Below are 108378 nucleotides of genomic sequence, written 5' to 3'. Positions count from 1 at the left end.
TTAATCACAGCTGTAAAACACGACTGAACTGTAGGTTAATCACAGCTGTAACACACTACTGAACTGTAGGTTAATCACAGCTGTAAAACACTACTGAACTGTAGGTTAATCACTGCTGTAAAACACTACTGAACTGTAGGTTAATCACTGCTGTAAAACACTACTAAACTGTAGGTTAATCACAGCTGTAAAACACTGCTAAACTGTAGGTTAATCACAGCTGTAAAACACTACTGAAATGTAGGTTAATCACAGCTGTAAAACACTACTTAACTGTAGGTTAATGACAGCTGTAAAACACTACTGAACTGTAGGTTAATCACAGCTGTAAAACACTGCTGAACTGTAGGTTAATCACAGCTGTAAAACACTACTGAACTGTAGGTTAATCGCAGCTGTAACACACTGCTAAACTGTAGGTTAATCACAGCTGTAAAACACTACTGAACTGTAGGTTTATCACAGCTGTAACACACTACTAAACTGTAGATTAACCACAGTTGTAAAACACTACTGAAATGTAGGTTAATCACAGCTGTAAAACACTACTTAACTGTAGGTTAATGACAGCTGTAAAACACTACTGAACTGTAGGTTAATCACAGCTGTAAAAACACTGCTGAACTGTAGGTTAATCACAGCTGTAAAACACTACTGAACTGTAGGTTAATCGCAGCTGTAACACTGCTAAACTGTAGGTTAATCACAGCTGTAAAACACTACTGAACTGTAGGTTTATCACAGCTGTAACACACTACTAAACTGTAGGTTAACCACAGTTGTAAAACACTACTGAACTGTAGGTTAATCACAGCTGTAAAACACTACTATACTGTAGGTTAATCACAGCTGTAAAACACTACTGAACTGTAGGTTAATCACAGCTGTAACACACTACTAAACTGTAGGTTAATCACAGCTGTAAAACACTACTGAACTGTAGGTTTATCACAGCTGTAAAACACTACTAAACTGTAGGTTAATCACAGCTTTAAAACACTACTAAACTGTAGGTTAATCACAGCTGTAAAACACAGCTAAACTGTAGGTTAATCACAGCTGTAACACACTGCTAAACTGTAGGTTTATCACAGCTTAAAAACACTACTGAACTGTAGGTTAATCACAGCTGTAAAACATTGCTGAACTGTAGGTTAATCACAGCTGTAAAACACTACTAAACTGTAGGTTAATCACAGCTGTAAAACACTACTGAACTGTAGGTTAATCACAGCTGTAAAACACTACTAAACTGTAGGTTAATCACAGCTTTAAAACGCTACTAAACTGTAGGTTAATCACAGCTGTAAAACACTACTAAACTGTAGGTTAATCACAGCTGTAAAACACTACTATACTGTAGGTTAATCACAGCTGTAACACACTACTAAACTGTAGGTTAATCACAGCTGTAAAACACTGCTGAACTGTAGGTTAATCACAGCTGTAAAACACTACTGAACTGTAGGTTAATCACAGCTGTAAAACACTACTGAACTGTAGGTTAATCACAGCTGTAAAACACTACTTAACTGTAGGTTAATCACAGCTTTAAAACACTACTATACTGTAGGTTAATCACAGCTGTAAAACACTGCTAAACTGTAGGTTATTCACAGCTGTAAAACACTGCTGAACTATAGGTTAATCACAGCTGTAAACACTACTGAACTGTAGGTTAATCACAGCTGTAAAACACTACTGAACTGTAGGTTAATCACAGCTGTAAAACACTGCTGAAGTGTAGGTTAATCACAGCTGTAAAACACTACTAAACTGTAGGTTAATCACAGCTGTAAAACACTGCTGAACTGTAGGTTAATCACAGCTGTAAAACACTGCTGAACTGTAGGTTAATCACAGCTGTAAAACACTACTGAACTGTAGGTTAATCACAGCTGTAACACACTACTATACTGTAGGTTAATCACAGCTGTAAAACACTACTATACTGTAGGTTAATCACAGCTGTAAAACATTACTGAACTGTAGGTTAATCACAGCTGTAAAACACTACTAAACTGTAGGTTAATCACAGCTGTAAAACACTACTAAACTGTAGGTTAATCACAGCTGTAAAACACTGCCAAACTGTAGGTTAATCACAGCTGTAAAACACTACTAAACTGTAGGTTAATCACAGCTGTAAAACACTGCTGAACTATAGGTTAATCACAGCTGTAAAACACTGCTAAACTGTAGGTTAATCACAGCTGTAAAACACTGCTGAACTATAGGTTAATCACAGCTGTAAAACACTACTAAACTGTAGGTTAATCACAGCTGTAAAACACTGCCAAACTATAGGTTAATCACAGCTGTAAAACACTACTAAACTGTAGGTTAATCACAGCTGTAAAACACTACTAAACTGTAGGTTAATCACAGCTGTAAAACACTGCCAAACTGTAGGTTAATGACAGCTGTAAAACACTAATTAACTATAGGTTAATCACAGCTGTAACACACTACTATACTGTAGGTTAATCACAGCTGTAAAACACTACTAAACTGTAGGTTAATCACAGCTGTAACACACTACTATACTGTAGGTTAATCACAGCTGTAAAACACTACTGAACTGTAGGTTAATCACAGCTGTAACACACTACTATACTGTAGGTTAATCACAGCTGTAACACACTACTATACTGTAGGTTAATCACAGCTGTAAAACATTACTGAACTGTAGGTTAATCACAGCTGTAAAACACTACTGAACTGTAGGTTAATCACAGCTGTAAACACTACTGAACTGTAGGTTAATCACAGCTGTAAAACACTACTATACTGTAGGTTAATCACAGCTGTAAAACATTACTGAACTGTAGGTTAATCACAGCTGTAAAACACTACTGAACTGTAGGTTAATCACAGCTGTAACACACTACTAAACTGTAGGTTAATCACAGCTGTAAACACTACTAAACTGTAGGTTAATCACAGCTGTAAAACACTACTAAACTGTAGGTTAATCACAGCTGTAAAACACTACTGAACTGTAGGTTAATCACAGCTGTAAAACACTACTAAACTGTAGGTTAATCACAGCTGTAACACACTACTATACTGTAGGTTAATCACAGCTGTAAAACACTACTGAACTGTAGGTTAATCACAGCTGTAAAACACTACTGAACTGTAGGTTAATCACAGCTGTAAAACACTACTGAACTGTAGGTTAATCACAGCTGTAAAACACTGCTGAACTGTAGGTTAATCACAGCTGTAGCACACTACTAAACTGTAGGTTAATCACAGCTGTAAAACATTTGTGAACAAGGGTCATGAAATCACAATTTTGGTAAAGCACCTTAAGACCCTTTCATCTATGAAGAGTATTTAATTCTACCTTATTGATGTCTTGAGAAGTTTCTTTCAATTTCAGTTAATGTGATCCCTTTTTGTTACTGCCCATAAGTCCCTGGGGGTCAGTCAGTGCCAATACTCATGTAGTTTACAACAGGCATCCCATACTGATAATTCTAACCAAGTTTGTATTATTTCCAATGGAACAAATAATGCTCAAAAATGTGATTTCTCTATATAAGCTATATGACTTTACCCCCTCCCCAGTGAAAAACATGACACCCCAGGGTCATGTAATTTACAATTTTGGTAAAGGACCTTAATACCTTTCTATCTGTGAAGAGTATTTTATTCTACCATATCTGGGAGTTGAGAAAAACATTTTTTTAAATTTTAGTTAATTTGACCTTTTTTGACCTCGCCCCTCAGTCCCCTGGAGGGTTGGTACCATATAATTCACAATTTTGGTTGACCTTTGGCCATGAAAACTTCATACCAAATTTCATTGAATTCGGTCCAGCGGTTTTGGAGAAGAAGTCGCAAATGTAAATTGTTTACGACGGACGGATGGACGGCGCACACCACACGACACTGGACAAAAGGCCATTGCAATAGGTCAACTGAGACTTTGTCTCAGGTGACCTGATAAAAAACACAAACAAGATATTTTAAACCATCAGCTTTTACTTGCCATCTAACACTGGCTGATATACATTGGTCAGTTTTGGCCATAACAAGCATGTCAATCTAAAGGCTACAACAACGTTGGTTGGAATGGCAAAATGGCGTTACGTCAGCTTAAAGGGCTAACTACATGGCACACATGCACACACATATTCCTATATCTCCCACTGAAAATTTACAGATTCAACTATTCCTTACGTATATCTCCCACTGAAAATTTACAGATTCAACTATTCTTTATAATGTCTCTCAGTGAAATTTACATATATACTTATTAATTCCTTAGATAAACAACAGAAGTTTACATAGTAAACTTCACACAAGTCTTTATCCCTTTGAATTAATTAAATGTGTCTTTTTACCAAGTTATGTACCCCACTTTGACGTCTTAACAAATTCTTTGATAAGAAAAACTTTTAGCAGGAATACTAAATGAGAATATAAAATCAAACAAAACAATGAGGATAAATATAGATAAAACTTCCAACCATAATGATATTGAGTAATAAATTATATAATATTTCTGAAGGAGTTTTCCCCTCAACACCTATACAAACTTATATTAGGTAAAAATCTCAAACACTAGATATCACACACCAAACACAAAATACATTAAAATCTATCTGATATAAAGCTAACAATAATATTGAATAGCATGATTATAATAATTGGTGGAATTAGCATTGTACTTCAAAATCTACATATGCTTGAATACATAAAAAATGATGCAGTGTCCTCTATGCAAGAAATACAATAGGAATATATATATTTGTAATTGTGAGCCGCAATTCCAGAAAAAGATATTTCCAGTTGAGAGTTGCTATAAGATTAATCTGTAAGTTCTGAAATCATATCATCATCTGTCAGTTAATTAGAAATCTCTGACTAGTACACCGGTATCTGATATTTTCATATTTTTTTTTATTTTAAAGTAACTATTGAATAAAATTCACAAGAATTTCAATTTTAAACAAAACCTTGCTTTGGAGGCATCTCATTTTTTGAATTTTAAACAAAACCTTGCTTTGGAGGAATGTTAATGCTGATTTTAGAAAAAAGATGATCAAGTCCTGTCTATACAGTTAATGTTCGTAAACATTAAAATTGATCAATTTCAATTACTAAGTCAAACCATTTCTTGATAACACGACTTTGGCTTTAAGAAATAAGAGGTACATGTGACCTGTTGTAACGCCCTACAATAAAACACCATGGTGACTGATAAATATATTGTATAATAGGGAAACAAACATTTACAATGGAAATAATAAAAATTGATAATATATAATATATAGTACAATAAATCCCTGGCAAGCATTTCCATACAGGCTGAGTAAGATCTACATTATATCGACAATAAGTAACAATAAATCCCTGGCAAGCATTTCCATACAGGCTGAGTAAGATCTACATTATATCGACAATACCCTTTAGGCTATAGGTACCTCGCTATACCTACACTTTTAATACTATAGCTAACTTGTATTATATGTCCTGTCAACTAAATCAGCTTACAACTTTAGTTGTAATGAAATTAAATAACATCTTCACATGTCAACATAAATCTTGTAGTAAAAGTTTCACATGTTTCTTTGGTCAGTGTATAAACATCTGTAGTTTATCACTGTCAACATTTTTGGTGAAGTAGCTCACAGTATCAAACACTTATGAACCATTGATACAGTATTTGTATCACACAGTATCAAACACACATGAACCATTGATACAGTATTTGTATCACATGTCTATTTGACAGTGTTTCCAACACATTCTCAGTTTTAGTGTTTTGACTGGCCTAGCAGGCCTTCCACATACAGTAAACCCATTGGGCCAACTCTTTTAAATATCAGATGAAAAGTCAGGAGCGGGCTTATTACAGGGCAATGATTTAAATTTTTTTTTGAATTTTTTTTTTTATTGAAACGTTTTGACAATCGTGAGTTTGACACCAGGCATGGATTTATTACAGGGCTTGATGGATTCCAAAGTGTGATTAAATATGTTTCCTTGAAATTTGTAAATCGGGATATAATGTTACTGAGAGGGTGTTGGAATACTCAGTGATCAGAATAGACAGGATGTTGGAATACGCAGGGGTCAGATTAGACAGTATGTTGGAATACGCAGGGGTCAGATTAGACAGTATGTTGGAATACTCAGGGGTCAGATTAGACAGTATGTTGGAATACTCAGGGGTCAGATTAGACAGTATGTTGGAATACTCAGGGGTCAGATTAGAGAGGATGTTGGAATACTCAGGGGTCAGATTAGACAGGATGTTAGAATACTCAGGGGTCAGATTAGACAGTATGTAGGGATACTCAGGGGTCAGATTAGACAGGCTTCACTGTAGATTAAGATAATCTTTTCTGTGAGTTCTGACTGGATACAGTACGTATACACTAATATTATGTATTGTAATATAAACTTCAATATACCCTTGCCAATTTAACAGTTATAAAACTGCTGTTGGCCTTTCCATATTATTGCTAACCCTGATAATAAAATAAACAATTTTAAGTGAGAACACAAGTTTTTTGAGACATCCTACCTTTTTATAATCAGGTAGAAATAAAAAATAAAAATCTTGGTAAAATATGAGCAAAAAAATAGTGATAGTCTGGAATGGGCAGAAAGTGACAGGATATAGTCAATATCTGTACCCTGTACAAACTCTGTAACAGACAGTGACAGGATATAGTCAATATCTGTACCCTGTACAAACTCTGTAACAGACAGTGACAGGATATAGACAATATCTGTACCCTGTACAAACTCTGTAACAGAAAGTGACAGGATATAGTCAATATCTGTACCTGATGTACAAACTCTGTAACAGACAGACAGTGACAGGATATAGTCAATATCTGTACCCTGTACAAACTCTGTAACAGACAGTGACAGGATATAGTCAATATCTGTACCTGATGTACAAACTCTGTAACAGACAGAAAGTGACAGGATACAGTCAATGTCTGTACCTGATGTACAAACTCTGTAACAGACAGAAAGTGACAGGACATAGTCAATATCTGTACCCTGTACAAACTCTGTAACAGACAGAAAAGTGACAGGATATAGTCAATATCTGTACCCTGTACAAACTCTGTAACAGACAGAAAGTGACAGGATATAGTCAATATCTGTACCCTGTACAAACTCTGTAACAGACAGAAAGTGACAGGATATAGTCAATATCTGTACCCTGTACAAACTCTGTAACAGACAGTGACAGGATATAGTCAATATCTGTACCCTGTACAAACTCTGTTACAGGAAGTGACAGGATATAGACAATATCTGTACCCTGTACAAACTCTGTAACAGACAGTGACAGGATATAGTCAATATCTGTACCCTGTACAAACTCTGTAACAGACAGAAAGTGACAGAATATAGTCAATATCTGTACCCTGTACAAACTCTGTAACAGACAGAAAGTGACAGAATATAGTCAATATCTGTACCCTGTACAAACTCTGTAACAGAAAGTGACAGGATATAGTCAATATCTGTACCCTGTACAAACTCTGTAACAGACAGAAAGTGACAGAATATAGTCAATATCTGTACCCTGTACAAACTCTGTAACAGACAGTGACAGGATATAGTCAATATCTGTACCCTGTATACATGTTCTCAAATCTGATTAACACGATAGTATTAGGATCTGTATTTTAATCAGATTGACATGTTCTCTTGACCAATTAATATGTCACACAAATTAATACTTCATATGTATAATTAAATTACATATTATCATGACAATTAGTTCATAACTACCATTTATTTATACATCTAATTATATACTAATTAATCATTTTGTACTTATAATTATCATTGTGTATTTTTAGTTCGTTGTCAGAATTGATACCAAATCAGCTAAATGCTGTAGGTCTTCTGTACCCTAGTTGTATTTGTTTATCACAAGTTTTCTCACAAACGTCCTGGTATCAGGAAACAGTGAGTATACATCTGTGTTTTAACTCAGTTTTTACGAAATTAAAAACATTTTCAAACATTTATGTTCACGAAAAACATAACAAAACAGATGTACAGCTACAAAAAGTAAGGAAATTATAAAGCATCAAGCTTTACATACATAACATGCAATATATTAAAATGATTAAAAAAAAAAAAAAAAAATAACACATCACATTTGTTCTACTTGTCAAAGACTGCAGACTAGAACATGTAACATTTGATGGCCGTCATATTTTACTTCAGAATATTGAAGTATTGTTTCGGGCTGAAAGGGAGCATAACATTGTACTGTACCTGGGTAACATGTCTATACAGCGTCTATAATAACGCTAACATCGACTTTGTATACTCCCAGTAGTGTTTTTAATGGAAATTGTGCTCAATGCAAATCTTTGGCAATACTCCAAAACATGTCATAATTTGATGGGAAAAAAATGTTAATTAATAACCAATTTGACTTCACAGTAATGATGTTTGACCTCAGAAAAATGTTCATGCAAAATATCAGTATCATATATCTACATAACAAACTCTGTATTACTTCTTAACATATTAAAATATTGTGAGGAAGTAACACTTTATACCTTTAACCTTGTGGCTTATGAAGATTTATCATAAAAGATAAACAGTCCAATTTACTTTCAAGGTAAAACAAATTAAAGAATAACAAACTTACAAAATATATTTTGACTACTCACTATCACATCTTTAAAAGAACCATGGCTATTAAAAAGCAAATAGGGTTCCTTCTGCATTTCCCACTGTATGTTGAACACACCTATTTTGGTAATAGCACAAACTAGAATTACTGGCTTGATTTGTATAGAAACCCTTTACTCTGTTTAATTTGTACCCATACTGCTAAAGTGTACAAAGATCTTCATCGTTTATCCTCTGAGCACCATATGTATCCTGTCAGTAGCCCAGGGGACTAACTACAGAACCATTATCTACTGTTGTACTCCCCGCAGGCCTGCTCTGTTCACGCAGGAATTTCAACATTAGGAACTGCAATTGGAACTCTTCAGTGTTTATAGCTTCCTGGGACTATGTATTATCCTTCCCTGGGGTCATCCCACCGATACAGGTCTATTTATAGCCTGTGCCAGGTCACCTTGTATTTATACGACCCCCAGGGTCACCCCACCTATATAGGTCTATTTATAGCCTTTGCCAGGTCACCTCATATTTATACGACCCCAAGGGTCACCCCACCTACAAAGGTCTATTTATAGACTTTGCCAGTCATCTCGCATATAAGTGATCCCCAGGGTCACCAACATATGTACATTTAATGTTTATCATTCCTGAGGGCCCAAGGGTCAGCCCGTGTAGGTCCACATTTTTGTAAATCCTTGTCCCAGGACAGTGGGACGTATAAGTGAGGTATATATACCTTGGCCAACTCATAAACTCTATAAGAAGGGATGGGCTCATTGAAGGAAAATGAAACATTTGTTGACATAGCTAGAGAAGTGTTATTGATATGGGAGGGCTTATTACCAGACCTGAGCTTATTGTCTGACAAATATGGTATGTCTTATCACTTATTTTGTGAAAACATTAAATTATTTACAGTTTGTATTCTGTGTATTGGTTCATATATTCCTGTAAACTGTGGAATAACTTTGATTTGAAAAAGCAGTACAAAAGAAACAAGAAAAATTTGTTAAAATTCTATTGTACTGATTGGTAAAATATTGAATGTGTGAACAAATGCAAAGTTGTATGAATACATTACCTCCCCAATGTAAAATCTCAGGTATGTAAAAAAATATTCATACCTGTACTTAAATTAGTACACTACCTCCCCAATAATATTATGATACACATTTACTGAAATTATAAGTGACGACGAGATAAAAATATATAGAAAAAAAATCCTCTTTTTAATATATAAATCATATAACTTAACAGTTAGTAAGACAAGGACAAGGTCATGTTAGTTATAACAAAACGTAAAATGAAAGAACATATACCTCCATGTGTACCCTGTCAAATATTCTATAAATAGAACAGCTGACACACTTACATTTACATACATTATATACATATATGAGCACCATTCTTGTTTTAAAACAAACATTTTAGAAATCCTACAGAAGCTAGCCACAATTTAGCGTTATTTTCCTGTAATAAGCCAAGACGACCAAAACATCAACTTAATTGACTTAACATAGGGATTAGATTTATTGAAGCAAGTTAACTGCAAAAGGCATGGTTGAGCTTATTACCAGGCAGGCTTATTGCTGAATAATTATGGTAATATGTACAGTGTCTTGTGTTAAAACCCAATCAATTATAATGTCCCAATTTCTGTCACATACTACTTATTACTTATAGGGTTGTAGCTGTAACATTTAAGTTTGTGGCTATTTAAGAAATTTCCTTAATAGACTTTGCTACAGCAGGCCATTTTACTTACAGATTTTATCGCCAAGACTTTTCATATCCAAAATTTGTTTATATTTCTATTTTGTGATATTTTCTTAATTTGAAAGTTTTAAAATTGTGTTTTTGTTGCATTAAGAGTTGATTAACTCTCAGCTAGGGTTATTGAACATCAATGAGAAGCGAGAGACCTATATATAATCCTCTGTGGACAACTGTTACTAGACAGAATTAACTTACCCTATAATACATTCAGGGAACATTTTGTTTCCGACATAAACTTTGTGTTGATTTGGTTGAATGAGTTCAACACACAATATGTGAATATTACTGGCAAAATGTGGAGAGTGGAGAGGATAAAATGATAAAAACAATGTAGAGAGTTATTTCCCCTTTATATATATATTATACATATTTAGTTGTATTAAAATTGCACACAAATATACATAAGCTACATGGCTATACAGCGATGAACTGGTTGAGATCAGTTATGGAATAACATTTTTTTCAGCATTTCCCAGTACGCTTCATGCTTTTAAGTCTTTAAGAGACAGATTTTATTTAAGATTGATGTGGTTTAATTCATAAACACTGAATCAATTAAGAAGAATGTTTTGTTAAGTCTGACAAAAATGAAAATGAAGGGCTGGCATTTGTGAAATAAAAGAAATATTTAAAGGCATGAAACAAAATGGTGAAGATTTAGGAATATACTATAATAAATGAGTCCAGCTAGACTTTTGTTCATACCGACTCTGGTATTCTAATACACAATGAACTAGCAAAAGCTGTTTACTTTACACTCTACATTAAGGAATCTAACAAAAAAGTCTCTTTTCCAGGCCTTAATTGTATCAAACAGACGTCTACAATATTTGGTCCCTTCTACCTCTTCATTTATACATGTTCATGTTTTGATGAAATGGCTATATACATGTTCATGTTTTTTGTGACATTGATAAACAATAATGAAATTAGATAATGCTTTTTTACCTCAAAATACATAAAAGTCACACTTTATTGTTATAACACTTTGTACAAAATTGATAAAAAATTCTTCATATAAACAATATGGCCTTCGTAATGATGGAGACAACAAATGGTTCAAGTATAAACACAAGAAATTTTTTGAAGGATTTCAAAAATTTGAAATGTGCATTTTAACTGCTCTACTAGAAATCACTCGATGATAATTATAATAAAATATAACGGGACAATGCAGATACAAAACCCAATGTACAGAACAAATCAGGAGGCTAGGAGCTGCTGTTGATATCTGATCTCTAAAGTGGAAATTAAGTCAATTTTGTAAAGGGAGCATTTTTTTGTGTTGCTCTTTTTTTTTTTTTAACATGGACTGAAAAAAAAACCAAAATAAAAACAAAAACCTCAAAAAAAAAAAATAAAAAATAAAGAAAAGAAATGTAGTATGAGCTCATTCTCACTGGGTAATTTCCTGATTTTCTATCTCATGTCTCTTTGTCAAGCAGTTTTCAGCAGAATATTAATTGAAAAATAATTCCTCACTGATTATGAGACATCTTACTCATGAAATTCTTAAAGACTTTCCAAATGAGAAAATCTTGAAATGTCTAGAACAGAATGATATGTTGACCAATATTGGTCGGCTGCGAGATTTAAATCTGTTCTGCACAATAATTTAAAGATTTAAGTGACGAGGAAATAAATTCCGGAGGGAAATTAAGACAACAAGAATTCACTGGAAGTCTCAATTAAATCATAAAATTGGAAATTGGGAAAGTAATTAGTTTGTAATTTGTAATCTACAAACTTGATATATGATCAATTGAACATAGAAGATATGATTCATGTAATTAAACTCACACAATACTATGAATGAAGTAGAAATAAAAATTTTCACAAAAGACCAGGAATACACAATGTTATGCCATTTCTCAGTGTAAACCTATATAACTATATAAAACAAATAACAAGTTGAATCGTGAACATTTTATAAAATTGTGTATTTACAGTGTGATTAGAATTTACTACACAATACAGTGAGTCTAGTTTATGTGGATGGATCTAAATGGTGATTCCAGATTTAATGATTCAGATAATATACCCAGTGATAAATGCTGTTTACATATGGACAGACATGCCCACTTGTTGTGCGAGTGGACGCCAAGATCTTTATATAAATGCTGGTTTCAGATTTGGACAGACACACCCACTTATTGTGCGAGTGGATGCCAAGACCTTTATATAAATGCTGGTTTCAGATTTGGACAGACACACCCACTTATTGTGCCAGTGGACGCCAAGATCTTCATATAAATAATGGTTTCAGATTTGGATAGATATCCCCTTAACAATTACGCAAGTGGACACGGAGACCTATATATATAAATGCTGGTTATTGATTTTGATGGATACTCCCTTCAGCTAGAGGAGTGGGCTCGGAAATCTTTAGATACTGGTTTTGTGTTTGGAAAAATGACCAGCTATGAGCTGTATGGATCTTTGTGAGAAATACAAATCTATTTCTATTATACAGGAAATAAATATTGAATTACAGAATTCTACGTCCTCAGAAGCTTGTTAATAACTCTGTATAATCTGATACAACCTGATTACAGTGTACAATGTCACTAGAGAGCTGGTCATCAGTAGGTAACATTTAATTATCTCCCCTGATAATTTAGAGCTGAGGACCTAATTAATCATCAGTTGATGTTAATAAAGAAACAATTAACTTCCAGCTTCATTTTCAGATAGGTTTTTCATAAAAGAAAATAACTATCATAGCAAATCAGCACTCTAAACTGTCAACTAGCAGTTCTGTTACATAATATACGCACTTTAGAGCTGATCTCCCATATAGTCATCGGATTCAAAAATTGTGCTGTCAGCAACATTTAAAATCTTAATCATCTGAACTTCTATTGTCTTTAACTTACAGTTTAAAGAAAGAGATTGTAAATATATAAAATTGGTAACAGGTTTTAAATCTGGAATCCATTCCTCAAGCTTTTCCATCCACATAAACAAAACAGGCACCTGCTACTGTAGCATGTAATATACAACCCTAATATTGTATAGATCCATGACTAAGTCTTTCATATGTATCTTTTTGTATAAGATAAATTAGAGTTCTCATAGAGATCTACTATAACAAGCTAGGCTATTATTGACTTGGTGATCAAAACATATTTACAAAATAATCATAACATCATTAAATTATATAAGAATTTCATTCCATATAATTAACTTATATTAACAACTTTGCATAATAATGCTCCTCTGTGAACCCAGAATTTATTTGCAAAAGCTGGACTTCAAAACATAATTATAAAGAAAAAAAAAAGGGAAAAAAAGTTAGATTTCAGCAATTGAATTCAAGCTGTTAAATTTTCTGATGGAAAAGATGCATAACAAGTATCAAAATGTAACAAAAATACAATTACCGCGGGCGGCAACAATTTTAAATTCTTTTAAGCCTAATACTGACCGATGTACACATATAAAAAATTCTTTAAATTTTTGATATTTCATGATCTAATTGCTGATATTTGTCGATGAGATCATTTTGATGGAATTCAATGTTTGTGTGATGAGTTTAACATTACAATGAGGAAAATTTGACAAGTTAAAATGCTCAGAAGTAAAAATCGATGGTGACTCTGATGATGAGAATCCTAGGTATATTTTGATGAAACTTGACAACTTCTCAAATGATTTTTATAACTAATAGTAGTGAAAATCATTAATTAAAAAAGATGAATTCCCACTACTATCTAGCATCATAGATAAAGATCAAAACGACCAGCTGTTCCACAGGAATCTTGGAATATTTGATATTTGAATGAATTTCAGAGAATGTTTGACAGCAGTGTTATAGTTTCGACATTGGTGATACTTCCTACAATGAGGGCCGACATCAGCTTGGAGACATCGTTTGATTTGACATCAGTGTCTACACCGGCATGTGAGCCTGCTGGTAAAAATCTGGATCATCTTCATCCTCAAAATCACTGTCCTCTTCTTCTTTGTCAAGCTGTCAAATAAAAACATAGATGTTACAGACAGAAATTACAGATGTCACAAACAAAAACCACATAAAACGTCAACAAGATGCCCATTGGTTTTGATATATTTTGGCAGATTCAATTCCTGTGACCTTGAATTTGAGGTCAATGTCATTAATTCGAACAATCTTGATAGCCTTCACCCCAGCATGCTATAGGCCCAATATCACTTCCCTGGCCCTCTTGGTCATTGATATTGAGAAGATGTCAAAAAAGGTTAATTTTTTGCGAAAGGACGACAATGGACAAAAGGCGATTAGAGTAACTTGAGACTTTTTTGAAGCTCATCAAACATTTTAAATTCTAGACAGATAATGTACATCTATGACAATTGTCACATCGAAACACATTTTTCTTTTTAAGTAATAGTGACCATGACCTTTAACCTCCGGACCTGAAATGCAATCCCAAGCATGCTTCTTACTAAGGAAGGTCTGTATGAAGTTTGAGCTTGATCAACTTAAGGAAACTTGAGTTAATTTGGCACGGAAACTAATTTTCCAGTAACCATGACATTGGTTTTTGACCGTGAAGTCCTGAAAATCAATGCAATGCGAGCACTTTTGGTAAGAAAGGTCTGCGTGAAGTTGAAGTTATCGCACGGAAACCTCTTGTGTGGACATCACTGTCGCCATTGTGATCACCATCACAAACAAAAATCACTGATAACCTCACAAAAATCACAGACCTCACAAAAATCACAGACAACCTCAGATGTCACAAACAAAAAACGCTGACACTGCCACAAACAGAAATCACAGACAACCTCACAAACAGAAATCACAGACAACCTCACAAACAGAAATCACAGACAACCTCACAAACAGAAATCACAGACAACCTCACAAACAGAAATCACAGACAACCTCACAAACAGAAATCACAGACAACCTCACAAACAGAAATCACAGACAACCTCACAAACAGAAATCACAGACAACCTCACAAACAGAAATCACAGACAACCTCACAAACAGAAATCACAGACAACCTCACAAACAGAAATCACAGACAACCTCACAAACAGAAATCACAGACAACCTCACAAACAGAAATCACAGACAACCTCACAAACAGAAATCACAGACAACCTCACAAACAGAAATCACAGACAACCTCACAAACAGAAATCACAGACAACCTCACAAACAGAAATCACAGACAACCTCACAAACAGAAATCACAGACAACCTCACAAACAGAAATCACAGACAACCTCACAAACAGAAATCACAGACAACCTCACAAACAGAAATCACAGACAACCTCACAAACAGAAATCACAGACAACCTCACAAACAGAAATCACAGACAACCTCACAAACAGAAATCACAGACAACCTCACAAACAGAAATCACAGACAACCTCACAAACAGAAATCACAGACAACCTCACAAACAGAAATCACAGACAACCTCACAAACAGAAATCACAGACAACCTCACAAACAGAAATCACAGACAACCTCACAAACAGAAATCAGAAGTTATTTCTTACCATGACTTAACATTTTTTTCCTTTTCAGTATAATAATTCCAAACATGTAAGAATGAAAATAAGTACAAAGCAACAATATTTTCTTTTACATCATGCAGGAACCACATTAAGGGGAAAGAGATATACAAAGAGTAACATATTATATGAACATAAATTGATTATCCTCTATATTAGTTACAAAGGTGAGGTAAATGTAAACTTTATTTATTTTACAACATTACCAGTTACCAACTTATATCAAATACTCTTGTTGGCCGGGATGGAAGGGCGCGGAGAATGTTATTGTGGGAGATAACCAGTTGGCCGGGATGGAAGGGCGCGGAGAATTTTATTGTGGGAGATAACCAGTTGGCCGGGATGGAAGGCGCGGAGAATTTTATTGTGGGAGATAACCACGGGATGGAAGGGCGCGGAGAATGTTATTGTGGGAGATAACCAGTTGGCCGGGATGGAAGGGCGCGGAGAATTTTATTGTGGGAGATAACCACGGGATGGAAGGGCGCGGAGAATTTTATTGTGGGAGATAACCAGTTGGCCGGGATGGAAGGGCGCGGAGAATTTTATTGTGGGAGATAACCAGTTGGCCGGGATGGAAGGGCGCGGAGAATTTTATTGTGGGAGATAACCAGTTGGCCGGGATGGAAGGGCGCGGAGAATTTTATTGTGGGAGATAACCAGTTGGCCGGGATGGAAGAGCGCGGAGAATTTTATTGTGGGAGATAACCAGTTGGCCGGGATGGAAGGGCGCGGAGAATTTTATTGTGGGAGATAACCACGGGATGGAAGGGCGCGGAGAATTTTATTGTGGGAGATAACCAGTTGGCCGGGATGGAAGGGCGCGGAGAATTTTATTGTGGGAGATAACCAGTTGGCCGGGATGGAAGGGCGCGGAGAATTTTATTGTGGGAGATAACCACGGGATGGAAGGGCGCGGAGAATGTTATTGTGGGAGATAACCACGGGATGGAAGGGCGCGGAGAATTTTATTGTGGGAGATAACCACGGGATGGAAGGGCGCGGAGAATTTTATTGTGGGAGATAACCAGTTGGCCGGGATGGAAGGGCGCGGAGAATGTTATTGTGGGAGATAACCACGGGATGGAAGGGCGCGGAGAATTTTATTGTGGGAGATAACCACGGGATGGAAGGGCGCGGAGAATTTTATTGTGGGAGATAACCAGTTGGCCGGGATGGAAGGGCGCGGAGAATTTTATTGTGGGAGATAACCAGTTGGCCGGGATGGAAGGGCGCGGAGAATTTTATTGTGGGAGATAACCTCGGGATGGAAGGGCGCGGAGAATTTTATTGTGGGAGATAACCAGTTGGCCGGGATGGAAGGGCGCGGAGAATTTTATTGTGGGAGATAACCAGTTGGCCGGGATGGAAGGGCGCGGAGAATTTTATTGTGGGAGATAACCAGTTGGCCGGGATGGAAGGGCGCGGAGAATTTTATTGTGGGAGATAACCAGTTGGCCGGGATGGAAGGGCGCGGAGAATTTTATTGTGGGAGATAACCACGGGATGGAAGGGTGCGGAGAATTTTATTGTGGGAGATAACCAGTTGGCTGGGATGGAAGGGCGCGGAGAATTTTATTGTGGGAGATAACCAGTTGGCCGGGATGGAAGGGCGCGGAGAATTTTATTGTGGGAGATAACCAGTTGGCCGGGATGGAAGGGCGCGGAGAATTTTATTGTGGGAGATAACCAGTTGGCCGGGATGGAAGGGCGCGGAGAATGTTATTGTGGGAGATAACCACGGGATGGAAGGGCGCGGAGAATTTTATTGTGGGAGATAACCACGGGATGGAAGGGCGCGGAGAATTTTATTGTGGGAGATAACCAGTTGGCCGGGATGGAAGGGCGCGGAGAATTTTATTGTGGGAGATAACCAGTTGGCCGGGATGGAAGGGCGCGGAGAATTTTATTGTGGGAGATAACCTCGGGATGGAAGGGCGCGGAGAATTTTATAGTGGGAGATAACCAGTTGGCCGGGATGGAAGGGCGCGGAGAATTTTATTGTGGGAGATAACCAGTTGGCCGGGATGGAAGGGCGCGGAGAATTTTATTGTGGGAGATAACCAGTTGGCCGGGATGGAAGGGCGCGGAGAATTTTATTGTGGGAGATAACCAGTTGGCCGGGATGGAAGGGCGCGGAGAATTTTATTGTGGGAGATAACCAGTTGGCCGGGATGGAAGGGCGCGGAGAATTTTATTGTGGGAGATAACCAGTTGGCCGGGATGGAAGGGCGCGGAGAATTTTATTGTGGGAGATAACCAGTTGGCCGGGATGGAAGGGCGCGGAGAATTTTATTGTGGGAGATAACCAGTTGGCCGGGATGGAAGGGCGCGGAGAATTTTATTGTGGGAGATAACCTCGGGATGGAAGGGCGCGGAGAATTTTATTGTGGGAGATAACCAGTTGGCCGGGATGGAAGGGCGCGGAGAATTTTATTGTGGGAGATAACCAGAGTACTTAGAGAAAACACAATTGATTGGGCAAATGACCTTTTCACGTCCGATCAGGGAATCAAATTCCGGGCGCCTAGGTGAAAGGCAAGTGTTTTACCACTGTGCCAGTACCTAATGAAAATGGTATTAGGAATACTTACCACTTCCAATTCACTTGGGGTGAAAACATATCCGAGGAATTTGAGTCGGAGCGGAATCAGGAGAATGACAAACAGAGGGAAAGCCAGAGCAGCCACCGACATCTTAACGATGAGAAGGAGGATTAATAGAACCACCTGGACAACCGTAAACAGGTGCATTTTCATTGTCTTTACCTGTCAAACAACAAAACATATAGGTATATAGTTAATCATAGATTACATATTTTTTATGTCCAAATGATTTTATGATTCAAACATTCTGCCGTTTTACTAAAAGTTTAATACAAAAGAAATCTATTTTTGCAGAAATTACAAACAGAATATTAGCATTCTCTTAATTTGTTTTCCCTGGGATCTACTTTTGGCAACTTCAATCTACAAACAAAAATAGAACTTCTTGAAAACGACATCACAATATTTAAAGTTAAAGAAACATGTGTGACTCCGTAACAAAAACACAATTAAGATACAAGATTCTTAGTGTAATTTCTGGTCAAAACAAACAACCACTTGGATATATCTATTATAGTAATCTGATTTAGACAGCCTTATAGACATCAGGTTTCCAGTCATTATCCAGGCTAGCATCGATCTTCCTTACATTAAAATTGTCCATTTGGAAGCATTAAAGGATTTAAGTAAAAATCTTTCTCACAGAACATTAGTCAATGCTTTCCTAAAGAACGTTTAAAGTTAAGGAATTGTCTTAAGTTAATGATGAAACTGGCCCGAAGGTATAGTTTTATAGGTCTCTGTGACAGTTATACTGACCCGTCGGACGTAGCTGGTCGACGGGGTGGTACTTGTTAGGAACAAGAAGCAGTTTCATTCGTTTGAACATCTGTACACCACTCAGGGAGGACACCCCCAGGTAGAGGAAAACTCCAAACAGTACAGCTATAGGGAATCGCCTGTAGGAGGGGACCCCAAGTTAAGGAAACGCCTGTAACACAACAATATTGTAGTTTATAGCTTAATTAACATCAAATGGAAATCTGTCCATCAAATATTTAATATATTCATGTTATGATGCATAAGGAACCAAACACTCAACAAACCATGTTTATCCAATGGCTGCTTGTGTGTGTATAACCATGACATAAATATAGAAAGAATCGTCTCAAATAACATTACTGACGTCATAAACATCGCACGATTTTCTAAGAAATGAAATATGTACTGCTTGATTTGTAGGTCTTACAAAGAAATTAACTGAATTTGCTCTCTTATCATGAATTTAATTTATATGTGATAAATAGAATTAAGGCTCATTTCATAAAATTATAGTGAATCAATAATTTTTTTTAATGAAACAGGAATATTCAGCAAGTATATCTCGATACATAGTCTTACAATCCGTCAACTAACCAAACTGTAGACTCCCTACCTAGCGTTCATGAGTATATTGATGACTCCCTACCTATCATAGCGTTCATGAGTATATTGGTAACTCGCTGTTCCTTTACTTCTACAAGCTTTGGTTTTTCACCGGGAGCATGTGTACGGCTCATCACACTCAGTGCAGATGTATGAGCAATTGTACGCACGGTGGCCGCACACATCCAGGGTAGGCCAAACAGAGCACAAACGAACGTCATCATCCCCATCAATACCTGGTCCAGGTGAAACCCAGAACCCTTCCGCATCTTAAACTCTTTCTTGTTCAGAATCATTCTGTAATGTATAAAATGATTTATTTAGTCTTAATATATTTCAACTGACGGATGAAGAATATGCCTTACTTCCTGTCAATGAAGATTATAAAACATTACATACAGCTCCTTATCCCGGAGTTCCTTAATGTTCACAGTTATCTCCCTTTAAAGTTATATTTTTAGTAAATGCATCATATAATATTCACCGTTTTATTCAGTGATTTAACAAATGTGTTCACCTCTTACCTAACTATTGTGTGAACAGCTTTTGTGTACTTTTTATATGTGTGACCAATTCGTGTGCACTTTTTCACATGTATGTTTCATACCTGCCAAGGGTCAAATGTTGACAAACTGGAGATCTCCAGTTTGAGGACTTTGCTCAAACTGGAGATTGCGCGCGGCGACATTTTTACTAAACATATTGAATTCATCAACAAAAAAAACACATATTAATTGAATAATAGTATTCAATTTGATAACAAGTAAATGAAAGTTATTATAACTTGTTCTGAATAGTGAATGAAACTACTAAACAGTAAACAAAAGTAGGATCAAAATCTCCAGAGTCAGTGACTCTCAGTTGTAAAATCCTTAGAGTCAATTAAAAATCCTGAGGTGAATTGTTTTCAAATGTATACTGATATTGATATAGGTCAATTTTGGATTAAATTAAATGTAGCATATTCAAAAACATTCGTGCAATTGAATTTACTTTCAAATAATTCCATATATTAAATCAATATATATATCTTTTTAATAATCTAAATATAGAAATTGAAGGCTCTTCTTTTTAAATCAAACCCATGTATAAGTTTCATTGGAAAAAAATAGAAAAATTAAGTATCTTTCTTTTTTAATGACATTATTTCCCACAAAAACAATTGTCTAAAATCAGGAGAGAGAGAAAAAAATCCTGAAAAAAATTGTCCATTTCCGGATTCCGGGTCCAGTTTTAGGATATTCATCACAACAAACATGGCCGCCGTCAACAGCATGTGCCGATTTTTTTGAGAGTCTGACTGCAGTTCTTTGCCAACATTCTTAAATCAATAAAAATATACTGATTTGTTGGCAAATATGGCTAGTTTAGGGTTTGTATAACTTCTTTGGAAAAATCTACGTTGATAATAGTTTATTTTACTACAGGTATGTTGATTATTGGAAACTTCACCCGAGACCCAATATTTGGTGACAGTCGGCCGGGTTTGTCACAGTTGACCGACTCTTTTAATTAACCCCTAGGGGTCAATTAGTGTCACTGACCATAGCTAATATGCCCTTTGTTGATTCTGTATATTGGACAACATTTTAAGACTTATATACACACTAATTTTAGTCAGAATTTGAGCGTCAAATTGACGCACTGTACGTCATGTCCGAGGGCGAGGTACTTGGCCAAGCGGGAGAAAACTGGAGAATTTGATAAAATTCGGGACCCGCGCGGGTCATTAATTTCAAACTGGAGAATTTGATTTTTGAATTGAATATTCGGGAGTCTCCCGCCCAATGCGGGAAACTTGGCAGGTATGATGTTTCACTTTACTTTCAATGCATGTTTCAAATATTATATCAACTATTCAACAAACAAAATTAACCAGTCATCAGAGATCTTACCATAAAGATTTGCCTGGCAAAAGGAGACCCAGACATGCTAGATTGACTAAGGCAGTATGTGTCAGCTAGATTGACTAAGGCAGTATGTGTCAGCTAGATTGACTAAGGCAGTATGTGTCAGCTAGATTGACTAAGGCAGTATGTGTCATTGACTAAGGCAGTATATGCCACTTACTAGATCCCCTATTGATTCTATTGTATGACATACTCACTCAGTGATCTGGGTCTCCAGAAACAGGAGAATAAATATCAGGAAGGCTGGGATAAATGAAGCGAAAATAATGTAGACCTGGATTGGTTTCTTTGTCCCTAGCGGGTGTACAAACCAGCCACGCTTACTTGGTGATGTCGGCTCAAAATTATCAGAAATGGATAATTTCTGAAATACAAAAAAGGAGGTGCCGATGACAATAATATCTTTATATAAGATATTTAATTATCTATACAAAACAAGAGGCCTCATTAGCCTGTATCTCTCATCTGTAACTAATGTAAATTGATTTTTGTCATTTATATGGGTGCTAACCTGCATATCTCTTTGTTCTAATATGAAAGTAGAATATTTTATTTATACAAACAAAACTTGGTTGTCCTTCAGCTCAGCATACAAAATGGCAAATATAATGTCCCTAGGCCTGCTGTTGAAAAGTCATTTATAGATTTGAACAAAGTTAATTCCTATGACCTTGACCTTTGACCATCAAAGCAAACTTAATGGCACTTCTACACAGCATACAACTGGCTCTATATCAAGGCCAGTGCTTTTTTTGTTTAAGATTATATTTAACAGGTCCTTTTTTGAATGTATACAGACACTTACCTAAGTGTATACAGATACAGACTTACCTGTGTGTATACAGAGGCAGACTTACCTGTGTGTATACAGAGACAGACTTACCTGTGTGTATACAGAGACAGACTTACCTGTGTGTATACAGAGACAGACTTACCTGTGTGTATACAGAGGCAGCCTTACCTGTGTGTATACAGAGGCAGACTTACCTGTGTGTTTACAGTGACAGACTTACCTGTGTGTTTACAGAGACAGACTTACGTGTGTGTTTACAGAGACAGACTTACCTGTGTGTTTACAGAGACAGACTTACCTGTGTGTATACAGAGACAGACTTACCTGTGTGTTTACAGAGACAGACTTACCTGTGTGTATATATCAGGCATGGAGTAGTCGAGTAGCACCATCAAAATAATAGATATAACGATCCCAAAGTCACCCAGAGCTCTTCTGGCCTGTAAGTAAGGAATTCATTTCTTTATTCATAACTGAGGGAACAGGAGAAACCAATACAATCTGAGCCCTGCCTCACTAGTCTGTGCCTTCCACATTTCCTTGTGAAATATCAAGACTGACATGTTAAAAGCTGATATGCCCGGTGCTTCTTATCACCAGTGTTATCATTGAATGACCAAGTTAAAAGCTGATATGCCCGTTGCTTCTTGTCACAAACATCAAAATAAAATTACAAAGACATCCAACACACACCAAAATAAAATTACAAAAACATCCCGTAAACACTAAAGTAAGGGTCTGGTGTAGTGTTTTATCTTCACCATCTATTGGCCCTAATGACACATGAAATATTGATTGGCTTTCAGTATATAATTATAAAACATACACTTCTGCCTAAAAATTTACTGTTCCTGAAGATCTTGAGGAAGTGGGCCACCAAAAAAGTGCCGATCGTCAGGATACTGGAGAGCAGAGCAGTGTTTGGCTGTCGAGGAACTTTTTGTTTATAGTCATGGTCGTCCTCGTCGTCATAGTGACCAGTGTTGTTAGGGTGACTGTACACGAGATCTGACGAAAAGTTGGTATTGGAAGTGTTGGTGTACAAATATAGGGAGGAATTGTATAAAACGGACTCGTTGTCTGATTTACATCCAAAATCTTTACAATACTCCTCCAATGGCACCAACGGATGATAATGAAATGTCTGAAACACAATCATGAAACATTATCAGCATTAATTAAATGTAGTGGACATATTATCAGCATGGTTTAGTGGACATATTATCAGAATTAATTAGTGAACATATTATCAGAATTAATTAGTGGACATATCATCAGAATTAATAAGTGGACATATATATTATCATAATTAATTAGTGGGCATATTATTGGAATTAATTAGTGGACTTATTATTATAATTAATTAGTGGACATAACAGAATTAATTAGTGGACATAATAGAATTAATAATTACTTGACATATTATCAGAATTAATAAAAAAACTTTATCTAATATATGGAAATATGAAATGACTTTATGAGCTGGTCACATTTATACGTTGTCTTTGTATAACAGTGTAATAATCAAAACCAAGGGAAGCAACTTCATTAAGTGAATTCTACTATCTTATTTTTGTGTACTCAGACATGCTCATGAAGTGGTGCATGGACAATACTTGCCTATAAAAATTGTACAGAAATTTCAATTGATGGAATCCTGATTTAGCAAAATGCTGCAGGCAAATTGCTCCAATTAGACAAAATTACAATAAAATATGTAGATTGACAGAATGCTCTCTTTAATTAGTACATTAAACATACTCTCTTGACTTACCTTATCAAGTTTTTTAATGACTTCAAAGATAAAGATGAGAGAGATGAGAATGGCGAAGATTTCCTCAGTAAATCTGGTAATGTATCGAACGAGGAAACTGCTTTCTGCTGCTACAACAATGGCTGAGATCATCATTACCCAGAATGCAATCCACACTCGCATCGTGAGGAACTCAATGGAATTACTTTTACAGAACTGAAAAAAAATAAGATAGCTGACATGAAAAATTATACTTTATTAAATATTGTTTTTTTTTTTTTGGTTTTGCATGACTATACATATACGTAAAAAGTAAACCACATAATATATTATAATAATTATACTCTTTCATTCACCCACAACATATACTGTAGTCTTATTTTCCTTGTACTTTTTTCAGGAGTCTCCCATTTTCTATAAATATTTTGCCCTCATTAATCAATTTTGAGCTTGAACTACTGAGTTGTAGTTATGTTTTTATTATCTGTCATTTTTAAAGTATTCATTTGTTAATTACAAGGATATTCAAAATTGCCGCTCTCTCCCCAGTGGAAATTCCAAGAAGGTGACAAAAATTATTCCTTGAAATAAGTTAACAATATTCTGAAATACTAACTTTCTCAAATTAAAAGTATAATTACATGTTCATATATCTTGTATAAGGATCAATCAAAGGCTAGAACCATACCTGTGTTAAACAACTGTACCTTGTATAAGGATTGTTTAAAGACTAGAACCGGACCTGTATGAACAAAGACTATAAAACCATACCTGTATTAAATGACTGTACCTACCTTGTATAAGGATCGATCAAAGACTAGAACCGGACCTGTATTAAATGACTACCTACCTTATATAAGGATCAATCATAGACTAGAACCGGACCTGTATGAACAAAGACTATAAAACCATACCTGTATCAAATGACTGTACCTACCTTATATAAGGATTGCTCGAAGACTAGAACCGGACCTGTAGCTCCTACTATCATCAGGGGCTGACCGGCAAACAATCCAAACACGATACCACTCAAGGAAGTACTGATGACCGTCTCCGTCACTCCCATATAACCACCCGTCTTCTCCTCTGTAATCCAGAAATCTCTCACATTATAGAGATAGTGTATAGAAACTACCATTATGATTATATACTGATCAATGACATCAATTGTAATATCATCAAAATGTTTTAATTCATTTTGGATGATTTTCTAAGTAGAAGTTTTTATTTTTATTAAAAAAAACAACTAACAATACAATTTATGTAGTGTATCTGAACATACCTTTAAATCATGTTTGCCTGCATATCTGTGTCATTTATTAGGACTATGAATACCATAACATAATACACTTAAATATTTGTATGATATCCCAAGACAATATAATATGCCATGGAGATAGGTTTTCAATAATAAGATAACTATACTTAGAAGTTGGAATTTAAAACACCTTTGACACATGACCTTGAAAATGGATCAAAGGTCATATGCTTGAACAATGGTGACAGCCCTACAACTAACATGCTATTGACAAAACAAGAGGTCCAATGGGCCTGTACCGTTCACCTGCTACCAATGCTGATGTATGTCATTCATGTGGCTGCTAAGCTGAATACATTTTCATTTCAATAGGAGAGAAAGGTAAGTATATTCATTTTGACAAATTTTGTAGCACATCATCCCAGCATGCTGCTGAACCATATTGTCAATCTAACTAGGTTTAGTACCTTTGAAATTAGGTCAAAGTCATTGATTTGAACAAACTTGGTACCCCCTTTATCACAGCATGCTACAGGCCCAATATCAAATCTCTGGGCCTCCTCATTATTGAGTTGTGTAAAAGACTTAAGCCCATTCGACCCCTGTGATGGTCAAGGTCATCAACCCCATTTTGTGACAGGATCAATACCACATCCCTGGACCTCTAAGCTATTGAGAAGAAGTTGTTTAAAGGGAATAGTTGACATCTGATGGATGGACGTGTGAACAACAGAAGCTGCTCTTTGACAGGTGAGCTGAACAGCAGAAGCTGCCCTTTGGACAGGTGAGTTGAACAACAGAAGTTGCCCTTTGGACAGGTGAGTTGAACAACAGAAGCTTCCCTTTGGACAGGTGAGTTGAACAACAGAAGCTGCCCTTTGGACAGGTGAGTTGAACAACAGAAGCTGCCCTTTGGACAGGTGAGCTGAACAACAGAAGCTTCCCTTTGGACAGGTGAGCTGTTGGTAGTTATCATATTTCACCCTTTGATTGCTCAGGAGAAATTTTTAATCCAGACACTCAGAAACTGGACACTGCATCAATAAGGTGGCTAACGATATTAGTAACATACCCAGAAGACCTCCAAAGGCGATGCAGGGAGCAAAGCAAGCAAAGAAGATGAACACGAAGGCTGCCACACACTGGCCGTTGAGAGCGTCGGTGAAGTCACTGACGTAGTGTGGATATCTACGCCTCATATCATTGATCAAACCTCCAAATATACACCCTGTCCTTTTCAGGGGATCCGACGGGATCTTCTCCTCCTCAATTTTCTTTATTAATGCTGAAGAACAAATTTTGATCACTCATGAATTTGACATATGAGAATGTCACAGAATTTTTATTTCCAAATAAAATCATCGAAGATGGGTAAAACACGAATCAGTAGACATTTAAATTTTTTTTATTGAAATAACCCAAAAATATTAAATGAATAATTGATATTCAAATAAATGACAAATATATACTTTTTAGAATACATTTTCTTTTATCAATAGAAGATTAACTCATACACAAGAATATGATGTGGTAGGGAGAATATTTTTCCAAAGATTTTCCTAACTTTGAAGAGTTTCATGAAAACTAAAATTGATACTCCAAGCATAGTTATACAGCTTTTAACCATCAGGCAATAGGTGCAAACCTTTTTTCTCATCTTCTTTTTGTTTTTTCCGCTTTCTCAGTCTCGCCCTCCTTTTGTTCATTTCAGCGATAGGAAGAAGTGTCTTCTGATCCCAGTCACCAGGGGGCAGCACAATGGACTCGTCCAGAAACTGATTGATGGCATGTAGGATTTCTCCGCGGGACTCCGCTCTGTACACCACATCGTGGAAGTCCTTCAATGGACAAATGTCATATTATACAAAATATCTGTCGCTATGGAAACAGAATTTTTTCCTAATCACTTACTTACACAATAACATGTATACGAATATCTGATTAAGTAAGCAGTCACCATATAAATAGACTCAACTTAACTGATAGATATCTCATAATTATATTTTTCCTTGTTTAATAGGTCATTTCATCAGAACCATGTTTTTTCTTGGTAATTTAGGTTTAGTACACTAAATTTCCTTGCCTGTAGATAAGCTATCAATTTAAAGAACGATTTTTTTTTTTTTTTTTTTTGGAGCACCATGCATACTCAGTCCTGAGAGAACAGACTCTACCTGGTTGGACATCAAGGTTGATATGGATCGGCCCACTTCATGGTAATCCATGGATGTTTTCTCCGGCCCAAGCAGTATAAACAAGAAGCGAACAGGAAGTGGAACCTCCGTCAGATTCTCCAGTATTTGACCTTCAGCTAATCGTACGAATGCCATTGTAGGCGTGTCCAGATAGTCAACAGAACCAACAAGTACCGTTATCGCCTCGGCACCCTTCGGGATACGACGGGTGATGTCGCGAATGTTTCGCTGGTTTGTTTCTGGTGTGGTGATTCCGATGTGAACACCATCTGTCTGCTGTTAAATTATAGAATTATCATTAACACAAGTACCAACAACCCAACAAGGTAGAATCTTATCAAAATACTTGTCATGTATATATAATTGCATCATATTAAAATGAAGATTTTTTTCTGAAACACTAAATTCAACATCTTTATTTATGAATATTAAAACATTTTACAGAAATTGATTTCCAGGAAGGAAACTGAACAATATGTATGTCTACCAAGTTATTTTCCAACATCAACCTAGAACCTAGACAAAGTGTAACTTATCATGTTGTAAAATGTAGCCTTTAACCAACCATACAGTGTTATAGTAAAGTATTGTTAACTTTGACCTTTGACCTACCATGTTATTGTAAAGTATTGTAAACTATGACCTTTGACCTACCATGTTATTGTAAAGTATTGTAATCTGTGACCTTTGACCTACCATATTATTGTAAAGTATTGTAATCTGTGACCTTTGACCTACCATGTTATTGTAAAGTATTGTAAAACTTTGACCTTTGACCTACCATGTTATTGTAAGTATTGTAAACTGTGACCTTTGACCTACCATGTTATTGTAAAGTATTGTAATCTGTGACCTTTGACCTACCATGTTATTGTAAAGTATTGTAAACTTTGACCTTTGACCTACCATGTTATTGTAAAGCATTGTAAACTGTGACCTTTGACCTACCATGTTATTGTAAAGTATTGTAAACTTTGACCTTTGACCTACCATATTATTGTCGACATCAACTTTTACAAACTGTAGGTCCTTGGCCTCTATCTTACTGCCTTTTCCGTTCACTTTGTCCGCCTTGTTTTCTCTGCGCTCCAACATTGGAATAGAAGCGGATGATGCTGATTTCCCGAAACTCGCAGAGGAAAATGACTTCATCAAAGACAACTTGTTACCTTGATGTCTGAAGGGAATCATAAAAAACACGATGTCTGAAGGGAATCATAAAAAACACGATCATCAACTGAGTCCACTTCAAAAGAGATTAAGGTGTCTACTGCTGTCTCAATATCGTGACCACGTGTAAGACGAGCTTTTCAGCTCAACATGTTATCAAGCATAAATAATACAGATTTAGTTATCAAATACTTATACTCTTTGGTTCATATAGAGTGTATAAAAGACAAGAAATAACCGATCATTCTACATATATATTGTAACTAATTAACCACTTAAATAAAGACATAACATTAACAAATAGATTTATTAAATTATATGAATTTGAATCTCATTTGAGGTAAAAACAAATGAAAACCACAATTCTTAGTAATACAACAAACAATTCAATAAGATTACAATTTAAGATTAAACATTTGGAAACAAACAGAATATGCTTGTGTGTATAGTGTTAAATCATCAAGAGGCGAGACCAATTACTGAATAGCCGGCATCAGCTTTTTGCAGGGATGGTATTTTACTTATTCAGACTTTGAGAACTTGAGTGTGTAATCTATAATACAATAAACTATGTACACTTATCACATCAAGCTCTGTCCAGAATGACCATTATTCAGACAGTTGTTCGGTTTAACTGGCATTAAAACATTTAATTTGTGAAATCATCATTTTGGGGGACCAATCTGATCACTGAAGTGAACATAGGGTATATATTGCCTCTTAACCACATGCTCGTCAAAACTGGGCAGCTGTGGCTATAATTCAAAGTTCCGCATCACAAAATTCTAATCAGCATCAGTTTTTTTTTTTAAGGTAAAATTTAGCGGGCTGAAGTCAGCAGCATGCAGATTCGTTATTGGGGATTCAACTATAGAATCTGCTACCAACTGCAGATTGGGGATTGGAATCTCGGATCATATAGAATCCGCTACTAACTGCAGATTGGGGATTGGAATCTCGGATCATATAGAATCCGCTACTAACTGCAGATTGGGGATTGGAATCTCGGATCATATAGAATCCGCTACTAACTGCAGATTGGGGATTGGAATCTCGGATCATATAGAATCCGCTACCAACTGCAGATTGGGGATTGGAATCTCGGATCATATAGAATCCGCTACTAACTGCAGATTGGGGATTGGAATCTCGGATCATATATTATAAGAAAAATTCTAATATGTAACTGCATCCCCAATCCTCTGCTGGAAGCGGCTTCGTTATTCAAATCCGAAATAACAAATCCGTTGCTAACTTCAGCACACAGTGAAATTTGCAGAAAAATTAAATCTGTGAAAAAAGCCGGCTACACAGTTAATTCAGCTGTTCATATTACATAAATGCTTTTTATATCAATATCAGATATCAAATGCTATATCTATACATGTATATGTCCGGTGCTGTGTAGACAGTGAGATGTAGCATTTAAAGAATGGTTAAAGTGATAATTAAATGTTGTTTTAGTTGACACAGATTAATTATATATGTGATACAATAAGGTAATACATAAATACAAGTAAAAACTGCAAAAACACAATTATCAAATGCAACAGCAGAATTTTAATGAAATTTTATCCTAAGTTATAAAACCTTATAACTATATATTAGAGAAAACACCATAGTCCAGAAAATAAAGATCTACCCCATAAATCTAACAGCATTTCCCTTTCTTCCCTCCTCAGAGCTCCAACTTTTCTGTCTTTCTCAACAGCTAAACCCCCCTTTCCTTTCCTACAACCTGTCCCTGTCCCTCCACCTGATGCTTTCTACCATTTCCATTCAATTATCCCCCTCTCTATGCCCTCCTCCATCTTTCCTTTCCCTTCCCAAATAATGTCCCCTCCCCTCCCTAGAGGCTCCACAGGTGTCTACCCTAATCCCTGGCATGCTTCCCTTATACATGTAATCCCCTTTGAGACTCCACAGCTTTCCTGCCCCTTGTCCTCCCCCCTGCACCACACACACACACTTCACTATAGAGTTATCCTCCCTTTCCCAACGGCTTTTCTTCCCTTATCCCCCTTTCCTTTCCCCATTCACCAATAATTTCTCTCATCATTCCTCTCTCTGGCTTTCCTTGCTCCAAAGAATATAACCCCCCTTCTATAACCCCCAGCCCATCATTAAGCCCCCCCCCCCCCCCCCCCCCCCCCCAGCATCAACCACACACACCCTTCATTAAAAACCCTTCCTCCCCTGGCCCCCTCCCTCAGCATTCAGCTCACAAGAAAGCAAATATAAATCCATGTCAAAAATGCTTAAAAGGGTATAAAACTTATGCAGCATACACAATTTCATAACACTATATAGCCCTGTTGGTGACAGGCCAAAAGAAAGTCTGTTGGGCCTGTATTGTGATGGCCCATATAAAATTAAGAAACTTAAAAACAGTATTTCTACAGTGTCATAGCAGTGATACTCTGAAAAGAAAAGAAAAAAAATATCACATTCTTCATGCTTATACATACTAAGTTTAATTTATCAACATGTGTTAGTGAATAATAAAAATGTCATAAAATATTTTTCTCAAATGAGAAAACTACCAAAACAACTACAGTGTCTAAAGAAGGTATACCGGTAACAGCTTGTCCAGAATCCAACTCATGTCATAAATGCAATTTATAAAATCAACACAAGTTAAAAATTATTTTTAAAAAATAACAAATTATTTTCATTAATTATTATAAGTTTGTAATTAATAATCACAATATATCCGACAATAGGTTCACGCCTGGTAATAATTAGGTCGCCCAAACTCCTCTCCACATCTGTTAAACTAAGATAAACTAGAAAATGCCTGTCAGACACAAATGGCCCCGCTGCCACTTGACAGACAACTGACTAGGGTAACACTTTATGCCCCCCCCCCCCCCCCCCCCCCCCCCCCCCCCACCCCCTTTCATGGCGGGGGCATAAAAAATAGTTGAAATACCATTCCACTGTTATTAGGCTTTATTTTCATTCACTATGCTGAGAGAACATCCTTTTTTGCTTTCATTGAAAAACCTCAGTGATAATATGAAATGTCCTTTATACAGAAAATATCGGAAATAAATGTTGACCTGACCCCAGACATCATCCTTAAATGACAACAGCTGTTGATGTAAACAATACAAACCACACCTCCCCAGGCTTATATTGCTGGGTATAGATTAATAACTGTAAGTTTTCAGCTGCTTCAGACAAAATTAGTAAAATTCTAATTGCAGTACTGAATTGTTTCAATTAAAGATTAAATACAGTAAAACAATACTTTTTTTCAAGAACTGTGGGACTCATCTTCGCTAGCCAAGGCTTCTGATTACGTTACACTACACGAACCCTTGGCGGATATAGTCGTGTTCAAACCGTCGCGCCCTGGAATCCCAGGGCACCCAATCAAATCGCGTTTTACATTTTGGCTTGGTTTCGCAGTAAACAAAAAATGTGGCACCCAGTACAGAGCTACATTGCCGACTATGTCATGGCATTTTACCTAAATACAAAAATCACAATCTTTGGGGGAACATTCGCAGTGTTTGATCAATTCATATAAGTCATTGATCACATATCTCATCGAAATGACACCAAACCTCGATGTGTGTTTGTAAACATCACCGATGAAGTAAATCGGTAACGCTTGTTTTGATTGGTCGAAAATTTCATGCGTGAAGGGTGGTAATTTCGAATCACCGCTAGAGGGCCAGAACTGACGCCTATATCTGCCAAGGGTTCGTGGAGTGTAACGTAATCAGAAGCCTTGGCTAGCGAAGATGTGTGGGACTAAGACCATTCAATTACATCCTCAAAACATAAAATCAAAACCTCTCTGAGCTGATATCTTTGAGAAAATCTGCTTTGAAGTGACTAACACTGTAGATTTCATAATCATTAAGTGGTGAGTTCTTCTTGTAAAAAAATAAAACTGTTTTTTTTTTCCAGATAGCGATGTATTGGCCTTGGTGTAAAAGCATGTTCTTTCAAATATATTCATTAACCAACAACTGAGATGTGTTTTGAGGACATGGTTGTATCTGGTATAAGTCCCACAGTGAAGGTATCCAATCGTTTCTTTAATAAATTTTTTTTGGGGGATAAATTCTTTTCCTAAGTAATAATATCCCTTTAAAAAAACCACCATTATCTTAATTGCCGTTCTAAAGATCTCTTCTCTCCTCCTTTTTTATATGTAATTATTTCCATCTCTCATATAGAAACATTCCTCTCTTTGTACATGATATACAAATATTCAATCTGTTATGTCGTATAATTTTATGTGTATCGTACATGTATAAATGACAGAAACCGATTACATCACTACAACTATCAAGCTGAAAGATAAGAAGATTTTTCCTATATAAACAGAGAAATGTGTCAGTTAGATTGTACAGATTTAATGTATGGTGAGATTTCTAACCTTGATAAGGAAGTAAATATCTTAAAGAAGCAGAAAATGATGGAAAAGGGCCAAAGAACTAAGGGAAATAACTCATTCCGGAGGGTAGATAACTCAAAGGTCAAAGGAAATAACTCATTGTGTAGGGTAGATAACTCAAATGTCTAATTTGGTAGGGTAGATAACTCAAATGTCAAGGAGAATAACTCATTAGGTAGGGTAGATCACTCAAATTTCAAGGGAAATAACTCATTTTACAGGGTAGATAACTCAAATAGCAAGGAGAATAACTCATTTTACAGGGTAGACAGCTCATATCACAAATGGCATGGCTTAATAACTCAATCCAAAGGAAAAACAAAATTGACAAGCAAGGAATGGGGGAAACAATCCAACATTGACACAGTTCATCACTCAGGTCCAGTTGCATGCATAGGTAAGTACATCAAATCCACGTTTTCACGGAATTTTAAAAAATGATAGAAAATAAGAGAAATAAGTGAAATGTCTACATTGTATGAAGTAGAGTAATTTAAGACACTGCACAATACCTTCAATGCATTAATAAGAGATAATAAAACAATACTGAAGCACAATAAATCTCTCGGTTTCTTGGAGACATACATACACCACACATTAAAATCATATTTCTAATAAAAGAAACTTTTTTTGCTAATATGCTGACTTGAATAATTCAGTAAATTTACATGACAAGTATTAGCCCTAGCTTTTGTTGTTTCATTCACTACAACTAATTCAAAACATTCAAGCTACCTTAGTGAGACTACTATAGCTATCAGAGTGAAGCAAAATTTCTAGTTTGAAATATTTCAGGCAATTAGAGACTCATTGTATCAATCACCTGTTTTTAACATTCACTAAGAGCTTAGCAATGCCATTCATTACCATAGCAACTTCTTAATGGCAACGTGTGAAACTGGCTCCAGCGTCAGCGAATCTGTAGGCTGTTTACTATACCTCTACCAAGAACTGGGGAGTACTGGTGTGCAACCATGATTACAAAGAATGTGAGAACTATAATAAGCCTTTGAAATCAAGGTTGGTGAGCCCAGAGTGCCCAATCATGGCAACCAATGTTGGTGACCTTTTATAACCATGGCAACCAAGGATGATGAACCCCATTGTACCTCTATAGCCATATTATCATAGTTATCAAGGTTGGTCTCAGTAGGGAATTGTGGAAGCAAAGGTTGGTGAACCATGTAGTGCCTTGTATGTAACCTTGGTGTATAAATTCACTAAAGAGTACAAAATCACCATAGTAACCAGGGTTGATGGACCTTGAACCATTGTTACCAAGGTAACCAGTGTTGACTAGCCCTTAAACTGTTGTTACCAAGGTAACCAGGGTTGCTGAGTCTTTGAACTGTTGTTTCCAAGGAAGCCAGGGTTGACTAGCCCTTAAACTGTTGTTACCAAGGTAACCAGGGTTGCTGAGCCCTTGAACTGTAGTTACCAAGGTTACCACTGTTGATGACTCCTTGAACTGTTATGGTGAGCAAATACATTATACAATTAATAAGAAAAATGTTGAAAAGCCATGTATAGTGGCTTTTACCAAATGGTGACAAGGGTTACACAAAAGGCACTACATACTGGTAAATAAAAGGCCATTAACATGCAGAGATGGATCCAGGTCATCCTTAACATTTTCTACAGGACATATCACATCCCCTTTTACCAACAAATTGAAACAAATTTTGAAAATCTAGCTACCATCTCCTGGATCCATCATATTGTGAACAAAAACAAAACTGGTGAAAATGATCTCCAATTCCAATCAATGCTAAGTCTATGCATCAACAGTGTTAATGTTATTTGTAGGCTAGGAGTTAGGAGGAAGAAATGTGGCGTCACCACAAAACTGTAGCAATAAGCAAAACAAAGGAATTAAAATAGGCCATTACATTCACACATAAAGGAGATGGTCTTGAATTCTGAATTATTTACTATGAACAGAAGGTTGTGCAAAATGTAGAACAGATAATTTAATAAAAGAATGTGAATTGTGAGTTTCAATAAATATTGAGATAAAACTGTGAGAAAAGGAAATTCACAATGATTTTTTTTTTTTAATTTGTTGATTGATAAACATTGTTGTATCTGTTCAAAATTCAAGGTCATTTGCTTCATAAATTTCTTCCGCAATGGAAGAGATTTTAGTAACCATGGCAACATAAACGCCAACCTGTTTTTATTGTCCGATCCCATTGCTCTAAGATTCATATATGAGATATTCCGACGTATTAGTGTTTTCACTCCCTCTCCAACATGTCTGAAATCAATGTATGGGTTCAAAGTTCAAAGTTAAGGTATGGGTTCAAAGTTCAAAGTTAAGGAATGGGCTCAAAGTTCATAGTCATTGTTTAGTTTCAAAGTTGAAAGTCAATGTACACGACAAATGGGTTTAAGTTCAGAGTCAATGCATGGGTTCAAAATTCAAGTTTACTGTACAGGTTCAAAGTTCAAAGTCAAATGAATGGGTTCCATGTTCCAAGTTACTGCATGGTTCATAGTTCAAAGTCAGTGTATGGGTTCAATGTCACTGTACGTATACAGGTTCAAAGTTGAAAGTCAATGTATGGGTTTAAAGTTCGATGTTACTGTACAGATTCAATGTTCAAAGTTATCTAATGGGTTCCAAATTCAAAGTTACTGCACGGTTCAAAGTTCAAAGTCAATGTTATGGGTTCAAAATTCAATGTTAATGTATAGGTTCAAGTCAATGTACGGGTTTAAATTTCAAAGTCTGAAACTTTATTCCTGACCATGTCTATAACAAACTACATAACAATATATTAATTACAATTTTATGTCTTGTCAACTTTAAAGATTCAAGATTTTCTAAAAGTGCCAACATCAATTAAACAGGTGTACAAAACATACTGTTTTTACTTCTTTTCTCCCACCACTTTGTTTGACATTTTCTTATAGACTCTATGTGTATCGGCTATCACTAAAGTCAGAACTTGTAAATATACTGAATTCCCACCCAAGCCTACAGCCAGAACTTGTAAATATACTGAATTTGTAAATATACTGAATTCCTACCCCAGCCTACACAGTAAATATACTGAATTCCCACCCCAGCCTACAGCCAGAACTTGTAAATATACTGAATTTGTAAATATACTGAATTCCTACCCCAGCCTATACAGTAAACATACTGAATTCCTACCCCAGCCTATACAGTAAATATACTGAATTCCTACCCCAGCCTATACAGTAAACATACTGAATTCCTATCCCAGCCTATACAGTAAATATACTGAATTCCTACCCCAGCCTATACAGTAAATATACTGAATTCCTACCCCAGCCTATACAGTAAACATACTGAATGCCTACCCCAGCCTACAGGCAGAACTTGTAAATACACTGAATTCCTACCCCAGCCTATACAGTAAATATACTGAATTCCTACCCCAGCCTATACAGTAAACATAGTGAATTCCTACCCCAGCCTACACAGTAAACATACTGAATTCCTACCCCAGCCTATACAGTAAATATACTGAATTCCTACCCCAGCCTATACAGTAAACATACTGAATTCCTACCCCAGCCTACACAGTAAACATACTGAATTCCTACCCCAGCCTATACAGTAAATATACTGAATTCCTACCCCAGCCTATACAGTAAACATACTGAATTCCTACCCCAGCCTATACTGTAAATATACTGAATTCCTACCCCAGCCTATACAGTAAATATACTGAATGCCTACCCCAGCCTATACAGTAAATATACTGAATGCCTACCCCAGCCTACAGGCAGAACTTGTAAATACACTGAATTCCTACCCCAGCCTATACTGTAAATACACTGAATTCCTACCCCAGCCTATACTGTAAATATACTGAATGCCTAACCCAGCCTATACAGTAAGTATACTGAATGCCTACCCCAGCCTATACAGTAAGTATACTGAATTCCTACCCCAGCCTATACAGTAAACATACTGAATTCCTACCCCAGCCTATACAGTAAATATACTGAATGCCTACTCCAGCCTATACAGTAAGTATACTGAATGCCTACCCCAGCCTATACAGTAAATATACTGAATTCCTACCCCAGCCTATACAGTAAATATACTGAATTCCTACCCCAGCCTATACAGTAAATATACTGAATTCCTACCCCAGCCTATACAGTAAACATACTGAATGCCTACCCCAGCCTATACAGTAAGTATACTGAATGCCTACCCCAGCCTATACAGTAAATATACTGAATTCCTACCCCAGCCTATACAGTAAACATACTGAATTCCTACCCCAGCCTATACAGTAAACATACTGAATTCCTACCCCAGCCTATACAGTAAACATACTGAATGCCTACCCCAGCCTATACAGTAAATATACTGAATTCCCACCCGTGCCTATACAGTAAATATACTGAATTCCTACCCCAGCCTATACAGTAAACATACTGAATGCCTACCCCAGCCTACACAGTAAACATACTGAATGCCTACCCCAGCCTATACAGTAAACATACTGAATTCCTACCCCAGCCTACACAGTAAACATACTGAATGCCTACCCCAGCCTATACAGTAAACATACTGAATGCCTACCCCAGCCTATACAGTAAATATACTGAATTCCTACCCCAGCCTATACAGTAAATATACTGAATGCCTACCCCAGCCTACACAGTAAATATACTGAATTCCTACCCCAGCCTACACAGTAAACATACTGAATGCCTACCCCAGCCTATACAGTAAACATACTGAATGCCTACCCCAGCCTACACAGTAAATATACTGAATTCCTACCCCAGCCTATACAGTAAATATACTGAATTCCTACCCCAGCCTATACAGTAAACATACTGAATTCCTACCCCAGCCTACACAGTAAATATACTGAATTCCTACCCCAGCCTATACAGTAAATATACTGAATTTCTACCCCAGCCTATACAGTAAATATACTGAATTCCTACCCCAGCCTATACAGTAAATATACTGAATTCCTACCCCAGCCTACAGGCAGAACTTGTAAACATACTGAATGCCTACCCCAGCCTATACAGTAAATATACTGAATTCCTACCCCAGCCTTTACAGTAAACATACTGAATTCCTACCCCAGCCTATACTGTAAATATACTGAATTCCTACCCCAGCCTATACAGTAAATATACTGAATTCCTACCCCAGCCTTTACAGTAAACATACTGAATTCCTACCCCAGCCTACACAGTAAATATACTGAATTCCTACCCCAGCCTTTACAGTAAACATACTGAATTCCTACCCCAGCCTATACAGTAAATATACTGAATTCCTACCCCAGCCTATACAGTAAATATACTGAATTCCTACCCCAGCCTATACAGTAAACATACTGAATTCCTACCCCAGCCTACACAGTAAACATACTGAATGCCTACCCCAGCCTATACAGTAAACATACTGAATTCCTACCCCAGCCTACACAGTAAACATACTGAATGCCTACCCCAGCCTACACAGTAAACATACTGAATGCCTACCCCAGCCTATACAGTAAACATACTGAATGCCTACCCCAGCCTATACAGTAAACATACTGAATGCCTACCCCAGCCTATACAGTAAATATACTGAATTCCCACCCGTGCCTATACAGTAAATATACTGAATTCCTACCCCAGCCTATACAGTAAACATACTGAATGCCTACCCCAGCCTACACAGTAAACATACTGAATGCCTACCCCAGCCTATACAGTAAACATACTGAATGCCTACCCCAGCCTACACAGTAAACATACTGAATGCCTACCCCAGCCTATACAGTAAACATACTGAATGCCTACCCCAGCCTATACAGTAAATATACTGAATTCCTACCCCAGCCTATACAGTAAACATACTGAATTCCTACCCCAGCCTATACAGTAAATATACTGAATGCCTACCCCAGCCTACACAGTAAACATACTGAATGCCTACCCCAGCCTATACAGTAAACATACTGAATTCCTACCCCAGCCTACACAGTAAACATACTGAATGCCTACCCCAGCCTATACAGTAAACATACTGAATTCCTACCCCAGCCTATACTGTAAACATACTGAATTCCTACCCCAGCCTACAGTCAGAACTTGTAAATATACTGAATTCCTACCCCAGCCTATACAGTAAACATACTGAATTCCTACCCCAGCCTATACTGTAAACATACTGAATTCCTACCCCATCCTACAGGCAGAAAGCTTGGGTATAAATGATCTAGGTTATACTGGGATTCTTTTGTGTTATTGTGTCATATCAATCATATGTTGTTTTCAATAATAATTTGTTGATATAAATATTTGTATCTAAAGTGCTGGGACATATTTTATATTTTTTATCAAATCTGTGACATCCTTTTTTTCCAATTAGCATCTTTACCAAATTGTCTTTAATATTTTGATGTATGCCTAAAGTACATCAAAATTCTGTATATATCATTTTTTTGTGAGTGAAAGTTATATCTAAGAATGAAAAAGAAACAAAAGTGAAAAATAAGAATTTGTGGATTGAAAAATCCAAAATTGAAAAAAGTGAGTGAAAATATATCTGTTTTTTTCATCAATAATACTTTTCCTTTTCTGTTTTTGATGTAATTGACATAATTGATATGATACAACCAAACCTATCTACAGATGGATTCTAACAACAAAGATAAAAGACAAAATATGTCGGTGATTTTGATTTCTTTGACAGTATCAACACATATATTGTGACATGTCAAAGTGCATTGGAGGTGCATATTAATCAATCCATCACGTAGAAATCACGAGAACGTTTGATTGAGGTGCAGAAAGCTTCCTAACAGCAAAGCATCAATTTGAACACACCGTAGGATATATTTGAGGTTAAAACCTTAACTATATGTCTTAACCTACACAGTTAGTGAGGACGTTGGTTGATCTATAAACCTTTAATCTGATCGTAATGTCAAATAAATGACTTCACATTCCACACCCATGCATGGACGTCACACATCAGACTACCGGGGATAGGCTCTCAAACACAGCAATTGAAAAATACTGGCAAAATCATATGTCTATGTCAGCTTGAAACAAGAAACAAAATAGGCACAGATAAACATCGGCTAAAATAGAATTCAAATTTCACAAAAATTTGTAATGAAAACATCAAGCATTCAAATAGCAGCATAAAGTGCTTTATACATTCTTACTAAGACTGTTTAGTAATCAAGTTATGAGTGATAAATACAAACCTATGTTTGAGAAGAAGCGTGCGGAGTACGTTCCCCTTGTTCTCTGGTCGTAGCTGGTCGTGTACAATCATGGAGTCAATGACACTATTCACAATTGTTGGTAAGTCAGAGGCATCAAGGTCAAGCAGCAGACACCCTGGACAATGTAGAGACAATAGGACAATGTAGAGACAATAGGACAATGTAGAGACAATAGAACAATGTAGAGACAATAGAACAATGTAGAGACAATAGGACAATGTAGAGACAATAGGACAATGTAGAGACAACAGGACAATGTAGAGACAATAGGACAATGTAGAGACAATAGGACAATGTAGAGACAATAGGACAATGTAGAGACAATAGGACATTGTAGAGACAACAAGACAATGTAGAGACAATAGGATAATGTAGAGACAATAGTACAATGTAGAGACAATAGGACAATGTAGAGACAATAGGACAATGTAGAGACAACAGGACAATGTAGAGACAATAGGACAATGTAGAGACAACAGGACAATGTACAGACAACAGGACAATGTACAGACAACAGGACAATGTACAGACAACAGGACAATGTACAGACAACAGGACAATGTAGAGACAACAAGACAATGTAGAGACAATAGGACAATGTAGAGACAATAGGACAATGCAGAGACAACAGGACAATGTAGAGACAACAGGACAATGTAGAGACAACAGGACAATGTACAGACAACAGGACAATGTAGAGACAACAAGACAATGTAGAGACAACAGGACAATGTAGAGACAACAGGACAATGTAGAGACAATAGGACAATGTAGAGACAACAAGACAATGTAGAGACAACAGGACAATGTAGAGACAACAGGACAATGTAGAGACAATAGTACAATGTACAGACAACAGGACAATGTAGAGACAATAGTACAATGTAGAGACAATAGGACAATGTAGAGACAACAGGACAATGTAGAGACAATAGGACAATGTAGAGACAATAGGACAATGTAGAGACAATAGGACAATGTAGAGACAATAGGACAATGTAGAGACAATAGGATGATATAAGCTTATAAACAACAAGACAAATTGGGGTGTACCCACCAGACGTGAATTTATATATATGCTATAAGAGTTCACAGGTATTGATTTGTAATAAATAAGGTGAACCTGTACCCCAAGTATGAAGCTCCAGTGACTATAGTAGAGTAAGAGATATAGTAAGGACAAACCTTTTTCTTTGGTGTAGGTCAAAGGTCAAAATGTAAGATCAGTTTGACCTATTTTTGATACAAGACACCACCTCAGTGAACCCTTAATTAAGTATATTACAGAAAGCCTGCCCTCGACCCTGGACCGTGATAAACAAATTGAAACACATACTTTTGAGAAATACCAATCTCCAGTCTATCTATTTAGCTGTGAAAGGCATACACTCAGGTAACCAACTTTTACGATCCAGACATACCACTCTCAATCAACCTTCCTCAGAGCATGAGAAGACTGTGAAATGACAGTGAGGCTACGTGGGATTTACCCCATCTCTCAGCCATTCATTGACAGAGATATAAATACCAGACGTACCATTCTCTAGCCCTCGTCGGAGCTCCAGAAGACTGTGAAATGACAGCGAGGCGACGTGGGGTTTGCCCCATCTCTCCGCTCCTTCTTCAACATCCTCCTCAAACTTGATCCACCTAGCCTTCTCTCGCCATTCAAAGTCATTGTGATCTCCTAGGTATAACTCGTCAAGCTCGACAAACACCTGCACAGGTGTGAAGAAATACTCATTTGTACTGGATTGGTTTTTTTAACATGACCCATACAAATTTCAAAACCTGTCTTCATACTCTGTACAGATTTTTCAAAGGAACATATTTTCAAAAAAATAAGACGGTTTTTTAGAATTAAAATTTGGACAATTTTAGAAAAATTGTCTACATGTATATGAATATTTTTGTTTCAAGTGCTCTGTAAATATTTAATTGGTATGTCTATGAATGCCATTGGATCACTCAGTATTATCTAAAAAAAAACTTTACCTTGAATAATGAGAGATTATTACAACGAAGTGTTTGTGTCAAGTCTGTTTCAGAACTATCGTTTACTCATAAAAAAGTCTACTAGACATGACCCCTAAAAATAGTAACAGTGACTTCACCTAAAAACCCAGAAATTCATAATTGTCCAAGATATTATGGTTCTTTGAGTGCATAAAGTTTGATAAAAATCCCCCAAGGATTAATGAAGCCACTTTGATGCTAGACTGAAGAGGACATTTTAACCCATAGCCCCCCCTCCCCCCTCGGTTAAATTACTGGCAGGTATTTTTTTGTATCATGAATCATGATATCTATATGAGAACATCAGGCTTCCTGAGAAAACTAAATATCTCCATACAATATAAGTCATTTTTAATGAGAACTTCAGCAAAATTGTGAATAACAACCTGTTTAATTCGTAACTTATTATTACTCCTTGATCATTAATAATTCTTTTATTTTTTAAGAAACAAATTTGTTACCTCGTGAGGACTGTGGTCAATTTTCTTTTTCTTCAGGATTGGTTTCTTTTTGCCCCTGTCAGATTTCCCTATGTGGACTATGGAGGCTACAGCATTGTGCTTGGCTATTTTGTGACGTCGTATTCCACGCACATTCTCAAAGCGATGGCCTGTCAAATAAACATACTTTTTTATTACAATAATTTTATTTTGAGAAAATGACAACATCATATCTTCATACTCTATACTATTTCAACTCACAGGAAACAATTCCTAATTGTGAATTACCGGTTACAGCTTCCAAGAAAAATGCTTCACTCTTTACCATACGATGAGAAAAACAGGATAAAACATATTCATGCTGAGTGCTAGGACAGATATCAGACTCTGGCATGATAAGCCACAGCTCTGTGCCTCCTGAGCCAAAGAAGCAGGCTCCATCAGCTGAGTGACAGAGGCCGTAACACTATGTACAAGCCACAGGGACCCTCTCCATCAGCAGATTGACAGAGGCTGTAACACTATGTACAAGCCACAGCGACCCTCTCCATCAGCAGAGTGACAGAGGCCATATTTAACACCATGTACCCCCCCCCCCCCCCCCCCCCCCCCCCCCCAACCTGGTCCATCAGCAGATTGACTGAGGCCATATTTAACACTATTAAAAACCACACCAACCTGGTCTGTCAGTGGAGTGACAGAAGCCGTATTTAACACTATGTAAAAGCCACACTGACCCTCTCCATCAGCAGACACCAACCCAAGTTAAAGAAGCATATCCTCTGTCAGCCGAGTGACCATATTTAACATTACATGTACAAGCCATACCAGCCTGTTCCTATCACAACAGCTATATTATCCATTAACAGTAAATGCTATCACAACAGCGATATTATCCATTAACAGTAACTGCTATCACAACAGCGATATTATCCATTAACAGTAACTGCTATCACAACAGCTATATTATCCATTAACAGTAACTGCTATCACAACAGCTATATTATCCATTAACAGTAAATGCTATCACAACAGCGATATTATCCATTAACAGTAAATGCTATCACAACAGCTATATTATACATTAACAGTAACTGAAATGTCCCTAACAATCAAGCAATTGCAACCAAATTTTTACATAAACAATCAGCAAAAATCATTGATAATTCAATTCCAGTACATAGTTTATCAAAACCATGCCTAAAGTATGTACAGGTTATGGCTTAAATCTAACTTCGAATGTACAGTCTCCCCCGGGAATGCCAAAAAAAAGTTAAATTTGCCGTTGTTGACACTTTCAATTGCTGTGCATTTTCAATAATATCATGAAGTATGTATTCAGTACTGTCACAAAATTATGTGAACATACTGGACATGTCATCCAAATCAGCTTTCTGTAGTAAAATGGCTTCCTCGGTTTCCGTGGGGACATGTCTGATATAGTCCTCCATCTTAACTTCGCTCCCAATCTGTCGGCGTAGGAGCAGATCTTCCTGTTTGAAGGGATCGTGGTGATGTTTGTGACGATGTTTATGGATTCTTGGCTCAGATCTGTAGGATTGAAGTGAACACATTCTTATGATGATATCCTAGCTGACATGTGATGTATCCAAATTATATATCAAGTGGGCAACAATAATGTAATATAAATCACTTTAAAGGCATTATTCTAGTAAATCACTCATTGTCTGTATATTAGTAGTGTTATGATATACTCCCCCTCTCATATCCTAGTATCTCTGATATGTTGGATGAGAAGGATTCTCTGTAATGAAGCCCGAAGGCTGGAGGGTAAGAATTGCACTTTGTCAAGCTATAGCCTGAAGGGTGAGAATGGTAGAGAATCTTACTAAAATGTAACATTATTTGTGGAGATTGCCTCACACAGTAACAGTCTTTTACTCCTGTGTGATAAACATGTAGACAGGGATGCCTTGTTCAATTTGCCAGAAAGACTTTTAAAGTGTACAAATTTTAAACATTAAATTTTCCCAGTGAAGTGAATCATTCTGTTCATCTTGACAAGTGCTATTGACCTTGACATTATTGACCTTTTAACTTACCGACTTGAAGGATGAAGTGAATTGTTAGATGCATCAACCTGACTAACAGAGGAGGAAGCACTCTTCAGTGTTGGGGTACTGTCCTCAGCACCTGTAATACATGGTAACTTGTGTCAACAAATTCATAGATTTCATATCTACACCTGTAATACATTGTAACTTGTGTCAACAAATTCATAGATTTCATATCTACACATGTAATACATTGTAACTTGTGTCAACAAATTCATAGATTTCATATCTACGTGTGCACCTGTAATACATTGTAGGTTGTCAACAAATCACAGATTTCATATTTACACCTGTAATACATTGTAACTTTAATGTGTCCACAAATTCACAGATTTTATATTGACAGCCAAACTTGTCCGAAGTAAGAGGGAGAAAAGGATCTTACCTATAGAAAACTTGACGCTCATCTTCGGCTCTTCATAGCTAATTCCAAAGTCACTTTGGCGTCGGTCGTGATTTGCTGATGGGGACAGCAGGGGTTCATCAGCATAATCTCCGACATAAAATATTTTATCTGGAGAGGAAGCTTTCGCCTCTTCTTTCTTGTCTTTCTTCCCTTTGTCTAACTCGTGAATGGGGGAAGTTGACCTCTCACCGATATAAAAACCGACCTTGTAGTCTTCGTTAGAGGATGGAGACGAAATCTGCTCCTTAAGATTGATCTGGTGATCCGGAGGGACAAGCAGATGTGTGTCAATTTCATCCTCTCCCCTGTAGTCGTCAAAGTCATCGCTTGATAAAGATGAAGATGAAGATCCTGGCGGGGAAATCTATCGAAGAGATAAACATTATATACAGCATTAAGATCTGGATGCTTAGATACAAATATGAAAGAAATAGAGGATATTGAATGGTTTCCTGTTGAATATGATATATATTTCACGAGTATGACAGAATATCGATACGGTAAACCTCCGATTAATTCGAATAGTTCGAATATAAGTCGCGGATAGTTCGAACACACATTTTTTTCTAGAAAAACAATAATTTTTTAGCTAGTAATAGTTCGAACTCTGGCTGTTTATAACTGACACCATTTCGGATAGTTCGAACTTGTCAAATGAAGAACGTAAAGTAAGATTTTTTTCGGCAAACTCCATTGAAAGCTCGCGACGACTCGGCCCCAATGACCGGCCCAGAAAAAATGCCAAGACTTAAATTTGATCAACAGGCACGTTTAGGTTATAAGATTGTATGCGTGATCATTAGAATGCGTCTGTGATTTAATATATGCCACATATTTTAGCGTTAATTCAGTTTTTTTTACATTGCAAAATACACCACGCACGAGACAGCTGATTGCAAATTTAGGCCCTGACAATGTATAAATAACATGCGATATTTGTATTCGCGCTGTATGGCAAACTAAGAAATCGTCCGTGTATTTTCACATATAACTAGTGTTAATTTAGCATTATGATTATTTAATTGTGACTAGACATCTCTTAAGTATTGCCAACCAAGGTAATACCTGAAAACCTGCGACCTCACGCTAGGTAAGCAGGCCACGCGAGGTGTCGCTTGCGGTAAAGTTGAAAGGATCGGCTGCCCGATCGTGCTGAGTGACGTGAAAAGCATTCATATCCAGTCAAAACAATCCACAGGTGTCCCAATTAGTGATGGATAATTTTGCAGGTATCAACTATGTTTGGTAGATAATACGACTGGGCATATTTAAAAGCAGACATGTTGATGTTTTGACCTAATTTTACCAACATATATCGCCTATTTTTACAGTAGTGCTTTCGTAAACGCAACAGGTTATGTAGACTGATTTTGATGTATTAAAGAGACCATTTATTACAATAACATAGCGACAGTTTCTGATTCAGATAAAAAATATAACCATGCAGAGAATATACTGTACAAATGCTAAACTTTTGTGTCACAAATGAAACATGTACTGTACTGTTTTGGGTACTGTAGCTACGCATTAACCGAGCAGCTTCGCGCAATAACCATCATAATTATAATACTATCATTTTACTTACTTATAAATGTGCCATTGTTCAGGCTGCCGTTGTTACGTATCAGATTTACGATGGATGTGTTTGTGTCTAATGATTTTACTCTGCCGAGATTTTCGCCGATATTGACTCGAATAGTTCGAACTCGCGCTTATTTTCTGAAGCATAATTTTGAATAATTCGAACAGGTTTGTCAATATTTATTTAATTTTGTTCGAACTAACCGGAGGTTTACCGTATTTCCACGAGTGCGAACGATGAGTGAAAAATATCGAAATATTTTGTCATACTTGTGAAATATGTGCTATATTCAAAGGCAAACCACTTTTTTTATTATATTTTTATGCTAAAAAACAAAATTGAAAACAAATTTATTAGTGTCAAAAAGTCAGTAACATTATAATTCATGATGAAGTTACTCCACGAGTTTTCTGCTGTTATCGGAGAATCTGTGCATGAAAACTAACATCTAGTGAGTATTTTGTCAAAAACTAGTCTGAATATTTCAGAAATACAGCAAAATAACCCATTTATCTATCTTCCCTTTGATTGGAAAAATCAGCAAGTTTCAATGCGGTGAATACAAAAGTTTGCTTTGATTGGACAAAAAACTTATATATTTTCACTGAATAAACTTATATTTTCACTGCAAAATCTTATATCTTCACTGCACATAAGTTTTGATAAATTTCTATATTTCACTGGCAAAAATGCAATAAAGCTAATCATCTATTTATACATTTGAACAAATTGATTTTGTAATCTTCCATAACACCTATTGTACGTACATATTATGTATATATTGGCCCCATTTGAATATACAGAGAAGAAATTGTGTGATAATTCTTATTATTTGAAAGTAGGTCCATGTCATTTATGTAAACAATCTTTGTAGCCAATCATATCATTATGCTACTGGACCAGTATCATGACCCTTGTCCTTATCTTTAACCAGAAGTTACATGTACTTAAAGGTTTTACCATTTTTGACCCCTGTAGACAGAAGGTCAAGGTCATTAACCTACATAAAATTGGTAACCTTCACCACAGCATGCTGCTGGCGTGATATAATGCCCTTCAGTCAGGTGAAATAAAAGAAATGTATAGGTCCAAATTTGTTTGTGTTCGGCTGTAATTAATATACACATGATATTATGAGAGGTACTGAGATAGACATATTCATATTCTGTCTGACATACATCATATTCCTCGACCTCCACTTCAGGGATCGGCGGGGACAGAGTGGCGGATCGTGATGGGAAACTCTTAACAGTATGCATCTTCCTCTTCTTCTTTTTCTTCTTCTTCTTCTTTGGTTTATCATCCCTGATACTCTTACTGGAACGGCTGCTGCGTAGTGCCTTGAGAGGGTGATGGATGTGGGGGAAGGAGTCACGGCGATGACCTGTCACACAATAGTCAAACCAACAGGTCAAGGTCAAGGCAAAATTAATCAATTATACATTCTGATCATACATTTGCTGAGAAAAATAGATTATATTGCTATCTCGAGTTTAGAATGATTTACTTATAAATTCCTTTTTTTCCAGCTTAAGCCAGGTTATGCATGAAAATAAGTCGTAAAAAAAAAGACATGTATTATTGTTTAGATATCTAATCAAAGGATAAAAGACTTTCAAACTCATATAAGATACGGAGAGACCAAAACAGGAAAAGAATAAAAGTAATCAAAGATATCCATACTCATGTAGTACGGTGTTTTGACCTCAAAGGTAAAATGATCACTCTAAACAACAACAATACTACATGCTTAATTTGATACATCAAAACATCTCTACATTTAACTCTACAAAAGGAAGCAATCCAAGTGTAGGAAGATCAACTATACAGGTTCTATAAGTTATATGATACATGTGATACCTCCAGGTGTGTAGGGCGGTCCTTTACCCTGGCCAGGTAAGGGTACCTCCAGGTGTGTAGGGTGGTCCTTTACCCTGGCCAGGTTAGGATACCTCCAGGTATGTAGGGCGGTCCTTTACCCTGGCCAGGTAAGGGTACCTCCAGGTGTGTAGGGTGGTCCTTTACCCTGGCCAGGTTAGGATACCTCCAGGTGTGTAGGGCGGTCATTTACCCTGGCCAGGTAAGGGTACCTCCAGGTGTGTAGGGCGGTCCTTTACCCTGGCCAGGTAAGGATACCTCCAGGTGTGTAGGGCGGTCCTTTACCCTGGCCAGGTAAGGGTACCTCCAGGTGTGTAGGGCGGTCCTTTACCCTGGCCAGGTTAGGATACCACCAGGTGTGTAGGGCGGTCCTTTACCCTGGCCAGGTTAGGGTACCTCCAGGTGTGTAGGGCGGTCCTTTACTCTGGCCAGGTAAGGGTACCTCCAGGTGTGTAGGGCGGTCCTTTACCCTGGCCAGGTAAGGGTACCTCCAGGTGTGTAGGGCGGTCCTTTAGCCTGGCCAGGTAAGGGTACCTCCAGGTGTGTAGGGCGGTCCTTTACCCTGGCCAGGTTAGGGTACCTCCAGGTGTGTAGGGCGGTCCTTTACCCTGGCCAGGTAAGGGTACCTCCAGGTGTGTAGGGCGGTCCTTTACCCTGGCCAGGTAAGGGTACCTCCAGGTGTGTAGGGCGGTCCTTTACCCTGGCCAGGTAAGGGTACCTCCAGGTGTGTAGGGCGGTCCTTTACCCTGGCCAGGTTAGGGTACCTCCAGGTGTGTAGGGCGGTCCTTTACCCTGGCCAGGTAAGGGTACCTCCAGGTGTGTAGGGCGGTCCTTTACCCTGGCCAGGTAAGGGTACCTCCAGGTGTGTAGGGCGGTCCTTTACCCTGGCCAGGTTTGGATACCTCCAGGTGTGTAGGGCGGTCCTTTACTCTGGCCAGGTTTGGATACCATCAGGTGTGTAGGGTGGTCCTTTACCGTGGCCAGGTTAGGATACCTCCAGGTGTGTAGGGCGGTCCTTTACCGTGGCCAGGTTAGGATACCTCCAGGTGTGTAGGACGGTCCTTTACCCTGGCCAGGTAAGGATACCTCCAGGTGTGTAGGGCGGTCCTTTACCCTGGCCAGGTTAGGATACCTCCAGGTGTGTAGGGCGGTCCTTTACCCTGGCCAGGTAAGGATACCTCCAGGTGTGTAGGGCGGTCCTTTACCCTGGCCAGGTAAGGATACCTCCAGGTGTGTAGGGCGGTCCTTTACCCTGGCCAGGTTAGGATACCTCCAGGTGTGTAGGGCGGTCCTTTACCCTGGCCAGGTAAGGATACCTCCAGGTGTGTAGGGCAGTCCTTTACCCTGGCCAGGCGAGGATACCTCCAGGTGTGTAGGGCGGTCCTTTACCCTGGCCAGGTTAGGATACCTCCAGGTGTGTAGGGCGGTCCTTTACCCTGGCCAGGTAAGGGTACCTCCAGGTGTGTAGGGCGGTCCTTTACCCTGGCCAGGTTAGGATACCTCCAGGTGTGTAGGAAATCCTTTACCCTGGCCAGGTTAGGGTACCTCCAGGTGTGTAGGGCGGTCCTTTACCCTGGCCAGGTTAGGATACATCCAGGTGTGTAGGGCGGTCCTTTACCCTGGCCTGGTTAGGGTACCTCCAGGTGTGTAGGGCGGTGCTTTACCCTGGCCAGGTTAGGATACCTCCAGGTGTGTAGGGCGGTCCTTTACCCTGGCCAGGTTAGGATACCTCCAGGTGTGTAGGGCGGTCCTTTACCCTGGCCTGGTTAGGGTACCTCCAGGTGTGTAGGGCGGTCCTTTACCCTGGCCAGGTTAGGATACCTCCAGGTGTGTAGGGCGGTCCTTTACCCTGGCCAGGTTAGGGTACCTCCAGGTGTGTAGGAAGTCCTTTACCCTGGCCAGGTTAGGATACCTCCAGGTATGTAGGAAATCCTTTACCCTGGCCAGGTTAGGGTACCTCCAGGTATGTAGGGCGGTCCTTTACCCTGGCCAGGTTAGGGTACCTCCAGGTGTGTAGGAAGTCCTTTACCCTGGCCAGGTTAGGATACCTCCAGGTGTGTAGGAAGTCCTTTACCCTGGCCAGGTTAGGGTACCTCCAGGTGTGTAGGAAGTCCTTTACCCTGGCCAGGTTAGGATACCTCCAGGTATGTAGGGCAGTCCTAATCTGTGTACAACACACAACAACCAACAACACAACATGTCTTGGATACACTTGCTAACTTCTTGGGAATTTCCATCCATTGGGAAAGAATTGCAAATGCTTGCATTGTCAATAAAGGCTAAGAAAAGTAAATATACAAACTGCTGCTTGACAAAGCTTAAAACTATATACTATAGTTTAATCAACTTGATCTTTTTGTTAGACATTTTAAAATAATGAACAATACACAAGTTTTAATGATAATGTGTGAATTCATTTTGGGTCCAAAATGGTGAGTTTCTCTCCCAAACTGGAAGAAATAGCAAGTGTATACATTGAAATAAAAAAAAGAAAGATTACGTTAATAGTATCACACATGTATGTTTTTTTTAATTTTTTCAAACCCTTTTCTTAAAGCTGAGAATCTGATGTTAAAAATATAATTTTCTTACAAAAATGCTAATATAAATATTTACATCCATGCAGAAGGAGATTTGCTCTATAATCAGATCTTAACAAGATGATCTTGGACTGCCAATTAATGAAGTCCATGACATTTCCTATTGTAAAGTCTATCATTATATCAGTGTAGTTACCAGGGTTTATTAGTCTATCAAAATTATTTTTCAACACAAAAATTGTGAAAATAATGAAGTATGATGGAGAGAAGTGAAAGATGCATTGTTATCACATACTCAAACTTTGATACAGAAATAGACAAACAGGTAAAATTAGGGTCAAGGTCAAAAGGGCAAGGTAGGACTATATATAGAGACAAGCCATCAGATCGTGCTAACATTGGTTAAAGTACTGCATGACAAGGGATGTATCTGAGAGAAAATTAAAATTCAGAACATGTAACAAACCAATTTGTAACTGTTAATTCAAAACTCAGTAAATTAAAGGTATTAAGGATGTATGCTACCTAAACATGGATAATCTCCCCTTCTGTCTGAATAATTCTGTCTAACGTCAGGATTTGGTAAAATATGGATTGATTTTTGTAAAAGTACATAATTTTCCTGATTTAACAATAACTGAGTATTACATAAGGTCTTTAAGTTCCTGATTATACATATCTATATCTGATTTGGTGTCATTTGAGGAAATTTGAATACCAGGAATGTTTGAGAAAATTTCTTGACAATTTAAAAAAAAATACACTCTTGACTTAAGTCCAATTGTATTGCATGAAAAACAGTAAGATTTTTTCTTTGCAGTATGGATACAAAACAAATTAAATGTTTTCAACTAATATGTCTTATATGATGTTTAAATTGGCTGCATTTACTGTTCTAAAACTCTTCGGTTCTGTGCTGTCATGGTTGTGTCCTTGGGCAAGACACTTTGCCCTCATTGCTCTGGATGGCATGTGATGGGCCTCTTGTATGTTGTTCAGTGAGGTAGTTACCAACTACTACAATAAGACCCAACTTCAAAATGACCCTGGGTGATAAAAGTTATGCAACAATGCATGCATATAAAGGGAGATAACTCCAAAAGGAAAAAAATAACACAGGACCTGGTACAAAGTGTAAGGTAGCATACATACTTAATGACCACACAAACAGGTGACTAATCAAATCATTCAGAGATAAAGCAATCAGTACTAAATGTTATTCCAGTTTCAATCCATTCTATAGAAAATAATGAGAAAAGCAAAATCAATTTTCACACAGCTAGGTACCATACAGATATGGCCCCAAATTAGGGACCAACTAAGGGAATGGGAGTTTATAGCCGTTAGTATGATGTTGGAAACACATCTAATACCAGAAACTGATCTAGACAGAACGCCAGTAATGATTATCACCATTTCTATCCTCTATAGTGCCCATTGTTATCAGGATTGTTTTCTGTTGGCTTCAAATCTCAGGTAAAAATCAAGCAGCATTATATTAAAACCTTGGATTCTGTTGCCATGCCACCATTATAGTGTAAAATACTGTCAGTATTAGAGGATTTTAATTATCAAAATGTTCTTGTTTGATTTTTCATATCGGGAAGCTTAATTATATCTTACTGAACCATGTGTTAAGGGCCTGAGATTTCTACCTACTGTCCCTAAAGCTCAGGCAGTTATATCAATAAAACTTAATCCATATAAAAAGCTAATAAATAGGTTTAATATCCCCAAAATTCAACTAAATTTAAACGGTAAAAGGATCTTGGATTTCTACTGACTCATCCTGAAAACTCCTGTAATATGCCACAAACATATATCTGAAATTCAACGTTTTTAATTTTGCCTCATACATATCTCTGAAATTCAGATTTTAATTTTAACTGTCTAATCAATCTGAAACTCAACTTAAGGGTTTTAGATTTCTATAACCCTGATACAAAAATTTAGGGAAAAATCAACGGTACAAGGGTTTAATCACTATAACTGACTTGTCACCAAAACTCAGGTAAAAATCAAGGGTATAAGGGTTTTAAACTTCTATGAACTTGTCACCAAACTTTGGTAGAACTTGATGGTGTAGGGGGTTTAGGGATTTCTATTACCCTGTTACCAAAACTCAGGTAAAATTCAGCAAGTATAAGGGTTTCAGCTTTCCATAACCTTGTTACCCTAATCACAGGTAAAGCTCAAAATTACAAGGTACAATATGTAAGATTTCTATATAATACGTCAAAACAAAAATCAGGTACAATTCAATCGTACAAGGGTCTTGGATAGCTACTGCCTAAAATCTCACAAAACAGAGGTTAACATTGTAAGCAAACATTGAAATGTTGAGACCATTAATGACAACATTACGTGCTGTGAACATCAAACTTACCCATGGACGACATTTCTACTGACAGACCACCTGTAGTCAAAAGTCGACCATTTATAGAAATTCACTTAAATCTCACCTGTCATGTGACCAGACATGTTTTAGTATCAATCTAATTTTAGTGAATTCTGTCCTGAAAACATGGCATCAAATGATAAGTTTGTACAATTAAAGCTTCAATATCTATGTATTGTTTTGTTGAACATATATTGTAATTTAAACCATACTCCAATTCTGAAAATGTAAAAGTGCTGAAATTTGAATTAATGTATTAATGTATCAGTGCATGAAATTATGTCTCTCACTCAATCAACATTAAAGTGTAGCATTGAACATATATATAATCACATATCAACCTTTTACTGGATGGCTTGATTTTCCTTTGTTTCATTTACAATCAGACTTTATTTACCATAATTAAATTAACATTTCAAAAATACTCCGATTCCTGAGTTTCTGTCGTGTAACATTTGAAAGAAAATCTGACATAAAGGGAAATATGTGATATTAAAAAAAAACAAAGGATCTGAAGACATTATACAGATCAGTGGGTTAAAAGCATATGTTGTAAAGAAATTATTAAAATTGACTTAGTGTATCTGTGACCATTATAGTTTGATAATATTTTACCACAGTTAAGGGGAGATAACTTATGCTGTAGGTTGATACCCACCTTAGGTGTTAACACAAACCATAACCTTATAATCATACAGTATTGACCTCAACTAAGGGGAGATAACTTATGATGTGGTATTAACCAAAGTTAAGGGGAGATAACTTATGATGTAGTATTAACCAAAGTTAAGGGGAGATAACTTATGCTGTGGTATTAACCAAAGTTAAGGGGAGATAACTTATGTTGTGGTATTAACCAAAGTTAAGGGGAGATAACTTATGTTGTGGTATTAGCCAAAGTTAAGGGGAGATAACTTATGCTGTGGTATTAACCAAAGTTAAGGGGAGATAACTTATGTTGTGGTATTAACCACAGTTAAGGGGAGATAACTTATGCTGTAGTATTAACCACAGTTAAGGGGAGATAACTTATGTTGTGGTATTAACCACAGTTAAGGGGAGATAACTTACACTGTAGTATTAACCAAAGTTAAGGGGAGATAACTTATGCTGTAGTATTAACCAAAGTTAAGGGGAGATAACTTATGCTGTGGTATTAACCAAAATTAAAGGGAGATAACTTATGATGTGGTATTAACCACAGTTAAGGGGAGATAACTTATGCTGTGGTATTAACCACAGTTAAGGGGAGATAACTTACACTGTATGTTTGATACCCACCTTAGGTGTTTACATAAACCATTACCTGTTATTATCCTACAGCATCAATTACAGATAAGGGGAGACAACTTACTTGTATAGTCCTCTTCACGATACAGCCTTGTCTCCCCGTGTGTAGTGGCGACATGTTCAGGGGTTTGCTGCTCAGAGACGACTGCCGGTGATCCCGATATCAGAGAAGAAATGTCAAACTTCTTGGGAAGTTCAAACATTTTTTCTACATCGTCGTTAAAATCTTCTTTTCGTTGGCGCTCCTTAGCGCGCAGTTGGTCTCCATGGATATCAACGACGTGAGAAGAACTAGGATCTTGTACGATGACAACAGAATCATCATGAGAGATATTCAGCTCATCCTCTAAAGCGCCTGGGCTAGTCAGAGGTTGAGCCTCCTCCGGATAATTCTAGGGAGAAATCACATCACTTATGTAATATAAGAACATTTAATGTGCCAATGTACATTTACAACATAAATTTCAATACAAATTAACATATTTCAGGAGCAAATCTGAGTTTTTCACCAATGTAAATTCAGGATGATACTTCATTCATAATTTTCATTGTCATTTTTTTTTTATTTAAGCTTTCCATTTTTAAATGTACCAGGTAGTGTTTGATGAATTATCTATTTTGATTTAATTATACTTTTATCTACACAACATTTGATATACATGTAGCAATCAGTCCTGATATGCCTATCATTATGGCACTTAATGATGGAATTAAATACACAATTTGAGGGAGTGCATATGATTCATGGTGCCTGGACCATTAGGGGTGTTAGTGTGTGTACCTAGGGGATACGTGTTTGGATGGTTGATGGGGGATGTTTTTATGTTGTGAAAGAGGATGTGCTACATGGTTCCAATCCTACAAAAAGTATATACTTACAAGGTCCTCACTATTATCCCTCCCAAGCAGGGCCATTATGTCATCGGCAAACTATGGATGGCAAATACTGCAAATACACAAACAAGGCAAATACTTAAATATGTGGCAAATATTACTGACTGATGCTGAAATCATGTTGATATAAAGATGTCAATATATATTTATACATAAATTTATCATAGATATTATAAACAAATTTATATGGTAAATACTGCAAACTTTCTCATATAAATTCATTTGAAACAGTATCAAAACCTCAATTTGATTGACAAAACACCATCTGAGAAATTCTCATTTTTACATAAGAAGTCAGTACTAGATAGTTAATAATGACACTGACCCTGTCACATCAAGATATTAATAATTAATGACATCACAAAAGATACCAAGTGACAGTAAACAAGTCAATGTAACCCTCCGGGGTCAAATGTGCTGTAAAACAACCTAGAGACTCCTGGGGACAGAGAGACTCCTGGGGACCGAGAGACTCCTGGGACCGAGAGACTCCTGGGGACAGAGAGACTCCTGGGGACCGAGAGACTCCTGGGGACAAAGAGACTCCTGGGGACTGAGAGACTCCTGGGACTGAGAGACTCCTGGGGACCGAGACTCCTGGGGACTGAGAGACTCCTGGGGACAGAGAGACTCCTGGGGACAGAGAGACTCCTGGGGACCGAGAGACTCCTGGGGACAGAGAGACTCCTGGGGACAGAGAGACTCCTGGGACTGAGAGACTCCTGGGGACAGAGAGACTCCTGGGGACAGAGAGACTCCTGGGGACAGAGAGACTCCTGGGGACCGAGAGACTCCTGGGGACCGAGAGACTCCTGGGGAGTGAGAGACTCCTGGGGAGTGAGAGACTCCTGGGGACTGAGAGACTCCTGGAGACAGAGAGACTCCTGGGGACTGAGAGACTCCTGGGGACTGAGAGACTCCTGGGGACAGAGAGACTCCTGGGGACAGAGAGACTCCTGGGGACCGAGAGACTCCTGGGGACCGAGAGACTCCTGGGGACCAAGAGACGCCTGGGGAATGAGAGACTCCTGGGGACAGAGAGACTCCTGGGGACAGAGAGACTCCTGGGGACCGAGAGACTCCTGGGGACAGAGAGACTCATGGGGACAGAGAGACTCCTGGGACTGAGAGACTCAAGGGGACCGAGAGACTCCTGGGGACAGAGAGACTCCTGGGGACTGAGAGACTCCTGGGGACAATTTAGAGACTCCTGGGACTGAGAGACCCCTGGGGAGTGAGAGACTCCTGGGGACAGAGAGACTCCTGGGGACTGAGAGACTCCTGGGGACCTAGAGACTCCTGGGACAGAGAGACTCCTGGGACAGAGAGACTCCTGGGACTGAGAGACTCCTGGGACTGAGAGACTCCTGGGACAGAGAGACTCCTGGGACCGAGAGACTCCTGGGGACCGAGAGACTCCTGGGGACCGAGAGACTCCTGGGGACAGAGAGACTCCTGGGGACAGAGAGACTCCTGGGGACAGAGAGACTCCTGGGGACAGAGAGACTCCTTGGGACAGAGAGACTCCTAGGGACAGAGAGACTCCTGGGGACCGAGAGACTCCCGGGGACAGAGAGACTCCTTGGACTGAGAGACTCCCGGGGACAGAGAGACTCCTGGGGATAGAGAGACTCCTGGGGACAGAGAGACTCCTGGGGACAGAGAGACTCCTGGGGACAGAGACTCCTGGGGACCTAGAGACTCCTGGGGACCTAGAGACTCCTGGGGACAGAGAGACTCCTGGGGAGTGAGAGACTCCTGGGGACAGAGAGACTCCTGGGGACAGAGAGACTCCTGGGGACAGAGAGACTCCTGGGGACTGAGAGACTCCTGGGGACAGAGAGACTCCTGGGGACAGAGAGACTCCTGGGGACTGAGAGACTCCTGGGGACTGAGAGACTCCTGGGGACTGAGAGACGCCTGGGGACAGAGAGACGCCTGAGGACAGAGAGACTCCTGGGGACAAAGAGACTCCTGGGGACTGAGAGAATCCTGGGGACCGAGAGACTCCTGGGGACAGAGAGACTCCTGGGACAGAGAGACTCCTGGGGACAGAGAGACTCCTGGGGACAGAGAGACTCCTGGGACTGAGAGACTCCTGGGGACCTAGAGACTCCTGGGGACAGAGAGACTCCTGGGGACCGGGAGACTCCTGGGGACAGAGAGACTCCTGGGGACCAAGAGACTCCTGGGACAGAGAGACTCCTGGGGACAGAGAGACTCCTGGGGACAGAGAGACTCCTGGGGACAGAGAGACTCCTCGGGACAGAGAGACTCCTGGGGACCGAGAGACTCCTGGGGACCGAGAGACTCCTGGGGACCGAGAGATTCCTGGGGACAGAGAGACTCCTGGGGACCGAGAGACTCCTGGGGACCAAGAGATGCCTGGGGACCGAGAGACTCCTGGGGACCGAGAGACTCCTGGGGACAAAGAGACTCCTGGGGACTGAGAGACTCCTGGGACTGAGAGACTCCTGGGGACCTAGAGACTCCTGGGGACAGAGAGACTCCTGGGGACAGAGAGACTCCTTGGGACAGAGAGACTCCTGGGACTGAGAGACTCCTGGGGACCTAGAGACTCCTGGGGACAGAGAGACTCCTGGGGACCGAGAGACTCCTGGGGACAGAGAGACTCCTGGGGACCAAGAGACTCCTGGGACAGAGAGACTCCTGGGGACAGAGAGACTCCTGGGGACAGAGAGACTCCTGGGGACAGAGAGACTCCTCGGGACAGAGAGACTCCTGGGGACCGAGAGACTCCTGGGGACCGAGAGACTCCTGGGGACCGAGAGATTCCTGGGGACAGAGAGACTCCTGGGGACCGAGAGACTCCTGGGGACCAAGAGATGCCTGGGGACCGAGAGACTCCTGGGGACTGAGAGACTCCTGGGGACCGAGAGACTCCTGGGGACTGAGAGACCCCTGGGGAGTGAGAGACTCCTGGGGACAGAGAGACTCCTGGGGACAGAGAGACTCCTGGGGACAGAGAGACTCCTGGGGACCAAGAGACTCCTTGGACTGAGAGACCCCTGGGGAGTGAGAGACTCCTGGGGACAGAGAGACTCCTGGGGACAGAGAGACTCCTGGGGACAGAGAGACTCCTGGGGACAGAGAGACTCCTGGGGACTGAGAGACTCCTGGGGACAGAGAGACTCCTGGGGACCGAGAAACTCCCAGGGGGTCACAATATTTTACCAGATGCATACTGAGATGAATTACTACCTTATTTGATTAACTAAATGTCCTTGATCTAATTTCAAGGTTAAAAGAATTGATATTCTAACTATCAGTGCCCTAGGTTAATGATATACTATTGATATCATTATTTCACTATTTAGCTACTCTTTTTACTATAAAAGCCCCATTCTCCTGACCAGTTGGAAAAAATTGAGGCAGCAACAGATCCGTCTGCCTACCTGAGGGAGATAAACCTCTTGGGGATGTGTTTTTAAATCATCAAATGGATACATTATACATTCTGATTCGCTTAAAACAAATGACCAAGATGTAGTTGATATTTACCTGTGTAACATACAAGGTTAATAACTCTAAAACTTACCAGGTCAATAACTGTAACTGCCAAGTAATCTATACTGGTTATCACAAAAACAGCATTTATTTACAGACACCCAGGCCAACTTCAAAATATCAGGCAGTGTGAAAAAAAAAATACTTGGAAAACAATTTAAATGATATGTACGTACCTTACCTTCCCAGATAGTTGTGTTGACAGGCTGACAAGTTGTATGGTGAACCTATATATACTGAATAGTCAAACCCATCAAAGTAGCATTAGGACCCGAGAGCTGTCTTTTACACCGATGAATGCTTTCAATCACAGAGGTCAAGCAACTCAAGTAGTTTTAAATTCGGACAGAACCAATAATATGGGATCAAATATGACAGTAACCAGACGTATTAAAATGGAATTGTGTTATCAACGAGAAAAATCATGGTTGATTTAAAATTACCCAATGATATATGCTGGGTGACATTTTATATTGGTTTCTGAATAATAATGAAACCTTCTGACCTTATATTCTGACTTACTGGTCAAATTATACATACAGTGACAATACCAACTAATTAACGGTACATTAAGTACAGTGTTACAATGACAAGCTGAAATTTAGGGATAGGTTCTTTGCTGAGATCATGTGGGAGTATTTTGAAGTCAAATTCTTTCATCAATAGTTATAAAATGTATATATCTTTACAGCACTGAGTACCCCTGATCTGGGCACTCTTTGATACCATATTAGGTCAAAATCTGTAACGAGGGTAACTTCAATTAAAAGAGTTAGTTTTGTCTCTCAATCTGCACCTATTGGATCTTTTTAAAATAAATGTTGCCTGCCTAGAGCCTGCCAACATAAAGCTAATACCAAATTATTGTAACAAATTTGCACCGTCCCCACACTGTACTAGAAAGGTCATTTTATACATTTCCTAAATTTACCCTACTGGGCCCCATCAATCTGACTCCTTAAGAGGGCCCCACCGGTTAGTCAACAAGATGGTCAAATACTATCTATATATGTTGACCCGGAGGGATGCCCCAATGGACATTTTATCAAACTGATTATCTTATGTTGGCAATGACCAAATATATACTATATATTACTGTATCAACTTTAAGTTTTCACAAGCATTATGATATCATTTCTTAGGAAGTGAAATGAAATCATTCTCATTGTCAAGTCAAGTTACATAAATATTCAAATCTTAAAAAGTAAAAACATTTATCTTTGAATTTGTATCAATATACGTGAGTCAAACGTCCTTAAAGATGAGTTTCTGATTAGATTCCTACCTGTACAGGTCCAGGTGATAACCCGTTAAGGTGCACCCAGTAACCGGCTGAGGAAGGCTACAAACACATCACCTGTACAAGCTTCACAACAAAATACTTTTCACCTGGAAATGATGCAATCTTCAAAGATAGAATTTGATTACAAACTCCTTTATATACTGGTCACCTTCCTAAACTGTCACATTTACAGGGTACCTGTACATGATCAGGGGTTCGAGGATATCTCTACCCAGACACACAGATTTGACAATAAATGATAACATAATACTAAAGAAAAGTACAGGGGGGCGAACACAGGGCTACCTTTCCCTGACATTACTGAAATTCTGGATGCCAAACAAAGAGAGATCTGGATGCCACACAACAGAAATATGACAACAGTGTCCACTGATGGTGGGGTCACACAACAGTGTCCACTGATGGTGGGGTCACACAACAGTGTCCACTGATGGTGGGGTCACACAACAGTGTCCACTGATGGTGGGGTCACACAACAGTGTCCACTGATGGTGGGGTCACACAACAGTGTCCACTGATGGTGGGGTCACACAACAGTGTCCACTGATGGTGAGGCCACACAACAGTGTCCACTGATGGTGGGGTCACACAACAGTGTCCACTGATGGTGAGGTCACACAACAGTGTCCACTGATGGTGGGGTCACACAACAGTGTCCACTGATGGTGGGGTCACACAACAGTGTCCACTGATGGTGGGGTCACACAACAGTGTCCACTGATGGTGGGGTCACACAACAGTGTCCACTGATGGTGGGGTCACACAACAGTGTCCACTGATGGTGGGGTCACACAACAGTGTCCACTGATGGTGAGGCCACACAACAGTGTCCACTGATGGTGAGGCCACACAACAGTGTAGCTTTATTCTGATGACAACAGTGATGTTGGGATATGTAGGGAGAGTATACCAGTTGAAGAACATAGAAATTCCAATTAAAAGTATAGCAATTAATGGAGGTGACATTAATTTGTTTACAGTTTTGATTAATAGCTTCATTAGCATTTTAGAGAGAGGTGTGTAGGAGCCTTTATCTAGCTCAGGAATATATATTAGATTTATATATCTATAGACAAATCTTATAAACTCACCATTTCCAAATTCAAATTCATTTTAAATCAGAATTTAATCTATTGAAGGGAAAAGGCTAAAGAATCAGGCAATGCCAGTCAGCTGGCACTGAAGAAAAGCCACGATTTACATTTGTGATATACTACATACAGGGTATTATAATATCGCCCCATATTAAAGAAGGGCTCCCTCAAGGCTTCCGTATTGAAGGGCCTGTGGATTGTTTACTGTGTGTAATACAGCCTAACTGAGATATTACATAACCCTATATATAGCTATCTTATCATCCTGTCAACAGATCCCCACTATAATCTCGGTGACCTTGGTGACCTTGTGAGGTTAAATCACAGAGAAAGGTACTCAGCACTTTATCTCCAGTAAACAAACAACACCTCGTAATATTTAGGTCAAACTCATCTCAATCATAATTGATGAGTTTATCTCCTCAATTCTGAAGCACAGTTTTATTTGTGGGTTCCAAATTGGCGACCTTAATTGAAAATAACTAGCTGACACAACTATTCTTAAAAGTTAATGATATCTATTTTTTTTTTTGCTGTTTATAATCAGCTTAAAATACCACCTAAGATATATAACTAGCCATTCCATAGAGTGCAAATTTATTTCATTATCTTTAATTCATTTTTCATTTTTTTGGAAAGAGGGACGGAGGGGACATTTCCATTTCCTTACTGGGGAGCAGCCTACTCTAATTTTCGATATATTCAGCTTGAATTGTGTTTAATACTCACCAATTTTTTTCTTCACCTTGAAACACACCCTAGTTTTGGCAGAGTCCCACACTGTCAGCCTGAAGCCGGCCGTTTTCACCTCTCCCAGGGTGCCAGATCCACAAGAAATCCAACCACGGTCTGGAACAGAGGTCAAGAGGTCAAGGTCACATTACAATAAAGAGGCATTGTTAGCTCAGTCATTAGAGCAATGGACCTATTAACCTCAAGTAGAGATGTTTGATCCTTGATTGATGCAGTTTGTGTTTGGTACAAAGCTGATCGTGATCACAGACCATCATGTGGTTATGTGGTTTTATATAATGTACTTTTGTCTTTGGATAAGAAAGTTTCCCCAATTGATCACGATATAGCCACCAGCTACTACAACATACAAGAAGACCCTTTCACAAAATGATGCCTGTTCATGGGACATTAAATCAGCCAAGGTCCTCAAGAAAATTATATAATCAAGTCAATATTATCAGCCTTTTTTTTTACACTATATAGGTCAAGGTCACAAGAACATCTGATATAGTTGCCATTAATGCTAATATTCAATGATGCTATAAAAACATCTTTTGCTCTTTTTAAAATCAATCACTTCAACTGGACAATACCATATATTCAAATTAATTGATACCTTTATGATCAACAAATGAAAATCAATTGCATGATTTATTTTTAATATTATTTCAGCATATACATGTATCTATCCTACTGCCCCAGCAGATTTTCATTTAAAAAAGTGGCCATACACTCTGGCTGTGACACGGGGAGACCCCATCTCAAATTGACCCTAGTTGTGACACGGGGAGACCCCATCTCAAATTGACCCTAGTTGTGACACGGGGAGACCCCATCTCAAATTGACCCTAGTTGTGACGCGGGGAGACCCCGCCTCAAAATGACCCTAGTTGTGACGCGGGGAGACCCCGCCTCAAATTGACCCTAGTTGTGACGCGGGGAGACCCCACCTCAAAATGACCCTAGTTGTGACACGGGGAGACCCCATCTCAAATTGACCCTAGTTGTGACACGGGGAGACCCCATCTCAAATTGACCCTAGTTGTGACACGGGGAGACCCCATCTCAAATTGACCCTAGTTGTGACGCGGGGAGACCCCGCCTCAAAATGACCCTAGTTGTGACGCGGGGAGACCCCACCTCAAAATGACCCTAGTTGTGACGCGGGGAGACCCCACCTAAAAATGACCCTGGCTGTTCACGGGGCAATAAACCCAACAAACAAACAAACAAACAAACAAACAATGAATGCAGGATCACAATAAGGTAGCTATCTTTAAATCAGTGACCAGGTGTATTGAACCAAACCAAAGATGTACCTTTACATGTGTAGTAGTATCGTGTACTGAGCGTAATTCGGTGAACTATATATACATGTATGTATGGCAACATGTCCCTTAGGACACATTGACTTACAAATTATGTCTTAAAGATATGTCATTCAAAAACATATAGGTTAAAACCCTGGAGTCTTATGAATATTTATCAGAGTAAACAGTGATAAATTAAATGTCTGAACATTGAAAAAACATAGGATTCTGAAAACATAAGGTGAATTCAATTGTTTATATTTTTGTAACCTAACAATGCTTTCCTATGTCCATAGTGTCAGCTGATCTGAGCTGTGACAATATTTAAATCCTACTACAATACTATACATATGACATGGTTTATGTTTCAAGTGGATGTTTATAATGCAGAGTAAAAACAGACTCTGCACAGATGTGAATTGATGAGTAGTAGAAAATCTACAAAAGTCAGCTTTATAGATATTTATAGAGAGTTGTTGGTGTGTGTGGAAACTTAGGGTTGGTGGTGTGTAGACACTTAGGGTTGGTGGTGTGTAGACACTTAGGGTTGGTGGTGTGTGGGGACACTTAGGGTTGGTGGTGTGTGGACACTTAGGGTTGGTGGTGTGTGGACACTTAGGGTTGGTGGTGTGTGGACACTTAGGGTTGGTAGTGTGTGGACACTTAGGATTGGTGGTGTGTGGGGACATTTAGGGTTGGTAGTGTGTGGACACTTAGGGTTGGTGGTGTGTGTGGACACTTAGGGTTGGTGGTGTGTAGACACTTAGGGTTGGTGGTGTGGGGACACTTAGGGTTGGTGGTGCGGGGACACTTAGGGTTGGTGGTGTGTAGACACTTAGGGTTGGTGGTGTGTGGGGACACTTAGGGTTGGTGGTGTGTGGGGACACTTAGGGTTGGTGGTGTGTGGACACTTAGGGTTGGTGGTGTGTGGGGACACTTAGGGTTGGTGGTGTTGGGACACTTAGGGTTGGTGGTGTGTGGACACTTAGGGTTGGTGGTGCTGTATGGACACTTAGGGTTGGTGGTGTGGGGACACTTAGGGTTGGTGGTGTGTGGACACTTAGGGTTGGTGGTGCTGTATGGACACTTAGGGTTGGTGGTGCTGTATGGACACTTAGGGTTGGTGGTGTGTGGGGACACTTAGGGTTGGTGGTGTGTGGACACTTAGGGTTGGTAGTGTGTGGACACTTAGGGTTGGTGGTGTGTAGACACTTAGGGTTGGTGGTGTGTGGGGACACTTAGGGTTGGTGGTGTGTGGACACTTAGGGTTGGTGGTGTGTGGGACACTTAGGGTTGGTGGTGTGTGGACACTTAGGGTTGGTGGTGTGTGGGGACACTTAGGGTTGGTGGTGTGTGGGGACACTTAGGGTTGGTGGTGTGTGGACACTTAGGGTTGGTGGTGTGTGTGGACACTTAGGGTTGGTGGTGTGTAGACACTTAGGGTTGGTGGTGTGTGGGACACTTAGGGTTGGTGGTGTGTGGGACACTTAGGGTTGGTGGTGTGTAGACACTTAGGGTTGGTGGTGTGTGGGGACACTTAGGGTTGGTGGTGTGTGGGGACACTTAGGGTTGGTGGTGTGTGGGGACACTTAGGGTTGGTGGTGTGTGGGGACACTTAGGGTTGGTGGTGTGTGGGGACACTTAGGGTTGGTGGTGTGTGGGGACACTTAGGGTTGGTGGTGTGTGGACACTTAGGGTTGGTGGTGTGTGGGGACACTTAGGGTTGGTGGTGTGGGGACACTTAGGGTTGGTGGTGTGTGGGGACACTTAGGGTTGGTGGTGTGGGGACACTTAGGGTTGGTGGTGTGTGGACACTTAGGGTTGGTGGTGTGTGGACACTTAGGGTTGGTGGTGTGTAGACACTTAGGGTTGGTGGTGTGTGGGGACACTTAGGGTTGGTGGTGTGTGGACACTTAGGGTTGGTGGTGTGGGGACACTTAGGGTTGGTGGTGTGTGTGGACACTTAGGGTTGGTGGTTGGGGGGGACACTTAGGGTTGGTGGTGTGGGGACACTTAGGGTTGGTGGTGTGGGGACACTTAGGGTTGGTGGTGTGGGGACACTTAGGGTTGTTGGTGTGGGGACACTTAGGGTTGGTGGTGTGTGGACATTTAGGGTTTGTGGTGTGTGGGGACACTTAGGGTTGGTGGTGTGTGGGGACACTTAGGGTTGGCGGTGTGGGGACACTTAGGGTTGGTGGTGTGTGGTGACATCTAGGGTTGGTGGTGTGGGGACACTTAGGGTTTGTGGTGTGTGGGGACACTTAGGGTTGGTGGTGTGTGGGGACACTTAGGGTTGGTGGTGTGTGGGGACATCTAGGGTTGGTGGTGTGGGGACACTTAGGGTTGGTGGTGTGTTGGATATGTTGACCATCTAAATAGCCTCAAAAGTCACCATGTTTCTCTGAGAATAATAGCCCCCCCCCCCCCCCCCCCCCTAATGATACTAAATAACATTTAGTCACAGAAGCATATCCTGACCCTTCATATAATATATTTGTACATGTTGTGATGGAATTGAATGGCATCAGGGACCTAATATAAGCCTCAGTAAAGGTAGCTTTGAAGATTAATTGATTTAAAAAACATGGTTAAATTACAAAGAATCTCAAGCATTTTATCCTTCTCACTAACAGAAGGGATGGCAATAGATCAGTTGGTTAGAGCACCAGCCACATAACCTCCAGTGAAGATCTGAGGTGTGTAGTTTGACACTCTCTACCCGTGTCAGTTTGTGTTTCTCTGAAAGCTAAGAGAAATGGGCAAATCTTTTCTGTCATGGTTATGTTCGAGAGAAGACAATTGACCCTAATAGCTCTATGGTATGTGACAGGCCTCCCGTATGTTCAGTGAGGTTGTCACCAACTACTACAAGGAGACCCCGACTAAAAATGACCAACGGCTGTTATGCATGTTCACAAGGAGATAAACCCATAAAAACAAACAAACAAACACTAATGATGTAAACCTCAATTTGATGATAGTCAGACATACTAAGAATGTGACTTTACCTGTCCCAAGCTTCATCAAATGTTCCTAATCAACATTAAAAGACTCTTTATATAATGACTTCAAAATATTCCGTAGGAATCAAGCTTTACAAAATCTAAGGAACCTTCAACCCAATAATGCTTTCCTATGGGAAGTTTTAAATCACGGAATTGCCATAAGTTAAGGAATGTATGTTGATGAAACGGGACAGTGGACATGGTTGGTAGACATTATAGAGAGGTTAGAACTTACCTGAGACAGTGGAAATGGTTGGTAGACATTATAGAGACGTTAGAACTTACCTGAGACAGTGGAAATGGTTGGTAGACATTATAGAGAGGTTGGAACTTACCTGAGACAGTGGAAATGGTTGGTAGACATTATAGAGAGGTTGGAACTTACCTGAGACAGTGGAAATGGTTGGAAGACATTATAGAGAGGTTGGAACTTACCTGAGACAGTGGAAATGGTTGGTAGACATTATAGAGAGGTTAGAACTTACCTGAGACAGTGGAAATGGTTGGCAGACATTATAGAGAGGTTAGAACTTACCTGAGACAGTGGAAATGGTTGGCAGACATTATAGAGAGGTTAGAACTTACCTGAGACAGTGGAAATGGTTGGTAGACATTATAGAGAGGTTGGAACTTACCTGAGACAGTGGAAATGGTTGGCAGACATTATAGAGAGGTTAGAACTTACCTGAGACAGTGGAAATGGTTGGCAGACATTAAAGAGAGGTTGGAACTTACCTGAGACAGTGGAAATGGTTGGCAGACATTACAGAGAGGTTAGAACTTACCGGAGACAGTGGAAATGGTTGGCAGACATTATAGAGAGGTTAGAACTTACCTGAGACAGTGGAAATGGTTGGCAGACATTATAGAGAGGTTAGAACTTACCTGAGACAGTGGAAATGGTTGGCAGACATTAAAGAGAGGTTGGAACTTACCTGAGACAGTGGAAATGGTTGGCAGACATTACAGAGAGGTTAGAACTTACCGGAGACAGTGGAAATGGTTGGCAGACATTATAGAGAGGTTAGAACTTACCTGAGACAGTGGAAATGGTTGGTAGACATTATATAGAGGTTAGAACTTACCTGAGACAGTGGAAATGGTTGGCAGACATTATAGAGACGTTAGAACTTACCTGAGACAGCTTTCATGTGACACTGATGAGAGACCTCGGGGTACAACTTATACCTCAGAGTTTTCTAACCAGCAAGGTATTTAAAGACAGGTAATATATTTCAGCAATGTTCCCCCAACTTTGTACCGGAGACAATATATCTATACGGCCTGGGCTACCTAAACCACAGTATAAATCAATAGTCTGGTATCATATTTAGTTCTATTAGTCAGCAGCTGCAGCATCCCTGGTCATTTATTACCGGCCATAAAAATTGTCTTCATACAGCCATAAATAACCCTCCCAACTATTTATGATTCCACTTGGTCATTTTTAATAATTCAATGATTAATAAGTCCACATATCTAGGTTCTATACCGGTCAGTAATCACTGGCTTCATATTTTTTCATTTTTTTTTATCTATACTTTAAATGGAGCAAGATTTAATACAGAATAAAAATAGATTTACAAGATGGGATTATAAAACCTACTAGCCCTGAACCTGCAAATATTACAGCATGACGACCTTCAATTAAAATTCTTGCAGACATACCACATTGCCCTTTACAAACTCGATTTTAAATAGACTTTAATGTAATATTACAGGCTACAAAAGCAGGATTGCGTTCAGGATTTAGTTTTGTATTTAAACTGGAAATACTCCCTTAACTGACTATACAACCCCTTACTGACTCCGTGGCTGTAACTCCCTAACTCACTCAGTGGTTATAACTCCCTGACTCACTGCGGTAAAAGACAATTTCAGTTTTATCAACTTGGATATATCATGTCACACTGGATGTTGACTAGCAGACAGTTATTACATTATGTATTCATGTGAAGTGGACTGAGAAATCAAGTAGCTATTTATGGACACATGATATATTTTCAGTAACAGTGACCTTGAGTCCTTGACCTATGAATGGTCATGCTGTTATTCAAACATGTACAATAGTATATATCATGTAATCCTCCTCAGTGATTTTTTTGGCATGGATTTGGGGCCGATTACAGGCCCCTTCCCCTAAAGAAAATTTGCTGTATTTTCCCAATTTTTTGTTCATATTTTCCCTTGTTTGTTGATAAATATGAAGAAATGTTGATCATATAACATCTCACATAATGTGTTCACAAGCCAATGCTATAATTGAGTGATCATAGCTATATTATGCTTATTCAAAATTATATTAAACCATTGACTTGATGATTATTTTTGAACTTGGAAGAAAGTACATTTTTGCCGAAATTAAAAAGATATGGCTATATTTTCCCAATGGAAAAGGTACAGGCCCCTGTATAACTCGGGTAAGAAAATCACTGCTCCCTATTAACCTTCACAGAGTGGTGATAAAGTATATAATCAAATTTTGCTTGTAACAAGCATTTTCATTGGCTTAAAAAATTATGTTATCATCTCATAACATAAAAAAATAAACTGTGACGTCAGCGGAGTAATCGTTGTTCACGGGATTTTGTATTTATCGATGCGTTTTTAAATATCTGGAGCAAAATAAACATGTTAAACTTAATGAAAATGTTTCTTATCGTTGTTAATTAAATTATAAGGATTAACTGTAATATTTTTTGTACGTTTTGAACACAAAAAACTGGGGTGTACTCTTTTCATAAACCGCTTCGCGGTTTGTTCAGAGTACACCCCAGTTTTTTGTGTTAATTGCTCAATAAGGTACAAAACATTTTGTTTACATTGATAATCGGTCATTGCAATTTATTTAAACAGTAATCAATCAACACATTAAGGTTACACCTTATAAATTATTACTAACCAGGATTGTTTATAGGTGAAAACATTTCAGGAGTTAAATGATTATGTAAGTGTACAAAAATTACTGTATTCTTGATAATGTGTTAAGTACATAATACAATTATTCACTCGAAGATGCATGCTTGAAATTATCAATAATCTTGTATAAGTGAGGGTATATACACGCATAGATGTAAAACTCATTGGAGAATGGATGGTGACATATCAATAATTTTATATAAGGGTGGTAAATAGTAAATCACTGGAGGATACATGCTTATATATCACTGGAGGATACATGCTTATATATTAATAACCTTATATTATTATTATATGAGGGAAGGTCTGTAGTAACTCACTCCAGGATACATGTATATCATATTCCTGTATTGATATGAGTTAGGTATCTTAATATGGAAATCAGTTGACAAACCAATTGGCTGAAAGACGTCAGCTTAAGAACACTGTACCAATTGCAAATAAGCTCAGAAATGATATATATTTTCAAATTGAGTTGTAAAATGGTTAATAAGAAATTTTTGGATGGAATGTATAAAGAAAATATATTCAATCATTATTTTCGTGAACTTATATAATCTGATATGGATAAATTGATATATATATTCTATACTTACCACGCAATTTGTTTTCGTATACTTTTTCCACTGTTTTTTCTCCAATGCCTGGTGATTTATTTGTCGGGGATCAAATTCTATATATATATATGAGAGGGATGTTTTTGTAATCTTATAAAGTTTTATTGTAATGTTGCCTGGTTTTCTTCAAATCATCCACACTAATATAGAGAGCTGTCAGGTGCACTCTGATGAAAGTCTATTTTAAAGTTGTTTGATCTTCGCTAACACATGCCCCGTTCAACAGCAGATGACCTTTAACCTCTAACCTCTCGTAGTTATATCCCTAATCCTGTGGTTTTCTGCGCTGGATCAATTTTTCCGTGGTCAATTGAACACCTGGAAAATATAAACACAAGAAACACATCAGTCATGTTGAGTGAGTCAGCTTGATTTTCTTTCTAACCTAGTAAATATAATCCTCTACTACTGAAAACCAACAATAGAATCCTGTTCATCACTATACCCACACCTTCGATCAATATAAAACCACAATAATTCTTAAAACTTTATTGCACATGATTTAGTATTTTGTTTTTGTCGTCAAAATGAATTCTTTTTGTTTGTATATTAAACTTCAAAATTATCTCCAATGAATTCATGCTATGATCTTACACATGTGATATTAGTATAGGAACTTCAATACACATCGTATGGGATTATTATGCTCTAACAGTGTGATATATGTATGATTTACACGTGTGACTACAGTATGATATATGTAAGATTTACAGACGTGTGACTACAGTATGATATATGTATGATTTACAGACGTGTGACTACAGTATGATATATGTATGATTTACACGTGTGACTACAGTATGATATATGTATGATTTACAGACGTGTGACTACAGTATGATATATGTATGTTTTACACGTGTGACTACAGTATGATATATGTATGATTTACAGACGTGTGACTACAGTATGATATATGTATGATTTACACGTGTGACTACAGTATGATATATGTATGATTTACACGTGTGACTACAGTATGATATATGTATGATTTACATGTGTGACTACAGTATGATTTACACGTGTGACTACAGTATGATATATGTATGATTTACATGTGTGACTACAGTATGATATATGTATGATTTACACGTGTGACTACAGTATGATATATGTATGATTTACAGACGTGTGACTACAGTATGATATGTGTATGATTTACACGTGTGACTACAGTATGATATATGTATGATTTACACATGTGACTACAGTATGATATATGTATGATATACACGTGTGACTACAATATGATATATGTATGATTTACACGTGTGACTACAGTATGATATATGTATGATTTACACGTGTGACTACAGTATGATTTACACGTGTGACTACAGTATGATATATGTATGATTTACACGTGTGACTACAATATGATATATGTATGATTTACACGTGTGACTACAGTATGATATATGTATGATTTACACGTGTGACTACAGTATGATTTACACGTGTGACTACAGTATGATATATGTATGATTTACACGTGTGACTACAGTATGATTTACACGTGTGACTACAGTATGATATATGTATGATTTACACGTGTGACTACAGTATGATTTACACGTGTGACTACAGTATGATATATGTATGATTTACACGTGTGACTACAGTATGATATATGTATGATTTACACGTGTGACTACAGTATGATATATGTATGATTTACACGTGTGACTACAGTATAATATATGTATGATATACACGTGTGACTACAATATGATATATGTATGATTTACACGTGTGACTACAGTATGATATATGTATGATTTACACGTGTGACTACAGTATGATATATGTATGATTTACAGACGTGTGACTACAGTATGATATATGTATGATTTAGACGTGTGACTACAGTATGACATATGTATGATTTACACGTGTGACTACAGTATGATATATGTATGATTTACACGTGTGACTACGGTATGATATATGTATGATTTACACGTGTGACTACAGTATGATATATGTATGATTTACACGTGTGACTACAGTATGATATATGTATGATTTACACGTGTGACTACAGTATGATATATGTATGATTTACAGACGTGTCACTACAGTATGATATATGTATGATTTACACGTGTGACTACAGTATGATATATGTATGATTTACACGTGTGACTACAGTATGATATATGTATGATTTACAGACGTGTGACTACAGTATGATATATGTATGATATACACGTGTGACTACAGTATGATATATGTATGATTTACAGACGTGTGACTACAGTATGATATATGTATGATATACACGTGTGACTACAGTATGATATATGTATGATTTACACGTGTGACTACAGTATGATATATGTATGATTTACAGACGTGTGACTACAGTATGATATATGTATGATTTACACGTGTAACTACAGTATGAACAGTGACATAATGAACTTACACACGTGATACAAATAGGTATTTACATGTGTGATATACGTAGGAACTATATATAGCTTACACAAAAAAAATCACATGTGATGTGTTGTGTATGACCTTACACCACATGCGATATATATAAGTATGAACTTCCACATTTGATATTATTTTGTATATATATCACACTGGACACACGTAATGTATTGTTTGTATAATTCTCACCTTTCTCGAGTTATCCATGCTGCCCTGAACCCTTACACTTAAAGTGTTATCTCATTAATAAGAAATATACAACCTTTTGTATAAACAGAATAACATGCAGATTACCTGAGTGCTGATGTCTCCATGGCCAAAGTTTACCTGAGATGTGTGTGTGCCCACAACCATTAGTTTACCTGTGCAAGATGACTTCTGTCGAGAGTGTTATCGTGGTATTCTTATCATTACATAAATTCACGGTACAAACATAGTGTATGACAACATAAATTCCAGAGCATTCTAGACAGTCACCTTCTTAGGTTGACGATATACAGTCTACATGTACAATGTATACCAGAACTCCCCACAATATTCACTAAAATTAGTCTTGATAAGCATTATTTTCAGAATAACTTGTTTGATTTTTTTGTTTGTTTTCCTGTCTGTTGGGAAAATGGTGAAAAGATACCTTACTGTATTCAATGGGAAAAAAATTACATAAAATGAACGATAACTAGTCCTATAACAATAGACAAATAATCATCCATGGCCAATAATTGTCTTCAACGTAAAACTAACGAACAAACGTCATCCATGGCCAATTGTCTTCACCGTAAAACTAACAAATGTCATCCATGGCCATTGTGACACCGTAAAAGTCTTCACCGTAAAACTAACAAACGTCATCCATGGCCTTTGTCTTCACCGTAAAAGTCTTCACCGTAAAACTAACAAACGTCATCCATGGCCTTTGTCTTCACCGTAAAAGTCTTCACCGTAAAACTAACAAACGTCATCCATGGCCATTGTCTTCACCGTAAAAGTCTTCACCGTAAAACTAACAAATGTCATCCATGGCCATTGTCTTCACCGTAAAACTAACAAACGTCATCCATGGCCTTTGTCTTCACCGTAAAACTAACAAACGTCATCCATGGCCATTGTCTTCACCGTAAAACTAACAAATGTCATCCATGGCCACTGTCGATCGTCGCCTTTAAACTAGCTCTTTCACAACTTTTTTGGCAGGGAAGAAAATACTTAAGTGAAATAAAGTTGATGGATTAAAGTAAATAATTTTTTAATATCTATAAAATTCATAAACCATCAATAGGGCATATATAATGTTATCTGAACCAGTGACTAAATGGGTGAGATTTATGAAATTTATAAACAAGGTTTAAGGTTATCTGAACCAGTACTGACTAAATCGGTGAGATTTACAAAATTCATAAACAAGGTCAAATGTTATCTGAACCAGTACTGACTAAATCGGTGAGATTTATAAAATTCATAAACAAGGTCAAATGTTATCAGAACCACTGACTAAATCGGTGAGATTTATAGAATTTATAAACAAGGTCAAATGTTATCTGAACCAGTACTGACTAAATCGGTGAGATTTATAAAATTTATAAACAAGGTCAAATGTTATCTGAACCACTGACTAAATTGGTGAGATTTATAAAATTTGTAAACAAGGTTTAAGGTTATCTGAACTAGTGACTAAATTGGTGAGATTTACAAAATTCATAAAGAAGATATTTATAAACCAAACTTGGATAATATAGGAAGAAGTATTTGATATCAATACAATTTTTACATATTCACTGCAGAGGTAAAATAGCTCAATAATTCGCCCCTAGCTAATAACAGAGCTAGAATGGCGATTATTTAAGTAATGGGGAACTTTCTTGTTAATAGAAAACACACTGCACAATACTAATTAAACTATATTAAAAATTCATTATCACACATTATAATGCTTGATAATGATAATTTCAGAGCTGAAGACACTCACATCATATCTATGCGATTTTAACTAGAAAACATATCTGAGAAAACATATACAAACCCATTTTTAGGCTCTCTCTTTCACCCGGCAGTGAGTGGACTTAAAAGTCAAGTGTTGATTTAAACTGGTTACTGACTGAGAGATATGTCCCTACCTCAGTAAATATTAAACAACATTACATAATTGGGGTGAGTAATTACAGAAGTTTTACAACACCTTAACAATGGCCATTCCTACAGGCCATGTTTTACAACAGACAATGAATTACATCATAAATTGAACAATTAAAAATTCACTGTACTTTCCAGAAGGTCTTCAAGGTATAAGAGCAATTATACCGACAGTTAACCAAACAACAGTATTGGAGCCTTAATTTGTAACAGAGGTTTTTAGGGTGTGAATTACTGGAGCCTTTTAAAAGAGGTTTTTATGGTGTCAATTACTTAGGTGTGTGACACAAAGGAGGTTATCCTAACACTATCTCCACATCTTAGATAAACTATCAGATCAAAAGTAGCTATCAAACTATTTGGAAACATTTCAAACAGTTACCTATTGAGGAAAAGTGTGGAGCTCTATAGAACTAACATCCCAACATAAAAAAAAAACATTTAAAAAGTGTTCAATAGGACACTGCATGTTGCCACAATTAAGAGATTAGATGTAGATCTAAATGTGGCATTAACATGGCCATCTGATGCCACAACATAAGGCCACAATTTGTAGAATTTTAGACCTCAGGGCCCAGTTGTTCAAAAGGTGATTAGCTTAATCACTTGATTAGTGAAAATTTCATTTCTCATTTAATGCAAAACCGGTGAGTATATCATCTTTAAACTATGTCAGTTGAAAGAGAATTAAGAATTACAGAATTTCTTAAAGTTTTGTCAAGCTAGTTCAACCAGAAATTATTTTATCAGGATTTGAAAAATAGTGTTAAAATGTGATTAGCCTAATCATCTTTTGAACAACTGGACCCAGATGATTTGTAATACATAAATCAGCATCATTATAGACATGTAAATAAGGTCACAGCTCTGGTATTTTAATTTGTGGTGAGATGTCTGCATTACTTGTTTTACAGTATTCATATCAATAAATAAAACTGTTATTTTTATAATAATGACTTTGGTACATATATACATGTATCTTTAAGGTCACATGTTATTTCTGAGTAGTAACTGCGAAACACACAGTCACACGTATCTAAGGTCACATGTTATTTCTGAGTAGTAACTGCGAAACACACAGTCACACGTATCTAAGGTCACATGTTATTTCTGATTAGTAACTGCGAAACACACAGTCACACGTATCTAAGGTCACATGTTATTTCTGATTAGTAACTGCGAAACACACAGTCACACGTATCTAAGGTCACATGTTATTTCTGATTAGTAACTGTGATACACACAGTCACACGTATACATCTAAGGTCACATGTTATTACTGATTAGTAACTGCGGTACACACAGTCACATATATCTGAGGTCACATGCACTTTACCTTGTGCCAAAGATGAGTACATTCTGTAATTTCTATAAATATTCATTAAATAACTGTTCACACTTACTGGATTGACTAATGAATTCCAACATTTCAGGTCACAGGTACTTTAATTTAGATACAATATCTGTATCATTTATATATACTAACTTATGTTTGTACCTGATGTACTTCCACCAGTATATTCTGAATATATACATGTTTTAGCTAGGTTACAGTCGTTTTATAATTAATTAGTGCCATAGATTAGTAAATACTTTTACTACAGATTCACATTCTATGTTTACATCAATAAAACTTTAAATACTTACTACTTTGTGGTAAATAAATCTATAAACCTAATTAAGGTATAAATGACTTATTCAGACACACCTATATAAACACCAGGTAAATTGTTCCCAATCTTCCTCAATCATTCCACACAATACCAGCCAGGTTTCACTTTCCTTCCAGTCAATCCCTGAATACCTGGAAGTATGAGGTAAAACCATGCATACACTTACAGGTCAGGAGTGTCATGGCTGTAAGGCACAATGTTTAGTTCCAGTGTCCTGCTCATTGTAATATACAACGTAGTAAATTCCACACAAACAAAATTTACAAAAATGTTTGAATTTGAATCCCAGACTGTTTTGGTAGACCATATAGGACACACATAAACAAATATTGTTTTAGAGATTTGTCAAAATATAAGTTTTTTTAAGTATAGTTTGGACTGTCCCTGTATTTGTTTTGATAAATAGATGTTTTGTATCACATAAACAAAATTTAGAGCTTTAGATTTCTGGGGAAGAATTCACTTAAAAGTTTTTACCTTAAGCCCAAAGCAAAAAAAAACAAAAACAAAAAAACTCTAGATTTGTAAAAATATAATATCTTTTCATACATGTACATCATTAAATGAATCAGAGTTCCCTACAACAGAGATTTGTCAAAATAAAATTGTGTACAGCACCTCATAAATCATTATATGCCTCTGGCCTAAACATAAATATTCATTTATAGCCTTTGAAGAATTTTTTTTTTACTTCAGATTTTCTATAGGAAAGCATTTTAGAAAAAGAATTAAAGAACATTTTCATTTGTGAAATATTTTTCAAAACTAACTAAGTTGATGAAATTGAAGCCACTTCATCTGATTCACTGATATCTAACTGAACCACACGCAAAATCTATGAAATAACAGAAAACTTATCAAAGCGATGCCTGTAACATATTAATGTATTAAGGCTATATGTCATCACTCTAGTTTTATCAAGCGTTGTGTAACTTATTGTATTAAGGCTATATGTCACCACTCTAGTTTTATCAAACGATGTGTACGTAACTTATATTTATCAATGTATTAAGGCTATACATGTATGTCATCACTCTATGCAGTTTTATCAAGAGTTGTGTAACTTATCATTGTATTAAGGCTATATGTCAACACTCCAATTACTGATAATAAATTTGTGAGTGTATGCCTCTGGAATTATCAATGAATGCTAATTATTTATGACCTTCAATCAGTCCATCCTATAAAAGATAATAATTTTGTGTGTTTGCCTCTGGAAGTATTAATGAATGCTACTTCTTTATCCTGCAATCAGTCCATTCTATAAAAGATAATAAATTTGTTTGTATGCCCCTAGAAGTACACAAGATAATTATAGGTGTTTATGCCCCTGGATGTATATACAGGATAAGCTTCATGCATATTTTGATAGAGCCCATCCTGGATCTACTTGGAGTCAAAATATGTGTTAGCCCTTGGGTAATGATTTACGGGGTATTTATGGTACAATCTGTGTTAGCCCCTGGGTAATAATTTACAGGGTATTTATGGTACATTCTGTGGACCACATTCCTTAGAGTGGGAACATTGTGGTATAGTACTTCATCAGTGAAAATATATACATCACCTTAACTTAATTTTATTTCTTCCCTATAAGGATCCGTTTTAACTATATGATTGATGTTTGGATGGTGAGGTAAGGTGACGGCTAATTTCATTTTAAAATTTAAATGTTCAAAGTCTACTTTACTTATCTTTACAGGCTGGTTAAAGTTAGATGAATATAAAATGCTTCAAACCTAAAATGCCCCAAACCAAATATCCTATCAACATATTTGAATGGAATTGTTAAATTGCCAACCACTCCTTGTTTTTTAAGTGAAATACATTCATATCTAATAGAAAATATCAACTGCTCAGCTTATTTTGGAAACAGCAAGAGATCATTATCCTCTGATAAATATGGAAACTGCACCACTTCTAGATCTTACAGTTAAATAGCATTTAAATTTTAGCATGAAGCACGCATTTGTTTTTAAAATCTCTGAATTCTGTGACAGCTTAGGTTACATATTCAATGTATACCAGTAAGATGTTCTGGCCTTGTTATAAAAACTTGGCCGATTTTTACCAGGAAGTAACGAGCACATTTTTTGTACATTTGGCAGTACAGTATGTTTGTCTGCTGTAGGCATGGCCTGTTAACAGTTACAAGAAAACCAAATTATTGCCTTGAGCACTAAAGTGTTAAGATGTCATACAAGCAGTACGTGCCATATTTCTTGCAAAGTTTTGAAAGCATTGATAAAAATATATATATATCTAAGCAAACTCCATCATTTTCCCTCAAAGTAGGATTAAAATACATTTCCTTTCTAGTATATATCCCTTCTTTTGTTAGCCATATATAATCTAATTTTATAAATGACTTTTTCTTCATAGTCAAAAAATTCAAAATCAACAAATAAAATATAGGGCAATGATATAAACCAGTACCTGGCTTATCACTCATTTACATACCTCAACATCGATCATCTCATTTATATTTAAGAAATACAGACCTGTTTCCATCCCTATATGTCTCTATATCTTCTTCATTTGAAAATAAAATTTCACCCTCGAAATATAACCAACATTTTTTACCAGAAGCCAGATTTTATTTTGACTTATATAAGTAATAAACTGTAGTATGGCCCACAGCTATCAACATCTGTCTTCTGTCCAAACGGTGACACCTTATGTAAGGTTTAAACTTATGTAAGTACGTATACACTGTCATAAAAAACCAGTGGCCCATGGGCCTTAATGCTCACCTGTATTCTGATATCAATTATGTACAAATATAGTTGACTTTTTTTTAAACAGTACCATTTCAATACAAATAATATTTAAAGTGCTCAAAATCAATCAAATTCACTAATATTTATCCAATAATAGAGTCTAGCAGGTCTGAGTCTAAAGAAGAAAATTGAAGATATATCTTACTTGCAGGTATATTCATCAATAAGTCTATTTTAGGACTATACATTGCTTCTAACTAACTACTAAACTGTGAGGACCACAAATCCTTTTATAATTTCACTTCATGATCATGGACCACACATCATCTATGAATTTATTTTTAAGACCACACATTTAACTTAAACATTTAACTGAATTCAACTTTTAGAACCTTAACCTCCAATAAAATAACTTTTAGAGTTTTAATCTTCAATAATTTAACTTTTAGAACCTTAACCTCCAATAATTTAACTTTAAGATCCTTATTCTAATAATTTTTAGAACCTACAGCACTATCTACAATAATTTAACTTTTAGAACCTTAACCTCCAATAATTTAATATTAAGAAACTATATCTTCAATAATTTAGCTTTAAAACATATCTCCAATAATTCAACTTTTAGAACCTTACTCTTCAATAATTTAACTTTGATAACCTATCTTCATTGATTTAACTTTTAGAACCATAGCTCTTCAAATAATTTAACTTTGAGAACCTTACTCTTCAATAATTTAACTTTGAGAACCTTTAAATTACTCTTCAATAATCTAACTTAGAGATATATATCGAACCTTTTTTATATCTTCAATAACTTAACTTTTAGAACCTATCTTCAATAATTTAACTTTTAGAACCTATCTTCAATAATTTAAATATTAGAACCTTGACTCTTCAATACTTGAACTTTTAGAATCTTAATCTTCACTTTAAGAACAACTAAATTGTGAGGACATTACACATCTTTACATCCTTGTCAATGTTTAAGTATCCAGATGATTCACACTTAAGGTCATCACCTACAGTTACTGTGTAACAGTGACTTACACAGTGACAGCTGTCTGTAGCTTATTACATCAGCTTTTTCTCTATATCTACATGATATTACAGTGTACAGGTTTACAGTTAATATAAAGCACTCTATTGATGACATGTAAACATATTCATTCCGTAATCTCCCAAAGCTGAAATTGTATTCAACCTCGTAAGTGTCTTTACATCCAATAACATACCTTGTACACCTCTTCTTGGAATTGAAAATACTTCTTGGTATTGCACCTTAAATTACATTTCAAACCAAAATTATTTATATGCTTGAACATGTATAAGGAAGTGGAATTAAGCTGTTTAGACATTTGTAGGGAAAACATGATTTAATATCTATACATATGGTATTATAATGTAATGGAAGGGGTCGGATGGAGGGGTATATTATATAATGGGTGGAGGCAGGAAAGGGTCGCATGGAGGGGTATATTATATAGTGGGTGGAGGCGGGAAGGGGTCGGATGGAGGGGTATATTATATAATGGGTGGAGGCAGGATGGGGTCGGATGGAGGGGTATATTATATAATGGGTGGAGGCAGGAAGGGGTCAGATGGAGGGGTATATTATATAATGGGTGGAGGGGTATATTATATAATGGGTGGAGGCAGGAAGGGGTCGGATGGAGGGGTATATTATATAATGGGTGGAGGGGTATATTATATAATGGGTGGAGGGGTATATTATATAATGGGTGGAGGCAGGAAGGGGTCGCATGGAGGGGTATATTATATAATGGGTGGAGGGGTATATTATATAATGGGTGGAGGGGTATATTATATAATGGGTGGAGGCAGGAAGGGGTCGGATGGAGGGGTATATTATATAATGGGTGGAGGGGTATATTATATAATGGGTGGAGGCAGGAAGGGGTCGGATGGAGGGGTATATTATATAATGGATGGAGGGGTATATTATATAATGGGTGGAGGGGTATATTATATAATGGGTGGAGGGGCCGGTATATTATATAATGGGTGGAGGCAGGAAGGGGCCAGATAGAGGGGTATATTATATAATGGGTGGAGGCAGGAAGGGGTCGGATGGAGGGGTATATTATATAATGGGTGGAGGGGTATATTATATAATGGATGGAGGGGTATATTATATAATGGGTGGAGGGGTATATTATATAATGGGTGGAGGGGTATATTATATAATGGGTGGAGGGGTATATTATATAATGGGTGGAGGCAGGAAGGGGCCAGATAGAGGGGTATATTATATAATGGGTGGAGGGGTATATTATATAATGGGTGGAGGGGTATATTATATAATGGGTGGAGGCAGGAAGGGGTCGGATGGAGGGGTATATTATATAATGGGTGGAGGCAGGAAGGGGTCGGATGGAGGGGTATATTATATAATGGGTGGAGGGGTATATTATATAATGGGTGGAGGCAGGAAGGGGCCAGATAGAGGGGTATATTATATAATGGGTGGAGGCAGGAAGGGGTCGGATGGAGGGGTATATTATATAATGGGTGGAGGGGTATATTATATAATGGATGGAGGGGTATATTATATAATGGGTGGAGGGGTATATTATATAATGGGTGGAGGGGTATATTATATAATGGGTGGAGGGGTATATTATATAATGGGTGGAGGCAGGAAGGGGCCAGATAGAGGGGTATATTATATAATGGGTGGAGGGGTATATTATATAATGGGTGGAGGGGTATATTATATAATGGGTGGAGGCAGGAAGGGGTCGGATGGAGGGGTATATTATATAATGGGTGGAGGCAGGAAGGGGTCGGATGGAGGGGTATATTATATAATGGGTGGAGGGGTATATTATATAATGGGTGGAGGCAGGAAGGGGCCAGATAGAGGGGTATATTATATAATGGGTGGAGGCAGGAAGGGGTCGGATGGAGGGGTATATTATATAATGGGTGGAGGGGTATATTATATAATGGGTGGAGGCAGGAAGGGGTCGGATGGAGGGGTATATTATATAATGGGTGGAGGCAGGAAGGGGCCAGATAGAGGGGTATATTATATAATGGGTGGAGGCAGGAAGGGGTCGGATGGAGGGGTATATTATATAATGGGTGGAGGGGTATATTATATAATGGGTGGAGGCAGGAAGGGGTCGGATGGAAGGGTATATTATATAATGGGTGGAGGCAGGAAGGGGTCAGATGGAGGGGTATATTATATAATGGGTGGAGGCAGGAAGGGGTCGGATGGAGGGGTATATTATATAATGGGTGGAGGCAGGAAGGGGTCAGATGGAGGGGTATATTATATAATGGGTGGAGGCAGGAAGGGGTCGGATGGAGGGGTATATTATATAATGGGTGGAGGCAGGAAGGGGTCAGATGGAGGGGTATATTATATAATGGGTGGAGGCAGGAAGGGGTCGGATGGAGGGGTATATTATATAATGGGTGGAGGCAGGAAGGGGTCGGATGGAAGGATATATTATATAATGGGTGGAGGCAGGAAGGGGTCGGATGGAGGAGTATATTATATAATGGGTGGAGGGTAGAAGGGGACGGATGGAGGGGTATATTATATAATGGGTGGAGGGGTATATTATATAATGGGTGGAGGCAGGAAGGGGTCGGATGGAGGAGTATATTATATAATGGGTGGAGGGGTATATTATATAATTGGTGGAGGCAGGAAGGGGTCGGATGGAGGGGTATATTATATAATGGGTGGAGGCAGGAAGGGGCCGGATGGAGGGGTATATTATATAATGGGTGGAGGGGTATATTATATAATGGGTGGAGGCAGGAAGGGGTTAGATGGAGGAGTATATTATAGAATGGGTGGAGGGGTATATTATATAATGGGTGGAGGCAGGAAGGGGTCGGATGGAAGGGTATATTATATAATGGGTGGAGGCAGGAAGGGGTCGATGGAGGGGTATATTATATAATGGGTGGAGGGGTATATTATATAATGGGTGGAGGCAGGAAGGGGTCGGATGGAGGGGTATATTATATAATGGATGGAGGGGTATATTATATAATGGGTGGAGGGGTATATTATATAATGGGTGGAGGGGTATATTATATAATGGGTGGAGGCAGGAAGAATTGGATGGAGGGGTATATTATATAATGGGTGGAGGCAGGAAGGGGTCGGATGGAGGGGTATATTATATAATGGGTGGTGGCAGGAAGGGGTCGGATGGAGGGGTATATTATATAATGGGTGGAGGGGTATATTATATAATTGGTGGAGGGGTATATTATATAATGGGTGGAGGGGTATATTATATAATGGGTGGAGGCAGGAAGAATCGGATGGAGGGGTATATTATATAATGGGTGGAGGCAGGAAGGGGTCGGATGGAGGGGTATATTATATAATGGATGGAGGCAGGAAGGGGTCGGATGGAGGGGTATATTATATAATGGGTGGAGGCAGGAAGGGGTCGGATGGAAGGGTATATTATATAATGGGTGGAGGCAGGAAGGGGTCGGATGGAGGGGTATATTATATAATGGGTGGAGGGGTATATTATATAATGGGTGGAGGGGTATATTATTATATAATGGGTGGAGGGGTATATTATATAATGGGTGGAGGGGTATATTATATAATGGGTGGAGGCAGGAAGGGGTCGGATGGAAGAGTAAAAATGGACGGGTAGACAATTAAGGGTTTGAGGTAAGTAAGGAAGATAGTAGAGGGATGGGATTGCACTTCCAAATGTACATGTTATAGTAAGCTTTTTGTGGTCTGGGATTCTTAATGTGCACAATATTAAACATTGATACAAATGAATGTAAGTACCATACACAAATGCTTGTTAATTACCAATTACCAGGTAGTTACGTGTATTGTCGGATAATTATTTAATGAATGCACTGTAAGTATTGTTGAGTCAGTTATCAGTAATCCAGACAGCTATATAGGCATGACAACATCACCGTGTGTGATGATGATAAATATTAGTACGTAGTACGGTAGGTATAAACTCTATTTCATTTAGTATTCCTTTCCCCAGGTCAGGTCATTAGTGTCGGTTCCAGGTTTACAGACTGATCGATGTATGTCTGATTCACAAACAATATACAAATTATGTTGGTAAAGAATTTTGGTTAAGGGGCAGATATTGATAACAACCAAAGATACCCCAGGACTATGCTGACATTCTTAAATCTTTTAGTATACAGTATATGGTACAACAAGCTAAACTGCTAATGTATCTCATAGATTGTTCTGCTTAATCTTTTTGTGAAAGAACAGTGAAAAACACAATTTCCTAGCAAGTGTCCTGTTAGTTATCGAACTTGGGTATCTGGCTTGATAATGATTATAAGTCACAGCTCAAACACCTGAGGAAAACGAGCACGCTCCGTTTGCTGAATAACAGATCATATTTAAAACTGAACAAGCCACACCAACCCACTACGTCAGCGGACAGACAAAGACTAAGTACAAGCCACACCAACCCACTACGTCAGCGGACAGACAAAGACTAAGTACAAGCCACACCAACCCACTACGTCAGCGGACAGACAAAGACTAAGTACAAGCCACACCAACCCACTACGTCAGCGGACAGACAAAGACTAAGTACAAGCCACACCAACCCACTACGTCAGCGGACAGACAAAGACTAAGTACAAGTCACACCAACCCACTACGTCAGCGGACAGACAAAGACTAAGTACAAGCCACACCAAATCACTACGTCAGCGGACAGACAAAGACTGAAGTACAAGTCACACCAACCCACAACGTCAGCGGACAGACAAAGACTAAGTACAAGTCACACTAACCCACTACGTCAGCGGACAGACAAAGACTAAGTACAAGCCACACCAACCCACTACGTCAGCGGACAGACAAAGACTAAGTACAAGTCACACCGACCCACTACGTCAGCGGACAGACAAAGACTAAGTACAAGCCACACCAACCCACTACGTCAGCGGACAGACAAAGACTAAGTACAAGTCACACCAACCCACTACGTCAGCGGACAGACAAAGACTAAGTACAAGTCACACCAACCCACTACGTCAGCGGACAGACAAAGACTAAGTACAAGCCACACCAACCCACTACGTCAGCGAACAAACAGACAAAGACTAAGTACAAGCCACACCAACCCACTACGTCAGCGGACAGACAAAGACTAAGTACAAGTCACACCAACCCACTACGTCAGCGGACAGACAAAGACTAAGTACAAGTCACACCAACCCACTACGTCAGCGGACAGACAAAGACTAAGTACAAGTCACACCAACCCACTACGTCAGCGGACAGACAAAGACTAAGTACAAGTCACACTGACCCACTACGTCAGCGGACAGACAAAGACTAAGTACAAGTCACACCAACCCACTACGTCAGCGGACAGACATACGTCAGCGGACAGACAAAGACTAAGTACAAGTCACACCAACCCACTACGTCAGCGGACAGACAAAGACTAAGTACAAGCCACACCAACCCACTACGTCAGCGGACAGACAAAGACTAAGTACAAGTCACACCAACCCACAACGTCAGCGGACAGACAAAGACTAAGTACAAGTCACACTAACCCACTACGTCAGCGGACAGACAAAGACTAAGTACAAGTCACACCAACCCACTACGTCAGCGGACAGACAAAGACTAAGTACAAGCCACACCAAATCACTACATCAGCGGACAGACAAAGACTGAAGTACAAGTCACACCAACCCACAACGTCAGCGGACAGACAAAGACTAAGTACAAGTCACACTAACCCACTACGTCAGCGGACAGACAAAGACTAAGTACAAGCCACACCAACCCAGTACGTCAGCGGACAGACAAAGACTAAGTACAAGTCACACCGACCCACTACGTCAGCGGACAGACAAAGACTAAGTACAAGTCACACCGACCCACTACGTCAGCGGACAGACAAAGACTAAGTACAAGTCACACCGACCCACTACGTCAGCGGACAGACAAAGACTAAGTACAAGTCACACCAACCCACTACGTCAGCTGACAGACAAAGACTAAGTACAAGTCACACCGACCCACTACGTCAGCGGACAGACAAAGACTAAGTACAAGTCACACCATCCCACTACGTCAGCAGACAGACTAAGTACAAGCCACACCAACCCACTACGTCAGCGGACAGACAAAGACTAAGTACAAGTCACACCAACCCAGTACGTCAGCGGACAGACAAAGACTAAGTACAAGTCACACCAACCCACTACGTCAGCGGACAGACAAAGACTAAGTACAAGTCACACCAACCCACTACGTCAGCGGACAGACAAAGACTAAGTACAAGCCACACCAACCCACTACGTCAGCGGACAGACAAAGACTAAGTACAAGCCACACCAACCCACTACGTCAGCGGACAGACAAAGACTGAAGTACAAGTCACACCAACCCACTACGTCAGCGGACAGACAAAGACTAAGTACAAGCCACACCAAATCACTACGTCAGCGGACAGACAAAGACTGAAGTACAAGTCACACCAACCCACTACGTCAGCGGACAGACAAAGACTAAGTACAAGTCACACCAACCCACTACGTCAGCGGACAGACAAAGACTAAGTACAAGTCACACCAACCCACTACGTCAGCTGACAGACAAAGACTAAGTACAAGTCACACTGACCCACTACGTCAGCGGACAGACAAAGACTAAGTACAAGCCACACCAACCCACTACGTCAGCGGACAGACAAAGACTAAGTACAAGTCACACCAACCCACTACGTCAGCGGACAGACAAAGACTAAGTACAAGCCACACCAACCCACTACGTCAGCGGACAGACAAAGACTAAGTACAAGTCACACCAACCCACTACGTCAGCGGACAGACAAAGACTAAGTACAAGCCACACCAACCCACTACGTCAGCGGACAGACAAAGACTAAGAACAAGTCACACCAACCCACTACTTCAACGGACAGACAAAGACTAAGTACAAGTCACACCAACCCAGTACGTCAGCGGACAGACAAAGACTAAGTACAAGTCACACCGACCCACTACGTCAGCCGACAGACAAAGACTAAGTACAAGCCACACCAACCCACTACGTCAGCGGACAGACAAAGACTAAGTACAAGTCACACCAACCCACTACGTCAGCGGACAGACAAAGACTAAGTACAAGTCACACCAACCCACTACGTCAGCGGACAGACAAAGACTAAGTACAAGTCACACCAACCCACTACGTCAGCTGACAGTCAAAGACTAAGTACAAGTCACACCAACCCACTACGTCAGCGGACAGACAAAGACTAAGAACAAGCCACACCAACCCACTACGTCAGCGGACAGACAAAGACTAAGTACAAGTCACACCAACCCACTACGTCAGCGGACAGACAAAGACTAAGTACAAGTCACACCGACCCACTACGTCAGCGGACAGACAAAGACTAAGTACAAGTCACACCAACCCAGTACGTCAGCGGACAGACAAAGACTAAGTACAAGTCACACTAACCCAGTACGTCAGCGGACAGACAAAGACTAAGTACAAGTCACACCAACCCACTACGTCAGCGGACAGACAAAGACTAAGTACAAGTCACACCAACCCACTACGTCAGCGGACAGACAAAGACTAAGTACAAGCCACACCAACCCACTACGTCAGCGGACAGACAAAGACTAAGTACAAGCCACACCAAATCACTACGTCAGCGGACAGACAAAGACTAAGTACAAGCCACACCAACCCACTACGTCAGCGGACAGACAAAGACTAAGTACAAGCCACACCAACCCACTACGTCAGCGGACAGACAAAGACTAAGTACAAGCCACACCAACCCAGTACGTCAGCGGACAAAGACTAAGTACAAGTCACACCAACCCACTACGTCAGCGGACAGACAAAGACTAAGTACAAGCCACACCAAACCACTACGTCAGCGGACAGACAAAGACTAAGTACAAGTCACACCAACCCACTACGTCAGCGGACAGACAAAGACTAAGTACAAGTCACACCAACCCACTACGTCAGCGGACAGACAAAGACTAAGTACAAGCCACACCAAATCACTACGTCAGCGGACAGACAAAGACTAAGTACAAGTCACACCAACCCACTACGTCAGCGGACAGACAGACAAAGACTAAGTACAAGTCACACTAACCCACTACGTCAGCGGACAGACAAAGACTAAGTACAAGCCACACCAACCCAGTACGTCAGCGGACAGACAAAGACTAAGTACAAGTCACACCAACCCACTACGTCAGCGGACAGACAAAGACTAAGTACAAGTCACACCGACCCACTACGTCAGCGGACAGACAAAGACTAAGTACAAGTCACACCGACCCACTACGTCAGCGGACAGACAAAGACTAAGTACAAGTCACACTAACCCACTACGTCAGCGGACAGACAAAGACTAAGTACAAGCCACACCAACCCAGTACGTCAGCGGACAGACAAAGACTAAGTACAAGTCACACCAACCCACTACGTCAGCGGACAGACAAAGACTAAGTACAAGTCACACCGACCCACTACGTCAGCGGACAGACAAAGACTAAGTACAAGTCACACCAACCCACTACGTCAGCGGACAGACAAAGACTAAGTACAAGTCACACCGACCCACTACGTCAGCGGACAGACAAAGACTAAGTACAAGTCACACCGACCCACTACGTCAGCGGACAGACAAAGACTAAGTACAAGTCTCACCAAACCACTACGTCAGCGGACAGAAAAAGACTAAGTACAAGTCACACCAAATCACTACGTCAGCGGACAGACAAAGACTAAGTACAAGTCACACCAACCCACTACGTCAGCGGACAGACAAAGACTAAGTACAAGCCACACCAACCCACTACGTCAGCGGACAGACAAAGACTAAGTACAAGCCACACCGACCCACTACGTCAGCGGACAGACAAAGACTAAGTACAAGTCACACCAACCCACTACGTCAGCGGACAGACAAAGACTAAGTACAAGTCACACCAACCCACTACGTCAGCGGACAGACAAAGACTAAGTACAAGTCACACCAACCCACTACTTCAGCGGACAGACAAAGACTAAGTACAAGCCACACCAACCCACTACGTCAGCGGACAGACAAAGACTAAGTACAAGCCACACCAACCCACTACGTCAGCGGACAGACAAAGACTAAGTACAAGCCACACCAACCCACTACGTCAGCGAACAAACAGACAAAGACTAAGTACAAGCCACACCAACCCACTACGTCAGCGGACAGACAAAGACTAAGTACAAGCCACACCAACCCACTACGTCAGCGGACAGACAAAGACTAAGTACAAGTCACACCAACCCACTACGTCAGCGGACAGACAAAGACTAAGTACAAGTCACACCGACCCACTACGTCAGCGGACAGACAAAGACTAAGTACAAGCCACACCAACCCACTACGTCAGCGGACAGACAAAGACTAAGTACAAGCCACACCAACCCACTACGTCAGCGGAAAGACAAAGACTAAGTACAAGTCACACCAACCCACTACGTCAGCGGAAAGACAAAGACTAAGTACAAGCCACACCAACCCACTACGTCAGCGGACAGACAAAGACTAAGTACAAGTCACACCAACCCACTACGTCAGCGGACAGACAAAGACTAAGTACAAGCCACACCAACCCACTACGTCAGCGGACAGACAAAGACTAAGTACAAGCCACACCAACCCACTACGTCAGCGGACAGACAAAGACTAAGTACAAGTCACACCAACCCACTACGTCAGCTGACAGTCAAAGACTAAGTACAAGTCACACCGACCCACTACGTCAGTGGACAGACATACGTCAGCGGACAGACAAAGACTAAGTACAAGTCTCACCAACCTGTTCCTTTTACAGATTCAATCTTTCAATAGTCGTTTTACTGCCGATGACTATGGTTGATCGATCATGATTTTTTATTATCAGTCAAGGTTTGACTTTAACACTTTCATCATTGAATAAATTGCATGATGGGTATTCTGGGCCTAAGAAAATCTGCACTTGGCTTTAATTTCCTTGCCTGAATTAACTGACGATTATTGACGGTTCAATTTGACAATATTTTTAAAAGCATGTTTTTGAGAGAAATGCATTGCAGAATTGATGATACAGACGCACATCAGTAAATAGGATAATAGAGAATATCTTACAGATCTAATACATGAGCAAAATACGAGCATGAACGAAAGATGGGCTTGTTTACTTCCCTGCCTTGCGTATAACTCTAGCGGAGATTTACATGATGCACGATACACAATTGGGGAATGTGTACTTTTGTTTTGCAGTGTGATCAAAAGGTTCATCCGTCATAGAAACAAGTAATTCATTATAATTAAATGAGATTTACAAATTTAATGATTGAAATGTGTATTTGGAAACTGCTCTGAACAGCTTGACCAGCGTGAACAGTCTGCAGTAGTATGCAGTACCGAAAACAACTTCTCGATTTTGGTTGTTAGCCGCCATTTTGACGACGCTGTTGCAACTTCAAGAAGGATAACTCTCACTGCAACGAAAACTCAGGAAGCAAAACACGGTTTGAAACAGTTCTGGTAATATTTAACAAATGAAAACAAGACAATGAACAACATCTTAAGTGTTAAATGCTTGCACCAATGGGGGGGTAGTCACTTAATGTAAGCATGAAAGGCCAGCCCCAGCCCGATGAGGCATTAATGCATCATCAGGGCCTAAAGGGTCTTAACACAGAAATTTTCAGGATTTAGAACGGACTGGAAAAATGAATTACATTTTCATAAAAATGCATTTAAACAACATACAACTAAAGCAGCCAGATGCCTTCAATGTTTTTGTATATATTTCCCTTTCTGTTCATTGATCAATAATTTCTGTTCATCGCTCAATAATTTCTGTTCATCGCTCAATAAAGAATTGTGATAATCAAATTTAGATCAACAACTTTAAAGTCAATCCAAACACAAGTATTTAACATACCATGAGAATTTCATAGGCTTAAACACTTTTTGTCTTTGACCGACAACATCTGAATTTCAAAAAAAAATTTCAACAGCAGAGGATTGACGCACAAAGAACATGTTTGTGTGCCTCTATGGAGATTGAGAATATACACAGGCATATGTATGCATTTTATACACTTAGAGCTGAAATTTATTCATAAGTTTCCTCTGCTAGATATGTATACAGATCTATATAATCACAGGACAATTCTGCACTCCAACCAGACCTGAGAGGTTTAAACACAAGCTTTCAGGTAATTTATTTTTTAATGCTGTTCATAAATTAATGACACAGACATTGAAGTCTAACTCCTTAGTGATGGAACATTGACTAAGATGTCATCTTATAGAAATAATATTTCCGTTTGTATCACATTATTAGATCTTATAGAAATAATATTTCTGTAGGTATTATATGATTAGATCTTGTAGAAATAATATTTCTGTAGGTATTATATTATTAGATCTTGTAGAAATAATATTTCCGTAGGTATTATATTATTAGATCTTATAGAAATAATATTTCCGTTTGTATCACATTATTAGATCTTATAGAAATAATATTTCTGTAGGTATTATATTATTAGATCTTGTAGAAATAATATTTCTGTAGGTATTATTAACTTTCAAAATCTATATTTCTAATGTATTCTTAATTTCATAACAGAGTGGAACTCTTCAATACCATTAGAACCCTTAAACATTACTTACCATTTTATCCTCGCTGTAATTTAGGGAGCTGACGGCACCAAACTTTTAAACAAGGCCAAATTATACTTACAAATCTTCCCCTTTTGGAAGGAAGACATGATTTATTAGTTGTAAAGCTATTTCATTGCTCATGACTTTAAAATGTTATTAGTCTACAGAAAGAACTTCATTAAAACATATACATACATTGTAATTCCGAAGTGTTAGTTTGTCAAGAGCCTGATGGAAGTCCATAAAATGCTCTTTTCTGTCAAGGCTTGATAAGTTAACTTTGCACATCATAATTTACCGAGTGTAAATTCAAAAAAATGTATGACGTTACCATTTTATATATATACTGCTAATGCTGTAAGTGTTGACATACCTCTAATGCTGTAAGTATTGCTTGCCTGTTGAAGTAGGTCCATCTTTCCAGTACTATACTGTAAAGCTAAAAGCATGCGAGATAGTTTCATAACATCCTTTTATAACTTACCTGATCGGACGACCTTGACATTGAGGTCATCATTATGCCTGGTGTTACAGGACACATTAAGACTAATCATATGATCATTACATCACTTGTGATGTCATCACTTGTGATGTCCTTAGCCAATAGGATTGGAATAGATCTATATCTCATTCACAATCTAGATATCTTGAAAGTCCATTTGAGGATATGAATGACTTACCTGTTAGAGAAGGATGTGGTCAAATATTCAATAAAACTAAAATTACGATGTCTGTTGGGCGTGTCAATGTAGCGATTCTACAGATATTGTCTATATTTGCTGTATAACCTCTAAACCTTATCACACGCATTGCAAGTATATCCTTCTTCTTTACCTTTACAATTCTATATTAGGAATCTTCACTACATGTGAGGACACGACCGGGCGGTATATATTCCCGATGACTTGTGACCAGCACATCCTTTCAAGTTGGGTCAAGTTTAAACAAGGACAACACATGCAGGGAACACATTCTTTAAATGTTTGTCCAAATTTGTCTTAAGTAACTGAAAATCTTTCTAACTTTAAATAAGAAAAAGAAATTCTCAATGAGTGTAGGAATGTGGATATTCAACAATCATATTTCAGAAGAAAATTCAAGTTGTCCTAAATGACAACCTTGATATGTATAGTTTTAATACATTATATTCCAAAAACAAAGAATTAGGTCATAGTGAAGTTTGAAATTGGGCACAGTAAGGCCAATATGGGAAGCGCATGGCCAATATTGAAACCACAGGGCCAATATTGGAACAACAGGCCAGGGCCAATATGGGAACAACAGGGCCAATATGGGAACTATATGGGTAATATGGGAGCTACAGGGCCAATTTAATACTGAAACCGCAGGGCTAATATTGGAACAACAGGCCAGGGCGAATATGGGAACAGGGCCAATATGGGAACTACAGGGCGGATATGGGAACAACAGGGCCAATATGGGCACAACAGGGCCAATATGGGAACAGCAGGACCAATTAAACAGCCAGGCCATTAGAGGAATGATCCACTGGTCCAATATGGAAACCATCAAGCCAACTGATATGGGAACCGTTGAGAGATTATCAAAAATGTGAAACAGGCCAAAGGTAATGTCAGAATCTCCGTGAGGAGTTAGGTGCAAATGACCCATAATTCAAAACATTTCGTATATAGCGTGTATGAATTAAAACAATTATAAAGATATCCTGCCAGCTGTGCTAACCACCTCTTGCTCTCTGAGCAGACAACATATATCTATATATACCACACAATTCACAATCGCCATATGCTGCGCCTAAGAATAACCGCTGTATCAAAGTCAATACGAGGCTGGGAGTGTAGCTCAAACATATACTTCCTGTTTCTGTCACAACATCGTAAACACAGTGAGTAACCAGGACGTGCTGCCAGCTCTTGTCAGGCATTATGGCGATTGTCGTGTGTTTAAAATTCAAAGATATATTGAGGAAGAAAGGTGAACGTGCCACAGGTAAAAAGGCTATACTTGTCCCCATGACGCTCTCGACCAATCTCTACAGACAATCAAATTAAGGAAATCTGCCAAGGTTAACAACGTTACGAACGTCAACGCCTTTTTTGCTACTAGACATGTCAAAAGGTGCTGATTACATACACCAATTTAAATGCAACCGCAAATTACAGACAGTGGCAAATCGACCTACAAGTATGGCAGTAACGCCCGTGTAATTTCCATCAGTTGGGTGTTAATATTATTAGTGGCCAGGCCAAGAAAACTTGGAGAATTAAGGTGAAATGAAGAAATAATAGGAAATTTAATTACAGTGATAATAAATCACTACAAGGAACAATTGTTTCAGCATTACAATTCTGATCAGACCATCATTTAAACAAGAGGCACATGGGGCCTGTATCGCTCACCTGGTTGGATTAGACCAAATGTCGAAATAATGTTCATATTCAATTTGTTTTATTTGTAAAACTCTAACAATGCTATATATGGTTATAGTGTGGGAATCCGAACTGCTTTAAAGATTAATGAAGTCCAGACTCTCTAAGGTCTGAAAGACCTCAAGAATTGTTTATAGAACATGCATTCATCACTTTATGACAAGTAGCGATTTAAAGAAATAACCTCTATTTCACTTATTGGGCCCCGCCCTTTGGCCATTCGGGGGTCAGAGTCACCATTTATGCAAAATCTGTTCCCCTGTTTCTGACCAAATTGGGTTCAAATCCATTCATAACTTGATGACTAATAGCGATTCAAAGGAATTACCTCTATTTCCCTCACTGGGCCCCGCCCTTTTGGCCCCTTTTAGGTCAGAGCCACCATTTATGCAAAATCTGTTCCCCTTCCCCCAAGGATGTTTCGGACCAAATTGGGTTCAAATCCATTCATAACTATATGACAAGTAGCGATTCAAAGGAATTACCTCTACTTCCCCCACTGGGTCCCGCTCTTTTTGCCCCTTAAGGGTCAGAGTCACCGTTTATGCAAAATCTGTTCCCCTTCCCCCAAGGATGTTTCTGATCAAATTGGGTTCAAATCCATTCATAACTTTATGACTAGTAGCGATTCAAAGGAATTACCTCTATTTCCCCCACTGGGCCACGCCCTTTTGGCCCCTCGGGGGTCATAGCCACCATTTGTGCAAAATCTCTTCCCCTTCCCCCAAGGATGTTTCTGACCAAATTGGGTTGAAATCCATTCATAACTTTATGACTAGTAGTGATTTAAAGGAATTACCTCGATTTCCCCTATTGGACCCCGCCCCTTTGGCCCCTCAGGGGTCAGAGCCACCATTTATGCAAAATCTCTTCCCCTTCCCCCAAGGATGTTACTGACCAAATTGGGTTCAAATCCATTCATAACTTTATGACTAGTAGAGATTTAGAGGAATTACCTCTATTTCCCATATTTGGCCCCGCCCCTTTGGCCCCTCGGGGGTCAGAATCACCATTTATGCAAAATCTGTTTCCCTTCCCCCAAGGATGTTTCTGACCAAATTGGGTTGAAATCCATTCATAACTTTATGACTAGTAGTGATTTAAAGGAATTACCTCTATTTCCCCTATTGGGCCCCGCCCCTTTGGCCCCTCGGGGGTCAGAGCCACCATTTATGCAAAATCTCTTCCCTTCCCCCAAGGATGTTTCTGACCAAATTGGGTTCAAATCCATTCATAACTTTATGACTAGTAGAGATTTAGAGGAATTACCTCTATTTCCCATATTTGGCCCCGCCCCTTTGGCCCCTCGGGGGTCAGAGCCACCATTGATGCAAAATCTGTTCCCCTTCTCCCAAGGATGTTTCTGACCATATTGGGTTGAAATCCATTCATAACTTTATGACTAGTAGCGATTTAAAGGAATTACCTCTATTTCCCCTATTGGGCCCCGCCCCTTTGGCCCCTCAGGGGTCAGAGTCACCATTTATGCAAAATCTGTTCCCATTCTGCCAAGGATGTTTCTGGCCAAATTTGGTGAAAATCCAATAAGAACTTTATGACTAGTAGCGATTTGAAGCAAATGTTGACGGACGGACAGACGGACGACGGACGACGGACGGACGACGGACGCCGCGCCATGGCATAAGCTCACCGGACCTTTGGTCCAGGTGAGCTAAAAACTTTGTTGAAAATAGCATTGACTCAACCTGGTTTTCTTGGAACTTTTTGGAATTTGTATGGCAAATCTGTGACAAGTTACAGGTGTATGTAATTATAATAACTTATTATAACAAGAGGCCCATGGGCCTTAACGGTCACCTGAGATTTGAATTATTTCAGTTTATTTAATTGACCCTTTTTGCCCCCCCCCCCCCCCCCCCCCCCCCCCCCCCCCTCTCTATCAGCCCCTAGGGTCAGTCAGGGCCAACATATGCATATTAAAAAATGTGATTTACCTATATAAACTATAGTAACACATCAATGGTGACAATGTTTACAAAATTAGAATGAATTCCAATAGAAATAAAAGTCAAAAATGTTATTTCCCTATATAAATTTTAGTAAAGTTTAGCCCCACCCCAGGGGCAAACTTGAGACCCCAGGGTCCTGAAATTCACAATTTTGGTAAAGAACCTTCAAACCAAGCCATCTATGAAGTGTATTTGATTCCAGCATATCTGAGAGTAGAGAAGAAGATTTTTGAAGTTTTAGTCAATTTGGCCCTTTTTAGCCCCGCCCATCAGCCCCTGGGGGTCAGTCAGGGCCAACATGTGCATGCCATCAAACTGTCATCCCATGCTGACAATGTTTACAAAATTAGAATGAATCCCAATAGAAATAAAATAAATTAAAGTCAAAAATGTGATTTCCCTATATAAACTATAGTAAAGTATAGCCCCTCCCCAGGGGCAAACTTGAGACCCCTGGATCATGAAATTTACAATTTTGGTAAAGCACCTTAAGACCCTTCCATCTATGGAGAGTGTTTGATTCCAGCATATCTGAGAGTAGAGAAGAAGATTTTTGAAGTTTTAGTCAATTTGGCCCTTTTTAGCCCCGCCCATCAGCCCCTTGGGGTCAGTCAGGGCCAACATGTGCATGCCATCAAACTGTCATCTCATGCTGACAATTTTTACAAAATTAGAATGAATTCCAATAGAAATAAAATAAATTAAAGTCAAAAATGTGATTTCCCTATATAAACTATAGTAAAGTTTAGCCCCTCCCCAGGGGCCAAACGTGAAACCCCTGGGTCATGAAACTTACAATTTTGGTAAAGCACCTTAAGACCCTTCCATCTATGAAGAGTGTTTGATTCCAGCATATCTGGGAGTAGAGAAGAAGATTTTTGAAGTTTTAGTCAATTTGGCCCTTTTTAGCCCCGCCCATCAGCCCCTTGGGGTCAGTCAGGGCCAATATGTGCATGCCATCAAACTGTCATCTCATGCTGACAATGTTTACAAAATTAGAATGAATTCCAATAGAAATAAAATAAATTAAAGTCAAAAATGTGATTTCCCTATATAAACTATAGTAAAGTTTAGCCCCTCCCCAGGGGCAAACGTGAAACACCTGGGTCATGAAATTTACAATTTTGGTAAAGCACCTTAAGACCCTTCCATCTATGAAGAGTGTTTGATTCCAGCATATCTGAGAGTAGAGAAGAAGATTTTTGAAGTTTTAGTCAATTTGACCCTTTTTGGCCCCGCCCCTCAGGCCCCTGGGGGGTGGGGACCATATAATTTACAATTTTGGTTGACCTTTAGCTATAGAAGCTTCCTGCAAAATTTCATAGAATTTGGTTTGTGGGTTTTGGAGAAGAAGTTGAAAATGTGAATTGTTTACGGACGCACGACGGACGACGGACGACGGACGACGCACGACGGACGACGGACGACGCACGACGACGGACAAAAGGGGATTAGAATAGGTCACTTGAGACTTTGTCTCAGGTGACCTAATAACTGATTAAAATACATGACAATACAGTGTTGTAATTAAAATAATAAACCTACTTAAAAATTCCATTTCAAAATATTTAGATTTCAGAGCACATTGAAATAATGAATTATAACTGATACACTGAGCATGGTATGTGGTGCTGTCACTATATTATACTCCTGACCGAAGTCGCGATCGTAACATGAAAAGTAGCTTCATTAAGCTTTTAGTAGTCAAGTTGTGGCGAGTCAAGTACTTCAGGTAAGACACTGCTGACGATAGGATATGATCGATTATCAACAGTCACACGGTTAAATCAACATACTTGTACATACTAGTGGGGTGACACCTGAAGGATGTCACAGAAAGAATGAAGTGTAGTGAGGGGCGATAACTCTGTTCCACCAGTTTTCATCAAAACCGCTCACTATCTACATTTCGACCAATAAGAAGACCTGTGTTGTGGGCCGCCGTAGCCGAGTGGTTAAGGTGTCCCGACACTTTATCACTAGCCCTTCACCTCTGGGTTGCGGTTCGAAACACACATGGGGCAGATACCTTGTTCTGACTGTAGGTTGCTGGTTTTTCTCCGGGTACTCCAGCTTTCCTCCACTACGAAAACCAAGCACGTCCTTAAATGATCCTGGCATTAACTAGGACGTTAAAAAATAAGTGCAACTGTTTTGCTGCCAAGAAAATGAAACCCATTAAGTTTAATTTGCTGTCCCATAATACCCCTATTTCATTGAAATCAAACAATATCTAAATTTGGACCAATCAGAGGCTAGAGAAATTGGCAACCTTTTCGGTAAAATGTGATTATTGTTAAGTGAGGTTACAAGAGTTAAACCACTGTCCCATGATGTACCTACATACCAAATTTAAATTTCATTGCAATTGGACAATAACTAAAATCTTCGAAAATTAATACGTTCCGTTACCAAACTTCATTCTTTATAATATTCTAACGTCAATTTATCCATCGGAATCCTGAGATCTCATTACCAAGATAGTTAAGAAATAATTAACGATGATTCGTTTAATGTTGCAAGATATACAACGATAACGAGGATATTTTGCAATTAAATTAATAACGAAGGCCTGAGTTTTTAATTAAGATTGCAATATGTCCGAGTCTGAGTTGTTTATTCTGCAACAATACACGAGCCAAAGTTGATTATTTCTATTCTACCATGTACTGTTTAGTTCTGAGATCTGTATAGAAAAACGGCAAAGAAGCCCCTACCATGTACTATTTAGTTCTCAGAGATCGATATAGAAAAACTGCAAAGAAACCCCGGGGGTCAGAGTCACCATTTATGCAAAATCTGTTCCCCTTCACATAAGAATGTTTCTGACCAATTTGGGTATAAATCCATTCATAACTTTATGACTAGTAGCGATTTGAAGGAATTACCTCTATTTCCCCATTAGGCCCCGCCCCTTTGGCCCCTTGGGGGTCAGAGTCACCATTTATGCAAAATCTGTTCCCCTTTCCCAAGGATGTTTCTTACTAAATTGTGTTAAAAACCATTCATAACTTCATGACTAGTAGCGATTTAAAGGAATTGCACCTCTATTTCCCATATGGGGCCATGCCCCTCTTTGGCCCCTCAGGTCAGAGTCACCATTTATGCAAAATCTGTTCCCCTTTCCCAAAGGATGTTTCTTACTAAATTGTGTTAAAAACCATTCATAACTTCATGACTAGTAGCGATTTAAAGGAATTACCTCTATTTCCCATATGGGGCCATGCCCCTCTTTGGCCCCTCAGGTCAGAGTCACCATTTATGCAAAATCTGTTCCCCTTCCCCCAATGATGTTTTTGACCAAATTCGGTTCAAATCCTTTCATAACTTTATGACTAATAGCGATTTAAAGATATTACCTCTGTTTCCCCATTAGGCCCCGCCCCTTTGGTCCCTTGGGGGTCAGAGTAACCATTTATGCAAAATCTGTTCCCCTTCACATAAGAATGTTTCTGACCAAATTGGGTTCAAATCCATTCATACCTTTATGACTAGTAGTGATTTGAAGGAATTACCTCTATTTCCCCATTAGGCCCCACCCCTTTGGCCCCTTAGGGGTCAGAGTCACCATTTATGCAAAATCTGTTCCCCTTCCCCAAAGGATGTTTCTTACCAAATTGGGTTCAAATCCATTCATAACTTTATGAATAGTAGTGATTTAAAGAAATTACCTCTATTTCCCATATGGGGCCCCGCCCCTTTGGCCCCTTGGGGGTCAAAGTCACCATTTATGCAAAATCTGTTCCCCTTCCCCCAAGAATGCTTCTGACCAAATTGGGTTCAAATCCATTCATAACTTTATGACAAGTAGTGATTTGAAGGAATTACCTTTATTTCCCCATTAGGCCCCGCCCCTTTGGCCCCTTGGGGGTCAGAGTCACCATTTATGCAAAATCTGTTCCCCTTCCCCCAAGAATGTTTCTTACCAAATTGGGTTCAAATCCATTCATACCTTTATGACTAGTAGCGATTTAAAGGAATTGCCTTAATTTCCCCTATTGGGCCCTGCCCCTCAGGCCCCTTGGGGGTCAGAGTCACCATTTATGCAAAATCTGATCCCCTTCCCCGAAGGATGTTTCTGACCAAATTGGGTTCAAATCCATTCATAACTTTATGACTAGTAGCGATTTAAAGGAATTACCTTTATTTCCCCATTAGGCCCCGCCCCTTTGGCCCCTTGGGGGTCAGAGTCACCATTTATGCAAAATCTGTTCCCCTTCCCCAAAGGATGTTTCTGACCAAATTGGGTTCAAATCCATTCATACCTTTATGACAAGTAGCGATTTAAAGGAATTGCCTCAATTTTCCCTATTGGGCCCCGCCCCTCAGGCCCCTTGGGGGTCAGAGTCACCATTTATGCAAAATCGGATCCCCTTCTGCCAAGGATGTTTCTGACCAAATTTGGTCAAAATCCAATAAGAACTTTTTGACTAGTAGCGATTTGAAGCAAATGTTGACGGACGGACGACGGACGCCGGACGACGGACGCTGCACCATGGCATAAGCTCACCGGACCTTCGGTCCAGGTGAGCTAAAAAAACGGGATGAAGAAAAGGAGACCTTCGTAGGATTCGAACTCACGTCTTGATAAAAGAGGAAGAAAGACCATTAACCCACTCGGCTACAGTAATTGTATTACTAGTGGGGTGAATATATTAGAATAGATACAAAGCATTGTAACAGCCGTGACTCACAAACGTGTAATATTGACACGTACGTGCGTGTATATTGGAAAATAATACATGGTTTTTAACCAATCAAAACTGTCGTTGCATAGCAAACATATGGTAGAATAATGAATAATTAATCAATTTCGTTGCTTATACTGCTGTTCATTATATTTTTTAATTAATTAAGTCTTTTTATTACTAAGTTTAAAATACCTCTTGAGTATTAATACTAAAAAAACAGTTCCATAAGCGTACACAAAATCCTAAACATCACTTCTGGTTATAAAATCATATATTGGGACCGAGTTCACAATAATCTTCGCTTTATGTTTCATTGTAATATTAAAATTCATCATAAATTCCTGAAATTGGATTTACAATTTTTTTTATTTCACTTTGCCAAGATCAACATCTGAAAGACAAAAGTATAATGGTTTCAACACAGCATGTTGGACATTATCAGGAGATATCTGTCAACAGCTGTCACCAAAAACCGATTATATTCATCCGGGTCAGGGGTAGAGGTCAAATCTACACCCAAAAGTGTGTTATCGATTTGCGAACACAACCGGCCAATCAGCTTGTGTTTCACGTGAACCAAGTCGAGTCGAGTTTTACAATGGTTCAAAAAATCATAAAGATTGTATGTGCCATTTTTTCCACCCTCAAATCGCTACAATAGCCGGCAAAATGGGTGAATTAGCCCATACTTTCATTTCGCTCCGCAAGGAACGATAACTGAGTTATCGCCCCTTACTACACTCCATTCTTTATTCTACAAGACACAGTTTTCCTGTTCCAGGGTGGTCCTTGGTAAATATTTCAGTCCTTGGTAAATATTTCGGTCTATGGTAAATATTCTACAAGATATAGAAAAGGTACTTATCTATTGCCGGCAATGGAAGTAACTTATTTACAACACTGTGAAACTACCCTGCACAGTCATGTGCTCCAGGGCACCTGTTTAAAAACAGCATGCCATGGTATATTGCCTGGTGGGTGCGGTAACATCTAGTACAATATACACTATAATAAGTACTTAAATTTACAAATGGTCATGATTGACTTGCCTATGTCAATAAAATCTGTAAAAGCCTATATATAGCTACAAGCCATTCCCCTCCGAACAGACATCCTATATATAGCTACAAGCCTTTCCCCTCCGAACAGACATCCTATATATAGCTACAAGCCATTCCCCTCCGAACAGACATCTTATATATAGCTACAAGCCTTTCCCCTCCGAACAGACATCCTATATATAGCTACAAGCCATTCCCCTCCGAACAGACATCCTATATATAGCTACAAGCCTTTCCCCTCCGAACAGACATCCTATATAGCTACAAGCCATTCCCCTCCGAACAGACATCCTATATATAGCTACAAGCCATTCCCCTCTGTACAGACATCCTATATAGCTACAAGCCATTCCCCTTTGTACAGACATCCTATATAGCTACAAGCCTTTCCCCTCCGAACAGACATCCTATATAGCTACAAGCCTTTCCCCTCTGTACAGACATCCTATATAGCTACAAGCCATTCCCCTCTGTACAGACATCCTATATAGCTACAAGCCTTTCCCCTCCGAACAGACATCCTATATATAGCTACAAGCCATTCCCCTCCGAACAGACATCCTATATATAGCTACAAGCCATTCCCCTCCAAACAGATATATAGCTACAAGCCATTCCCCTCCGAACAGATATCCTATATATAGCTACAAGCCATTCCCCACCGAACAGACATCCTATAGCTACCACTAGACTTAAGTTCCTGGTAACCTGAACCAGTAAGATGACCTGAACTTCAACATTAAATACATTTTAATATGAAGGTATTGAACAGCCTCCCATATCTATGTACTGTACAGCTGATGTACAGTTCAGCTGGTTATTCATGTACAAAGAATATCATTAATGCCAATCATACAAGAGATCAAGTACTGCCTTGGACTTTATCAAAACTGGCTAAAAATTTCATCATAGTAGTTGGACTGGACCAGGTCGATCATCGGGGACCAGATCGCTCAATTTGGTAGAGCATTCGGCAAGTGTTCGAAGGTCCTGGGTTCAGACCCCGGTCTTGCCATGCATTTTCCCACTCCTCTTACATTTGGTGCCAGTGTGATTAAAGCTTGTTTCAAGTGAAGTGAATATTTGACAAGAGGATACCCGAACCAGTGGGTTGTGATTTGTTAGGTCTTCGGAGTCGAAGACTTAAAAAAGGGAGGAAGAGTCTAGTTGAAGTGGACCAGGTTGATCATTGGGACCAGATTGCTCAATTGGTAGAGCATTCAACTAGTGTTTGGAGGTCCTGGGTTCAGACCCCGGTCTGGCTGTGCATTTTCCCACTCCTCTTACAATAGGATTGTTCCGGGTTGTTTTCGCCCTAAATCCCTTTCGCTCTAAGTTGTTTCACCTTAGGTTGTGTCACCCTAAAACTTAAATTTTAGAGTGAAACCTTGTTTGGTATTTTCCTTTCATTTTAGTAGCTTTAAGTTACCTATAACTTACATTAAAATCAATTGAAAGTGTTACAATGTTTTCATTTCTTGATATCTGCACACATGTACGTATTGTTTTAGCTATTTGTAGGGGGTCAAGTTTTTGCATACATGTTGTTTTAGCTTGACCTAACTGCAGGTGATCTTTTTTTGATAAGTTTTATAAGGTATAGCCTGAAGTTTTATATGGTATAAGTAACATTTAAATAAAGTAAACGCAAAAGACATATCGACATAACAAACCAATTTTGGTTATTTAATCTTAAATATTTGTTCATCTTATATGCACTGGAAAAACTTTTCAACACTTAAATCCTCCAGCGTATTGGCGGCCATAACGTCTTACGTCATTCAAGGGAAAGTACTATGATATTGCCATATTGTTGTATGAATATAGCTCAGTCTTCTGGAATAAATCATATTGCTACATTGAAGAGAAATGTCACTTCAGTTTGTTTAATTACCTGTTTGATAATTTGTATAAAAATACCACCTAATGAAAAAAAAAGATAAATCAAAAATTAAAAATCACTGAAAAATGAAACAACCTTGGGCGGACTGGATTTAGCACGAAACAACCATTAGAGCGAACAGGATTTATTGCGAAACGACCCGTTACCATATAGGATGCCATATCGTGGGTATATATTAAGTGCTACGAATATTGAAACTTAGCCATCAATCCTGGATCTCTGACTGATGACTTCATAATGTTCAAGATGCACGATCAAGTACACAGGGACGGAACTGTCAGTACTGCCTTCTGTTAATATAGTGGGATACATGTACACCATTTTTATATACTTGTTCCAACGGAATGAAATGACAAGATCCTTTCTTAACTACATATTCCATAGAACGGCGGTAAGTTACTGATAGGCCGACAGACAGTGACTGGGTCTAGATCATAGCTGCAGCTAATAATTAAAAAAAATCTTCCAGGCAATCTGCCAAAATCACTGACCCCTAATGCCAGAACATTTCATTTGAGGTGTGGTTTTAATAATGATCTCAGTAGTAAAGTATCTCACAAAAGTCAATGACTTTTATTTGTAAACAGAGTCAAAAGTCTCCGGGAATATCGATGGACTTAAAATAGAAAGGAAAGTTCCCTGCAGACAGCAGCACGTCTGAACGTCGTCAGAATCGAAGACATGCCCTTTCTTGTCACAGGGTCAAATGCGGTGACAAGTACTGCAGAAATCAAATAATTCCTAAAACTCTATAAAATTTAACAAAACGAGTATAATAACATCGAAAAATGGGTAAAATCGGCGACTTACCGTCTCATAAACAGTCTAGATAACTTACTCTGATGAGTAAACCGGAAGTAGCTAAGCGAAATATATATTACAAACTAATGGTATGAAACGAAACGAAATTATTTCGGTCATTGTTACAGCAATGATTTAACGACACATGAAATTCGATTCAATATTCAAACTTTATCTATAGTCGGTACATATCATAGCAAAATCAACATTAGCTCTAATGCGCTATCAAAACCGACTCAAACAGTAAAAGACACGCACAGATACAAAATAAATAAGATAAATAAAAATAAATGAAAATTAATAATAATAAAAAAAAAAAATCACACTTGTGTATTTACCTGATAGTGTATAGAATATGTCTGTAAAAAAATGAAAATGTAGCACAGTCAGAGTTGTCTTAGGGTTGGGGATACTTACCAGGGAAGTCTGCTCTGGCTGCCTCCACTTACACAGTAATTATAATGTTTAAAATAAAAGAACCTAAACATTGTAAAAACAGATAACGTCAGAAAACAATTGTTGCAAATATATATGTATTGCGATTTATAGTTTCCGCTTTAAATATAGCACTTTACGATAATAATAATGATAAAAATAACCGTCTGATGTTGTGTGTACATCTATATGTTTTGTCTGCATGTGCAGCATTTCCAGTGTGGCCCATACCAGCTATTTGTCAGTGATTTGAATAGTGTGTTCTGAAGTAGGGCATTACAGATTTTAGGTGCTTCTGACCGAAAAGAATGCTTGCGGTATTTTGTTGTCCCAATATGTGGTATGTGCATGCTCTATATGTAAGAATGTTAATATTTATTTGTGATTTTGAAGATTTCAGTGGCAAAATTCATGAGTCTCGTGATTCTGAGTGATGGTAGTTTTGAATGGTCTAGTAAACTTTCGTAAGTATCATCATGTGTGTCGTATATATGAATATGTAAATATGCCATCTTGTTGTAATGATTATGTGTAATTATATCGGGAAAGGCCTTTATATAAGTTGTATCACTTGTGCCCAATCCCTTTGTAAAGTTCAGTTATAAATAAAAATGTGTTTAAATCGAATAAATATATGAATCTGAGTGGCCTTTCCTTTATCGTTACGATCTTTATGTGTTAGTTGCTATTGAGAAGTGCCATGTGAGTGGGCAGAAATCGAAGTCTGAAAGGATAAAATAGTCATATATAGTGAGTTTGCCCAGTCTGGGTGTTAGGTGTTAGGTGTTTTCCAATGTAGTTTAGTGTGTTAGATTGTCTTGATGCTTGTTTTCAGATATTAGCTACATGTGTGAAATTTTAACTTAAAATATAATGTGACCCCTAAAAGTTTAAATTCTGGTTCGCATTCTATAGTATTATTGAAAAGTGATGTTTTGTTACCTACTGCCATCTATTGTAATTTGTGTAGATTTGCGTTCGTGTGGTTATCTGCGAACCAGTGAGGTGATCCTCATTAGTACACTGTTTATAGACCTAAGGCATTGACAAATCCTATCCCTGCTGTATAGCCTTTTCTAAAGAATCACAGAATATTGAAATAAATACGAATTGTTTTCATTGTGAGAGAAACAGACCATTACTCCGCGAATAAGTGACAACTTGGCTTACCATACTGGTGTGTCTGTTATTAAATCAGCCTTACGGAATTAAGTCAACATGAATCTTTTTCATTGGTTGTTCATCCCTTTTTTCATTGGCTGTCCATCCCTTTTTTCATTGGACGTTAGCCATTTATCGTGGTGCCGCCTTTTCATTAGTTGTCCACCCCTTTTTTCATTGGTCGTCAATCCCTTTTTTCATTGGTCGTCAATCCCTTTTTTCATTGGCTGTCCATCCCTTTTTTTCATTGGTTGTCCATCCCTTTTTCATTGGACGTTACCCATTAATCGTGGTACCGCCTTTTCATTGGTTGTCCACCCCTTTTTCATTGGTCGTCAATCCATTTTTTCATTGGACGTCAATCCCTTTTTTCATTGGCTGTCCATCCCTTTTTTCATTGGTTGTCCATCCCTTTTTCATTGGACGTTACCCATTAATCGTGGTGCCGCCTTTTCATTGTTTGTCCACCCGTTTTTCATTGGTCGTCAATCCATTTTTTCATTGGTCGTCAATCCCTTTTTTTCATTGGCCGTCCATTCCTTTTTTCATTGGACGTTGGCTGTTACCGTGGTGCCGCCTTTCCGCGTACTTGGCCCATGGCCATATGTTTGTTGACAAGCCTACCTATAATTTGGGTGGCGTCTGGCACCTTTCCACCAATGCCTTTATTTAAGTTTTTGTGATTTATTGATTGATGATAACGTGAATCTGTCGAATTTTGTTGTTGTGTACTCTGTGTGCATGCATTCAATGTTTGCATATAAAACAGAGCGCTTAAAATTACTTGATTAATCAAATGTAAATGATTGCCTCTGTTAGGGATTGAACCCGGAACCTCTGGCTTACTAGACTTACACTCTACAGATCGAGCTAAAGAGAAGATCTCCCTAGCCGAGCGGTATATTGCGGGTAGTATCTACCAGGGCTACATACATTTAACATGGTTGTGTTTACACAAATTGTATTGTTATTATTAATTAGATGAAATTGGATAGGAAATGGTCAAAGATAGTTTCGTCCGATTGTTGTTTGATCGTCTGTCATTTTTTATACAATATTGCCAGATTTTTTAACATAATAAGATGCTCTAGCAAAAAACCTATTCAAAAGTCTGACTAACCGAGCCGTAATGGAAAAGACAAAATACAATCTGTTTAGGCTTGTATAGGTATATCGGTGAAATAAACACCTCTCGGTTATGAAATACGATATGATAATATATGATAATAATGGACGTAGGCAAAACATATGCCACTATATCCATATCTTAATTAAGGAATAAAGTTTATCATGACATGAAATTGACGTAAAAATGTTTGTATCTTTATAGCCTGTAGTCAGACGAGTAATCATTTCCAGACGCACAGTTTTCCTTTTCCAGGGTGGTCCGTGGACATAGTTTTCCTTTTCCAGGGTGGTCCGTGATCACAGTTTTCCTTTTCGAGGGTGGTCCGTTATCACAGTTTTCCTTTTCCAGGGTGGTCCGTGGACATAGTTTTCCTTTTCCAGGGTGGTCCGTGGACATAGTTTTCCTTTTCCAGGGTGGTCCGTGGACATAGTTTTCCTTTTCCAGGGTGGTCCGCGATCACAGTTTTCCTTTTCCAGGGTGGTTCA

At 38.7% G+C, this 108378-nt stretch overlaps 1 protein-coding gene across 1 annotated transcript; it reads right to left on the bottom strand.

Moving 5' to 3' along the window:
* Positions 1–5910: 5910 nt before the first annotated feature.
* On the bottom strand, positions 5911–77039 carry LOC117317249 (band 3 anion transport protein-like). Its single transcript, XM_033871979.1, is given in 29 exon segments — positions 5911–14386; positions 18525–18698; positions 19296–19319; positions 19321–19434; positions 19436–19467; positions 19945–20198; positions 22009–22175; positions 22955–23044; positions 23431–23748; positions 24379–24573; positions 25295–25443; positions 26688–26900; positions 27261–27453; positions 27790–28086; positions 28801–28987; positions 35565–35651; positions 40612–40747; positions 42170–42350; positions 43110–43258; positions 44458–44639; positions 45152–45242; positions 45549–45933; positions 48330–48535; positions 53956–53985; positions 55322–55649; positions 56137–56203; positions 62806–62925; positions 70642–70980; positions 76943–77039. Coding segments are annotated over 26 exon segments (4299 nt in total). The 5' UTR covers positions 56173–56203; positions 62806–62925; positions 70642–70980; positions 76943–77039; the 3' UTR covers positions 5911–14305.
* Positions 77040–108378: the final 31339 nt, after the last annotated feature.

The sequence above is a fragment of the Pecten maximus genome, chromosome 19, assembly GCF_902652985.1.
Source record: "Pecten maximus chromosome 19, xPecMax1.1, whole genome shotgun sequence".
NCBI lineage: Eukaryota > Metazoa > Mollusca > Bivalvia > Pectinida > Pectinidae > Pecten > Pecten maximus.
This window is presented reverse-complemented; position numbering and strand designations above follow the sequence as displayed.